We start from the raw sequence: 125,379 nt of genomic DNA, 5'->3' as shown, positions 1-125,379 counted from the left end.
TTACAGACGGGGAAACTGAGGCTCAGTTGTCACAAGCCGAGTGTCGGGGTCTCCCAGGCCTCGAGGGGCTCCTGTCCAGCCCCGGGCTGCTCCCCCGACAAAAATCGTTTCTCCTCGTCTCTGCTCACCCGAGCCTTCCCTTCAGCTGCCCAGGGACCCACAGAAGTGCCTGCTGCTCCAGGACACTTGGGCCCAGAGAGAGGGGACAGGACGGGCAGAGAAGCCAGTGTCGGCTCCCGGAGGTGGCCCTGGTCCCACTGTCCAGGCCTGGCTCACCCGAGCCGTTCTCGGGGTGAGCCTGGGGCCAGGGCCCCTGTGTCCTGCACATTCTCTGGGGCACATCCCAGAGGAGCCGGGGTGGAATTGCTCTCTGCCCCCAAGGCCTGCGGTGTCCCCGCATCCCCAGGAGGCCCCGTCTGGGGCCTGGGAAGCAGAATGGCTTTCTGCCTGCCCCGGGGTCCCTGCCGTGTTTCCGGGGCTCCCCCACCATCTCAGGTTTCTATCTGGTCCTAAATCTCTCTAGGGAAAGCCTCTCCTGCCGGAGGTGGCTGTGGCTTCTGTCCCCAGAGGTGGCCCGGCCCCTGCAGCCTCAGGTGGCTCCTCGCTGGCCCCCAGAAGTCCCGTGAGTGCCTTGTCTGCAGCCCCCGTGCCTGGGACCCCAGGCCGGAGCAGGGTCTGCTACGCTTTGCTGGGGGCTGGGCTCTGGGAGACCCCAAACTGGACACCCCAGAAAGCAAATAAAACAGTTCAAATATGGGGTTTCTTGCATGTCTTTGTAAGAAGTTGGCGTCCACCAGGGTCATCCTCAGCCTGGGGTCGTCGGCAGGCAGAGGGGCCCCGAATGACCGAGATTTCCATCCTCGGTGTGACCTGGGCTCGGTCTGTGGTGGCTGCCGTGCGTGTGCCGAATGAAGAAGGACGGGAGGATTTCCGCACTGAGCGTGCTCCCTCCTCACAGCCCACTGCCTTTGTTCTGATGCACAGAGAGGTTGAGTAACTTGCCTGTGGTCACACAGCAAGGGGGTGGGCGCTGGGAATTGAATCATCATCGTGTTGACCCCCAGTGTGTGCAGAATTCCCCCTCACACGACCCTGTGAGAAAATGAGGCTTTGGGGAAACTGAGGCTCTGCCAGTTGAAGCCCCTTGTGCCACATGTCACAGCCATGGAGAGGAGGGGCGAGACTGTGAACCCAGGGCGGCTCCTCTGCAGCTGAGCAGCTGTCTAGGCTGTTGGGACACGGATTAGGGCAAACTCTTCATGAGGCTTTTAAATTTGGGAAAAACCAGTCACAGACTGAGGGACCTTCAGAATCCCCTCACACACCTAGAAACGTCAGGGAGACAGGTGGCTCAGCCGAAGGCTGGCCGCGTGATGGGTCCCCGTCGTGGAGTTGCCCCCAGAACCCTCCTCACCCACTTGCCCCCTGGGGGTGGTTCCCGTGCACACTCCCGGAAGGTGGTCCCACAGGGGCCGCAGCCTGGAGATCAGTGAGAGTGCCAGCTCCCCATCATCGATCTTGTGGGAGCGCCAGCACGGAGAGCAGCCGGATCCGTCCACCCTCGGGTCAGGCCTGGGACTCGGAGGCCTTGCTGCCCTGCCCGGCCATGTGAGGATTACTCAACCACCTGGCTGTCCTGGGGCTGGCTCCCCAGGGCAGGGCGTGTGGCTGCGGGGCGGCCGCACTCCTCACTGACCCTCACTGTGTGTCCTGAGCTGGGGGGGCCAAGAGGCCCAGCTCTGAGCAGCCCAGTCAGGCTGGAAGGGATGCAGGCGGCAGCAGGTGTGTTACTGCGCTCTTGAGCGCCTCTGGACGCCCCGCAGCCAGGCCATAATCCCACCGCACAGAGGCTGAGCCGGCGGGGGCGGGAGGGGGGGGCTCAGCTGGGCGCACACAGCCAGTGGGTGTGCGCTGGGGGCGGGGGAGGCCTAGGGCCCGTTCTTCCAGTGGGGGCCTTGCTGTGTCACCCTGTGAGTCCTTGCACCTCTTGCCTACACGTGCCCGTCACACTTTACGCCCCCCACGAGCTCCCTCGCACAGCTGCCTATCCTCTCTGCGGCTGGAAGCTGGAAGCAGGCACAGGGGCCGGTTGGTGCCTGGGCCGGGAGTGCTGAGCAGTGGAGGGAGGTCTGGGTGCCCCGGGGGGAAGGATGTTCCTGGGGCATCTCCTGGCCCTCCACCATCTGGTGGCTGGACCTGACACCAGCCCTGCCTGCCCTAAACCCAAGCACCCCAACTCCCTGCCACCTCCTCTCTGGGCCCAGCCCAGAGAAGGACAGGGGCCCAGAGCAGCTTCATCCCTGCCCAACCCTTCAAGGAGCCCCCAGTCTGGGGCAGCTAGAGCCAAGCACAGACACTCCCATGCTGTGGAGTCAGGCTGGGCTGGGGGAAAAGATGGGAATTGGGGGTACCCAGCTGAGCCTGGAAAGGTAATGTCAGGGAAGGCTTCCTGGAGGAGGGGCTTTTCAAGTAGGGTTTTGAAGAACGAGTAGAAGTTCCGTAGATGAGGTTGAGTAACTGCAGAAACACCCAGTTTATCACACAGCTGCTCTGTACCTGGCCCTGTCCTTGACGCCTCATTTGACCTTCTCTCCAGGGAAAGTCTCAGCCCTCATTTTCCAGATGAAGAAACAGAGGTGTGATGGAGAGGAATGACTTGTCCAAGGTTGCTCTTTCTGGCCCTTTCGCCTCTGCTTCCTTTGTTTTCCAACATCTTCAGCCTTTGATCCTAACCAGAGAGGGTAGAGAAGGCATCCCACGGGGGAAGAAGGCCGCCTCTTAAGCTCTTGCTATGGAATTTAGCACATAGTAATAAGTCTTTTTTTGACAAAATCATTCTATTCTACCCTCCAGCACACCAAGCTGGGATGATGTCTCCATTTCATGGAAGAGGATGCTGAGGCTCAGAGAGGTTCCCAGGGGGCGGTGGGCGGGGGTGGATGGCCCAGCTTCTCCCGGAGCCCCCCCCCCAAGCGCCTCCCCGTGAAAAGCAGCCCAAGATCCCGCCCAACTGTGGTCCCTGGAGTGTTTACTTTGCACCCACGGCGGGCGGGACCAGGCAGGCGGGGGCGGACAAAGTCCGGGGGACTTATAAAGGCCAGTCCCGCGCCGTCCCGTCAGTCCCCGCTCAGAGCTGAACCAGCACCGCCGTGCGCCGGCCAGCGCTGACGCCCCCGTGCGGCTCCCCGATGCTGCCGCTGCTGCTGCTGCTCTGGTGGCCGCCCCCGGGAGGCGCCCTACCTCCGGCCCGGGAGCACTCCCCGGCCTTCACGGGACCCTCAGACGTGCACTCCAGTCCCGACGTGTCCAGAGTCCGCGAGTTGCGGACACGCTACGAGCACCTGCAGACCAGGCTGCTGTTGAACCAGACCTGGGAAGACTCGAACCCCGACCTCATCACCGCTGCTCAAGTCCGGATACTCACCCCAAAGCGTGAGTGAAATCTCAGAGACAACCCCCCCCCCCCGGGCAGCTCCCATCATCATAGGCAGTGGTTCTGGGCCATAGAACCTGCCGCGGAGCCTCAGTTTCCCCATCTGTGGACCCGGCAAGAACGTAACCCCTCGGGGCTGATGGGGGAGCTGGCGGACCCGTTGGCGTGGGAATCAGGCGAGGCTTAGCCAACGTGAGATGTTACCACACCTCCTCGCATGGCAGATGGGGAGACTGAGGCCTCGAGAAGCTCTCACAGAGCCTGGAGAGCCCAGAGACAAGGTCGGGCCGGGGGACGGGGTCCCTGTCCTTGGATGTAGCTGGGGTTGAGGTGGGGGTTGGGGGGATCCAGGAGGAAGGATGCCGGGACGGGAGGAGAAGGGGCGGGAGCGAGCGGTGCTCAGCAAGGGCAGAACCTGCCCGGGCGGGTTCCGAATATGATGCAATCGCTCTAGGAGGCTCTACTCAAGCCGCACGTGACAGGTGCCTTGAGGGAGGAAGGGAGGAGGGTATTCTCGCGCCCTCCACGGAGGCTCCGGGGTTTGGGGAGGGCAGAAGAAGAGCTGGGCTGCGCTGGGAACTGGGAGGGGTTGGGGGCGGTGTCAGGCCAGAAGGGAGCGCTCTTATCCCGCCCCAATCGCACTTGTGCTGTGAGACTCCAGGTAAACCTCTTGCCCTCTCTGAGCCTAGCGACTGGGTCGAGGGTCCTCAAACCCCAGTCCCCCCGTATCCCCAACACCTGCACCAGCCTCGGGGTCTGAGAATCCTGTGGAGCCGTACCCTTCATTCCTCAGATATAGGGCTTCATTAACACGTTTCTGACTGCCAGAAGGAGAAGGCGGAGCCAGCGTTTGAATCTCAGCCTCTAAATATGGGCTATACATTCCCTCCTGCAAGTATTTACTAAGTGCCTACTGTGTGCCAGGTATGCTGGTGACAAGCCGACAGAAATCCCTTCTGAGATTCTAGTAGGGAGACGAATGATACACAACCAGGTAAAGGAGGGCGGTGCCGATGTCAGGCAGGCTGGAAGGATGGCAGCCCAGGCTGAGGTTCAGGGGAGGAGTGTGCCCGGTAGAGGAGGCAGCTTGTGCAAAGGCCCCGAGGTAGGATCCAGCTTGGTGAGTGGGACGAAATGGGCACCCCGCACCCGGCACACAGTAGGCCCGTGGGTGACTGTCCTTCCCCTCTCTCTCCCACAGTGAGACTTGGGCCCGATGGCCACCTGCGCCTGCGCATCCTCCGGGCCAACCTGACGGAGGGGCTCCCCGCAGGCTCCCGTCTGCACCAGGCCCTGCTCCGGCTGTCCCCGAGGGCGCCACGCTCGTGGGACGTGACGCAGCAGCTGCAGCGGCAGCTCAGCCTTGGAGCCTCCAGGGCTCCCGCACTCCGCCTGCGCCTGCCGCCGCCGTCGGACGGGTTGCTGGAGGCACTGCCTTCTGCACAGCCCCAGCTCGAGCTGCGCTGGCGGTCCCCCGCCGCCAGGGGGCGCCGCGGAGCGCACGCGCACCCCCAAGACGAGTGCCCGCTTGGGGCGGGGCGCTGCTGCCGCCTGCTGAGCCTGCGCGCGTCGCTCGAAGATCTCGGCTGGGCCGACTGGGTGGTGGCACCGCGCGAGCTGGACGTGCGCATGTGCGTCGGCGCGTGCCCGAGCCACTTCCGGTCGGCGAGCAGGCACGCGGAGGTGCTGGCGCGGCTGCACGGCCTGAGTCCTGACGCCGCGCCCGCGCCATGCTGCGTGCCGTCCAGCTACGAGCCCGTAGTGCTCCTGCACCAGGACAGCGATGGCCGCGTGACGCTCACGCCCTTCGACGACCTCGTGGCCGGCGGCTGCCACTGCCAGTGAGCGGCCTACTCCTCCACTTGCGGCACGTGCGCCGTGGAAGTGACCTCGGTGGTCCTGGCCTGCCGAATGGGCTTGCGGGTCCTGGACTATCTCGTTCCTAACCCCTGCTGTCTGCCCCTCCTGCCCAGACCTCTGTATTTATGTTTGTATTTATTATTAATTTATTGGGACAGTCTGCCTGGGGACTGGAGGGCTGGTCCGACCGGGTGTGCATTTATTTAAAACTCAGGAAATAAAAATGAAGCTGTCTGACCTGACCCCTGTGGTGGTGACCTAGGGAAGATCTCGCCCCTCCCTGGCCTCAGTTTCCACAGGGGACCTGGTACAGGGGTGAGTGGGCCGGTTCAGGGAATGGATGGCAGGGCGTTGTTGGATGCTGGGCATTGGCTGGCTCCCATGACACTAATGGGCCTGAAGGGCAGCCGAGGACATCTCTCTCTGTCTTGGTGCTGCTCTATCTCCCTGTTCCTGTTTCCATTTGAGACCCTTCTGGGGCTCAGTAACCCTCCATCTCTCCTCATGTCTCAGTACTCCTGTTTCTATAATGATCTGGCCCTGGTTTTCTCTCCACACTGGAGTTAACTTTCTAAACACAGGCAGCCCAGAGTCATGTCCATCTGCCATCAAGCGTGTTGTGTGTGATGCGGCCCCTGATCTAGAAGAGTCCCATCACCCCTCTTGTTTGTGGAACCTCCCTCCCTGTTAATGGTGTCTCTACTCTTTCATATAAAAAAAGCAGGGAGAAATAAGTTGTGAAGAACATTTTCATGTTCACCACATCTCCCTGGTTATATATTCTTCCTACTTAGGATTTTGGAGTTGCTGAGATGTGCTGAGTCCAGCCTCTCCTCACACCCACCTGCTGCCCACCATGAGACTCTCTGAGAGGAACTGTTATGGAGGTCTGGGGGACAGAGAATCCACCTCCAGCAGTGAGTGAGGTGTGTTGCCTGTGAATGCCACCACCCAGAGGCAGACCTGAATGACTGTAGGTGCCCCCAGATGTTTCCAGTGAGTGCCCACTTTGTGCAAGGCCTGGCTGTGCGCTGAGGACACAGAAATAACAAGACAGGCAGAAACCACCCCACTCGAGCTTGGTTGAGTGAGGGAGACAAATGAGTACAAAGATAAATCATTAAAAAGCGGCCAATTGTAGTAAGAATTGTGCCGAGGAGTCACCCGAAGCAACGCGTTAGTGAATGAGGCCGAGGGGATTTAGATGACTGGGGAGGAGGCCTCCCTGAGGACGTGACATCTGAACTGAGAAGTGGAGGAAGGACAGGACTACGAGGGAGAGCTGGGGGAATGGGCATTTGAGGCAGAAGGAACAGCAGGTGCAAAGGCCCTGAGGTGGGAACAATCTGTGTCCAGCAGCAAAACTATTGAAAATGTGGCCAGAGAGGTGGGCCCAAACTCACCAGATCTCCTGGGTGGTGGTGGGTGTGTGGATCTGTTGGAAGAACAATGGGTTGGTGTGAAGAGTGTGAAAGCTGGGGAGGAAGGGGATCTGATTTATGCCGGGAGGGGCACAGGGACTGGGGGCAGGAGTGGGGGCTTGAGCAGTGTGTAGCACGGGAGGGATACAGAGGCGCAAGCAAGCAGAAGACCCTCATAGGCCCCCTCTCCTGCCTCAGGTCACTCTCAAGTGTTGGGGAGCCAACGGGGCCTCAAAATTAACCTCCACACCGGGGTCACCCACAGCTAGCAGATGCCATACCGAGTCTCTCCCCAAACGCCAGCTGTTGCCTCTGCCGGCCAGTGTGCTGGCCACGTGCCTTTTCACACCCCCAGGCTGACACACGTGCTTTTCCCCCTGCCCAGTATGCCTTTTTCTCTTCACTTCTCAAACTCCTGTGCATCCTTCAAACCCCACTCCAGATTCCCCTCCTACACGTGGCATTTTTCAAACTCCTTCAATCATCACCCTCTGGGGACCCTGGCCCCATCCCTCCCTCCAGCCTGGGCTTGACTCTCCAGGACTGGGGGTGTCTGTGTCCAGCTGTCTCCCCTAGACTGGGGGCTTGGCAGGAGCCAGGCTGGGAGCAGCTGACAGGAAACCCAGCAGAGGCATGACCTTGAACAAACTCTTGAAACACAGTGAGCTCCGGGATCAATTCACTCTGCTTGAGGAGGAACCAGGGAGGGCTTCTCAGAGGAAGTGACCCTGCACCTGGGCCTGGAAGGGCCAGCTAAGATGTCTCTGCATCAGAGCTGACACAGCCGTAGAGACCAATTGGAATCCTCCTGTTTTAGAGACTGGGGAGCTGAGGCCCAGAGAGCTAATGGCGGGATTAGGACTTGGACCCATGCCTCCTGACGCCCAGGCCACTGTTCTGCATCTGTATGAGATGTTTAAGTGTGAGAAAGAGTGGAAGGGGGTGGCGTTCTGGACAGGAATGGCCTGGGCAAATGGCACAGAAAAGTGAAAGATTTTTTCCAGGAGGGAGGTGGGCTTGGTGGGGAGGAGGCCCAGACCAGAAGGGCAGAGGGAGGGGAGCAGGTAGTGAGGCGGGCAGGGCTGGATCCCGCAGGTCTCAGCCACCAGGCCGAGGATCTGGGGGCAATGGGGAGCCATGTAGGGTACGTGAGGGGGGTGGTGGTGGGGGGACGCGGTCCCATTCATGAGTTACAAAGATCCCTCTGCGGCTGGCGTGGGCTGCCTTGGGGGCCGAGCAGGCCTGAGAGGGACAGAGGGAGGGACGGGGGGTGGGGAGCAATGCGGGAGTCTCAGAAAGAGGTATGGTCTTGGGAGCTCAGGAAATCCCCACCGCGAGGAACCGACTTGCCCTGAGCCTTTATTGAGCGCTGGCTGCACACGGCGGAGTTCACACATCGAGCCTCCTGTCCCTGTGTTGGGGTCTCTCCTCCTCCCCTTCTGGCAGCCGAGGGGGCTGAGGGGCAGGGTCAGGGCTGGGGAGGCGGCTGCAGAGCCTCCCTGGGGCCTCGAGAACAGTCCTTCCCTGTCCCCACTCCTCAGACGGGAGGACTGAGGCCAGGGAAGAGCTGGAAGGGGGCAGGCTGGATTGGGGACGTGGCAGCTCAGCGCCCGGGGATCACGTACTCCTCTTCGCCCAGCGGGGCCCGGCCCAGCGACTGCAGGTTGCAGTAGACAGGCTGGGAGGCAGGGTCAAGGCCCTCGTAGTTCATGTAGAAGCTGCTGTCCTCTGACGGGTGAGCCCTGTGGGAACAGACACACCAGAGGGGAGGGAGGACTCAGGGGGCAGGCATGTCAGCCGTGAGAGGCAAAGACAGTTCAGGGCGGCTGCGTCCACTACTAACATTCACATATGAGGAAACTGAGGCACGGAGCAGCGTTCTCCCAGCCTGGCCAACTTTCTCTGAGGAAAGGAAGTAGGGGCCAGTGATTCAGGGAAGATTCTGTGGATTCAGCACTGTAATGCTGCATCCGATGACCTTGCGCTCATTGTAGGGTTTCTTCTTCCTTAAAGCTGAGATAGTTACCCATTTTTTACATTAAAATCTAGACCTCGGTTTCCTCTTTTTTTTTTTTTTAAAGATTTTATTTATTTATTTTCCCCCCAAAGCCCCAGTAGATAGTTGTATGTCATAGCTGCACATCCTTCTAGTTGCTGTGTGTGGGACGTGGCCTCAGCATGGCTGGAGAAGCGGTGCGTCGGTGCGCGCCCGGGATCCGAACCCGGGCCACCAGCAGCAGAGCGTGAGCACTTAACTGCTAAGCCATGGGGCCGGCCCCGGTTTCCTCTTGAAAAATCAGAAGCTCTGAGTCACAGCAGCCACATGGATACAGGTGGCTGGAGCCAAAGAGTGTCTGCCCCTTTAGATGGGAAGTGTCTTTGCCAGACCCCTGAAACAACTGACTTTGTGGCCTCGATATAAAAATCAATCTTTGAGCCTCAGTTTCTGCATCCATAGACTTGGTCAGGAGAAGGTAGCTTCTTAGGAAGGTCTAGCTATGGTAGGTAAGACCCCAGAGAAGAACTTATCTGCCTCCAGAACAACTTAACCCCACCCCTGGCTCCTCCGGTAGCAAAGGCCACTTTGGATAAGTGGTGTCTATCAGTCGTTCATACTTTAGTATGAATTACTCTGAACATATAAATGGTTGTATAGGGATGGACAGGACTGGGAGTCAGGGTTTGTTTCCTGCCTCTACTTCTGACTCACTGTGTGACCTTGGGCAAGTCATCGCCCTTCCTCCCAGAGCCTCCGTTTCTGCAACTGTAAAATGTAGGATGGATTGACACATCAAATTCAAAACAATGTCTTTGGAGGAGACTGAGCCCTGAGGGCTTGGTGACAGTGAGGCAGAGGCGAGCATCAGAGCACAAGCTGCCTTAGTGAGGCTAGTGATTTCCACTCCCTGCCGCAGACCACTTCTGCTTTTGAGCCCTATTTGCATCTGCTTTGTATTTTCTCTCATTTCTCACCAACAGCCTCCCGCGGATGTCCCCACCTCGTGGATTCCGCTGTTGAACCCAGCCATGACCCTATCCCCTTCCTACTTGGACCCTTCCGAGTAGGGTCCAAGACCCCTCTCACATCTTGCCTTCACACAGCTCACTCACAGAAGACCCTCTGTTCTCTCCCCTCTCCAGGCCTCTGCCCTGCTAGTGCTGCCCCCTGAAATGCCCTCTACTCCCTCATCCGCCCTGGAAAAGCTGGACCCATCTGTCTACACCCGGCCAGGTCATCCAGAGGTGCTGGGGCTGCGTGGAGAGAGAGGGACTCGGATGGCCTTCTTAGCATCTCCTGTGTGACAAGGAGGGGTGGAGGGGCTGCCCCCATTTCACGGAGACGGAAACAGAGGTTCAGAGACGGCCCTGAGTCACACAAGATCCGAGCCCAGGTCGCTGACCGCTACCGCAGAGCCCCCCTCTGCCTGGAGCACCTGCCTCCTCTCTCCTCGTCCTTGGCAGCAGAAACTGGGTTTGCAGGTCATGAAGGAGGAAGCTTGTCCCATATACAGGGACTCAATTCTTATCCCAACTCCATGAGGCAGGGGCTGTTAGTATCCCATTTTACAGATGAGGAGACTGAGGCCCAGAGAAGTCAAACTACTTGCCCAAGATCACATAGCCTGTAAGAGGCAGAGATGAGATTTGAACCCCGGCCATTTGGCTCCAGGGTTGTGCAGGCAGACGTGTGTGGGTCACTCACCTGTATTCGGCCCACTGGTGCCCGGCATCCGGCTGGCCCACGAACACATTCTCATAGTCGGGCGTGGAGGACCTGGGCAGGGTGCCCTCTGAGGGCTTGGGGCTGAGGCCTCGGCTACTGTACCTCGGCTGCCGGCCGGAGCTGGGCCTGGGACCACCCTGAGCAGCCTGTGTTTTGCCCAGGCCCTGGCTACTGGATGTCCAGCGTCTCCGGAGTCTCCAGGCCAGCACTGAGCCAGCAATGGCGAGCCCCAGGAGCAGGCTTCCACTGGCCACCAGTGCCCCAATGGTCACTGGGGCCAGGCCAGGGGGGCAGCTGCCCTCCAGGAAGGCGGAGGCATTGTGCCAGGTGCCGCTGTCTGCATGCAGGCACTGCAGAGGTGGCTGGTCGGAGCAGTTGTCTTGCCGGAACTCGCGCCAGGATGCTAGGAAGCAGAGGCAGTCGGCCTTCAGGTCAAGGTCACAGCGTTCAGCCAGCGCCCTGTCCACACGGTCCAGAGGGTTGCGCGTTACGTCCAGGACCCTCAGCTTCTCCAGGTGGGCGAAGAACAGCAGCGGGAGCTCTTGCAGGCCGTTCCCCGACAGGTCGAGGATGCCCAGGCTGGGGGCCTGCAGAGACTGGTTCTGGGGCAGGCTCAGGCCTTGGCCACTGAAGTTCAGGCATGTGGCTGTGAACTCCTTGGTCCAGTCCACGACTCCCGAGGACACGTTGAACACGTCGCAGGACAGTCCCTGGCTGCCTGGATCCTGCAGCGGCAGCAGCAACAGCAGCACCCACGCCAGGGCGCCCCCCATTCAGGCAGCCTAGGTAGAGACACCGGAATGCAAGCCCCGACCTCAGCCTGTGGTCACCCTCGCCCTCACCGCCTGTGTTTCTTGTTATTATTCTTTTATAGCTCGGAGCAGCTCAGGAAGCTTCTGATATGCTGAAACGCAGCCCCTCGCTGGTCGGCTCTGGCCCCCAGCCTCAGTCTCTCCTTCTGGGGAATGGGTACATAACCCCGAATCCCGGGCTGGGAAGGCGAGGAGGAGACTCCGCCAGGTGACCCCCTTCCCCTTCCGCAGATGAGACCCTTCGGGCTTTGCCCATTTCCCCCACGCCCCCACCCCCCTCCGAAAAGTTCGGGGGCCCTCATTGGCCAAGACGGGGCCCTATGCAAATGAGAGGTTGCCCCGGAAACGGCCCCGCGCCGGGCCCCGCCAATTGTTTCCTCCAGAACTGCGCGCCGCTGGGAGTCCTGGGCCGGACTGGGGTGGGGGCTGCAGAAAGGGGCCCCCAGCTCTGATGTGCGGCCCCTGCACAGACCCGAGGCCCAGCGCCTCCGTCCTACTTTTCCGGTCCCACCGCCACGCCTTTGCCTTGGCGGTGCTGGAAGGCTCCCGCGCGGGGGCCTGCGTGGCGGCTCACCTGGACGCGGGGCCGGAGCGGCGGGCACCCTCCGCGGCTCGGATCCGCTGTGGTCCCTGCCGCTCCTCAGGCTCTCCACCCAGCGACTCAGCGGGAAGAGGAACTGGTGTCCGGGTGGAGTGCAGAGGGGAAGAATGAAGAGGACACAGAGACCCGCCCCCCGGAAAGACCTCAAGGCCCAGAATTCTCACGGGAGGGGGAGGGGCGGCCCGCTTCCCACTTGCTGGAACCCAATGACTACATGTCCCCCATTAACACCCCAACTGACCGCTACCTCATCAACTCGCTTCCCAGTCTCAGCTCAGTTGACTCCCAACCCATGCGTTCATTTATTCGTTCAACAAACATCACTCGTGCTGGGCCCCCAAGAGGCCTCAGACCTGGCGGGGTTCTCCAGCAGCACCCACCTGGGCTTGGGAGAGGACAGAGCAGGACACAGACACCTCCAGCCCCATGGTGTCAGGCAGGGCACAGGAAGGGACAGGATCCTGGAAGGCTTCCTGGAGGATAAGGTATGAAAATTGGGGCTTCAACGTGTGAGTAGGAGTTTGCCAAGGATTCCTAAAACCTGCCTCTGACTCTCAAGATCCTACCTTCTCCCACAGACTCAGAGCCCTCGCTCATGTACAGTGATGCCTCCCTGCTAAAGGGGGTGTGAGGAGGGCTCCCTAGGGGAGTGGACGTTAAGTCTGGGGCTTGCAGGGTAAGTTGCAGTGTCAGGCAGAAACAAATGCATTGCAGATTTCAGGCGGAAGGCACAGCAGGAGCAAAGACCTTGAAGCTTGAGAAGCATGGCCGGCTGGTACAGTGTGGTCAGGAGTGGAGTGGCTGGAGTGGAGGGGCTAAGAGGAGGGGCTGGTGCTGTGGGCAGGGGATGGCGGCGCAGGCCTTGGAAGCCAGGCTGAGGGAGTGGGGCTTCATTCCCAGGGCCACGGGGAGCCAAGGCAGACATGTGAGCAGTGGATGGGCACTGTGTCAAAAGATTCCTCTGGAGGGAGCCTGGCGTCGGGCGTGAGGAACCTGGGGGGGAGGCCAGAGTCCCAGAGGAGCTGGGGGCCTGAGTCAGCCCTGCAGGGCTGTGACAAGAGTGAGACTGAGGAGGGAGTATGCAGGGGGCTGGGAGAAGGTCTCAGCCTCCCTGGGGTCCTGGCATCAGGCCTCCCAGGCCCAAATCCATTCCAGGCCCTGACTCACCACTCTGTGCCTCAGTTTCCACATCTGTAAAATGGGATAAAGCCTGCGCGCCTTCTCCTGGACTCTGGGAGGCTGGAGTCCACTCCCTCACGCTTTCCCCTCTCTTCAGATTCTGCCCCTTTCCATCTCCAAACTCAGAGGAATGGCGAAAGGTTTTGAACTGAGACTTTGCAGAAAGGGCTGCCAAGTGTTCTTCAACACTCCCGGAGGCATCCCCTACTACCAGGAAACTGCGAATCACAAAAACTCTGAGATACCACTTGTTTTCACCTATCAAACTGGCAAAAATTCAAAAGTGTGATGGCCCCCTGTGCTGGCTGGGCTGTGGGGAAACGGGCAACCCGGTGCATCGCTGGGGGAGCATCCATGGTGCGGTCCGATGGAAGGTGCCCTGCACTAGGATTGCAAACACGTGTGCCCACTCACCCGGCACCCCGCTCCTGGGACTCCCCCAAAGAGTCGCATGTTTGCAGAATGTCAGGGGTGTGCACTGCTGAGTGGGTAAAGAAAATGTGGTCCATCCACACAATTGAGTATTGTTCAGCCTTAAAAAGGAGTGAAGCTCTGACACATGCTACAGCGTGGATGAACCTTGGAAACATGATGCTGAGTGAGAGAAGCCAGACTCACAAGGCCACACGGTGTGTGATCCCGTTTATATGAAACGTCCAGAACAGGCAAATCCACAGAGACAGAAAGTGGATTACTGGCTGCCAGGGCCTGGGAATGGGGGGATGGGGAGTGACTGCTCGTGGGACAGCATTTCCGTTTGAGGTGATGGAAATGTTCTGGAACTGGAGAGGGGTGATGATCGCACAACACCATGAATGTATTAAAAATCAGTGAATTGTTCACTTTAAAATGGCTAAAATGGTAAATTTTATAAGTGCATTTTGCACAATAAAAAAAAGAAGGCAAAAAGAAGACATGGGTATGAGATAATTCACTGCAGCGTTGTTTGTTGTATGAAAAACAATCGGAAACAATTTCAGGGATTGGCTAGATGAATAACAGTTCATCCATCCTGGGGCAGCTTGGAGTCATGAAAACGAAATTATATATCTCCACGAACTGGTAGGGAAAGACTCATTCATTTCCTCCACAAACCTTTATAAGCTCCTACTGTGTGCCAGGCACTGGCCTAGGAGCTGTGGATACAGCTGTGAACAAAAGAGACAAAAGCCCCTGCCCTGTCGGGGTTCTTGTAGCAGTGAGGGGAACAGGTGATACGCAGGATACATCAGGAAAATACATAACAGGTGGTGGGGAGGATGCAGAGAAAAATCAAGGTGGGAAGTGAGAGGGAAGGGCGGCAACTTTGTAGTGGGATGATCAGGGGAGCCCTTATTGAGAAGGATAAGAGGGCTTATAGACTAAGGAGGTGGGGTAAGGGCATCTGGGGGATAGAACAGCTTGTGCAAAGGCCCTGAGGTGGGAGCAGGCCTGGGTGAAGGCAGATGTCGCCAAGAGAAAATATTGAGTGAAACAAGCAAAAAAAAAAACTTTTAGATTTTATTTGCCTAAAGAAACTTTGGATGAAACAGAAAAAACAAATACCTGTGGTTACCTCTTAGTGGCCGGCGGATGGGAGGGAAAACCTCACCATGTACGTTGTAATATTTTTTATTTTAGGATCCTATCACACCGTGTGAATGCAAATCATATTCGACACCTTCAACTAAGACATTGAAATCAACCAGCAGGCACACACAAGACGCTCAGGCTCTCAGGACGAGAGGGACAGTGGGGCACCAGCTGGCCTTGGGCCTGGTGCTGGTAGACGTCCCTCACGCCACAGCGCTGGGCCTCTTAGAATAGGAGGAAATGAGGAAATGAGGAAGCACCCGACGCCCGGGCTGCAGGGGTGCGGGGGGTGGTGGGGGCAGGCAAGCGAGGGGCTGGGATAGTGGGCTCTGGAGGTGGGGCTGGGGGACCCGGGAGGCCGGGGTTGGGGGCATCTGGAGGGCCTAGAGTTCAGGAGGTTTAGGAGTCCTGGCATCTGGAGGGTCCTGGGGTCTGGGAGACCCAGGGTCTGGGCCTCCTGCTGCAGCCACAGCCGGCCATGCCCCGGCCTGTGGGAAGCGGGGCAGCTCTGGGCTCCTCGGGCCCCACCCTGGCTGAAGGGATCCAGAAGCTTCCGGACAGCACATCTCTCTACTCCCTCTCCTGCCGCCTGATACATGCTGAGCAGGTCCCGGCCTGAGTACCAGGCAGGGCCAGCCTGTCAGCACAGAGACCCTCGGAGATACCTGGAGACATTCAGAAACCCCCATAGATACGCAGAAAAACTCAGAGATCTCTAAGACCCCAGAGATACCCAGAGACTGTCAGAGACCCCCAAAGGCAAAGACAGATAGGCAGGGAGTTCCCTGGGACAACCCAGCCCCAGGGCCACCAATGTGTGGTCCTCTCGACTCAGCCACATTCGCCCAACACCTTCTGAGCCCCTGTAGCCACCCTGTGCTGGGAGAGGCCTCAGCCTGGGCCCTGCCTGCGGGAGCCCCTAGACTGGGGAGCTGGAGCAGGGCCAAGGGCTTCCCACCCCCTCCCGTCTATGTACCCCCGGTCTGCCCCTCTCTCCACCCCAGAGCCTCCCCAGCCAGTCTCCAAAGTCTCTGCCCAGCTGCCCTCCTGGCTTCCTGCCATCTCGGTTCTCCAGAGACAGCCTCCGAAACCCACTCTCGGTTCCTGCTGCTCTGGGAGTCCAGTCTCACCCCAGGAGGGCGGAGGGCAGCTGCCAGCAGCCCAGCCCAGCAGCAGAGGCCGTTTTCGGGGTCTGGGGACCTTGAGGGTCTGTGAGGCTCTGGAGCCGCCAGGTCAGGACTGGAGACAGGTGTGACAGCAAAGGACTAGGCTGGGGCAGCAAAGCCGACCTAGGGGCAAACCCGGAAAGTGGGCAGACATGGGTGACCGAAGACCTCTGAGCATTAATTCAGTAGGTGGTGGCTGAGGTCTGCTCAGCCACTTCACTGCTGTGTGACCCTGGGCCAGCACCTTAACCTCTCTGTGCCGCAGCTTCCTTCTTTGTAAAACCAGGACAGTCAAAACCACCGCGGAGGGTGACGGTGAAGGGCTGGGAGACAGACGTGAACGTGAGCACCTGCCTGGCGCTGGGGACCTATGTGACCCATACACTGGCTGAGCATCCCATGGGGGAGGGGGGAGATAGGCAAATGATGATCCTTCGATGCACAAAAATCGAATTCAGAAGGTAAAGCTTGATTTTTTCTGATGTGGAAAGACCTTATTTGAGGTCCCGTAGCCACGTTGGTTATAGTAAAATTTTTGAAGCGACTGAACGGCCTTAAGGGGGCGGTGGGCAAACAGCACGTGTCGTTGAGCGGGCCGCCGTCAGCAGGCGTGTCCCACCTGCCGGGTTGGCAGGTCTCTGCTGAGAGCTGCTCTGGCCACGGGAGGCCACGTTGCGGGCCGCCAGGGACGGAGATGGATTACAACGCCTCAGCTCCGCTCCCTCGGGTGGGACGTCTCCAGGGCGCCCGCCGGGCTGCCTCCCGCAGGGCCCGAGGAGCTGCGCGTTGGCGCCCCCTGAAGGCTCCTTCTCTCTCTGCTCATCCGCCCGGGGCTCCGGGCTGGCCTCCCAAATCATGACGCTCCTGGATTCCGGCCTTAGGGTCTGCTTCTTGGGAGCCCCAAATTAAGATAAGCAGAGTGACCGGAAGGAATACTGGACAGCAGTTAGATTTTAAACATTTTAAGTAATTATAAATAGCAGCAGCCGGGCACTGGCCATTGAATTAGTATTAAGCGATGTAATCTTCGCAGCTTCCTGAGACGGGACCTGTTATCGCCCCCACACACGCGCACTTCACAGAAGGGTAACAGGCACGCTGTGTTTGAGTAGCTCGCCGCACGCTCCGCGGCGACTGAAGGTCAGCCCCGAAGCCGTGTGGGTGACAGCTAGGCTACACTGTGCTCGGGGCCAAGACACGTGAGTCCGCGTCCACGGGGAAGGGTGTGCGGAGCCCCTGGGCCCGCGAGGGCTCTCGTCCTGCTCGAGACGCGCGACTCGGGCTCGACCCCATGGCAGTGATTGCCTGCGGGGGCGGCTCAGGGGGGCGTTTAGCTTTATTTGCAACGCTTTATTTTATTTTATTTTTGGTAAGATTTCTGTTCGTTCCACAAATATTTACTGACTGCCTACTGGATGACTGGGATTTGCAGAGCCAGACGGGGCGGTTCGCAGTTTTTAAAAGGTTTAGTCAAAGAAGGCCTCTCGAGAAAACAAAAAAAAAGAAAAGAAAAGACAAAAAATGGAAGAAAAAGATGTGCAGGTAAGAGTTCAAAATGGGAACTCTTTGAAGCGAGGTGGGAGTGGGAGAATTGGGTGATTTTTTCTGTTTTCCTTCTTTTTTGGCACGAAATAATTCAATACGCAAATACGTAAATATATATTTGGAAGCCGCCTTGGGGGCATGGGCAAGGTCAAGAAAGGAAGATTACATTCCACGCCTGAAACTTGGGGTCTCAAGAGCGGCTCCAAAAGGCGCGCCAGGGCGGGGCCTGGTGGGACCCTCAGGAGTTGGACTTGCGAGTCTCTGATGCCCTCGTGTGGCCATGCTCGGGGTTGCAGGCCCCGGTGGCCTTGGCAGAGGCAGTAGACTGGTCCCATTCTTCTGACCCCCACAACCCATCCCGGCCACACGGGGGTGGGGGGACGGGGGCTTAGGACAGTCTGTGTCGCCCTGAGGCTGAGACCCCTAAGGACACGGGAGGTCTCAGACCCCAGCACAGAGGGGACATTGGTAATTTTTAGTTCATTTGTTCAACAACAAACATTTATTGATCACCTACTGTATGCCAAGACTTGTTCTAAGCTCTAGGGACATAGCACTGAACAAAACATTCAAATTCCCTGCCCTCGTGGAACTCATGGATCACTGGGGACGGGGGCAATCATCCTGCAAAAACAAGATTTTCGAGAGAATCCAACAGGGCAATGTGACCCAGAAATTTGGAGGGCCTCTCTGAGAAGACATTGCTGGAGCTGGGGCCTGAAGGACACGGAGGAGCTGGCCACAGGGAAGGGCTGGGGAAGGGTGTCCCAGGCAGGGAGAATAGCCCTTGCAAGGGCCGCTGGGTGCATGCCACAGGATCACGGACAAGAAGTGCCCAGCTTCCGGAGCTTAGCGGGCGTCCACCCCCAGTGCTGTTATTAGCCCGAGCGGAGGAAAGACCCCCGCCCCCCCACCCCGTACCACCCAAAGTGGGACCGCAGGGCGCCATGGAAACTCTGTCCTCCACCACCAGAAGAGCTCTGGAGAGAAGAGGTGAGGGAGGGGCCTTGCCAGCGCACCCCAAAGTGGGACCTGGTGCCTCCATTCTCTGCTGTGTGTCCTGGGCCAAGTGCCTCTCTGCTCTGAGCCTCAGTTTTATCCGCAGAACCTTCTCTGTAGCTGCTATAGACCCTTCTCTCCCATTCCTCCCTTCCCTGTACCCACCCCCCCAGGCCTGAGGTTCCCAGAGAATGCCTCCAGGTTCCCAGAGAGAGTATCCCAGACCCACTGGTGGGGGGGCACTCTGGGGGGGGTGCTGCCTCCGGGGCACCCATGTGACTCCCTCGGTGCCTCTCTGAGGCTCAGTTTCCCCATTCTGTAACATGGGGGGAAGTTCTGCCTCTCTCCCGAGGCTGCTGGGAGAATTTTATCCGATGATGGGGCTGGGGGCTGGGGGCTGGGGGCTGGGAGCTTGGCACACCAGTTCCTGAGGACTGGTTTGACTTTGGAGTTCAAGTGCAGGGCGGAGGGCGGGGACTTGATTGGTGGGCAGTGGGGGCCCCGCGGGTGCTGGAAGCAGGGCAGGGTACCAGCTCGGTTCGGGTCGGTTGAGCTTTGTGGAGGATGGAGACGGGGCTGGTGTGGGAAGCTGCAGGTTCAGCCGAGGCTCCTCCGCCCCGTCCTCCTGGGTCCCTGCTCAAGCCGGGAGCTCCTCGCAGCTCTGCTGAGGTTCAGTCGGCTCCGCTCAGGGCCTCACAGCGGACCGGCACAGCTGGGGTTCAAACCCAGGCCCAGATCTTCCATCCAGGGACTTCCGCCTCCAGGTGATCGGTTTGGGGGTGTAATTCCCACGTCAGAAACCCGAGACTCCAAGGGGTTGCTGGCTCTCCCAGAAGGCAGGCCTGTTCCAGCAACCCTCCGCCCGCAGGGGCTGGGGGCCTGGCTGCGCCCACCGGGGGCCGGGCTGGCGCCCCACCTGCGCCCCAGCCTACCCCAGTGCTTGCCAGCTGCTGCGGCTTCTCCCCTCCCGGTGTTGTTTGCGTTTTAATTTCTGTGTTGCAGTTAGAAAATTACCCATAATTACAGCTTCGGAGGGGAACCGTCTCAGGGTACAGGTCTGCCTCGCACTTGGCTGCGGAGGGGTTGTAGGGGCCACTGGCCCCAGCCGCTCCCAAAGCCCCCACTTGGATGAGGAGGCAGGGACTGCTTCCACCTCCTGTGGAGAGGAAAACCACCATCAAGACCCAAACTAGCCTTCCGGTGACCCCTGCAACGTTTTCCTGGGCCCCCACCACGCGGTCCGCACAGAGAGCGGGTCCAGCGGGAGGCGGAGGCTGCCAACAGATAACTTGATGCATTATTTTATCTTAACAATGACAAGTCCAACGAAGGCTAGCGCAGAGCCGGTAATCTAGGGGAGATGGCTAGCGAAGGCGAGGAGGAGGGGGAGGGAGAGGAGGAGGAGGAAGAGGAGGGGAGAGCAGAAGGAACTATTGGGGCCAAAGGCCGAAGGAGGAGCCAGAATAGGCCAGGCCTGGAGCCAGGGAAAGAGCGCTCCAGGCGGCAGGAACAGCCAGTGTAAAGGCCGGGAGGTGAGCGTGTGAAGGGCGGGTCTGAAGAATGAAAGGGCCGGAAAGGAGGGAGTGAGGGGAAGGACGGCCCCTCCTCCAGGCAGCCCTCCTGCCCTACAAGCCGAGCTCGTTTCGCTTCGCGCTCCCCCAGGCACCGCCCCGACCCCAAGGGCCTAGGGTTTGCGAGGCGCGGGTAGTCCCAAAGAGGCCGAGACCCAGCTCAGAGCTGTAGTCCCCGCGCAGCCACATGGGGGCGACCAGAAGCCGGCGAAGGGGTCGCAGATCTGGGATCCAGGCTTAGCCCTCTTGCCTTGCCCTCCCCCCGCTCTCCCCGGGGCCCCTAAATCAATTACCAGGACTGCCCTGGCCCAGGGCCCCTGTCTCCCTGGGCCTCTTCCCGGGACAACCTTCCTGCCTCCTCCATGCCAACCAGATGTACCCGGCAGCCCCATGGAGCTTCTTAAAGTCCTGACACAGACCCCATCCCTCGCAGCTCCACACCTTCCCATGGCTTCGTATGGCTGTTAGAACAAATCCCAGCCCGTACCCGCCGGGAGTGGTCCGGCTTCTCTGCCCCCCTGGCCATCATCTCCCTGCTCCTGCCACACTGCCCTCCTCACTCTGCCTCCAACACCTTAACCGTGTGCCCGCCTCAGGGCATTTGCACTTGCGTGACTGCAGTCTGAATATTCTGCTTCCAGATCTTTCGGATCCACCCCTCCCCTTATTAAAAAAATTTTCCTTTTCCTCCCATGTTTCTCCCTCACATGGGTGGGGGGTTCTTTCTGTGAGTTCTGCTCTTGCAAGGCGTGCGCTCTGGTTGGAAGTGCGCGCGGCTCGGCTTCCAGGACGCCGCGTGAGGCCCAGAGCTCGCTCTTCTCGGACTTTTTCGCCGGCGCGGGCTGTGTTTGGAGATCCGTCCCGGTTGCCATGAGAACCGCGCTCGTCGCTCCCGCCCGCTTCGCCTACCCCTTCGAAGCTCGCGGGGCCGCGGGCGCCTCTGCCTCCTCCCTCCCTCCACCTCCGCCCTCCTCCGGGAGCCGGGCCGACCCTGCTGTCGCTCCGTCCTCCCCACCGGGGACTCCTCCCTCTGCCCAGCACGTGGCACTCCCTGAAATTATCCTACTGATTCGCCGGCTTTTGACTGTCCTCGTTCCCCATCAGACCCTCTGCTCCACAAGCAGTAGCAACGTGTCCCGACTGGGTCCCCAAAGCCGGACACACAACAGGCGCTCGGTGTTTCTGGGGAGGATGAAGACTCACATCAACTCAAGGAACCGCGGCTCAGAGAAGGCGAGGGACCCGCCCAGGGCACATAGAATCCTGGGGAGCATTGGGAGATAAATGGGTGGCGCCTGGGGTAGCGGGAGAAGTGTCTGCAGGGCCGGGGAGTCACAGCTGTCACCAATACGCTGTGTGACTTGGGTTGAGTTACACCCTCTCTGCCTCGATGGGAGTGGGCACTGGAGAGCAGTGGTGGGAGCAGCTACTACCATAAGGGTGTCCTTGACGCCCACCTCCCCCAGTGGCCCCCGAGACGCTAGACAGTCGCCTGCTCGAGGCCCGACGCCAGCGTGCCGGCCGCGTCCCCATTAGCGCGCAGCGCGTGCCCCTCCTCCACGCCAGCCCAGGGCTCAGGAGGCCTGCGGGAGAGGAAGCTGGGGGAGGGGACGACCGGCTGGACAGGAAGTGGGAAGGGCTGGCGTCCCCCCCATCCCCGGCCGGGGCCCCTCGGGATGGAGGCGGGGCTGAGGCCAGCCCGGCCCTTCCTTTCCTCTTCGCCCGTCTCGAACCCCAGCGGCTCCCGACTTCCCGCCAGCCGGAAGGCCTGGGGAAAGGGGGACCTTGTCCAGGGTGGGGGGGTGCGGCCTATAAGACAGAGGCATAATGGGGGGCTGACGACTGCAGGAGGGGGCGCTCACATCAAGACACACACGACACAGGAAACCTGAGCCCACAACCACACAACACAGGTCCCAGGGAGCCAGCAATCCACCCACGCGTGAAGGCACACGCACACACACGCACATTCACACGCTATTGTGCACACACCCTGACGCTGCGTCACTCGGTCCTGCAGAACCGCCACGGACACACCACCACCGCCGCAAAACCAGGGACAGTTACCTGGACAGCGACTGTTCACTGGGTGCCTGCCAACCCCCTCCGCACAGCGACGCACACGTGCACTCACATGGGAACCGCGTGTTTACACACACACTCGCGGTCATGCAGAATAGGTGGGGGCAAACCCCCTGGGGGCAGGAGAAGCGCCCCAGGAAGGGGAATGGGGTACCCACTACCTGCACCGGATTCCTGTAGGGTGCAATTAAAGGCTTCAATGCACCCCGATTACAGTTGGCAACACTGAGGCTGAGAAGCGGAGCGAGCGGGAGTGATTCAGTCAACAAACAGTCGCCGCTAGCACCAACTATTGACACAGGGTGTGACTGTGGGGCAGTGCAGGGTGGCTCCCAGGGTGTGGCCTGAGTACCGCAGGAGCTTCTTGTCTGAGTTGTGTGGCTGTGTGGTGTTTGGCTGCTGGTGTCCACAGGCCGTGCGACTGTGTGACGCTGAGTCATCTGTGGCTCCCTGACTCTCCAGGTCCGTGTGGAGGCCTGGGATGCTGCAACGGTGTGCCCAGGGTGGCCGCGAATAGCTGCGTGGGCTCTTTCCACAGCTGTTGGAAGCTGTAGCATGGCTGTGCCTGTGCGTGTCTCGGCGCGGCTGTGTGCCTATGCGAGCGGTGCTCTGTGGGTTTTGCTGTGACAGCCACTATTTGAGCTGTGTATCCGCTGTGTATGACAACGTGTCCCGGCGCCAGCTGTGTGTGTGGCGGTTCCCACCCGTGCTGTATATGGGTAGCTCTGCGGGGTGATACACCCAGTGTGACTGCCTGTAGCTTAATGGAACTGTCATAGTTGTTCCAATAGCTGGGCGGACTTCTGCGTGCAGTCCTGTGTAGCTGCAACGAAGTGCGTAGCTGGGTTCCTGGGTGTACAATTTGGGTGGCTGGACCTATCTGGGGAGTGTGTGTGTGGCCGGGATCAGCTGAGTCCTGCTGTGTGTCCCCGGTGGCCATCCCCACTCGTGCCCTACGTGTATGTACGCGTCCCCCCCACCCCACCGCGGCAGCACTGCGCGTGCGCGCCCGGCCCACGGTCCCGGCAGCGGGACTCACTCGCGCGCCCGCCATCGCCCCTTTAAGAGCGGCGCCCGCGGGCGGCAGGGAGGCGGCGGGCGGGGGCGCGCGCGGCGGGAGGAGGGGGCGCGCGCTTCCCGGAACAGCCCGCGCGGAGGGAAGAGAGGAAGAAAATAAAACCCGCGGCCAGAGGCCAAGCTGGAGCTGCCGCCGCCGCCGCCTCGGCCGTCTGGAGCTCCCCCGCGCGGACGATGCCCGCGATGCCCGCGCGGGACTCGGGGCGGTGAGGCCCGGGGCGCGGGGTAGCTATGGCGACCGCGAGCGCGGCCCGCGGCGCCGCCTGACAGGTGTGGGCCCCGGCGGCGGCTGCGGCGGCGGCGCGGAGCAGCATGTACGCCAAGGGGGGCAAGGGCTCGGCCGTGCCCTCCGACAGCCAGGCCCGCGAGAAGTGAGTCGGGGGGACCGGGGGCGGGGCTCGGCGGCCGCGCGGCTTCCGTGGGTCCCAACGCCGGCGGGCACCGCGCGGGGCACGTGGGTGCGGGGTGCAGGACGTGCGGTGCCTGAGCGCGCTCGAGGGGTCGCGAGATTTGCGGGGGCGCGCGAAGCCCGAGGGGCCTCGAGGGGTCGCGAGATATGTGGGAGCGCGCTAGAACCAAGGAGCATGAGGGGCTTAAGGGGGCGCGCGAGAGTCAGGGGGCGTGAGGGGTGCAGAGAGTCGTGAGGTTAAAAGGGGCGCGCGAGACCGGAGAGGTCGTGCGAGTTGAAGGGGTGCGGGAGAGCAGAGGGGCGCGAGATTTGCAGGGGCGCGCGAGACTCTAGGACGCGAGATTTGAGGGGGCGCGCGGGATCCGAGTTGGACTCGAGGGGCACGAGACCTCCCGGATGGTAGCTGTCTGCGTTGTTTTCCGCGTCCTCCAGGGAAGTTTACCCGGGCCTTAAGAGCTGGAGAGGGGAGTGGAGGGCATGAGGGACACCAGCCCCACCCTCGCGAGGCCACCTGTCACGCCGGCGGGGGGCAGCAGATGCTCTCGGGCTGGTGGGAGCACAGGTTCCTAATCCCCGGACCCTGCGGCGGGCTGGGGGCTGGGGGCGCTCGGAGCTGGGAGCACGGTCTGGGGGGGAGGCAGCCTGACATTGGGCTGCTGCGCCTGTCTTCCGCCACTGCCTCTCGCCTGCTCTGTGGCCTTAAGTGGGGGAGCACCCTCTCCTAGACTCACTTACCTTTCCTGAGAAGAGCGGACGTAACAACAGTGCCGTCTCTTAGGTTTGGGGAGCATTTCAAAGGTGCTTGGAGCTGTGACCGTCCCACAGCAAGGGCACTGAACGGTTTGCAGTATTGTTGGTATTGAGGGAGAAGGGCCTGCAGGAGGGATGGCTTGCCATGGCTGATGGCAGTGGTCGATTCTCAGGATGCTAGGAGTCCAGCCGCGCAGGGTGGCCTGGGGCGGGAAACCGGTTGCTGGAGCGGAGAGGAGGCTGGGTCATCAGGGAGAGGTCCCATGATGACCCCCCTTGAAGGCTAGGGCAGGAGTGAAGACTTGAAGGTCTGGGCAGTGAAGAGGAGCCCTGTATGTGGACTGACATTGGGACCCCCTGCTCCCCCCACAAGGTTGAGTGTCCACTCTCTGCCCAGCCTTGGGGTCATTTTGGAGAAGTGATTCTTCAGGCCAGAAGATGCTGGGCAGATGATTCCTCTTCCAGGCCCCTTTTGTCTGTCTGCACAGTTGGGAGGTTGGGCCCCATTTCCAAGCGCTGTTAATCGGGAAGATGTTTCACAACAGGCACCTAACTCCTGTCCAGGTTGGAAGCAGGGAGTGTCTGGCATGGCCACCCCATCCCTGGGGATCCTGGCGTGTCCTCGCCATCTTTGTACTCTGGCTGCTGGGTCTGGGGGCTACCACCCCCCAATGGGCATCATTCACTTGTTCAGCAGACGTGGTGGGCTGGGTCCTGGAGTGTAGTGGTCTGGTTAGGCAGGCTCTGGCCATAAGAAGCCTACATCCAGTAGGGAGGCAGGCGTTGAGTTACCCAGCAAGCTGATTGGGTGCTCTTCAGATGTGCTATGAAGAAAGCAAAGTGGGAAAGTGGGTGATAGTGAAGTATGGGGGGATGTGAGGTGTGCAGAGACCTGGAGGAAAAGCAGACAGCTGAGGGCACAGCAAGTGCAAAGGCCCTGGGTTGAGGCCAGGCCAAGGCGCTGGGGCTGGTGCCCCGGGTGGGGGAAGGGAAAGTGCACTCTGGCTGCTGTGTGGAGTAGGGCTTACAAGGGGTTGGGACTAGAGGGCCAGGGGACCTGGGAGAGGCGGGCACATTTACTGGGGAGAGGGTTGATGATGGCAGCTTAGGTGGTGGTCATGCAGATAAGAGAAGAGAGGGAATGATAGGTTTGAGCTGGAGGTGGTGGGGTCTGGAGTTGGGTTTGGAGGGATTTTGATTTTTTGAACCTGCCCTTGACTCTTGGCCAGGGCTGGAAGAGGGGGTTATCCAAATTCCTGGCCTCCTTCCCCCGTCAACCCCCCTTCCCTAGCCTGATCAGCGGAGGTTCTCAGAGAACGCTGGATGTGTAGAAACGCCTCATGTGGAGGCTGAAGTTCCCATCATGTCACACCTGTTCTCCAGTCCTGTTTTTTGGCCGAAGCCTTCCTGTGCTCATCCGTTTCTCGTGGAGGGTCCTGTATAAGTGTCAGTTTGGAGGTAGGGTTCTGCTGCTACACAAAGTTTGGAAAACACCAGATGGTTGCATCCCCCATTTCACCGATCGGGAGGCCGGGCCCCAGAGAGGAGGTGCCATGCCAGGGTCTCAGGTTCTGGTGCACGGGAGAACTCTCAGAAGCGTGGGGGCCAACACATTGGAGAGGCAGGCTGGGTGCTCTGAGCCTTGGTTTCCTCACCAGCGATGTGGACAAGCGGCCTTGCAGGATTCTCCCAAGGACTGGGAGAGAGGCTGCCCACAGAGCCTGCACAGGCAGCCACCCACTGAGCCACTTCCTGTCTCTGGGCCTTGGTTTCCTCTTCCGTGAAATGGGGTGAAGGGGGTTACACTGCTCAGGTCCCCGACTCTCCGGGACTGTGTTTTCCTCCCACCCTCCTGCCCTTCCTCCCCTTCCTTTGGGCTCCTGTCCTGAGCCACCTCTGGCTCCCGATCTCAACATTAGGCCTGGGCCAGCCTGTCCCAGAAACGGACCAAGCGTCTGCTGGGTGTGCGGAAGGGGGGGTCCCTGCCCCTGGGGGCTCATGGCAAACCAGTGACTGCAAAGCCCAGGGAGATCAATGATGGGGGGGGCAGGGTGGGCCGCACGTGGGAAGACATAGCCTCTCCTTCTGTAAATGATAAACACTGCCAACCTACAGGGGAGCCCAGGAGCATTACTGCCCAGAACTGACCAGCGCTTGTGTGTGGTCATTGGTTTCCGGTCTTTTTTAATAAGGGGACAAAGGTGACTGGGACAGTTGAAGGCTCTTTTGTCCCTTTATATCTCTCCCCCTTTAGCCCAGGAGGCTTCCGTCCTGGACTGGGGAAGAGGTCTGACCGTTGACTCTGTGTGGACATCCTCATACAGCACAGCGTGCAGCGCCACGAGTGCTGCCCAGTGGGCAGGGAAGCGTTCCACACATGACGGCCACGGTCGGGGTCACAGCGCCTCTGTGTTCCCAGGACTGGTTCTGAGAGAGCACGAGTGGTTTGTTCGTTAAGCCTAGCAGGCGAGGCCATCGCCGTGTGTCCGTCCCGACCCTGGCCGGGCTTCCAGGTGTAGCCATGGTATCCTTGTTCTCGGGGCACACGGGAAAGAGGTTCTTGAGAAGGCATCCGCACGCTAAGTCCTGGAGGCTGAGCAGAGCTGGCCGGCACAGCGGAGCCTCGGGGAAGGGCTTGAGAAGAGGCTGCGTCTGGGGAGGAGACAGGAGGAGGAGGGAGGCTGGGGAAGGCCAGGGTGGAATTTGAGAGTGGGGGTCATCACTCTGGCTGCTGGTGGAAGAAGGGTCGCAGGAGGCTGATGAGGAGGGTGGCAGAGGGGAGGGAGCAAGTGTGTGGGCTGGAAGTCCCTTTGGGGCATCAGGGGGACCTGGTGATGGATTAGCCCGGGGTGGGGGGTGGTGATAGAGGTCGTCTCCCAGCCCCCAGCAGCGTGTACACTGGGCTTTAAGGGGGAGGAGGGCGCCGGGCAGGGAGTGCTTTGCACCGTGATTCTTGATAATGAAGGTGGTAGTGCCATGTTTCAGTCCAAGAGGCTCTCACGTCTCATTATGTCACCACTTCCTGGCACAGTCCCGTGTGCACTTCTCCCTGGGAGCACCCCAGATCCGGGCACCCGTGTCCCCCAGGTCACACGTTCTTTCTGGAGGGAGGGCCTCCCTGGGGCTACCCCAGCTCCCTTCCACCCATCTACCCTTCTGCGGTGGGATCCCCTCCGATGGGATGGGTGGGCTCTTTGCTCTTTGTTCCATAGGTCATCACCGGGTGGGGGGTGGAATCTGGAGAAGATTTAGATCCCGAGCCCAGGGCCTAGACGGTGACACCCCAAGCCGGATGCCCCCCGTGAGGGAGGGCCCTGCAGGTCCCCAAACCACCTGGCCAAACGTCCAGGCTTCACAGCTTTTCACCGAAAATTAACAAAAACACTTCTTCCCTGAGACTCGATCCTGGTAAAAATTAAAGTATCAACATGTAAGAGAAATCAGCAAACCGAAGACTTTCTCTGGCTTCTCTTTGCTCTTGGGATGAAACCCCAAATCCTTCACCTGGAAATGCTAACACTAACCTTTCTCAGTGCTCACCAGACCACCTTAGTTAATCCTCTGATATCCAAGGGTGGGAGCGGTGTTGGTTGTTCATTCCTCCAGGGGTAGGAGCTTGGGGCACAGAATGCCCGGGCTCTGTTATAAGGAGAGAGACCAAGTCCCCACCCTCCCAAAGCCACATTCCAGTGGGGGCTGCAGCCAGAGAGCAGAGACGTGTGTCAGATGGAGATAAATAAGATGGGGGGATGGAGCAGGATGAGGGTTAGATGTGGCAGCAAAGCCTCTGACAGGTGACATCGGAGCCATGAAGGTTTCTAGGCAGATGTGCCCCAGGCAGGGGAAACAGCCTGTGCCAAGGCCCTGGGGTGGTTGGTGGCCAGTGTGGGGGCGCCCTGGAGGGTCTGAGCTAGGAGTGCTGTGGGGAGGGGGCTGTAGACTCTAGGGGCTGGGAAGAGAGGAGCTCTGGAGGGGCCCTGTCCAAATCCAGGCAAGAAGTGGCAGTGCCTGGACCAGGTATGCAATGGGGAAGGCAGGGAGAGGGCTCCAAATCAGGAGAGAGCTTTCTCCTTAAGGTTTTCCCTAAATTCAGTAAGTACGGTGATCTCGGGGACAGCAGGATGGATCTTCATGTCTGCGCACACCTGTGTGAGTCAAGGCCAGACACCCGGGTCAGACCACATGGGGGGCGCCAGAGGGATTGGAGAGGAAGAAGCTGGGGTGGGGGCACGTCGAGCTGGGCCTTTCGGGGTCAGGTGGATGGCGGACCTCGAGTTCCGGGAGGCCAGGCTGAGCACTCCGTGGGCAGCTGCACGAGGACGTCATCAAAGCGGGAGGGGAGGCCGCCCAGGGAGAGGGGATGGGGGGCCTGAGGCGGAGCGGGGAGAAGCGTGGGCAGGCTGGCTCCTGGACCTGCGTCCTGGGTCACACGCCACCGCTAAACAGTCAAGGGCACGGGGAGATGGAGAAGAGCCCAGCGTGCTGGCAGCGCAGAGCTCTTGGTGGATGTGGTGGGAGCCGAGGGCCACTTCTTCAGGAGGCCCCCTGAGCCCTGAGGAGAGGCCCCCTGAGCCCTGCGGCGGTGGCCAGAATGCAGCAGGGCAGGACTGCAGCCTTCCTGCCCTCCCCTGCTCGGCGTCCTTCCTTCCTCAGGCAGCCTACCTGAGGGCTCCGCTCCGTCTTGCTCTGTCTCTGGGCGTGTCACTCCCCCCCTCAGCCTTTCCTGCTCCCTGCCCTGACCCCCAAAGTGGGCGGGGGGCCAGTTGGACCCCTCTCAGCCTCTGTCCTCGCCCAGAGGGTGAGGCCGTGGGCAGGCCTGGGCTGGTCAGGTCTGCTCTGGCCCCTTGGCTGTTCACACTCATTCCTGCACAGATGGATGTGGGCCTGGGGGACGCAGGCCACTTGTGAAGGCTCAGGAAGCCTCTAGAAAGGAAGGAGGTCACAGGAGTGGGTTGCACAGGTGAGCCTGGAGGCCGGGGGCCAGGAGGGTGACTGGATTGGAGAAGCGCAGATGTTGGAGATTGGAGACTGCTGGGTGGTACGACGTCAGAATCTAGTGGGCAGGGGGCCAGTGGGTGGAGGTGCTACTGAGAGGGGGTGATAACATGGCCAGTCTTAGCGGTAACTACACTCAGAGCTGCGTGACCGCCCACAGTCCTCCCCCTGTGCCCCGTCCCTGTCCCTTGGGTGGCCGTCACAGCTCAAATGGGGTGGTGTGAGAGGTAGACACGGCTCGCCCTGAGATAGCTGCCTACCCCGGCCCCCCAGTGTCCCCCCTTGTCTTTCCGTAGCACACACTACGTTCCAACCCACCCTGTAACCTACCTTCTTTGTGTCTCTCCCCGCGAGCAGGTAGCCTCCAGGGAGACAGGTCTGTTGTGTTCACTGCACAAGGAGGCACTGGGTGAACGCTGAAGGAACGAATGAGTGAAAAGGTGGATGGATGAAGGAAGGAAGGAAGGAAGAGGGTCCAGGGCAAGGGCAGAAGCCGTGGGGCGGGGCGTGCCCTGGTGAGGCCTGACCAGGGGCCGGGGGTTGGTCTGATGGGGGCTGGGACGTGCACATGGAGTGGCCTGGCCGGGAAGGTGGGGGAGGGCAGGAGCACGAGTCAAAGTAAGGTTATTTTAGGATGGGCCTGCGGCAGGGCAGGGCGGCCAGCTGAGCGTGGAGGCCTCTGGAAGGGCCTCCAGCCTTCACCAGAGGCACAGCCTCAAGCTGGTCCTTGGGGAGCCCCCAGGCTTGGATCTAGACGCCTCCCCCGCCCTGGGGCCTGGCTGGGCAGTAGGAGGCCCCAGGGTACCCGGAGGGGCTGGTACCAGTGGAGCGGATGGCTGGGGAATGGGTGACCCAGGTGGGTGGGGAGTTGTCCCTCTGCCCACCAATGTGGAAGACCAATTGGAGGGTGGTGGAGGCCAAGGATGGAGAGCCCTAGAAGGTGGTGTGGATGGGCCAGCCTCCCTGTGTGGCCCTTGGAGGGCACTGCCAGACAGAGGGTGGTCCATGCTCTTGGGGTGGGCAGTGGCCAAGTTGGTATATCCAGGGGTACCAGGCACAGTGGGTGTCTAGGCAGGGCGGTGCCATGGCAGCCGAGGGGCACTGCTGGCCTTTCCTCAGCTCACCTGCCCCCATTGCCCGAGACTCCCCTTGGGGGCCTGGTATGGAGAGGTCCTGGCCACTAGGTGGACGGGCACTGACCCCAAGGAAGAGGCTGGCATCCAGGGACACTGGAGAAGGAAGAGCTCAGGGCGGGGGCCTTTCTCCTTCCTCAGCAGGCAAGGCTGGGAGTGCTTCAGGTGCTGGGCCCTGGCCACACTGCCCAGGGTGCCCTTGGGGAGACCCCACCCACTGCACAGTCTGGCACAACGCCCAGGAGCCCTGTTCCCGGGCAGAAGACCTCCCTGGGGTCAAGGCTGCTCTGGGATCTGGGCATCAGCAGGATGGGCCAGGTCTTGGTCCACAAGGGGGTGTTGAACTAAGCAGAATTCATCCTGGAAGTGGAGGGTCTAGGACTGCTAGGAGGGCTGCCTAGAGGAGGGGCCTGCAGGCTGGGTGTTGATGGATGTGTGGGAGTTGGCCTGGTGGAGCAACTGGTGAAGAGACCATCTTTCATGAGGGGTGGGGGAAATGGGGGGCATTGGGGGACCAGCCGGGGGGGCAGCGAGTGAGGCTGGGGTGGACGTGATGAGGGGCTCACTATGGGCCCCTGCCTGTCCTCTCCACCTGCCCGCTGGAGGGGAGGGCCTTCAGGGCTGGCCCCAGGCCTCCTGAGGGCTAGCCCCCACCCTGCCCGCCCACCTGCCCACAGGTTGGCGCTGTACGTGTACGAGTACCTGCTGCACGTTGGTGCCCAGAAGTCAGCCCAGACCTTTCTGTCCGAGGTAAGCCGGCCCAGCCCTTCCTTGCCACCCATCCAGGGTCCTCCCTACTGTCCTTCCTTTGGGGCTCCAGTCAGGGGTCGAGTTGCCCCTCTGACGGCCCTGAGAACTGAGGGCTGGGGCAGGCCAGGGCCCACAGGCTGGTATCCAGATGTCTGTCCATCCATCTGAGGGTCTGCCGCTCGCTCCTCTGCCCCTCCGCTCACCCGGTTACCCTGCTCCCACTGGTCCCCTGCCCCGTGTTCCCTGGGCACCATGCTGGGCGGGGGCTGCCTCAGGTGGGGCCGGGTGGAGGGCCCTCACCTGCCTTCCCTCTCCCTGCAGATCCGATGGGAGAAGAACATTACGCTGGGGGAGCCCCCGGGCTTCCTGCATTCCTGGTGGTGGTGCGTGCGGGACTGGCGCAGGCGGGCCATGGAGGGGGCCGGGTGGGGGCGCACCGGGAAACCATCGTCCACCTGCCGTCCACAGCGTGTTCTGGGACTTGTACTGTGCAGCGCCCGACCGCAGAGAGGCGTGCGAGCACTCAAGTGAGGCCAAGGCCTTCCAGGACTACGTGAGTCCAGGGCTGGGGCGTGGGCAGGGCGTGGGCAGGGGGCCAGGCCTCGGGGTTTGATCTTGGATCTTGGCCACTTCTGGGTGGTCCCTATGCCCTCCACTCGGCCCAGGGTCACTTACAAGGTGGGAGAGGCTGCTTCCACTGCACCCAGCTACTGAGGGTCCCCACAGCCACCCACACCCTCCCAAGGCCAGCCCCTTCTCCTCCCTCTTGTGAACCCAGGGTGGAGCCAGGGTAGACAGAGCCACAGCTCAGGCCTCCCTCACTGCCAGTCTCCTCCCACCCCAGTTTTTCTGAGTCTTCTGAGGTGGGGCCGGGGCGGGGGTGGCAGGGGTGGCAAAGGGCCAGTGCGCCCCAGCAGTAGAAGCGAGCACTGCACACCTTTCCTGAGCTAGTCGGTGCCGGGGCTGCTGACTCCACCGCTTTGGCCTGTTTCCCTCTGCTTTGAGTGGGGGTGAGAGGCCTGTTTGAAGAGGAACGGGCGGGAGTGGTGGGGGAGTGTTATGTGCCTGGGGGACTGCATTCTCTTGTTTTGGGGGAGCAGATGGCAGCCCCCTGCCTTTATCTTTGCCCTGGCCTGTGGGGCTTGGCCACCTGGCCCCTCAGAGAAATCTTGGGCAGGCCAGGGAGGGCTTGGGGCTGTGGGTTTGAGGGGGCAGCAGTGGCTCAGCTGGCTTCTAGGGGTGGGGCAGCTCCAGGCGAGTCCCCCCTCCTCCCTTGTGTACCCATTCTCATACAGCTGGCGCCTCTGCCCTTCTTTGCCTCCTCGGGCCTCCCAGGAGGTGGCGGTCCCCACCTCTCTCTGTAGCTGGCCAGGGTCGTACACTATGCACTACTGCACTGCCTCCCTGCAGAGCACCCCCTTCTGCCCCCTGCATGGGAGAGGAGGCCTCTGCACGGTCGGGCTGCAGCCCGCGAGAGGTAGGGGTTCACCGTGTCTCTGAAGATGCTCCACACGCGCTGCGTGCGTGCATGGGAGCCGGAGACACTGCTGTTCGCTCCCATCGGATCCCAGTGCTCGTGTGCCGTCCCCCTGCCCCGGTCCCGCCAGAACTGGGGCCCCAGGGGTGTCTGGAGCTATGTGCGCGTGACTTCACGTGGGCTCTCTATCCGCAGTCGAGCCCCAGCCCCCTCCCTGCGCCTCTCACTTGGGCCCCCTTCCTCCCTTGCCCCTGCTCCGCCGGGGTTAGCTGCCTCTGTGGGCGTCTCTGGGGAGGGCCGAGCGCGAAGTCTCCCCGTAGGCGTGAGCGCGCTTCCCGGGGGCGCGCCGGTTACCATGGCAGCGGGGCGCGTCCGGGGAGCCGGCGCCGGCACAGCGGGCTGAGGGCGCCCGGCCCCCGGGTGACGGGGTCCCTGCGGCCTCTGGCAGAAGCCGGGCGCACGTCCTGCCTAGCCGCTCTAACTGGGGCGGGGGGGCCCTGCCCGCATTGATCGGGGCCCTCCTCCCGCCCCTCCGCGCTCCCCGGCCGACCTCTGCATCTCCAGGAAACGCGAGCGCGCCCAGCCGGTCGTCATGGCAACGCGGGTGGGGCCCGGGCGCCTCTGGGTGGATGATTGACGTGGGGGGTCCAGCCCGCGCCACCCGCCTGGGAGGGTGGGCAGGCCCTGAATTAACCCTTCAGGGCCTAGAGTTGGGGAGCCGCAGGGGGCGAGGGGTACCCCATATATCTCCGCCCCCAACACCTCGTGGTTGGGAGCCCGGCGCGCAACCACCCCAACCTCCGCTCTCCCCGACCAGGAAATGCTTTGGCGCCTGCCGTGGCTCGGAAGGGGGGCTGCTCTCCATATGGGGTAGGCAGTGGAGGGTAGACAGGTCCAGGGCTCAGAGCTGATCCCCTCCAGCCGCTGAGGCAGACACCTGCGAGAGTAGCTGCTCCAGGCCCATCAAGCTGTGTGTTTGCAGTCAGCAGCGGGGCTGAGAGCTTTGCTGCCCCCTCTCACCCCCCCATTCCCCCCGCCCCCGGGTTGCTCGGGCTTTCAGGTGATTTGTGCTGGGCCCTGGGAGTGCTGTCGGTCAAGCCTGCGGAGGATTCCTACCTCTCCAGCTTGGGGCCTGGGCCGGAGTCCTTTAGAGGCTGACCTTTGAGAAGGAGCAGGAAGGGGGCCGGCCGCAGTCTCAAAGGGGGAGGGGCCTGTCTCAGGGGCCCTACTCTGACCTAGCCAAGGGGCCCCTTTCCCCACTCCTGTAGGGCAGGAAGCGCTGTGTGGCTGGGGGTGAAGTGTTAACCCCTCTGTGCTCAAGTGGCTGCAGTTCCACAAATTCCTGAGCGCCCCTGTGTGCTGGCTTGTGCCAGCCCCAGGGACAGCAGTGACCCAGACAAACCATCTCCTTCTTTTGGGGCCTAGGGGGGAGGCAGAGGGCAGATGATGCAGACAGTCACAAGTCAGGGGGCCCCCAGAGAAGTGCTTTCCCCCTACTCTGTGCCTGCAGTGTCCTGCCCCTTCCCTGTCTGTCCTTTGATCATGTCCCCTGTGCCCTGGGAGACTAGGCTCCATCCCAGCTCTCCCACCCCTCCTGCCTGGAACTTGGAACTGACCAGAGGAAGTGGCCTGTCAGCCTGTCCCCCTGCCAGCTCTGGGCCTGCCACCAGCATCTCCGCCCTCGGCAGACAGGGGAACTCCCTTCTCTAGCACCCAGTCTCCCCTCCTCCATCTGAAGAGAGGTTGGGGGCCTGGAGACCCCCCCCCAGAGTCCTGCTCTTCCTTCCTCTTCCTCCTGATCTCTGTGCCGCTCCAAGGAGGGGCCCTCCAGGAGGGAGGTTCATCTCGAAGACGCGGTTGATGTTTTTATTTGGGGTATCTTGGGTAGAGCTGGGGACCCAGCTAAGCTGCCTTGCCAGCCAGGAGGACACAGGGCAGTTGGGATGGGCCCAGAGTTGGGGACTGCACTCGCCTGGGTCTGAGGTTGCACGCAGGCAGAAAGAACAAGCCTGTGCTAGAAAGAGGAGGTGCACACTGGAGTCCTACGTTGCTGGCATTTTCAGACCCCCAGAATCCTCAGGCTTGGGAATCACTGGGGGCTGGGATCCCCGGCTCCCTGGCCACCTCCAGGGTCTTGGGGGCAGCCCCTGCTGAGTCACCCACATATCCAAGCCACGTCAGGGTTAAGCCAGGGTGGGAGGTCGGGCAGCTGCTCTTCCATCACCTAGAGAGACCCACAGGCATCCTCCCACGCGTGGACAGAGGGGGAGATGGCCTGGGTTCCCCATCCCGTGGGGCCAGCTGCTTGGGGAGAGGAAGGGACACTAGGGCAGGAAGTGGCCTGACCTGGCTCTGCGATCTCCCCTGCCCTGCAGAGCGCTGCAGCCGCCCCCAGCCCTGTGATGGGGAGCATGGCCCCCAACGATGCATTGGCAGCAGGCCCCATGGCACCCGGCTTCTTCCAGGTACAGTCAGGGCTGGTTGCCCCCTGTCCCCTGACCCTAGGTGGGAGGGTGACAGAGGCTTGGGCAGTGACGGGGGTGGGGTCCCATGTGGGGAGAGGCCCTGAGGCCCACAGGCTGGAGTGGGGTGGGAGGGCTGTTGGTGCGGTGGGTATGTTCTTGCCGGCCTTGGTGGGGCCAGGGAAGAGGGGCATATGGCCTGGGCCCCATCGCAGGAGAGGGCGTGGTCTCTGCACACCTGGCCTTCGAGGATGCGTGCCAAGATGCCTGGGGCCGCGGAGTGTGGCTCTCTGAGCCACGGGTCCTGTCCGTGACCCTTCCCGTGGGCAACCCCACCCCCACCCCGTCCTACAGTTGAGCGAGCGCAGGGGCTGGCCAGCTCTCCCACCTCCATGGCGTCCCCTTCCCCTTCCCCGACAGGCTCAGCAGAGCCACAGGAAACAGTGGGCTTCGGGTGATCTCGGTTTTCCCAACCCATCTGGTTATGTCCTCCTAGGGCCCCCCCGACTCCCAGCCGCCCCCCCACAACCCCAACGCCCCCACGATGGGGCCTCACGTTCAGTAAGGACCTGTGACGCCCCGACCCCAGCCACTCGAGCCCCCGCCCCACAGCGCTCGCACGCACCGGGCACCGGCTGGCTGAGGTCTGCTGGCTGGTCCTGGAGGAGGGGGCTGTCCAGGCTGGGGGCCCGGGTGCAGCAGGAACAGGGTAGCTTTGGGGCGTGCGCGGGTGGGGGGAGGTGCTGATCCTCGGCCCACCTCTTTTAGCCCTTCATGTCACCGCGGTTCCCGGGGGGCCCCCGACCCACCCTGCGGATGCCGAGTCAGGTGAGAGAGGAATGAGGGGAGGGAGGGCAGGAGTTGGGTCAGAGTGGGGGCACCCACACTCAGTGCTGCCACGCCCCCTCCTCAGCCTCCCGTGGGCCTCCCCGGCTCCCAGCCCCTCCTTCCTGGCGCCATGGACCCCTCCCCACGAGCTCAGGGTGAGTAGAGAAGTCCAGCTGCTGTATCCCCACCACCCATCAGGACCCCAGCTCCAAGCACCCCAGCCCTGGTACCTCATTGTGCAGACCCCCGCCCCCTCCCCGCGTGTTTTCACACTGGGGAGTGGTCCTGGCCTGAGTCCCCTTCCTTCTGCCCCCACCGCAGGGCATCCGAGCATGGGCCCAGTGCAGAGGGTGACGCCTCCACGGGGCATGGCCAGCGTTGGGCTCCAGGTAAGGGCTGGGTCCAAGTGGGGGTGGGCATCAGGGGCTCTCTTCCTCTGGCCTGCATTCACGGCCCTTTGACTTCACAGAGCTACGGAGGTGGAATGCGGCCCCCGCCCAACTCGCTCGCCGGCCCAGGCCTGCCCACCGTGAACATGTAAGGTCCCCAGGGATGCTGGGAGTGTGCCCGTGGGGGCCCCCCTCCCAGCTTCATGGGCTGGGTATGCTGGGGCAGACCCCGAACCCGCACAACAGCCCCCAATATATTGTTTACTCCCCTGTTGGGTGGGGAAACTTGGGCGCAAAAACCAGTGGTGATGGGTTGGGATCTGAAGGCTGGCCTGGAGCCCGTGCACGGTTACCACTTCTCATCTATGCCTGGTCTGCCAGCCTGTCTGGGGGCACATGGGGCGGGGGTGGGGGTGGTTGTGTGTCACCGGGCCTCGCCCCAGGATCCACCCACCGGTTCTTCTAGGGGCCCCGGAGTGCGAGGCCCGTGGGCCAGCCCCAGTGGCAACTCGGTGAGTCTCAGGCTGGGGGCCGAAGGGAGTGGGGGGGTCGGAGGTATGTGGGGGGTAGGGTGGGCGCCCTACTCACAGCTGCCCCTCTCCCCAGATCCCCTACTCTTCCTCCTCCCCCGGCACTTACTCGGTGAGTGGGGCCGAGGCTGGGCCACCCAACCCGGGGGCAAGGGTTGTGGGGTGGCAGATGGGGGCCTTTCTCACCTTGTCTCTCCCTCCGTGTGCAGGGACCCCCAGGAGGAGGTGGGCCCCCTGGAACCCCCATCATGCCCAGCCCTGGAGGTACTAGGGCTTGGGCGGCGTGTGGGGAGGGGTGTGCTTGGGAGGAGCCCTCCCGCCCCACCCCCTCACGCGCCGCCCTCTCTCCCAGACTCCACCAACTCCAGCGAGAACATGTACACCATCATGAATCCCATCGGGCCGGGCGCGGGCCGGGCTAACGTGAGTGGGTTGCCGGTGGGGGCCGCGGCAGGCGGTGACCTGCTGGGAGGGCTGGTGGCCCGAGTCCCACGCTGCCCCTCTGCCCACAGTTTCCCCTGGGCCTTGGCCCCGAGGGCCCCATGGCCGCCATGAGTGCGATGGAGCCTCACCACGTGAACGGATCCCTGGGTGAGCGCGCGGCCCGGGACACCCCCAATCCCACCTTCCTTCGCGAGCTTCGGGCGCCCCCTGGCGGCCTGTGTTCTCTGCCGGGGCGTCGGGGTCGCTCCCGGAACCTCCGTGGGGCGGCGACCCGGGCTGTGCTGAGGGAAGGGTCCAGTAGCTAAACCGTGGGGACGCCGGACCGTCAGCACTGACCCCCCCCGTCCAGGTCCTCTGCCCGGGACCCCCAGCGGGCTGGGCCGAGGGAGGGGGCGTGGCCGTGGGGGAAGTTCCGGGAGGGGTTGGTGACCCCGGCTCCCGGGGGCGCGCCTGGCGCAGGCGCGTCTGAGCCGCGTGTCCGCCGTCTATCGGTCCACAGGCTCGGGCGACTTGGACGGGTTGCCGAAGGTGAGGGGCCGGGCTCCTGCGGGGACGGGGCGTGAGGCCCGCGCGGGGGCGGGGATGCGGGGGCGGCCCGAATGCAGAGGCCTCGTCCAGGTGGGCCGCGCGGCGGGCAGGGCCTGGCCCGGGGGCGGGGAGTTCCGCGCTGACCGCGGCCGCCCCCAGAGCTCCCCCGGCGCCGTGGCCGGCCTGAGCAACGCCCCGGGCACCCCGCGGGATGACGGCGAGATGGCGGCCGCCGGGACCTTCCTGCACCCGTTCCCGAGCGAAAGCGTAAGCGACTGCGTCGACTCCCCCCCCGCGGCGGCGTCGGGCCGGAGGGGCCTGGCAGGCAGGCCCCGGCGGGGCGGCCGGGGGGCCAGAGCAAGACCGTGACCGCGGCGGGCCAGGTGGGGGGGCGGCCGCGGCATCCTTCCTCTCTTTTCTCCCTCCCCCGCTCCTGTCTCACCACCCTGTCCCTTTCCCCCTCTGGGACCCGCGCCCCAGGGCGGCTTCCCCACCTTTCGCCACCTGTCTCCTTCCCTCCCTACATCTGCCCCGTCCCGCATTCTCCCCGGGGGGCGGGTCCCAGTCTAGGCCGGAGCTGAGCCCGCCCCCGCGCGCCATCTCCTCGTCTCTCCGCAGTACTCGCCCGGGATGACCATGAGCGTGTGATGGGGCAGCAGCCCCGTGCCCACTGCCGGCCTTGGCTTCTGCCGAGCACCCCTGCCCAGGGTCAAGGTCCAGGGGCTCGGGTGGTCTGCAGGGTGAGGGTCTGAGGTCACACCTCAGGCAGCTGGACTCCCGGTCAAGGCTTGGACGGCTGGGAGGCCGCGCACGCAGAACTCTGATTTTATTAAAAAACGCAAGGACCTCAGAGACATTCTTTCCTATGTGGGCCCTTCCACCATTTCTGTTTTGGCCTGGGGGGCTCCTTGGGGGACTGCCTTTCCCCTGGACAGCAAGGGGTGGGCCCCCATCAATAAATGTAACTGGGTTTTGGTATTTGGTATCTGGTCTTAGATTTCTTGATCTCCGCGTGTAGCCACATCCTCCATCCTGCGGTCTTAGCCCTACCTTCAAGGGCTGGGGTTAGGCAGAGGCCTCGGAAGTTTGGGAAGGTCCCTTAAAAGTTGGGATAACAGTTTTGAAGGGTAGGTAGGAATCTGACCAGGTGAAAAGCAGAGCTAGGCCTGGAGTTGGGGGTGTGTTAGTTAGATCACAGGCACCAAGAACCCAGAGATGTGGCTGACAGTGGCACTGGCTTTATTGTGTTGCCGGGGAGAGGGGGCTGGAAGGGTCGGGTCCTGAGGGGCAGTGGAAGCAGGAGTCATGGGGGGTCTGTATGGCCAGGGCTCAGGTGGTGAGCATCTGGGGTGCCTCAGCCTTTGAGTGCCCTTTGGTGTCACCGATACAGCCATTGGGGGCAGTTGCGGCCGATCCTTTCTTGCAAGGCCCAGGGCAGGCAGCCACAGGCTCGCCCCCCCTGAGGCAGGGGCGCTCCATCTTGTGCTCTAGAAGCATGTGGTTCTGCGGTGGGAGCCCCACGCAGGCCCTGGGGGACGGTCAGGGCTCAACAGCCAGACCCCGAGGCCAGCGCCCCCCAGCCTCCAATCCCTAGGCCCTGTGCACAGCCCCTCGACTGCACATATGGGCCACTGGTGGGGACCCCAAGGCCGGGGCGCACCTGAGGATGTTCTCAATGCAGCTGCGCTGGCGGAAGAGCGCGTTGACCACCGGGCTGCCCGGCGGCACGAGAGGCGCCTTGAAGAGGAAGCTGAGCAGTGACAGCACTGGGTGGAAAGTCTGCAGCTCGGGGTCGGCATCTGTGCAGAAGCTCACACGCTGGCACAGCTCTGTCAGCAGCGCCAGGTCCAGCATGATGGGCGCGGCCAGGAGCGAGTCCTGCGGGGCCGGCAGGTCAAGAGTGGGGCAGGGCTGGCAGGCAGCCCCACTCCGCCCCAAGCGCCCCACACCTCGCACGTGTTGTGCAGCACCAGAGTGTTGGTGCCGCCCATCATCAGCTCCGACGTGTACTCATCCAGTGCACGCTTGCTGTCACCCACATACGGCACGTACTTGATGACCACCTGGGAGGCAGCTCGAGGTCACAGGGGTCCCAGCCCACCTCTGTTGGGAGCTCCCCATCCCCCACCCCACCCGTGCCCCACGAACGCAGTGGTCGGGCTCCTCGCCGGGTGCGTAGAGCACTGGGTTGCTCTGCACCATGTCGTCCACCACGCTGCTCTTGGACACCTCCTTGGCACGGAACTGGGGCGGTGCTGACAGGTTCTGCCCATCGTTGTTGCCCAGGTGGTTGTAGCTCACGATGGACATGGTCTGTGGGAATGAGGAGCCCCACTTGCAATGCGGGCCTCCGCATCGCATAAGCCTGGTGGCACCCCCGTTGAATCATGAATCCCCCAGGCCCACGCACCTTGAGGCCAGAGCCGATAAGGAAGTCCACAAGCACGGACTTGACCTTGGTCTGGCCAGACTTGAAGTCGTCTCCGCCCACAAAGACCCGGCGCTGCCACGCGAGCTCAAGGGCACCAGGCACTAGTGTGTTCTGTGGTGACCCGTTGAGGAAGGCACAGCCCTCCAAAATGCTGGCCACGGCGAAGAGCGTTGAGGGCGACACCTCCAGGCCCAGCTGTAGGTGCAGGTGGGCAGTCAGCCTGGAGAGGTCCTTCAGGGCTGGCCCTGACCCTGCGCCACCCGTGGGCACACTCACCTGAATGGTGCGCAGCAGGTTCTCAGCGGTGTCATTGAGGCCCGGGACGACTTCGCAGAAGCGCTCCGTGTTCGCTGTCCACAGCACGATGACTTTGTCCAGCCCGGCGCTGGACCGGAAGTCGCAGATGTCCCTGCGGATCTGCTCCAGCTGAGGGGTGGAGGGAGTTGAGGTTGTACAGGTCCCCGGACCCCTTTGAGGCCTGGGCTACTCAGTTCCTCAAGTGCAAAGTGGGGCACGGACCCTCAGGATGGGAGCATGGGGACAAAAGAAGGATAGCACAAACAGGAATAAACAGGTGGCAGAGGGGAACAAGTGGCAAGGGATAAGGGACTTGGGGTGGGGCCGCACCTGCTGCGCTCGCGTGCCTGGGATGAGGTTGTCAGCGCGCACGCTCTGGTTAGCGGCGATGAACTCAGGAATGTAGACAGAGGGCCGCGGGCGCAAGGCCTCCATGTGCGGCCACAGTTGCTCCTGCAGCCCCCAATCCAGTACCTGTGCACGCCGCATCGCCTCGGCCAGGTTCAGCGACGATATGTCCCAGCCTACGAGGAACTCTCAAGCTCGGCCGGGCTCAGACCTTAGGCCGCTCCAGGCCCCGCCTCCCGCCCCACCCCCGGCCCGGGACCCCGCCCACCGTCGAACACGAGCTCGTCGGGCGCCACCATGGGCAGCAGTGCGCTGAAGGGCACGAACACCTCCTGGCCCTCGGCGTCCAGGCCCAGGCTAACGGTGCTCGCCTGCGTCAGCGAGCCGTAGTAGTTGGCCTCCTGGGGGGCGGCAGGCGGGGCGAGGTGAGGGGTGGGCGTGGCGCGGGCCACCAGACGGCCAGGGCCCCGCCCGGCACCCTCGAGCTCCGCCCTACTTTGGGGCGCCTCAGTTCTGCGCTCGAAACCCGGGCGGAAGCCGCTCCCCCGCCGGAGGTCCCTCCCCGGAGCCTGCCGACACCTTAGGCTCCGCCCCCGCAGGACCCCCCGAGGAGTCCACCGGCAGCCAGGCCCCGGCCCGCGCGGAGCCCGTCCCCTGCGGACCCCCTCCTCCGTGGAACCCCGCCCCTGGAGGCCCCTGCCCCTCCCGCACGGACTCTGGCGGAGCCCTCTCTCGCGCCGCACCCCGCCCGACCCCCCACCTTGCGGCCGGTGCGCGTGGGCCAGGACAGGCGCAGTCGGTTGGCCAGCACGGCGGCGGTGAGCGTGGAGCCGTTGTTTCCGCCCCAGCCGACTAGCATGACCCCGAGCCGGGGCACCTGCCTGGCGGTCCGGAAGGTGAAGCGCGTGGACGTGGGGTGCACCTGGGGGCGGGCGGCGCAATGTGTCTGGGGTCCCAGGCCCTTTCTCCCTCACCGCAGGGTCGGGGTCGCAGACGTGGGGCAATCCCCAACCACTCACAGCTCTCCGGGTCCCCCATTCCTACGCCTCCCCCCCCACCCCCCGTCCCTCGCCCACCTTGAGGACGCCGCCGTCGCGGCTGACGCGTGTCGTCCGGTACTCGTACTGCGCTTCGATGGCCTCGGGGCCGTAGACTACGTCGGGGCTCTCGACCACGAACTCGGCTGCGGCCTTCATCGCGGCGAGCTGGGGGCGTGGGGTTGGCAGGTCAGCGGGGACACGAGAGCCGGCCGGGCAGAGCCGACTTCGGTCCCCGAGGCCCTCGCATCCCGCCCGGGGCCGCACTCACCGGCGCGGAGTGCGCTCGGACGGCGGCGGACGGCGAGTGGTCCGGGCGCGCGAACTCCAGAGAAAAGAGCCGCCGCCCCGCCCCCGCCCCGCCCCGCCCCTCGTCCGCCTGCGCCCGGGGGAGGGGCGCGCGGGGCGGAGGGCGCGCCAGCGTTGGACTCGGGTTCGAGGCCCCACAGCCCCAAGCCGCCATGGCTATGGGGTCCCTGCCTCGCCGGGCTCGGCCAGGCCACCACGTGGGTCGCAGACCCCCGCCCGAGCGCGGCGCGCTTTGATTCACTTCACACCTCAGCCCGTTTATCCTCATCTTACAAAAGAAGACATTAAGGTTGCAAGTGAGCTCCCGGCTGCAGCCACAAGGCAGGAGGTGGAACTGGGCAGGGAGGCTGGGCCTCCGGGGTCCCTGGGGAAACTGAGATAGAGGACTAAGCCGGGATTCGGACCCCAAAGCAGAGACGCCTCCAGCGCAGGCTGCCCCCCTCCCCCTTCCTGAGCAGTAGCACCGGGCTCTCCCAGCCCCACAGGCTCACACAGAGGGTCCTGTGAGGCTTCCGTTTCCCCACCTGTAACAGGAGGGCTTGGCAGGCGGGCTGGAGGGGGGAACTGTTCGGTGGGAAGGAGGGGAAAGGCAGGGCCGAGACCGCCAGCTGGGGAGGAGCTAGGCCGGCAAAGCACGGCGCCCCCCTAGCGCCGAGTGATAAGGAGCGTGGGAACTAGGCGGGCGGGCGGGGGCGGCTCCCCCAGGAACTTTCCAAAACAAGCGGCCTCCTCGGCTGGAAAGTTTCCATCACTGGAGCTAACCCAAAAGGTGGATAGTTGAGAACGTTCATAGAAAACATGGTCAAGGCCTGGCCTTAGGAGGTGGGGGCTCCGAGGCTCTAGCCCCAGGCTTTGCCCTCAAGGGACTCCAGTGTGGGCGAGTTGGAAGTGGACTGGGGCACCCCCAGCCAGAGGGAATGCGGAGGCAGGGCCGGGCAGGGCAGGCTGCCTGGAGGAGGTGGCTTCTGGGAGTCTTGAGATATGAAGACATCTTCTATCAACAGTAGGAAGAGCTGCCCAGGCAAAAACCGGGAAGAGTGGGTTCAGTGTCGGATGAAAAGGCAGGGGGACAGGTGGGGGAGGCAGGCTGTTTGGGGACCAGGGCAGACCCTCGGGAATATGGTATAATAAATATTTGGGGTTTGTCCCCAGTTCCTGGCTGGAGATTGAGTTCAGTCACCGACAGCCTGTGATAGACTCAATCACACCTACGTAATGGCACCTCCGTCACCACTGCTGAACACTAGGGGAGGGAAGGGCACATAGAGGCGCAGGGAGGGCAGCACACCTGGAGAAAGCATGGATGCCCTGCTCCGCTCCTCACACCCTGCCCTCTGCACCTCCTCCATTTGGCCGTTGAAGTGTTTTCCTGAGCTCTGTGAGCCATTCCAGCAAACTACCAAACCGAGGAGTCGTGGGAACCTCCATATATGACCAGTTGGTCAGAAGTATGGGTGGCCAGAGACTTGTGGCTGGTGTCTTAACCTGTGAGGTCTGATGCCAGCCCCGGGAACTGATGTCCAGCTGGTTGTCAGAGGATCCTGGAGGAAGCTTGTGCTGTCAGGCCACATGTGATGTCACAGGAGTGTGTGCAGAGAGAAGAGAAAGGCCCCAAGACTCAGCCCTGGGAAACCCAAGCATTCACAAGGCAGCCCGTGGGAGGTGGCAGCAGGAGGGTAGTGGGGAGAGAGTGGGCCCAGATGGGCTCCCTGGGGGCAGTGCTGGGGGCAGCTGGGAGGGACTTGGCCTCAGGCTGCTTCTATTCCTAGCAGTTGGTTGGCGCTGTAAGCAACTGCAGAGATGGCCTGGGTGTGTGACATGGAGTGAGTGTGCTGCCTGGGGACCCCCCCCCCGTCGCCACCAGATGACAGGCTCCTGAGGGCAGGGCTGTCTCGATCACTGCTGAGTGCCGGTGCCCAGATGGAGCCCGTTGCACAGGAGGGGCTATGGGGTCCAGGTGCTGGCAGGAGAACAACAATCGGGGACATTGTCCAGCAAGTGGCAGGAGCAGGTGGGCAGCCCCAGGCCCCTCGGCTACGGTGCAGGTCATGAGGGTGGGAAGACCCTTCTGGGCCCCCAGGGGGCTGGACACGTGGCGTCCTCCCCTCAGGAAGGATGGTCAGGGAACCACCTGCATCCAAGGGGCACTAAAGTGGCTATGGCCAGGGTGCTACCAGGCAGCATGGACGGCTGCAGGCAAGTCTGGTGGAGGGCAGGGGGAGGCAGGGCAAGGCTGAGGCATGACAGGGTCGAGGTGGCAAGTGTCGGCCCTGGGCCCCGAGGTGTGGGGACAGAGATGTTATACCCTGGAAACAGCGCAGCCAGGCCATCCCAGGAACAGGGTACACCATCTGAACTCACCTCCCGCAGCCCCCAAATTCCTCAGCTGCTTCAGACCAAGGCCACCGGCCAGCAGGGCCACCAGGGAGGCTAAGGCCCACAGCCCCTGACCCCTGGACTCCTTCAATCCCGGTCTTTGTCTGTTTTTTCTTGCTAAAATAAACGCCCACTCTCACCGCGTCCTTGGAGGGCAGGACCTGTCCCCTGCCTTTGGCTCCTCACCTGGAACACAGGGCAAGGACAGCCATGCCCGCTGATGGGCCTGTGGGGCTGCACCGGGCCTCAGCATTCATATCCCCATCATGGGCACAGGGGACACCCCAGTCCCAGCCTGTTGGCCTAGTTGGAATGAACAATAACAGTGCAGTTACTTACAACCGTTTTCATGAGTCAGTCACAGCCCATGTCCCCAAACGAGGGCACTCCTCTGGCCCCATGTGCCCTACTGCTGGGCGCTCTGGTGCTGCAGGAGGCCCGGGGATCCCCTGCTCGCTCAGCCTACCCTGTCCACACTGGGGCACTGCCCTGCTCACACACTGCCAAGGCACCCCACTGCCTCCGCCTCCCCAGTCTCTCCATTTCCTACCTGTGACCAGGTGGTCTGGCCTCCTACCCTGTTACCCACAGGGCCCACCACCTCGGTCAGGCCAGCCTCCGCCTGCCGGCCTTTTTCCTGCGCAGCGGCTCTAGCAGGCTGTCCAGGACGTCTTCTCTGCCCCATCCCAGGCCGTACCCCACCCCTGCCCCACTCACCATGGTCACCTGGTGCCAAGTCACCTCCTGACCCTGGCCCACTCCCCAGCTATGACAGACACACACGCACCCAGGCAGCCTGGGCTGCTAGGTTCGGCTCAGTGACATTTATTATAGGTTGGAAAAAAATCAGCATTCACCTGTTTAGTGTACAAAAAGGACACGAGGTCTTTTAAGAAAATATTAAGAAACTGAAGACGTGGATGCCTTTCAATTGTAACATTTTGGCAAAAGTGAAAAGTTCTTGTAAACACCAACTCCATGGCTCAAAATAGTTTTTCTCCACAGTACAATATTAAAAGGAAAGAAAAAACACAGTATCAATAAGTTAGAACATATTTAATCAGCTAGAACTTTTGTCCATCAACTCCTAAAGCACAGAACTTTTCTTAGCTTCATAATTCCTTAAAAGAGAAAAAAACAAGAAACAAAACAACAACAACAAGGAAATGAGCTGAGAGTCCCCTGAACTGGTTCCCAAGGCAGAAAGCCTCCCTAGGTGATCCCTCACCGGCGCCTGCACGGCTGGGCCAGATATCCACGTCCACAGCACGGCAGTCGGCACAGCTCGGGGGCTGCTGGGTCTGCTCAGCCCTTCCCTCCTCTCCCAAATGAAAAACAAGACAACAGCTAGTGAAACATGAAGGATCGTTTCCGGTGCTCCAGGCACCCCTGGGGGCTGGCAGAGGGAGAGACTTCAGGCTGGGGGGGCACTGTGCAGGCACCTCCACGAGTACGCTCTTTGGGAAGCCATGAGGAGACCCCCACAGCTTAGAACAGATGTGTCCACGTGAGCATTTCCACTCTCGCTGCCTCACTACTGCTGGCAGCAGCCACCCCCCTGTGACCCCAGGGCTGCAGGCTGCAACCACCCCCACCCCCACTGGTGGCTTTACTGAACATGGCCCTGAATGTGCACACACACCTCAGCCCCCACCACGCCCTGGCGGGGCCCCTCTCTCTCTCACACACTCACGCACGCACGGCCCCCCGACACTTTGGGGGACACTAGACTAGGCACAGCAAATAAGCAGCAATTGGGGTGTCCACGGAGCCTGCGACCCCCGGAGCAGGCAGACAGGGTGCCTTTTCTGAGCTCGCTCTTGGGGGGGCCCCCGACCCCAGAGACCCCCAGCCCCTCCCTGAGTGCAAACCTCGTGGTGGCTCTGCTAAAACAACCCCAGGACCCACAAGTGGACTGAGGGATGCAGTGAGGTCAACAGCATGGAGACCACACGGTCTCAACAGTGCGAAATGAAAAGCAGCAGCAAAGGGGAAAATCGAGAACATCACAAAATAAAATTCAACACTGTTGCTGCAGAGTGCGAGCTTGTAGCACAGAAAACCCCCAGTGACCCCCAACAGCTGAGGGTCTGAAATAGCAGGGCAGGCCGGGAGCACCAAGAGCCGCTCTGCTCCAGCCGGCTCCCAGCAGCTGCTCGGGGGCCAGCTGGGGTTCTCCAAATAGACCTGGGAGGGGCCCCGCCCAACCCCTTAGAGCAGAGACCCCACCGGAGCCAGGGAGGGGAAGGAGAGGCAGGTGCTGCGAGGGAGGGCCTGGCCTGGTGCCTAGCAGGAAAGCAGCAGGGGAGACGTGACCCGGGCCAGCCCCCCCACCACACAGGGGTTCTCTCCTCCGAGGTTGCAGCAACGCCACCAAACTTTCCGATGGCAATTGTAATACTGCAGAAAGGACAGAGGGTGGCATCTAGACCCCAGGCATCCAAGGAGGGGAGGCACAGGTTTAGAAAAAAGATGCTTTCTCTTTTGTACAAAAATAGACTCCAGTCTCGTAAGCAGTAGCTAAAAGTGACTGTCTTTGTAGAAAACCAGAAAAGGCAGGCAGGCCAGCCTCCGAGTCTTCCGGCGAGAGGAAGCTGAAGCCCCTCAGGCTTCGGCCTGCGAGGAGGTGGGCTTCCCGGGAGCGTGTGCTGGGCGGGGGCTGCTCAGGAGGTGTGGGGGGCGGGAGGCAGGACCCCACCTCCCGGGATCTGTGACCTGTGGGCACCAGGTCTGCAGGGGCTCCCCTGAAAGCCGGCATTGCTGGCTCAGATGAACATGTCTTCCTCATGTTTATTTTTTTAAATAAATCTTTTTCCCCCGTCTTTAGCTCCCCCAACCCCAGCTCCCCGCCATCCAGAAAGGTCAGCCCGGTGAGGTGAGTTGGCCTGGCCAGCAGAGTAGACCTCCTGGCCCGCAGCCTCGGGCTAGGGCCAGGCCTGCAGCTGCCGCTGGTCATACTCGGCGATGAGCCTCTTGATGTGGGCCAGCTTGCTGTGCAGGTACTCGCAGCGGTGCTTCTCCTGGCTGTAGTTGGTGTTGGTCTGCGAGAGAGCGGCGGTGTGAGCAGCATCCGAGTGTCGCCGCACCGGGTGGCAGTCCAGCGCTGTGCACAGCACCCGCCCGCCTGGCCGCCCCGGCTCCTGCTCCCCCTGCTTACAGGCCTGTGCCCGGCACGCAATGACAGGGACCCCAGCCCCGCCCTTGGGCCCCGCCCTGGGAAACGGAGTCACAGGTGAGGTTCATTATGAAACTTCCACACCGGGCTGGGGACTCGCTGGCAGGGAACCACCCTGGCACACAGGGGCACACGTGGTAAACCCAGAGCTAGTGGCCTTCAGGAACAAGAGCTGATATCGTGGAACCACCTCATAGCAGACCCTCAGGGAGTCTGAAGCTGGGGCTCGGTGCCCCCCAGGAGATGGCCTGAACCCATGAGGCTGGGTGTTCCCGCCAGACTAGCAGCTGAAGAAAGATGGGGCCAGGCTGGGGCAGGGAACTTCAGCTCCTCCCCTGGACCTTGGAGGGAGCTGGAAAGGGCCTGGGGGCTGCACCCACCAAGCAGTGGGAGAGTCAGGGGGTGCAGGGGTGCCCAGCTAGGGGGTGCACCAAAGCTCACAGGACAGGCTCAGCTCCTCAGCTGTAAACAGGGGGGCAGGGGCTGCTCTGAGGACCTGAGACCTCAGCCCTGTGAGGCCCTTCCTCCTTCCCTGCCCAGACTTGGGCACTGCTCACCTTGAAACAGCTTCTTCTGTCCCCACCCCATCCCCCACAAAAGCACAGAGACTCACCTTTTTGATTTTTCGATATTCCTGCAAAATCTGCCCGCGAGTAGTCTGGAGAAAAAACAAAAGAGAAAGCAAACAATGCCCTCGCCTGCAGGAAACCTCGACTGAATGGCCCCTTCTCCCTGATAACCTGTGACCTGCACAACCACCCCCTGCCTGGGGACAATGGCCTTTGGGGACAATGGCCTCAAGATGGCATGAGGGAAGCTGACTGGAGAAGCTGACCGAAGTACAGAGGAGGAGCAGGCTGGAGGAGATTAGCAAGGCAGGAGGCAGAGGAGGAAGCTGGGCCAGGGGAGCAAGGGGCAGGGGCCCAGCTTCAGGCCTGCATGGTGGGAGGGGGCCAATTAGAGCCTCGGGAGGAGGCAAAGAACAGGCAGGACGACCTCCTTCCCTGGCCCCCAGCTGGCCTGTCCGCTGTTCCAGGCCACACGCAGAAGCCCTGTGGCCACCTGGGGTGCAGTGGGATGTGAGGAGCAACCACAGAGGGGCTGCGAGGAGGAGGGAGGACAGAGATGCCCTGGGCGCTCGTCTGTCCCCGACTCTAGAACCCCCATTGTTGCTCTAACCATAAGCCGTCTTCTCTGGAAACCAAAATGGCCTCCGCCCAGGGAGAGAGACCCTAATACCCTGATTAATCAAGTAACCAGCTCTGAAAAGTGCCACAAGGGGGAGGCTGGTGTCCCAGAGTTGGTGACCAAGGGTGGAGGCCCTCCCCCCGCAGTGAGCTCCCACATGGATGGCTTGGGGAGCCTGTGTGCCCTAGGCCAAAGGACGAGGGACTCCTAGTACAGGTGGGCGGACCAGAGGGATCCTCCATCTCCTCCCACCTCCCACTGTGGCTATGGTGGCACTGATGGAGGATGCAGCCTGGCCCTGTCCCTCCTGGTGGGGGACTGAAGTGTCCCTGTGAAGTGGCTGCAGAGAGGACCCCAGGCACTCTCACAGGTGGGGCCCCTTGTGCCCCAGCCCTGTGCTCCCTGACCCCCACAGGTCGTCTCCCACCTGCGGAGTTGGTCACAACTGGCCTCACGGCGGCGGAGGCTGAGCCAGGCCTCAAGCCGGCAGACTCCCGTGGCAGAGCCCTGAGGACAGGGCTGAACCAGGGTGGGAAGGAGCGCTTGGCAGGGCCCTCAGCCCAGAACACAACGGAGCATGCGTGTGGGTACCAGCAGCTGGCAGAGCCCCCCGCAGGCAGGTGCTCTACCTCGTACTCCTCAGAGCCCTGGGAGAGCTGCCGGAGCTGGGCGTCGAGCTGCGTGAAGCGCCGCGTGATCTGCTCGATGCGGGCATGCAGGTCGCGGTACTCGCTGTACTCAGCATTGAAGTCGTTCTTGTAGCTCTGACGCTGCTCCGAGGAGGAGATGGTGGCGTATTTCCTGGGGAGACGGCAGAGAGGGGCTGGCAGGGCTCAGGGCGCTGTGGCAGAGGCCAGAAGTGCCCAGGAAGCTGCTCCAACCTTGAAACAGGCTGGGCAGTTGGGCACTCACACCCACGGACAGGGACTCAGTTCTGCCTCTGCTGACCCGCCATGCAGGGCAGGAGCAGCAAACCCCCCGCGGGCAAGTGAAGTACTCACAGCAGGTAGTCAGGCGTCTCCGAGGTCGACGTGGGGACGCTGGAGCTGCTGCAGGCCCCGTTTAAACCTACAAAGAGCAAACGTGGATCTCCTGAGTCCACAGCTCCTGCGTCCACAGCAAGATCCGTAACAGGTTCATGCTCTGTTGTCTGAAGGACACGGAGGGAAGGACGGCAGAGGGGGAGGCTGTGTGAGATGGGGCCGAGGCCATACAGCAGGACCCAAGACAGCAAAGGTGCGAGCACAGGGTGAGCGCCATCTGGCCACCTCAGGGCCACCTGTGGGAGAGGTGGTGAGCCAAGACAGTGTGTGAGGGTGTGTGTTCCTGAACCACAGCCACCCAGAACACAGGGAGCCCAGATGGTGCCGTGGGTATGTCTTCTGCAAGCAGCTGAAAGGACAGGTTAATTGTGGGCTGAAGCGTGGGCAACTCGTCCAGAGCTGGACCCATCCAAAGCCTCAGAGGACAAAGACAGACGGCCACCAAGGAAGGGCCCTGATCCCGCTCACACCTGTCACTGCTGATGGTGCTGCGAGCCCTGTGGGCTCTGGTCCCTGGTCTGAGCCCCGCCAATCCTCTCGTTGTTCCTCCTGGATGCCAGACTGCAGGCTCCAAGGGGAGCCCCAGAACACGGCCAGGCTGGAGGTGCCAAGGGCCATACCTCAGCCATCTGGCAGTGGAGCTCCAAGGATGACCCAGGCCTGCCTGGGCTGTGGGCAGCCGAAACTACAGTCTAGTTATTATCCCCCAGGACTTTTTCCAGATGGCCTCTTCCCCCAACAGAGAAGCAATTTTATCACTTTGCAGCACCTGTTGGGGTCAGAGGCGATCATGGGGCAGGGCTGGAACAACAGGGCCAGACTAGGGGACAGTGCCATGCAGAACGGCAGGTTACGATGATGCCTGTCCCTCTGCCCCAGGACACGTGCTGACCTGGAGCCTTCTGCAGCCAGCGGAGGTGTGCAGAGAATAGCACTGTCACAAGGAGGCAGGGGTTCCCGCTTGTGCGCCTGCACCTGGGGTCATCAGGCCTGAGCTTTGCCTGGCAGAGCGCACTCGTCACCCAGGAAGGAGCGCAGCAGCAGGACAGGGGCCTCTAGGTAGGCACCAGGGGCTTTGCACCCACCCATTATCACCATTTGAGCTGCCTGAGACACGCTGGGTAAGACGGATCATGTGGTGCCAGGCGGAGCGGCTGGTGCCTCAGTTGTCCTTTTTCTTTCCCTGGGGCCGTCTCCTCTCTAGCATGCCTGATCCCAGACCTCACTTTCTCACCTTGGCCTGGGGACAAGCTGCCCAAGGCCGACACACACTGGGGCGTGGGGCTGGCCTGGGCAGTATCCTCCTGGCCCCAACCTACCCCCACCCCTCCGCCAACAGCCTTCTTCCTTCCCAGGGCCCTGCTGGGAGACACAAGGGCTCACTCCCACCCTATGGGACAGAACGTGCTACCTGGCTGAGCCTGCTGAGGGCCTGTGTCCCCAGGCAGGACCCAGATCAGATGTGGCACTTGGAACCAGGCCGCCTTCTCCCCTTCTGCCCACCCCCAGACACTGGGAAGCCTAGTGGGCAGAGGGCTGAGAGGAACCTAGAGGACTGAGCCGAGCGACCATGGTGCACCAGGACCTGTCCTCAGCCAGAGGGAGGGGCCGGCACAGCCTTTCTGGTGGGCAGCTGAGCAATTCATCCAAAAGCCTTAAGGAGCCACTCCACCCTGATTCAGGAATGCTCCCCACCCCCCCGGCTCAGGATTCTCCTGGGCTCCTGGGGGAATAATCTGAAAGCGGCAACAGGTGACCCAGCCAGGCTGTCCATGACCCGTCGCAGCCTCGGCCCCACATGGCAGGCACGCTGCACCTCTGTTGCTTGTCAGGCTGATAAGGTTAAGCTAGACCCACAAGGGACGCTCAGCTCAGGTGCCCGGAGCTATAAACACAGGGTGGCCTAGGTTCTGGGGGTGCTGACCCCCGTCCCCACCATCAGCCCAGCCCGTCCATATGCCTCCCCAGTGCCCTGCAGAGGTTTCCCTGCTCAGTGCACGGCCCTGGCCAGCCTGGCACCCCTCACTGCTGCTGCCATCCCAGTTCTCTCGACCTTCGGCTTCCCCACTCACTGCGTGACCTCGTTGCAGCTCTTACCGCCTACTGTTCTGTGGACAGTCTCCCACCTCCTCATGGCCTCTGCCTTTCTCCATTGGCTGAAAAGTTCACTCCTCAGCAGGCCCCGGACCCACCTTGCTCCCTTCTCAGGGTCTGGGACCACCCTGCAGCCAGAGCTGCAGCCTGAACTCAGTCCCCTTCCCGTGTGCTGTCCTCTCCCATAAGCCTCAGCTCCATCAGGTCCCAAGCCCCCAGCCCCCAGCGCTGGCCTGGCACATAGCAGGACTGCGGGAGGCTCTGGAGCCGAGACAGCCAAGGCATTCACAGATGACCGGGTGCAAGAACACAGGGTGCAAAGGGCCCAAATGTGTGGGGTGAGCCAAAGTAGGGGCTTGTGGGGCAGTGCAACCCCCTCGGCACCCTGTGGAGTCAGGGTGGGCATGGGGCCGGTACTCAGGCTCCCAGCAGCACCCTCCTGCAGAGCCTCCTGCCCCTAGGCCTGCCTCTCGGCACCTACCTGGGGCATCTGGCGGGGCTCCAAGGGGGCCAGGCACATGGTCTGGCAGCTGGGCCTGGGGCCTGTCCTCAGCTGCCCTCTCCTTGTCTTTGTGCTTCTTGGACTTCTTCTTGGACTTGCCGCGCGAGGAACCACTGTGGGGCCTGCTGGGCTGGGCACAGTCCATCAGCAGGGGCAGGCTGAGGTGCGCAGTGGGGGCTGAGGCGGCCGCATCCCCGTGCTCACAGTCCCGGCCACTGTGGCCTAGGTCGTTGCTGACATGGGCCAGGGGGTCATGGGCCTGAGGGTGCTCCAGCCGCGGGGGCAGGTGGGAGTCTGTGCTAGCCAGCAGGCCTGGGGTGGGCAGCAGGGCCTCACGGCTGTGGGGTGTGCTCAGCTTCCCATTGACTGTAGGCTGAGTTCTCTGGGTGAAGTGCGATATCCTGGGTTTCTTGTTGGCCAGGGGATCGATGAAATCAGGAGGCTGCGGCCGTTTCTGCAAAGGAAGGGAGACAATTTCAGAGAGGAGCCTGTGCCTAGAGCTACTGGTGTCCCCCGGGGAGCAGCTGGGCAGCAGCTGGGCAGCAAAAAGTCAACCCTGAGCTCAGCGAGGCCCAGCAGCCCCAGGTCCTGAGGAAACCCAGTGACCCCATGCAAGGCCCGCTCAGGCCACATGGTGGTGCCCGGACAGCAGCCAGGCAGAGAACGCCTGGAGCTCAGCTGGGACTGAAGGTGAGGAACAGAGGAAGGGCAGTCAGGTCATCAGCGGGCCTGGCCCCAGCCCTTAAGGGCCAGCTCTAGGGTTTATTCTAAAACAGCGCTGCACTCAGCATCTTCCCCAGACAATGGAAACAGTGAGAGAGCCCAGTCTGAGGGACACAGGGCAGCCCCACAAGCTGGGACCATCATCCCCAGACCCCTGACTATTTGGATCCCCACTGCAACCCTGTGACATGGCGTGGGCCTCATCCCCTTTTCACAGATGAGAAGACTGAGGCCTGTGAGGCGAGGCCAGACCACAGGAGGGGAGCCAGGATTGGGCCAGGTGGCCTAGGCCCAGAGGGCAGTGGTGGGGATATGGGTTATGTGAGGCCCTTTGCCCCCCATGTTGGCCCCACAGCAGGGTGTGCACAGGGGGCTTCAAGGCTGTGGACATGGGCAGGGTGCCTCCAAGGCAGAGGAGGAGGAGGGAGGAGGGACTAGCGAGTGGGGGTCTGGGGATGTGGGTGGGACTCATGAGTCAGAGCACACAGGTGGGCGGGGACAGCTTTCACCAAACAGTTCAAGCAATGGTGAGGGGGGCCTGGCCAAATCTCCCCAGCCAGAGCCAGGCGGGAGCCACACAGCCCCGGCAGCGAGGCTCCCCCGAGCACCCCTTCCTGACCACTGACTACAACGGCAGCAGCCACTGCTCACAGGGCCCACTGGGCGCCTGGGCCTCAGCCAGCACGCTTGATTTTATGACAGCCCTGGCAGGCAGGAGCCCACTGTGAAGAAACGAGGTCAGGGCAGTCCTGCAGCCTTCCCTTCCTCGGCCACACCACCCATAGGTGTCCCAGGGAAGCGCACCCAGGTCCCAGGCCCAGGACGCCCAGCCCGGGGGAAGCTAGCCAGCTGCTCACTCGTTGAAGAAAACTTCCCAGCCCTGGGCTGAGGGCCCAACAGGCTCTCCAAGCACCAAGGTCGGGTCAGGCCTGCGACTCCGGGTGACACCCACCCTCCCTCACCGCCACCGTGCTGTCACACCCGGGCTGGCAGCTCCCACCTGGGGGGGCGAGGCTGAGCTCCCATGCTCGCCCAGAGGGCTGGCAGCAGCAGAGTCTCCAGGGATGCCGCCTGTGCTCTGTGGCTGGCACAGCTTCCTGCAAAGGAGAAGCAGGGTAGGTTGGAGGGCTCTGAAGACGCGCTCCATGGGGCACACCCAGGCCCACTGGTCTCTGCAGTGACACCACACTCTCCCACCCACAACCAGTGATTTGGGAAGGGCCCACTGCCCCACTGAAGCAGAGTAAGGCTGAGCGTGATGATTGCGTCAAGGCCTGGTGGGCAGAGAGTGGCCTGAGCGCACCCTGCCCCAGGTTCATCCACAGCTGCACTGCGGCCTGGCCTCACTGCTCAGAGGACTGCCCCATCCTTCTGTGCCCAGAGAAGAGTCAGTTGACCTCCCACTCATCTAGACTCCCATTACCACGGAGAGCAAGGACCCACATAAAACTGACCAGACACTGATCAGACCAGTTCACACGATCCGTGCTGTTTCCCCGCGCAAGCTGGCGACACTGGGGTACTGGTCCCTCCTTTTAAAACCAATTGTTCATACCAATAATAACGCTCCCTTCGGAAACTTTAGAGACCGCAGAAGAAGACCGAGATGCCCCGGTCTGTGTGAGAAAGGCCTCCAGGATTCAGCACCTGCGTTCTTGGAAGCCCAGGACACCACACCCCCTTGAGGATGGTAGGGGCAGCCACTGGCCCACATGGACCTGAGTATAACGATGCAGTCAGGGATGAGGGAAGAGACACCCCAACACCTGTACAAATGGAGGCCCCGGTAGTGACCCTGGCTTGGGATCCCTCTCCAATTCACCTCTCACACTCCCAGAGGCTGCAAGTGTCAAGGGAGCCCAGGCAGGTGGCTCGGAGCTGTGCATAGCCCCAAGGGCCCTCCAATGCCCTGCAGGAAGGCTGAGGTCCAGGGCCATGTCTCCACTGCTCTAACCAGGAACGAGGAGCAGAGGCCACCTCCTTGATCAATGGCTACACTCCAGAGCACTTCTGCTATCCTCTCCATGGTGGCCCAAAGGCAAGGAGAGCCACAGGAGACGTACCTGCCACATGCAGGCACTTGCCAGAGCAACACAGTCCCCAAGGCAGAGCAGGTGTGCTGTCCAGCCACGGGCAGGCAACCACCACTTCCGGTTACAGATGGAAAACCAAGGACAGGTGTTTACGTGCACCAAGTTTCAGCCTGCAGAGCCCCACGGGCCCGGGTGGGTGAGCCCAGGGACCTCAGAGAAGGGCTCCTGCCAAGCTGTCCCCCTGCAGCCCTGTGCTGGGTGCTGGTCTGCTGTGGGGCTGTGGGGAAGGGAGCCCAAGGCATGTTCAGTAGTGAAGGAGCCTAGGCCTTCTCCAGGTAGCTGGGAAGCTGCTCAGGCCACACACGGACGATGGGATGGACAGAGGTGTGGCATCCAGAGAAGAGGAAACAGCGGCCCATGGGGGCTTCAGAGACACCTCAGCAGCCCTCCTGAGGAAACTGAGCTACCCAGAGCAAAGTCCGGAAGAGGTTGCAGCTGGGCTTCCAGGCGAGCAATGTCAGACCCCAAAAGAGACAGACAGGAAAATGCATTTGAAAGGAGAGAGACTATAAGGGAATGAAAACTTTAAATACACAACAAAACTCCAGCCTTAATATCCTCAGACAGACAAAGGATTTGAATAGACATTTCTCCAAAGAAGATATACAAAAAGCCAATAAGCACTTGAAAAGATGCTCAACATCATTAGTTATTAGGGAAAAACAAATGAAAACCACAGTGAGACGCCACCCCACACCCACTAAGAGGGCTAGAATTAAAAAAAAAAACGAAAATACCAAGTGTTGGTGAGGACATGGAGAAACGGGAACCTTTGTGCACTGCTGGTGGGAATGTAAAATGGTGCAGCCACCGAGGAGAGTCTGGCAGTTCTTCAAAAAGTTAAACATAGGATTGCCATGTGGCCCAGCAACACCACACCTTGGTATATATGGGAAAGAAGTGAAAATCTATATCCACACAAATCCTTATACATGCGACTTCATAGCAGCACTGCTCACAATGGCCAAAAGGTTTGGAAACGATCCTGGTGTCCATCGACAGATAAATGAATAAACACAATGTGGTCCATCACACATAGAACAGTACTCGGCCATAGAAAGGAATGAAGCCCCGACACACGCTACAACATGGATGAACCTTGAAAACATCATGCTGAGTGAGAGAAGCCAGACACAAAGGGCCACATACTGTTTGATCCCATTTATGTGAAACATCCAGAAGAGGCAAATCCAAAGAGACCAAAGCAGATTAGTGGGTGCCAGGAGCTGGAGGGACGGGGGATGGGGACTGACTGCTAATGTGGGGTTTCATTTTTGGGTGAATGTTCTGGAACTAGATAGAGGTGATGGTTGCACACATTGTCAATGTACTAAATACCACTAAATTGCTCCCTTTAAGTGAGTGACTTGTGTGTGCAAACTGGAGCTCAATAAAGCTGTTATTTTTAAAAAGTATCCTTAATATGAACAGACATTTTCCCAAGGAAGATTATACAGATGCCCAATGGGCACATGAAAAGATGTTCAACATCACTAATCATCAGGGAAATGCAAATCACAACAACACTAAGATATCACCTTACACCCATTAGAATGGCTATAATCACCAAGACAAAAAGTAACAAATTTTAGAGAGGTTGTGGAGAAAAGGGAACTCGCATTCACTGCTGGTGGGAATGCAAACTGGTGCAGCCTCTACAGAAAATAGTATGGAGATTCCTCAAAAAATTAAAAATAGGGGCCGGCCCAGTGGCGTAAGTTCGCGAGTTCCACTTCGGCAGCCCGGGGTTCACAGGTTGGATCCCAGGCGCGGACCCACGCACCGCTTATCAAGCCACGCTGTGGCGGCATCCTATATAAAGTAAAAGAAGATGGGCACGGATGTTAGCCCAGGGCCAATCTTCCTCAGCAAAAAAGAGGATTGGCAACAGTTGTTAGCTCAGGGCTACTCTTCTTCAAAAAAAAAATTTTTTTAATAGAAATACCTTATGATCCAGCTATCTCACTACTTGGTATCTACCCAACAAACCTGAAATCAACAATCCAAAGAGGCTTATGCACCCCTTTGTTCATTGCTGCATTATTCACTATAGCCAAGAAGTGGAAGCAACGTTAAGTGATCTGGTGTATATATACAATGGAATACTACACTGCCATAAAAAAAGACAAAATCAGGGCCCGCCCTGTGGCTTAGTGGTTAAGTGCACACGCTCCACTACTGGCGGCCCGGGGTTCATATCCAGGCGTGCACCGACGCACTGCTTGTCCAGCCATGCTGAGGCGGTGTCCCACATACAGCAACTAGAAGGATGTGCAACTATGACATACAACTATCTACTGGGGCTTTGGGGAGAAAAGGGGAAAAAAAGGAGGAGGATTGGCAATAGATGTTAGCTCAGGGCCAGTCTTCTTCAGCAAAAAGAGGAGGATAGGCATGAATGTTAGCTCAGGGCTGATCTTCCTCGCCAAAAAAAAGACAAAAATCGTCCCATTTGCAACAACATGGATGGACCTGGAGGGTATTATGTTAAGCAAAATAAGCCAGACAGAGAAAGACAAACACTGCATGATTTCACTCATATGTGGAAAATAAACTAACACACGGACAGAGAGAACAGTTTGGTGGTTACCAGGGGGAAGGGGTTGGGGGTGGGCACAAGGGGTGAAGGGATGCATTTATATGGTGACTGACAAACAATAATGTACAACTAAAAGTTCACAATGTAATAAACTATTATGACATCAATTAAAAAAAGTATCCTTAGAGAGAGTAGATTAAAAATGGCATCACTCCCATGGAGTAAGGACATCATGCTATAAAAAGTCAACAGGAAAGATGCTTGGGAACTGAAAACAATGGCAAAAAAAAAACAATGGGAGAAGCTGAAGAAATCTCCCAAAAGTACAAAACAGAGAGAGAGAGAGAGAGAGAGAAGTGACAACAGGAAAACAACGGCAAACAGTCCAGGAGCATAGCCCACCAATGGCAGAATCAGAGGAAGCGCGAGGGAGGCCAGTGAGGCCTTCTCATGACCGCCTGGGACGGGAAGAAGGACAGGGCAAGTTCTCACACTGTGGCCATAGCGCCCACCCCAGAGCACCGCCAGGCCAGCCTGTGACCAAGTGGCCTGTGACTGTGCAGAGGGGCACAAGGCCAGTTGGGAGCCTCCAGGGCTTCCCTGGGGCCAGGCCTTCAACGTGGAGGGAAAGTTCCTTTGAATCTGGAAGTCTGGACTTGGCCAACTGCCGATTCAGCATGACTGCTGCCCGAGCATCAAGATGCGGCCAGCGGACCTCCCAAAGCCCGTTCCTCAGCTGCGTCCCATCAGCACCAGGGCAGAACTGCAGACCCAGGAACGGGAGGCCCTGAGAGGGAAGCAGCTCCTGCAGAACCTGCAGGACCCCCATCCACTGAAAGTGACAAGAGGCCATAGGACAACCGGCGGGAGGTTGGGGTTGCCCACGAAGGGCAAGGGACACTGAGCAGAGAGAGCAAGCAGGCAGCCAAGAGGGTTATTACCAACTCCAGGGAAAGCAAGATGGGTGTGAGCTGGACGGAGACTGCGCTCGGGCTGTCCAGGCTGGACCCCACGGGAGGTGAGGCCAGGATGCGGGCAGGGTGGGGGGACTGAGTATGGGGCCAGGCAGGGTCGCCGAGGCCTCATCCTGCGCTGGGACACCCACAGATGCTGCCTGGAACAGGCCAGGCCTGAGCAGCTACACATCGGGGACTAGAAGTGCAGAGGAAGTATCAAAAGAAACACAGCCGATGCTAGAATGGGCATCTGCTCAGAGCGAAGCCACAGGCCCGGCAGAGCCTAGAACCACGGGCATGCTTCACTCAGGGACGAGCTTAGAACTAAAAGGAGCGAAAGGAGGCACATGGCTCCTGGGGTGACACTGGTCTCTGCGCCTCCCCATAACAACAGCAACACCCCAAGGCCCTGTTTTTCCTTCTTGCTATGAGGCTGCAGCTTCAAGAACTGCTCCAAGTGGGGCTGTCTTCAGGGAGGAAGCAACAAAACAAGAAAAAAGCTGTGCAGACTGCGCTCGGGGTAACCTGTGTGGTTGTGGGCATCAGGAATGTTGACTCTGACCTCTGCACACCAACCAGTTCGCACTTCCAAGGGCAGCAGGTACTGCCCGAGCCCTGAGCAGTTTCCAGCCAGGCAGAGAGAGAGAGGAGCACTGCACTGGCCCAGAGTGAAAGCCAGTACCCTCAGACTCACAAGAGCCCCAGCAGCTCACTCAGTGGAGGGGGAGGGAGGAAACGTGAGCCTGGAATTGCACTGGCTCCAGAGCACATGGCTCCAGGAACCTTCCACCCAACACCCCTCAAGATTCAGCCCAGGTGTTGTTTGCTAACTCCCCTCACACACACCCACACACATACGCAAACACACACAAGGGCTGCTCACTCAGGGTCTGAAATCAACGGGCACCAAGTGAGAGGCTCTGAGGAAAGACGGCTGGGAACAGCCTCGCGGGGACCCTTTAGTGTCCCTCGTCACCTCAAAGCACTGGGGTGGGTGTAGTTGATCATTTCAACACTGGACCCTTTGCCAAAAAAATGTGTGACGGAGGAAAACACCTGCAGGAGGTGACCGTGCCCACCTGAGACATGTTTAGCTGGGGCAACAGAAGACCCCCAGGGAGGGGAAACCAGGGAATGGGAGTTTTCTGCTGAGACCACCTCCTGTCAGCCTCCCCGAGCACCCAGAGACCGCCAGACAGCCAGAGCGGTGACCTAGGGCCAGCAGGTGAGCACCCACAGGGCTGAGGAGGAACTCGGGTTTCAGCTTGAGTGGCCCCAACTCAGCTCTGCTTTCCAGATGCAATTACTGCTTTAAACAGCTGAACTTAAAAAAAAAAAAACCTCAAAAATAGCTCCAAGTCCCTGAGAAATCACTTAAGCACTAATTAGCATATCAGCCTGCTCTGTGCTTCACAGCCCTCGCTCCCAAGCCAGGCATCAGCTGGGAGGGACATCATTAACTGCTTGCCTGAGCTGGGTGCCTACTTAACCACTTCTCCCCAGAGCCACTGCGACCACTCCCGACCTCAGGTCGAAATTAATCTGAGAGAGGATGCGTTTAATTAACGCTGCTTAATCACGTCTGTGGGGAGTTTTATTTTGCTTTCTTTCTCTCTGCTTCACATTCTTGAGAGGTTCTTTTTAAGAAGGAAGCGGCCTTCAGCAGAAGCCTGTGGGGATGCGCAGGTTTTGGGCAGAAGCTTCATGGGAGGGGGCAGCGGGATGGGTCTGGGGGGACTGAGGCCTTCTGTCCCAGCATTTTGGTGTTCAGGATGGTGACTCACACCCTCTATCCCACCCACTCCCAGTGGGAAGCCTAGTGGGCTACCCAGGCAGTGGGGAAGATGGCCTGTCGGCACAGACCCCTCCAGCCTGCTCTCGAGCCCCGAGGCCTTCGGGACCAGGTGAGCCCACCCCAGCATCCTCAAGTTGAGATCTGCCCCAGGCCTGGGGGAGGGGACATGCCCAGAGATGGGAGATGGGGAGGCGCATTACCGGATGAGCATCCGCTTCAGCAGCTGCTGGTCCCCCTCCGAGTAGCCGGGCCAGTCCTTCTGCACGTCCTTGTACACACAGTCCTTCAGCGTGCATGTGCCGTCCCTGGTGTTCACGTTGGCCACCTGCAAGGCAGAGCTAGCATCATCCTGCAGGAAGCCCTGCAGAGGCAGGCATCCCTGAAAGCATTTGATAGGGGGTGGGGGGAGAGACACAGAAGGACACAGACAGACGTGGAAGGGGCAAGAGGACAGCACCCTACCCCGTGGCGCCCCTGCAGGCCAGGGCGGTGACCCTTGGAAGAGTCAGGGCAGCAGGTCTAGATGCACACATCTTGCAGGTGCTGGAGGCCAGGCTGGCTCCAAAAAGGGGGGCTACCACCTGTACTCCCGAGACCCCATCACAGCCTCCCCCTGCTATGGACTGAAGGTTTCTGTCCTCCCACAATTCATGTTACATCTTAACCCCCAATGTAAGAGTGTTAGGAGGCGGGGCCTTTGGGAGGGATTAGTTCCCTCATAAAAGAGGCTCCAGAGAGCTCCCTCGCCCCTTCCGCCATGTGGTGACACAGTGAGAAGACGCCGTCTATGAACCAGGACTGGATGGCTCACCAGACACCCAATCTGGCAGCGCCTTGATCTTGGACTTCCCAGGCTCCAGGCACTGTGATAAGTAAACATCTGTCATTTACAAGCCACCCAGTCTATGGTAGTCTGTTACAGCAGCCCAATGGACTAAGGCACCCTCTCTCAGAGTTGCAGCTCCCACCGCAGAGTTAGCTGAGGCTGCGGGTGCTGGGTGAGGGGTGCCTAGAGGAACCAGGCTGAGCCCACCTTCCCTGCAACCAGCCAGCGCTGCTCCCATTGGTTACCAAAGGTGAGCTTGTCTCCAAGACGGTTTGCAAAGATAGATGTAAAACCTCTGCCTTAAAGGTGCTTGAAGGTTTCAGCTCCTGCCCTGAAGCAGGACTTCTGTGACTGCCTCGCCAAGTGCCCTGGTCCAGCACATGCGTATGCAGCTGTGTGGCTGGCATGGCAGCCGCTGTTTTGCCCCATCGATGGGTTCTAAGAGGACTCCATGTCACAGCAGTTTCCGCAGGGAGCATTTTTTAATGGTTGAGTAATATTCCACCGAGTGGCTGCGCTGTGATTTACTCAAACGTTTCTCCTTTGTCAGACACTGTTGCCATCTCCGGTTTCTTTGTAGCATAAACAAATGTCACTGTGTGCAGGTTTTTCCACGCTGGCAATAGTTTTCTTCGGCCAGCTTCCCAGAAGCAGGATTAGTGGGTCAAAGGCTCTGAACATTTTTATGGCTCTTGATATGTTTTGCTAAAATGCTCTCCAGGAGAGCCACCCACCCATCAACACTCCTACCCATGGAGGACAGGCCTGTGGGTTTCTCTGAGGCCCAGCCAGCCCTGGAGACAGATGTCTGAAATCCTGGCTTTGCATGTTTTCAAAACACAAGGAAGAGAGAAGGCGCCTTTGAGGAGTGTGGTTTCATCAGAGTCCCTGGTCACTGGGGGAGGCTGGAAATGACCAGCCTGGGGAAGGCACAACCCCTGAGACCTTCCTCTTTCCCAAGCTGTTGGGGTCCTGCCACTCCCCACAATCACTGGGGAGAACAAGTTGGACAGTAAACACAGAAGCACGACGCAGATGGGGCTGCTTGGGAGAAATCAAAGCAGGCACAGGGAGGACACTCTGCCCACAGCCACCAGCTAGGCTGCCCTCTAGGAGGCTCCAAACCCAAGCTGACCAGAGAAGCCAGAGCCAAGCACGGTGCCTCTCTGGTCCCGGGAAAGGGCCGAGAGCATCTGGGGGGTTAAAATTGGAGCAGGTACCCCAGCCAGAACTGTGTCAGCATCCCTGGACCCCACTCTCCAGGGAACTGAGGCCAGGGTCCCTGACGCATCTGAGGATAGGCACAGGGTAAATCTCAGGTGTAACCATGTGCTCAGTCAGGTAAGTTGCACATTCTGTGTCTGAGGGGCTCATTCATGTGTTTCGTCTTTAATCCGGGTACAAACAGGGCAAGAAAGGGGGACGGGAGCAAGGGCCTTTCTAAGAATGCCACACCAGGGGCTGAGGGCCTGGCTGGACAGCAGCACAGGCAGGCTGCAGGCACATTCAGGGATGGGCGTGGGTCCCACCCATGTCTTCAGTCCTGGCTCACGTCTAACAACTCCGTCAAGCTCCCCTCAGCCCTGCCTCGGTTTCCCCATGCTGCAGAGCCCAGGGGAAGGGCCTCCCACGTACTTCCCTCGAATTCCTGAGAACAAGGCTGACACATGTGACTTTCCAAGGAAATGAGTCCCCTGGGAATGTTGTTCCTGGTTCTGGAGCTTTCTGGATGCTTTAGCAAGCCTCTTGCCAAAGAAAATTTCTGGGCCAATAAGCCATTTATCTATCTTCTAACAGGCCCTGAGCCAACTCCTGAGCTCACGGGGAGAAACATAGATGCTCGGTCCTCCCCTACATGACGTCCACATGGAGGGAGGATGGCAGCCCAAGAGACCAAATCCATGTGGAGGCACCTGGTGAGCGGACATGGGAGCCCCTGAGGTCCTAGCGACATGGGGGGCCAGCAAGCACCTCAGTCCCCGGGACACAGGAGTTTCCCTAAGTATGGGGGTGGGGGTGGCACCTGCCCACAGCCCCAGGATCTATGGGTGGGGCTGGGCCCCAGCCCAGATCTGCATCTGTGCAGCTCCATCTTTTCTGCTTCCCATTTAGCCCTCGTCCCCAAGAGAGGCACTACAGTCATGCCCTAGTCACAGACAGAAGCTGGAGGGTCCACACATGAAGCCCTTTCCTGGAGCCACAGCTGGTGAGTGGCAGGGGCCCTGCCTGACTGCCGAGGTGGAGGCTGAGCTCTCACTAACTCATGTGTGGGTGCCCTCAGCTTCATTCGATTCTAAAAACCTCGTGCAGCTGAAATCTTAAATCCTCATGCTGTGCCTGCGTTAGCAGACGACAAGGAGGAGGGTCTTGGGCCCACCCCTGGGCTTCCAGACAGTGAGCGCCATGCTCCCAGCCCACCCATGTCCAGACCGTCTACCGAGGCCACTTGTAGGCCACTGGACCCCACCCCCAAGCCCTGGGAAAGCACGCACCTGCTGGAGGAGGCCATCCAGCGCGTCCTTGTCTGCCTGCGTGAGGCCGTCCTTCTGCAGCCGCAGCAGCAGCTCGGCCTTCCGGTAAGGCCTCAGTGCCAGGAGGTGTAGCACCCGATCACGGAAGGGCCTCTGAGACACCCCACTGCCCCCACTAACACCACCAACGCTGCTCTTCTTGATGGCGCTGGCCAGGTTGATGGGGGTCGCCCGCTTCCTAGAGGGCACAGCATCTGTCGCCCCTGGGGCTGGTTTCCGAAACTGAACCTTCTTACCTGCAAAACGAGAGCCAGGGCGTTAGAGACTAGAGGGGGTGAGGGGGTGGCTGAGGTGTTCCACTGCCTGGGCAACACCAAGTTTCCAAGCAAGCAGACAGATGGACGCCCACAGGCTTGAGACATGAAAGTGACGGCTAACAGCCCACGCCCACGCCAAGCCCAAGGGGAAGACAGTTTGAGCTGCGTCCAGCATGGTCTGCTTGGTGGGAACGCTGGTTGGCCCAGCATACCACCTGCTGAGCACACATGGTTCACCAGGCACCTGCAGGGTCCCCAGTCCCAGAAGTGGGGGCTGCAGGAAGTAGAAGTGTGCTTACAGCCTCAACTGACTTCATCACAGGCAGCCTAAATGCTGGGGACCCAAAATGCCTGACCACTATGGGGAGAGGGGACTGATGTTAAAAAGGCAGGATCCCTGGGGCTGGCCCCGTGGCTTAGCAGTTAAGTGCGCGCACTCCACTACTGGCGGCCCGGGTTCAGATCCCGGGCGCGCACCAATGCACCACTTCTCCGGCCATGCTGAGGCCGTGTGCCACATACAGCAACTAGAAGGATATGCAACTATGACATACAACTATCTACTGGGGCTTTGGGGGAAAAAAAAAGGAGGATTGGCAATAGCAGTTAGCTCAGAGCTGGTCTTCCTCAGCAAAAAAGAGGAGGATTAGCATGGATGTTAGCTCAGGGCTGATCTTCCTCAAAAAAAAAAAAAAAAAGGCAGGGTCCCTGAACTGCCAGAGACAGGCGCCTCCAGAGCCTGCACGTCACAGTACCACAACGGCCCCATGGGATCTGCCACGCTCTTTGATGAAAACGGAGGTGTGCATAAAGGCGTCAGAGCTGCTTGGGCAGCTGCTCTGGAGACCTCGGGGTGCGAGCAAATCCCCTGCTGTGGCCCCAGGTGCTCCTTGGGCAGATGGTGCTGTGCCCAGAGCCCCAGGGACAGTGGGGTGCTCCCCCACCCTCCCGGTACAGACAGCAACAGGTAGGGGGTCAAACGGCTGCCCCTCCATGAGCCTCCAGTACTGCTCCCCAGGGACGGCACCTCCACTCAGAGTCATTAACTCCGCCTGGGATGGCGTCCCTGCCACCTGGGAACGGGAGTCAAGTCAGCGCTCGCCTCAAGTCTTCCAGCCAAAAAGCTCTCTCCATGACGACGCCCTTTTGCTCTTATTCCTCATATCTGAGTTGTCAAATTAGCTCAGGAAGAAGTGCTTTTAGAATCCTCAGAACCGGACTTCGTCCCCAGAGGACCTGGCTGGTGGGTCAACACAGATTAGGGGAGAGACCCAACACAGCCAGACATGCACGGCTGCGGCTTCAGAGGCCAGGAGATGAGTGTTTCCAAAAGAACGTAAGCCGCTGCAAAAACCCTCATTGTACCCAAAGTAGTACGAGACAAACTTCTGACCAAGTGTTTGGCCAAAGGACCCACAAATTTATTACAATGTGTACAAATATCCACATTTGCATCTTGCGGTGAGAGCAGGCAGGTGAAGCATGTTGGGATTCTGGTGGCAGTTCACGGCCCAGGGCGTGGGCTCCCTGGACACACTTGGCCAGGTTGATGGGGACCCAGCACTGACTAGCACGACTGACAGCTGCACTGATATCTGGGGTTTCGTTCAGAGCCAACGCCACTGCCGAGCAAGTGAAATCACATGCTTCTTTGGGGGGGTTTGAAATCCCCTCACCTTTTCTTAAAAAAGAAAAAACCCAGAGAGCCATTAAGGTTCTGGTTTGCTAGAAGCCATGTCACACCTCTCTCAGGCCTGACGCACTTCTTCCCCAGCAATGAATTCTGAAGACTCTTGAACTCCATCTGGGTCCAGGAGGCGGGAAGACTGCAGTAGGATGATGGAGCTTTCTAAATAAACAGTACTGTTCTCTCCACTTTTAATGTTGTCGGTGCCTCAACTTCACCAAAACTGTTTCCAAGCAGATGCTGAGCTGCCAGAGGCTTCCCATCAAGCAAAGAATCAACACCTTTCCTTCCCGGTTGCGATACAGCAACAGGCTGCCCACTGTGGGGTGCATCTCACCGTCTGCACTTTGCCCCCGGCCACATTGGCCTCGGGGAGGAGCCAGATGAGGGCAGGGGTGGCAGCCAGAGGACACACGGCAGCCCTGCCTTCATGGAGTACATTCGTCTCTGATGGGCAGAGGTCCCCGAGGCAGCACCCTGGGAGAGGGGCCCTCAGATTCAGAATTCCTGGAGTTCTGGGGCCCCTTAGTCCACTTCGGGGTTCGGAAGGCAAGAGATGCCACAGTCTCCAGCCAATGCAGCTGGCGCAGCAGCACCTTCCTTCCTCACCTGACACTGATCCCGCTGGGCCTACTTGGGGGCCATACCTATGTTAACCCATCACTCCTGCTCCCGGCCTGGCCCGGCCTCGAGTCCCTCTTGCTCCCCCCGACAGCTGCCCGGCAGGCACGAGCCCCCATGGTGGAGCCCCAGGCCCCATACTCACCCAGGTAGCGGCCTCCAGGCTTGATGACAATGGCACCGCGGCTCCGCGTCTCCTCCTCGGCCTGCGCCATGCTCTGTCGCGCTTTCTGGTAGGAGTCGTCGGTGGCACACACTGTGACTTTGTCCTGGATGCTGCCCAGGCAGTCCAGGTGGACATCCCCATGGCTGCAAGACAAGGGCCAGGAGTCAGGACGAACAACTCAGATGCCAAGGACAGTCTCAGGGCCCACACCCCCACCCAGCTGGGAAACAGGGCTCAGTGCTGAGTCGGGCAACTTGGCTTCCACAGGGCAATCCTGACCCGGAAGAACAAGGGAATGCGGGCACCAGGACCTGCTCTCGCCCTGGACACACTGAAAGGGGCAGCGAGGCTCGCTGGAGAGAATGGGTTGCCGGTGCCAGAGGCGGTGGGCAAACGTCTGCACAGTGGGCTGTGGGGGGAGGGTCTGCCCATCAGGACACCTGGGGCAGCTGGGGCAGGACCTTACCTGGACACATACTGCTGGATGCAGTCAAAGCTGCCCTGGGGACTGTCGCGGCCGATGTTGGAGAGGTAGAAGGAGAAGGTCCGCGCTTCCGCAGGGCAATCGGGCTGGGGGATGGAGATGTGCTGTGTGGAGAGGGGGACGTCACCAGGAGGTGCTACGGAGGGGACCTTGGGACCTTGGCCCATCCCCGCAGCATGACCCTTCCAGTGGGAAAGTGCCAGCGCTCTCTTTTCAAACACCCCTTTGTTTTCCTGGCAGTGACAGGACCAGTGGCCCGGCCTGTCCCCATCCTTGCCCTTAACTAAACTCAGGGTCCTCAGTTCCCAAGGGGAAGCGAGCCCAAGTCTAGCTTCTACGCAGCAATGGCATCACAATCTGAGGAACACAAAGCACTCAGGACACGCCTGGAGGCAGGTACCCAACCATGATCTGGGCCATGACTCGGTTTCCCTCCCCACCAAACAGGGCAGATCTGGCCTGGGACACTCTGGAAGATGAACTGCGCTCAGCCAAGATGCTCTGACCCTCACTCTGGCTTAGTGACGCCCTCTCCGCCTCCTCCATGCTGGCACAGACTCCACTGGAGTGTCCGTTCACCACCCCGTGGCCATGAACAAGGCAGGCAGAGGCCCTGCAGGGCTCACAGGTGGGCAGCACTCCCCCAACACACCGAGGCATAGGACACATGTTCAGACAGTGCCTCTGCAGCCCAGCCAGGAACCACAGCCCTCCCGGGAGAACTGACAGACACCCTGGCCAGCACACAGACAGATAGCACTAGTCCCAGCCAAGGTGCCTGGCTCAGTGCAGAAAGGACAGCATCATGCCCAGAGGCCACTGCATTCTAGGCTGACCCTCTGGCCCCTGCCCACGCCAGGTGAAGGCCTGGGGGCTGCTGAGGAAGGTGGTCGGGAGGACCCCACACTCCAGCTGCCAGTCCCTGTGCAGGGCACAGGAAGGCCCTCCAGAACCCTCTGTCACCACGGTGACGCCACATAAAGTAATCCCTGTGTTTGAGTGCAGGAGCTTGTCACAGCTAGGCAGGGGACACAAGTGATCATCAAGAGGGGCAGCATAATGGGGGTGGGGGGGGCTGCTGTGCCACCCCAGCACTTCAAGTCCCGCTTCCTCTCCAGTGATGTGAAGATACCAACATACCTCATCAGCACCAGATAGAACACGGCCGAGGCTGAATCCCCCTGTCCCCAGCCCAGCTGTCACACGTGAACATGGGCAGCTCGGCCTGTCTGAGCCTTGTCCCTGAGATCGAGAACATGACGGCTTGAGGCTCAGGGGTACTTCTCCCCTTCACCCTGCCCTTCGGGGTAGTACGCAGACCGACAATGGAAGCAGTGGACACAAGTTGGCCCAAAACACTGTGCGACCCAGCATCTAGAAAATAAACCCCAGAATGCCTCCGATGGCTCACCTCGGGCAGGAAAACACACATGTACACAAGTGTATATGCACAAACACACAGGTACACACATGTGCACACACACTATCTGCAGCCTCTGCCGGAGCCGTGTGGGTGGCCCTGGGCAGCTGAGCCCCGTCCCACCTGCATGCGGCATCTCCTCGTCCAGAACTCATAGCCACCCTGTGCTGCCCACTCGTCCCTTCTTGGATGTGACTTTTGATTTCAATTATAGAAGCAGCTGGAAACACACCACCCAGATGTCGAGGCTGAGCCTGTGAGGGTCGCCTCGGGGGACACACCCACAGCCAGGTGCACATGGACACAGCAGCCCAGAATACGGCAGGAAGCCCGTGCACCACCAAGTCAACAAAATCAAAAGGAGCTTCTGATGGAACCCGAACTCTGTCATGGGCGGCTCTTCCTCTGTCCCATCCTTGATCCTCTCCCTCACCTGATCCTGGCTCTGCCAGAGACCCAGCCTCCCCTGGCCGCATCTTTCCCTATCAGCTCAGGGCGCAGTGCGGCCTTGAGGGCACCAGTCCCCATTGGGCCGTCAGCCCTGAGAGGAGGGGAGGCAGATCTGGCCTGAGTCCCAAGGCACTCATGGACCCTGGGCACCACCCACCTGAGCCTGTGTAGCCCTGTCTGAGGCAGACTCGACCCACCTGGGCGGGCAGGGAGGGTGGGTCCACCCCAGCTCCAGCCACAAAACCAAACTCTGAAACTGTGTGGCCAGAGCCATGACAGGCCCTCGCACACGCTGGGGGCCCTCGCTCCCCCGCTTCAAGACAAGGGGGACAACTGCCCGAGGACACAGAGGTGCAGGAAGCCCTTGGGCAGGCGTGCTGGGGCCCATCCGTGACAGCTCCAGGATGTGCCCTGCGGCCCAGCAGAGAGCTGGTGGTGAGACCAGGGCAGAGCACACAGAGGCACAGTGGGCCTGACACAGCGAGGCTGACTCAGCCATGCTGCCAGGACAGTGACGGCCCTACCTCAGCCTGTCCGGGCAGCAGCAACCATGCTTGTGGCCAGGGTCCTTTAGGACAGCCAAGGGACAGGGGAAGGAGACACTTGAGGGAGGGGGCAAGGGGAGAGGTTTGCTCGGAGCCTGGCACAGTAGGTTCTCGCAGTCCCAGTGTCTCTCCAGCTTCACGGCACCTCCACTGCCCATGGAATCCCCTGGTTAATGGGCTGGTTTACTGCTGGTTAGCGATGCTGGTTAATGGTTAACCAGTCTCTGGGAAGCAAGAGTGAAACCAGCCAGCTGGGTATGAATGGCCCAGGAATTCACGGCTTTCTCTGCTCCAGCGGAGAGTTTGGCACGTGTTTTGGGATGTGGCCACTCGGCTGGCACATGTGACTTCCGGACCCAGTCTCAACTGCCCCATAGGGGCCGCCACAGGGCCCTCAGCTGGCCCGAGTGCAGCAGGTTTGGGTGCATCTGATGTCAGCCCTGACACCAGCTTAAGGGGCAGGGGAGTTGCTACAAACCTAAGCCTGCAACTGTGTGCAGAGACCGGCCTAGAGAGGTAAATAGGCTCGTCCCATCCATCCCAGATGGTCCCAAGCGCCTCTGAGGCCTGACACCTGCGAGGGGGCGCTGGTTCCACTGTGGGCAGGTCAGGTCCCTGCCAGAGGCCTTTCACCTCCTCCCTCTGAAATCTGTCCCAAGTGGGGCCCACTGCCCTCCCCTAGATCTGCGGGTCCTCGTGTGTGTGCGGTGCAGGTGGGAGCGCTGATGAGACACACCAAGCTCCCAGAGGGGGTTGGGGCAAGCCCTGGATATTCCATCAGGTAAAAAGATGAAGCAGGCACACACAGGAACCCAAGTACTGACTGACCAGACTCTGGCCAGAGGGGTTTTCAGGGCATGTTGTCCTCATTATTTTCACTTCCCAGGGAACCCTCAGAATGAAATATATTCTGGGTAGAGAGTTACTGCTGCGCGGCTGAATGTGACTTCCAAGAGCAATGCAGCCTCTTCCGCCCGGTGGGAAGCTTCACTTCCTCAACCCCAAACCCAGGGCGCTTTCTAAGCACCTACTTCCCTTCCGAGAGCCACACTCGCTCTCCTCTCCATGGACACTCTGAAGAGCCAGTGCCCAGCCCCCGCCACCCGCCTGCGCACGGCCTCCCGAGGTCTCCGGCTGCTCAACCTTGGCACACGGATGGCTCCGGACTCCGCAATCCCCATTTTAGATGGTTTCCAAATTTTCCCTGTTACAAACGACACAGCAACAAGCACCCTTGTGGCTCTATCTTGCGCACACCCCTAACTGCTCCTGCAGACTCGGTTCCTAAACACACAGACATTGGTCACAAGGTTTTGACCAGTGCTGCCAAACCTCGTTCTAGAAACTGTACTTCGGGCTCACACTGCAGCACAGGGTAACGCCAAGATCCTGAACAGACCTAGATGCCAATCCTACTTCTCTTTCATTTTCAATCAACTAAAGAGTTTCGGGGTGGGGCTGGCCAGATGGGGGTTTCTTTTCCCCTCTGGAGGCTGACGCTTCATCCACTGTCAGGGGTTAACAACTTAGAAATGACTCCCCGACAGCAGAGGTGCCCAGGCCAGCCAGCTCAGTGTGCGTGAGACAACCGAGAACACAACCAGAAACATGTACACAGCAAAAGAAACAAAGGTGAGCATTTGCTCTGGCACACAGTGCTCTAGAGGCTGAACACACTACAGGTGGGGCCAGGTTCTCTGGAGAACCTGGCAAATGCTGTAGAGTCGCTCCAAGGACCCAGGTAACACCAGGGCCTGGCACACACCACCAAGGCTCGGCTCTCATGGGGCTCCCGGCATAGGCCGACTCCCCACCCAGGAGGTGCCTGACACCGTGATCCTACGCCAGCTGTACTACACTCACATCTGAGGGGGATGCGCACCAGGAGCTAAGAGTGCGTTCACGACCCCCGAAGGGGACAAGTCCCCATTTCGTGGGCGAAGAGGCTGAGAGAGAGAGAGAGAGAACTGTCCGAGGTCCCCAAGCAAAGGAGCCTACAGATGGGGTCTCAATCTTTAGTCCGTCAGCTTCATGGGCCTCTGGAGTGCAGGTCCCTGTCATCTTACATGGGGCCCTGAACATGGAATCAGCCTGTGCCCCTAATGAGCCTGTTTCACCCCACCCCACTGGCTTCCTGCTCCATCTCCAACCTTCCAAGTGGAGTGCACAGAGCAGAGCCCCGCCACGAGGCCAGGCTGTGTGCAGGCAGCGGAGCGACCGGAAGTGGGAGGGAGAGCTGAAGCACGCTGCCTCCTCCCCGCCGCCAGTCTGACTGACCATGCAGATGTGGCCTGGCCAGGAAAGTGTCTGCTGCATGCCCAGCACCAGGCCAGGCCCTTCACATCTGGCAGGGAGGAGGGGACGCATCCCATCAATGCCCAGAAGGAGGAGGACAAGGTCCAGAGATCACAGGGGCAGACCTAGCACACCCAACCCTACACAGCAAGCCGGGGAAGAACAGCGCCCCCCTTACCACACAGCCCCCTCCAGCCCTCATACAGGCTCACATAGGGAATAGCCTCCTGGTGAAGAACTGTGACCTGGCTCACCTGGAGCTGCAGCACAGGGCCTCCGTCCCGTAGGTACCTTCTAGAAACTCTGCTACACACGAGAAAGCCCAGGAGGAAGGAAAAGCAGGCAAAGTGTGATTCTAAAACTAAAGTGGAGGGACCCCTAACTCTTGCATGGACGTGGTTCTCGGGCTTTCCATAGGAATTCGGGCGACACAGGGAACAGCCCACAAGCTCATGGTGCTTCTGTGGCTTCTGTTAGTGACAGTGTGGTGTCTTGAAAGCGTTGCTCACTGCATAAGCAAACACTGATAATAGTGGCCCTTTCTGTGCAGTGACTTCCCGTCTTCCTGATGCTGAGGGCATGGCATGACTATGGGCACTAGAGGGCGCCATGAGGCCAGTCTGGCAGCAAGCCCAGGCCAGCCCCACCCCCAACACTGACCTCCAACCCCTGGAGAAATGTCCCAGGGAAGATAAAGGGGAGACGGCAAAAGGGTGAAAACAAGACCCCAATGGGGCTGATGGAGGTGCAGATACCCCAGAGGAGACAACAGGGCCAGAGGGCCTAGGGCCTTTTGGGGGCATCTCACTGACTTTGACAGGCATTGGTGTGATGGTCGGTTTGGTGTCCCTCTGGCCAGGCCAAAGCCCCCGGTGACACCACGGACGCTTATCCGGGTATGCATTGCAGGTGTTCTGCAGACGTTGTGACATTCACAACCAGCTGATTTTAAGTGAAGAAAGAGACCCTCAATGGTCCAGGTGGGCCTCATCCAATCAGCTGAAGGCCGTAAGAGGGAAACTGAGGTCTCTCTGAGGAGGCAGAAGCTCGCCTGTGGACCGCGGTGCTGGCTCCTGCCTGCCCCACAGATTTCAGACTCACCAGCCCACAACCGCGTGAGCCAATGCCCTGCAACACATCTCCTGGTATGTCTGTATCTGCACACACAGACACAAGTACCTCTTAGAGGCTGTCTCTCCGGAGCACCCTGGCTAGGGTGAAACCCACAGAACCCCCCTTCTGTAAGGAGCCAGCCAGCCGTCAGGTAAAAACTGACGTAGACACGTGGTGACTCTGCAGGACTCTGAGGGGCCACTGGACAAGAGAGCTGCCTTCAGCCCACAGATGGCCTGTTGGTGTGGCCCCAGCCATGGGACCAGCCTGGGGGCATCCAGAAGTAGACCTCAGCTTGGCACAGGACCTGGCCTGTCACAGAGGTGGATGGGGCCAAACACTGTCCCCAGACTGCTGCTGTGCCGAGCAAGCCATGAAGGCCAGAGAGTGCACTGGTTCCACAATTCCAAATATGATTGAGGCAAAAAAGACTCACCCCTTGACTTCCCTGAAATCGAATTGACGGTCTCAGCGAAATAGAATCCTAGAAAAAAGCAAAATGGGAAAATGTCAATAAAGATATCTAGAAATCCAAAGACTCACTTCTTTCATAAAGACAGTGTTCTCAGGAGGGGCGAGAGAAAACACACACAAGTCTGAAAATTACAGGAAAGATCAGCTGGAACAGAGCTTTGAAGGATCAACAGGAGTTCCTTGGACGGCACAAGGCTGGGGCCACCTGAGAGCCAAGAGAGGAGACACAGGCAATGGACAGCCCTCACTGTTCTCCCAAAGCCAACATCAGCCCAGGCGGTCCTACCTCAGACACCCCCTCAGAAACAGGATGGATGAACACCGCCAGCCAGGAAACCCCACCACCACCTCAACACACTGGCAGGACAGAGCCCAGCGCCTGCCCAGCTCCCACGTCGCAGCTTCAGAGCAGTTTGTCACTGTGCTTGGGGCGGAGGAATTTCCAAATGTCACAAGAAAAAATATACTAAAAAACTCAAAATACTTCAAGCTTCAGCTATTCAGAGATCCGCCTTCTGGCGGAATTTTAAAAAGAACGTGGATCCAGGGCCAGACCCGTGGCTTAGCAGTTAAGTGCACGCGCTCCGCTACTGGCGGCCCGGGTTCGGACCCCGGGCGTGCACCGACGCACCGCTTCTCCGGCCATGCTGAGGCCGCGTCCCACATACAGCAACTAGAAGGATGTGCAACTACGACATACAACTATCTACTGGGGCTTTGGGGAAAAAAAAGGAGGAGGATTGGCAATAGATGTCAGCTGAGAGCCGGTCTTCCTGAGCCAAAAGAGGAGGATTAGCACGGATGTTAGGGACAGACTCAAGAGAAATGAAAATATACATCTATGCAAGAACTCATACACAAATGTGCACAGCAGAGTTACTCTTAGTATCCAAAAAGAAGCAACAACCCAAATGTCCATCAACTGGTGGACAGAGAAACAACAAAATACTACCAGAAATAAAAAGGAAAAAACTCCTGGGGCCGGCCCCGTGGTGTAGCAGTTAAGTGCGTGCACTCCGCTGCTGGCGGCCTGGGTTCGGATCCCGGGTACGCACCAATGCACCGCTTGTCAAGCTATGCTGTGGTGGCATCCCATATAAAGTGGAGGAAGATAGGCACAGATGTTAGCCCAGGGCCAGTCTTCCTCAGCAAAAAGAGGAGGATTGGCATGGATGTTAGCTCAGGGCTGATCTTCCTCACAAAAAATAAAAGGAACAAACTCCTGATGGACACAACATGGATGAACCTTGAAGTCGCTGGCTAAGTGAGAGGAGTCCAACATGTGACACCACACGTTGTGTGTTTCCACTTATACAAGTTCCCAGAAAAAGCAAAACTAAAGAGCCAGAAAGCAGACCAGTGTGTGCCTGGGGCTGGGGTGGGAGCAGGGAGTGACTGTAGACAGCTCAAGAGAACTTCTTGGGTGGAGTGCGAACACTCCTGACTGTACCCCTAAAATGCTAAGCGCTACAGGCTATAAACCCACAACGCTGAGGCCTGCCCGCAGACTCACAGAGGACCTTTTCTGAAGACTTGGCTTTGAGCAATATTGCCTGAACACACAGAGGATCCCTGACCAAGCAGGGGAGAAGTTCCTGTCTGTCAACCATGCGAGAGTGACATAAGTGGGTTGAACGGAAATAGCAGCAGGCACAAGGGCAGCACAGCAAAGGCTAAGCGCCCCTGCCTGGTGTCATTTACAAGCTCTCTACTGACATCACTCGATCATTCACACAAGGAAGGCGGGGTGCTTCCGGCGGAGGGAAGAGTAGGTTCAAAGTGCAGAGGAGAGAGTGTGGGGGCTTGGCTCTTGTGCCCCCAGGTCTCTTGGCCCAGACCTCCACACAGGGGTCAGCCCGGGCTAACTCTAGCACCGTGTGTGTCTCCTGTCCACACATGGCAAGGCCTGTGTCCTCCAGGGTCTTGGGGGACAGGGGTCATGATGATGGTGAGGACGTGAGAGCAGATTTACATAATGAGGGAGAGGAACCAGAGAGGGTGCACCTCCCCAGAAGAAATTCCACATCAGGGCAGCCCCGTGGTGCCTGACTGATGACGACCTGTGTGTTAGCATCCCAGACGCTAGTGTGCTAGGCCGCCCTCCCCTGGACCACACGCTCCCTATGGGCCACCTGGTGAAGCACTTAATTGGCTGGGTAGCCACAAAGGAAGTTATTTGAAAGACTCTTTTCTTGCAACATCACTCACCCCCCAAGGGCACTGAAAACAAGACTTTACGCACTGGACAAGTCGGCCAAAGGCTAAAAGCCCAGATTTTTCTACACAATGCCGGGAGAGCTGGCCTCCAGTGCATGTCCCCACGCAGCCTGGCTGTTATCATAGAACCAGGCTTCCGGCCACCTGGGTTCTCAAGGTGTCTCTTCTCTCCAGCAGGAGGACCACGTCCTTCTTGTCAACAACAGAGCAATTCACTTGTACACATGTGGGTGACTACCCACAGGCCACCCGTCTACAGCCATTAACAAAAACAGGCACCAAGACAAGAACTGTCTAAGTTCCGCCAGCCTCTGTGCAGGTGGGGGGACAGGGGCCCCGCCTGGCAAGACGTTAGGACAGAGCGAGGAGCCGCCCTCAGAGCCCTGACGCCCACTCAATGACTGAGGTGTATTCTAATGGCACTCGGCCCACGCTGCCCAACAGCTGATGACCAGCTGCAGTCATAAAGCACGTCTGCTGGCACCGGAGAGCCCACCCTCAGTGGTCTGGGCTAACATCTGCTGCCTGAGCCGGCTGTGGCTCCCACCCATCCATTCCTCCACGCCGGGGCCAACAGCCTTGACCCTTTGTACAGACTCTTCCACGTGGGGCACCTGCGGGCAAGCTGCCCGCTGGCCACTGTGCTCCCCATCAGGTTTCCAGGAGGAAACAAAGGCTCCAGCCGGGCTGCCTCTCAGGAGTCTCTTGATTTTTGGGGTGTCCTGTGCACTGTCACGTGACCATCTTACCTGTCACAAACTCCCAGCTCGGAGGCGGAGCAGCATTTTAATAAAATATGATAAAATTAAAATCATTACAAGAAGGTTTAAGAAAGCAAATTTTCAGGCTGGCCCGGTGGTATAGTGGTTAAGGTCGCACGTTTCACTTTGGTGGCCCTGGGTTCGTGGGTTCAGATCCCAGGCACGGACTTCCACACCACTCATCAAGCCACACTGTAGCAGCGTCCCACATACAAAATAGAGGACGACTGGTACAGATGTTAGCTCAGGGCCAGTCTTACTCCAAAAAAAAAAAAAAAAAACTGAATTTTCCAAAGAGTTCTAAAATGTACTAAAACGGCTTTTGTGTCTCCAACATCCACCAAAGTGGCCGTCAGCACGTGTTGTTTGGTTGTGGGGTGCTACTTGGAATGGGGATTTGAGTTTAGAGCAAAGTGAAGGTTTTATTCGCCTAAACAAAAGCTCACAGGTATTTACTGTGCAGCAGATACACCTTATTTCAAAGACTCAAAGCACATCCAGCCCTGTCACCTCTAAGAATCTACTGGAATGAAGCCTGCCACGTGGTAACTCACCGGCTCTCGCCCTTATTCTCAGTCAGGTTCAGAGGAGGGGCAGGCCAAGGGGAACCCCAAATGCCGTGGGCCACTCTGGAAACCTCACCTGCTGGGTTGGTCATATTGATGGACGTGGCTCTCAGTACCTGGAGACATGGCCCCCAGCCTCCTCCCTCCACTGTCGAACAAGTTGGGGGGGGAGGCAGGACCATCTGGGCTTTTTTCTCCTCCAACTGGCAAGCTGCAGTGGGCGCCAATGGGGACTCTCACTTGGAGGTCGCTGGGTGTCCACTGGGTGCATTCGAGACTTAAACTCCAGCACAGGCCTGCACCTGACCCCAAGGAGTGGTCTAGGGGGCTGGTGGTACCAGAAGCAGCCACGAACCTGCTCATACCAGCAGCGCCACACGCCATGTAGCACAGGGAGGCCCACTGGTCTGATGCTGGCTGTACCTGAAGGCTCCAGGGAAACAGGGGCAGGGCAGCCTCGAGGCCCCAGGCCAACAACTTCCAAACTCCTGTAGGCAGTGCACATCGAAAGAAGAAGATCCAGGACCCCTGAGAACAGCATGCACACACTTCCCCTGACTTAGCAGCCTCCACGGCTGGGGAAGACTTGGGACCCAGCAGCACCCCAACAGGGGTACCATGGACCAGGGGTACCATGTGGCACCTGAAACACGTGCTGTGGGCCACGAACTGAGAGTGTGTTTTAGGCTTATTATGGCTAAACTCCACCACAAACCTCGAGTCCCAGAGGGGGTCAAATGACTCACCCAAACTCATGGGGAGCCAGGATTCAACCCCGCATGTCCACCTCCAAGGCCCACATTCTCCCTGCTAGGTGGTACGCACGTTTGCAGCCTCCTTTTTTCCGAGCCCGTTGGGGGCTTGCAGGCTGACACCAGGAGGACGCAGCCCGGGTGTGCTGCAGCCACCTCTGACATTCTGTCCAGGGATTCTGGTGTTCGGGTCGGTGATTCACGCCCTCTACTCCACTCAGAGGGGGCTGGCCTTTCCCCCGTCAGGAGGCCACAGTGGGCCACCTGAGTCCAGGAAAAATTTGCCATATGGATGGAAGGACAAATGGACAGATATAGGCCATGTCATTGAATCCTCTTGGCCCCTTCACAAGCAGGCACCTACATCAGGGCTGGATGGACCATCTGGCAACAACTAAGGCACCAGACAAAACGCCCAACAAGGCTTTTCTGAGAGTGGATGCGGGCAGCACCGGCAGGAGATCCTGGAGCGAAGGGGACGGCCAAGGGAGGCCCTGACCGCCCAACTTGCTCCCTGGAGGAAACTTCCAGCCCATAGACCAGACCTGGGGGAGGCCGAGGGGGCTGGGACATCCGGACAGAGGCCCACAGAGGAAGGGGCAGTGCAGAGGGTCTACTCCTGGAGCCTGCCCAGGGCCCAAGCTGCTGCTCAGGAAGGGGGTCACTGAGGCTGGGGAAACCCCCTGAGGCGGGGCCCCAAGCAGGGGGACATGAGCTGGGAGATACCGGATGTACATGGCCAGCCCAGGGACGTCCTCGCTGCAACCCACTCTGCAGTCGGAGTTAAACTAGCCCTCAAGTAAAGGCTTCTCTCGACGCCCTTTACTAAAGAATCTCAAAGACAAGTTTCCGCAGGATCAGCTGATCCCCCACTAAGCACACGGCCTGCCAGCAGCAGAACCGACACGCTTCAGACAGACAAGGGAACCCAGCACACAGCCCTGTGAAATCCACAACACTCAGGACCCAAAATGCAACCCTTAGACGCTGGAGCTGCGGGATGACCGCTGACGCATGAGGAAAATCAGTCCATGGAAACAGACCCAGGAAGGCAAAGACGACAGAATTAGCAGACAAGAGCTTCACTGTTGGGCCGGCTCCATGGCTTAGCGGTTAAGTGCGAGCGCTCCGCTGCTGGCGGCCCGGGTTCGGATCCCGGGCGCGCACCAACACACCGCTTCTCTGGCCATGCTGAGGCCGCGTCCCACATGCAGCAACTAGAAGGCTGTGCAACTATGACATACAACTATCTACTGGGGCTTTGGGGGAAAAAAATAAATAAATAAAAATTTAAAAAAAAAAAAAAAAAAAAAAGAGCTTCACTGTAGAGCAGCTATTATCAATTAAAAAAAGCTTGGGGGGCTGGGGGCCGGCCCCGTGGCGCAGCAGTTAAGTGCGCGCGCTCCGCTACTGGCGGCCTAGGTTCAGATCCCAGGCGCGCACCAACGCACCGCTTGTCGGGCCATGCTGAGGCAGCATCCCACATACAGCAACCAGAAGGATGTGCAACTATGACATACAACTATCTACTGGGGCTTTGGGGAGAAAAAGGGAAAAAAAAAAAGGAGGATTGGCAATAGATGTTAGCTCAGGGCCGGTCTTCCTCAGCAAAAAGAGGAGGATTGGCATGGATGTTAGCTCAGGGCTGATCTTCCTCACCAAAAAAAAAAAAAAAAAAAAAAATGCTTGGGAGCTTAAAGGGAACCTTGAACTGGTGAGAAGAGGAATATGAGGTATCAGAAGAGAGCCACGTGGAACTCCTAGAAATGCACTGTCTGGAAAGCAAAACTCACTGGGAGGAATTAACATTAGACACTGTGAAAGAAAAGGTTAGTGAGCCTGACAACAAAGCAACAGAAACTTTCCAAAATAAATCACACAGAGGAAAAAAAGTCTACAGGAAAATGAACACAGCCTTGGTGAACTGTGGGACGGTGCCAAGAGGTCCAACATACATGTAACTAGAATCCCAGGGGTGTGGTATCCAAAGAAGTAATGGCCCCAAATCCCCAAACGTGACGAACACTATAAATCCACAGATCCAAGAAGCTCCAGCAGCAAAAAGAAGAACCATGTCGAGGCACACCACAAGCAAATCAGTGCGGCCACTGATTGACATGCCACAAACCAAGGAGCAGAGATAAGACTCCTGAGGCCAAATGTCAGAAATAAGCCCAGAGACCACGGAAGGACATCCTTAAAATATTGAAGGAAGAACACCGCCAAACTACAGTTCCATATCCAGTGAAGAAAAGGTGAAATAAACACCTCCTCGGCCTTCAGACAGACAAAGGCCAAGAGAATCTGTTCACAGCAAATCTGCACTGCAAAGAAGGTTCTGGAAGCTGTTCAGGAGGAGGGAGAGTGACATTAGATGGACACACGGATCTGCACAGAGGGTGAACAGCACCAGGCACGGTGAACATGTGTGTGAATATGTAGACTTTTTCCTTGTTGTTACATTTCTGTAAAAGACAATTGACAGTTTAAGGCATCTAAACAATAATGAAGTCCAGGATTTTAGACGCAGCACTAAATGGGTGGCGACGAGGCGTGAGGACTGGAAGGGGAGATGGAAGCAGACCATCCGGGGTCCTGACATCGTCCGACCTGAGGCACGAGGTTAATTGGAGGGTCACGCTCTCCTAGCGCCAAGCTGACCCTGACTGCCCTGCGCCAGAGCCCTGGGGGCGTGGAGCCGCTGGACTCACACATTTGCCTGCTGGACACGCTGAACCTGCACCCCTGGCCTGGTTAGACTGTTCGTCCATCCCTGCACTCAAGGGGCACTTCCCAGGCCCCAAGTGTCCCAGACTTGCCTCACAGAGCACAGCATGTAAAGCAGGACAGCCGGACACAGACAGAACACCACACGGCTGTGACTACACATGAAAGGCTCGGATCAGGGGCTCGGTGCACATGGCAAGGGAGCAGACCTGTGCCAGGCTGGGCGGGGGCTGAAGCGGAGACACTGAGCCAGGTGGCAGGGACAGCGACCCTTGGGTGAGAAGGCGTGGGGCGAACAGAGAGCACTGGTGGTGTGAGGGGTGCAGGGGTTCCCCCGGGGCTCATGGGCTCCCCAGACAGTGGGTGTGGCACCAACGGTGTCTTTTGAGCGAGCAGCCAGAGCCTGAATCAGAGGTGCCCTCACAGGAGGACCCACATCACCCTCCAGACCCACCCAGGCTGGCCTGGACCCTGACAGTCTGGACACCCTGGCCGTGCATGGGTTCACACAGCCCATCACTGCCTTCTGGCTGGATGCTCCCTGCAGGGGCCAACAGCTCTTGGGGTCAGGGATGCACTACTTGCTACCACCCTGTTACCTCGTCTACACAGCAGGACAGAAGGCAGTGTTCCAGGGCCAGGAAGGTCTGATGGACTAGCCCAGGCACTGCCCGTTTCCCTGATGCCTCAGCAGCTTTTGGGTCGGCCCCCAGACTGTGATTAGCAAATCACTGAGTGACATAACTTCCCAAAACACCCCCCAGGCACAACACTGCCCGTCTCCATGGTACATGTGTGGCCTGCACTTCAGGCTGGCAACATTACACACAATGCCCCTCATCTCTTCTGACCCGCTGAGGGATCATGTCACTCTCACTGCTGGCCCTGAGGTCACGCTCTCCCCTGGGCCGAGCTGCCCAGTGAAGCGCCTCCCAAGCAGCAGGCACCAAGCAGGCCCTCAAGAGGCCTGACCCCCACACCAGCCCTGTCAGGCACCCGAGTGGCAGAAGCCATCTCCCAGTAGTGGCCCACAGGGATGAAATTGGGAGCTCTTCAGGACAAGAGTCACTGCTGGTGCCAGGCTTTGGCTGAGCACCTGGGTGGTGAGTGGGGAGGCCTGGCAGGGTGGCAGTGAGGAGACCTCACCACTGCGGGACAGGGGCATCTGCACCCTGCAGTCACTTGGCGCCCAGACAACTCCCCATCCAGGAGGCGTACCGCGGATGAAGAAACGGGTGAAATAAAGATGGTGATTGTTGTGCAGGAGAAAACAGGGAGGGAGCAGGGCGGTGACGGTCAGGGAACGCTGGCCTGAGATCCCTCTCAGCGAAGCCTAAGCCAGGGCGGCAAGGAGGAACCTCGCAATGGCCAGAATCCCCCTACCTCTCCCCATGGAGATGAGCGCTTCTCTGGTGAAGCAACAGGAAGTAGCTTACAAAATCCACCTCCAGGTCTAGCGATCAGTTTACAGGAAGCAAGTGCAGTGGTTAAGGCATCAAGTTATACTAGCGGTTCTCAACTGGGTGATTCTGCCCCAGGGCAGACTGGTGATGCCTGGAGACAGTTTTGGTTGTAGGTGACTTGGTGCTCCTGGCATCCACTGGGTGGGGGGGCCAGGGACACGGCCCAACACGCCACAGTGCACAGGTTGGCCCCGACAGACGGGGATCCAGTCCCAGGCATCAGTGGTGCTGAGGCTGAGAAGTCCTGAGCTGACCTGTCACACGGAAAGCAATGGGCAGCGTGGAGCACAGGAAATCCCATGGGACAAGTGACCTGGTTCCTTCCACAGATGATGGCTTGAGGGGAAGAACGATGGAGTGCTATAAATTACCACGACTTGAGTTGCACGGGGCATGTGGCTCTGTGTGGACCTGACTCCACCCTGCTACCGTGAAGACCCTGTGGAGACAGCAGAGGGTGCCAGGGCCCAGGCTTAGGGTGCTCGGTTTCAAGGAGCTGCATAGAGGCTGTGCCTAAAAACAATTAGCCCGTCTCTGTTGACAGGCAACACTGTCATTGAAAAAGCCATGGGTGAAATGAAAAGATATCTGGGATTATTTTTAAAATGCTCCAGCAAAACCAAACAAAAAACAGGGGCCCAGCAGGGAAGAGGGGGTGGAGTGCCACAGGGAAGAGTTGAGACTTGAGACAGTCAGACGGGGACAGAGGGGGAGGCTGGCTGATGGCTCGGGGACGATCGTTATTCTTGTCTCTGTCCCGTTTACGAGTCAACATCCCCATGTGAAAGGTTTAAAATAAAAAGTGCACACATACAAGACTCCTGGCTCTTGGTGCACAGAACAGATGAGGGCTGAGGACAGTGAGGGAGGCGCTGGTGGAGATGGTGCATCATCTTGGGGAGAGGGATGGGGCCAGCGGAGGTAGAAGGATCAGCAAGGAGCAGCCTGATCTGGACACAGCCCCAGGACGCCTGTCACTGATCTTGTGTGGGAAGAATGCCCCTCCCGGTCCTGAAGTGCCCACTGGGTGTGGTATCAATTCCTCCTGGGCAGTGCACTCCCTGTGGTCTACACAGCCTGATACCCCCATAACACAAAGGTGCCTGTGGAAAATGATGGAAGGGAAGGTGTCTGTTCCTCCTTAAAGAGTCTGTCTATCTGACTCTGCAAAGCACAAAGGAAGCCCACGAGCAATTCTGCAGGGCTGAGATCAAACCTCTCCAGAGCAGCATGTGGCGGGGAAAGGGGGAGGTTAAGTCCCGAGAAAGGTCTGGCTGCTGACCTCCTGGCAACTGTCCCCCACTTTCCAGTAAAGTGCAGACTGGGAAACGCCTTTTAGGGATTCTCTCTGAGACTTCCTGGCTGGTTTCAAGCGGGATGCTGAGGCAGTGGAGAGTTTAGACAGTGTCTGTGACCATGAGGGGCTGTTTCTGTGAATCACATACATGGAGGAAGATCTGGGCCATGTCCCCAGAAGGTTGGTCCAGTGGGCATGGCTGGCTCAGGGCCAAGCTGGGAAACCCGGGCAGACACACTGACGTTCTACACTTACTTGACGAGGTCACAGCAGAGCAGGGGTGCGGGGGGCCAGCACACAGTGGGCAGCTCCTCCTCTTGGTCAGCAGGATGGCAACACATTTATCATTACGTGGACAGACAGGTAAAGGCAAGAGAAAGGATTCTAAGCAGCCACGAGCCAGGTGTAAATCAGGACCCACACAATGGTCAGCACAGCAAATGTTTCCATCTAAAGTCATGGAGGTACACAGAAAGCTTAGGGTAAAGTTTTTAAGAAATCTTGAGGACTAGAAAATAGATGCAAATCGCCTGAAACTGTGGCCGTGACACCTTTCCCTGCATTGTCCACTCTTCTTGGGTCAGCAAATAAACACAGGCAGTGTGCTGCAGAGGCCACCTTCCTTTCTGCTGGAATTCCCGTGTGCCCACCTGTACTCCAACCCTCCCCTCACATGCAGCCATCTCCCATCTGTTTTCTGTCCCTATGGCTGCACCTTTTCCAGAAGGTCATAAAAATGAAATCATACTATGTTAGTTTCCTGTGGCTATTGTAACAAATGACCACACACTTGGTGGCTTAAAACAACAGAAATTTATTCTCTCACAGTCCCAGAGACCAGAAGTCTGAAATCAGTACCCTTGGGCTGAAATCAAGGTGTGGCTGGCAGGGCCGTGTCCCTCTGGAGGCTCTAGGGAGGATCCTTCCTTGCCTCTTCCAGCTTCTGGGGACTCCAGGGCTCCCTTGGCTTGCGGACGCATCACTCCAATCTCTGCCTCTGTGGTCACATCACCTTCTCGTCTTCTGTCTGTGTCAAATCTCTCTCTGCCTCTCTCTTATAAGGTCACCTGTGACTACATTTAGGCCCCACCCGATCATCCAGGATAATCCCCCATCTCAAGATCCTTAACTTAATCCCATCGACAAAGTCCTGTTTTCCACATCAGGTCACATACACAGGTTTCAGGGGTTAACACCTGCACGTCTATTGGGGGCCGTATCAGCAAACCACACTTAGCACAATGCCTGTGCGAGTCATCCAGGTGGTTGTTACCGAAGGCCATTTCTTTTTACTGCTGAGTATCATCCCACTGTATTATACCACAGCTTGTCCACCCATCTGCCGACTGACAACACTGGGGTCATTTCCAGTTTGGGGGACTAATGAATAAACCTGCTATAAACATTCACATACAGGTTTTTGTGAAGATGTGAGCTTTCATTTCACTTGGTCAACACCCAGGAGCGCAACTGCAGCATCCTATGTTAAGTGTGTGTTTAACTTCGTGAGAAACTGCCAAGCTGTCCTCCGGAGTGGCAGCACCCTTCTGCATTCCCACAGCAAGGAAGGAGAGGCCCAGCTGTTTCCCATTCACGCCAGCATCTACTGCTGTCAGGTTTTTTATTTGAGCCATTCTCATAGGTGTGAGGTGGTGTCTCATTGTCGTTTCAATTTGCATTTCCCTAATGACTAATGATGTGGAGAATCTTTTCCAGGGACTAAAAAATTTGCATTTTTTTTTTTTTTTTGTGAGGAAGATCAGCCCTGAGCTAACATCCATGCTAATCCTCCTCTTTTCGCTGAGGAACACCGGCTCTGAGCTAACATCTATTGCCAATCCTCCTCCTTTTTTCCCCTCAAATCCCCAGTAGACAGTTGTATGTCATAGTTGCACATCCTTCTAGTTGCTGTATGTGGGACGCGGCCCCAGCATGGCCAGAGAAGCGGTGCATCGGTGCACGCCCCGGATCCGAACCCGGGCTGCCAGCAGCGGAGCGTGTGCACTCAACTGCTAAGCCACGGGGCCGGCCCCTAATTTGCCATTCTTGTATCTTCTTTGGTGAAGCTGTACAAATATCTAGCGCATTTTTAAAAACTGGGTCATTTTCTCATTATCGCATTCTGAGAGTTCTTCATATAATCTGGATACAAGAGCTTTATCAAATGAGTTTTGTAAAGATTCTCTCCCAGTTCATGGCTTGTCTTTTCATTCTCTTAGCAGCATCCTTCAAAAAAGCAGAAGTTCTTAATTCTGATGAAGTGGCATTTATTAATTTTTTCTTTTACAGGGCTTGGTGCCATGGCTATACCCTTTCTTTTTTTAAATAGTTGTACTTCATGAAAATTTTCTAAATTCTTAGCAATTTCCCTCTCCTCTCCCCAAGAAGAAGCTCCAGGGAACTGCTGAGTCCAGCACCCCCAACCCTCCCGCTGTCTCCATGGATGGGTCTCTCTCAGATTTCCATGTCTGCATGCGCCCTGGATCTGACCACCCAGATGGTGGAGGGTGTGCAGACATCGTTTGGTTTCAGCCTAACCAGGTGGGGCAGGTGGTGGCCTCCTCCCCCAACACCTGCACCTCACCCTGAGCTGCAGCCCATACACCGATGTGACACATAAGTTGGGCCTGGGCCACGTGGGCCTGAGACCACTCCACTGCCGGGTCCCCCCTGTGCCTCATGTGTCAGCTGACACTCACAACCACTCCAGGTGCCCAAAGTGGAGACTACTGATAGGGCACCAAGCAAGTCAGAGCACAAGGGGATGTTGGTGCACAGGGAGTGCACAAGGACCCACAGGCGCATGCTCCACTCAGATGTGGGTGGACAGCATCTGAGCCCTGACCGGAGCGGGCTGGACGGACTTGCTGGGCACAGGCTCTCCACAGAACTTGCAGCCAAACTGAATATGATGACTTGTAGTATTACAGACAGATAGCCTCCATCACAAAATCCACTCCCATCTTCAACTACTCAGATATCGGGGTTCCTGGTGTTACAACTGAGGAAAATGAGGTACAGAGGGGGGACAGGGCTGCTGGCATCACGGGGCAGGGCTGGGGTTCCCACACGGTTTGTACAAGGTCACCATTCCACTTGATCTTACCCCAGTTTCACAATTTATCCAAACTCTGAAACGCTCATGACCCCATGGTAATGAGATAAGATTACAATTCTTCACAATAAAGTTCTTCTATTCCACTGAGCCCTGTTCCATCGACAGAGAATGTTCTCCCCTGAGCAGTGCCCCTGGTTGCCGGCAGCACATCCCAGCCACCAGCCCCTGCCACCTCTCTGAGCTATGCGACCCACGCCTGTGCCAGGCCCTCTTTTCAACACCTTTGCCTCATTATTATTTCATCTTTCCCATCTGCCTTTCCTCAAATAGAAAAATTAAGAAGCCACGGGCTGGCCTCGTGGCTTAGTGGTTAAGTGCACACGCTCCACTACTGGCGGCCCTGGTTCGTATCCCGGGCTTGCACCAACGCACCGCTTCTCCGGCCATGCTGAGGCCGCGTCCCACATACAGCAACTAGAAGGATGTGCAACTATGACATACAACTATCTACTGGGGCTTTGGGGGAAAAAAAGGGAGGAAGATTGGCAATAGATGTTAGCTCAGAGCCGGTCTTCCTCAGCCAAAAGAGGAGGATTAGCATGGATGTTAGCTCAGGGCTGATCTTCCTCACACATACATACATACATACATACATACATAAATAAATAAATAAATAAAATAGTGCTTCTTAAAAAAAAGAGAGAGAGTGAACAATTCACTCTCTTGAAAAAAAAAGAAGAAGCCACCCTGCGTTGGTACCTGCTTTATGCCTCCAGCGCGCACAGCCTGCAGCGCTGAGCTCAACCTGCAGAGGGGCCACATCCACACACTGGACTCGGCCACCTGTCCCTGTGTGTTACCACTCCCCTGCGGGGACAGAGCAAGCCTATGCACAGAACCCCACCCCCCAACCATGTCTGGGAGTTTGCAGCCCCTCCCTCCTGGCAGGAGCAGACCTCAGGGAGCCCTTGAGGAGGCCAATGGAAACACACGGGAAATGCAGATAAATGGGCAAGCAAGCACAGGGGGCACTTTGCACCAACACTCTTCTGATGTGGCCTCACCAGGAGCCTGAGTGTTGGGTGGGCTTGTTTTGTTCTTCTTTTTAATTGTTCACTAAAACTCATCAACAACAGGCACTGAAATTGGTGTCAAACTTCACTCTGCCTCAACCTGTCCTCTGCCTTTGGCCTGGGGGCCACAAGACAGCAGTGACAAAGAGCACATCTTACAGAGGAGGCAGCTGAGGGCCTGACCTAGGCCACCCTAGGTCCTCCGGTGCACAGCCCAGGTTGCTGGCCGCCTGGATGCTCCACATCTTGGCACGAGGCTCAGCTCACATTTCTTCTGTCTCATCATCTGCCCCCTGCAAAGCGCCACAAACTGGTCCCAGGAGATGCGGGCACAAATCACAGACAAATAAAAGCCATGGCTGAGAACTCAGCCTTCTCTTCCCTTCAGGGCTGAGGCTCCCCCTCAGAGCTGTGGCCTCCAGCCAGCACCCACCACAGGGCCACTCTCCTGCAACCCCTTCTCACACACATACAACCAGCAACCTGGTAGCTGCCAGGTCAAGGACCCACCTTTCCCAGCCTCGGAGCTCACTCAGTGTTGGTCCCACTGTGTCACCTCAGGCACACGCTCTGAATCCATGTGCCTCTCTACCCAACTAGCCTCCATCCAGCCTCAGGCATCAGCTCCAGGCCATGCTCAACAGCCTCCAGTGCTTCCACCCCTGCCCTGGAGTAAATCCTAACTGCTCAGGAACACAGAGACCCTGGCGCACACACCCACCACTTGCCAGCCGGGCTCCCAGGAAGGCAGACTGCCTCTGTGCAGAGCTGGCTCTCATTCAGCCAGGCAGAGAAGGCCGTCTCCACCACAAAGCCGGTTCAGAGATGCAGCCTTGGACCACAGGGCGATGTCCACCTGGGATACCCCTCCTGAGGGCTCCAGAGACATCCTGAAAGCTTGGAGAAACGTCTGGATAAGCCAACCTCCCCAAGGAGCTGGGTCATCCTCTCTTGTTCTGGCAGCTCTGATATTTTGAGGAATAAAATTCCAAAAATCTCAAAAAGCCATCAAAATCTGGGAGAAAAGACTGCTGGGGTTCGGGCCCCACCCACATGGCAGCTCTAGGTCCCTTGGTCACTGACAACATGCTCTTGCTGACACTGGAGGGTGGGCACTGACTGGGCCCAGAGCTCGGCTGGCCTGCCCTTGAAAATGCAGGGCGAGAGGAGAGCAGAGCAGAGCAGAGCAAATGGGACAGAAGCATGTGAGGTGAGCATGCCAGGCAGCTGCGTTCCACCCACCGTTGTCCTTCTCCTCCGGGAGCAGGTAGGCACTGCACATGGAGCTGGGCTTGGGGGCCACTTGCCATTTGGCGGTCAGGCTTGGAGCAGCCAGCAGCCTCCAATATGGGCCCCTAGTTACTAGTTGCGGGTCTCAGGAAAGCCCTCACCCACTTTGGGTCTGACACAGAGCAGGCTGCATGAGATCAGCACATTTTAAACTTTTCTTTGAGACACAAATCTGACCTGGCCGAGGCTGGGCTGCACTGGACCCACAGGGAGGCCCCGGGACCAAACACCACCCTGCGTCCCGAAGAGCATCTCCGTAATGAGGACCCGTGCGGCTGCCAGTCTCTCAGGTTTCATCACTAACTAAACCAAGAACGGAGCGGTCCCTTCGGATCCTCGCTTGGCCTCCGACAGGCCCAGGTGTCAGTCTTCAGAACAACAGGGTCCTCTATCACCCAGACAAACAGAACAAGCCTTCCTGGAATGGACCTTCCTGGACCCTCAAACTCTGGACACTCAGGAGCCGCGGAGTGCAGGGTGGCAGAGCCTGGCTGCCTATCCAGCTGTAATCCCAGCCGCCGGCTTCAGACTTACCCTTCAAGAGGCTTCTGCCTGCTGCCATCGCCCAGTGGTGAGCAGGCCCCTCTGAGCACTGACGGGCCAGCTAGAGAGAGTCAGCAGGGTGGGCATCCTCAACCACCCTCACCATCCCGGAGTTCTGAGAAACGTGCCCAAGGGCCCTCGACAGGTGAGAGTGAGTAAGGTTCGTCCCAGGTCGCCTCTCTACACACATCGGTGGCCACCTGGCTTCCATCACACAAAGGATGAGCCCTGTTCTTGGGTTAGGTCATGCAAAGGGTCCACCAAGATCCACTGGCTGACTGTTCCCCAGAAAGATGATCGTCCCTCAGAGCAAAGAGCCCAATGAGAAGTCACCAAATTGGGCTCTTCCCATAGAGCAGGTAGGGCAGCAATGCTGGCCTCTCTCAGGGCAGGAGCAGTATGCATTCTGCCAGGTGCTCAGAGCCCACTGACCCTCAAGAGCCTGACTGTGGCGACCTCCTATGGACAAGGCCACGTTTGCAGGACCAGCTTCAAGTAGATGAAGAAACTGAGGCTCAGGGAAGCCAGGCACTTTGCTCAAGGCCACCAGCTCAGTAAGCGGCAAAGCACACACTGGAACCCACGACCATCCCCAAACAAGGAGGCAGCTGGCCCTCTGCTACTTTGGGATGTATCTTTTCTCCTGACTGTCTTTCCTTCCACATAAATGGGGTCACGCTGCTTCAAACGCTCCTGTCGCCCTCCCTGACAGGTCAACCAGCGTCCTCGGCTGGAGGTGCACAGGGCACTCCCTTTCCTGCAGATCCACTTTCCTTAACCAGCTCGCTGGAGGAGAGCCTTGCCCTGAAAGCACAAGTGAGCCAGAAGTCTGAAACCGCCAGCCATCTTTTTACAGAACATTTTGTCACCTGTCTAAACACAAAAGCAAATGATCTCGGCTCCAAGTGACAAAATAAGTACCATGTATCTGCCTAAAAGCTGATGCACCCCAGAAACCAGGAGGCAGCTGGAGTTCTGCTGAGCAAACTGTGGCTCCAGGTAAGAAAAGAGTGTAGACATAAGCGAGCAGGAGTCCCTCCATGAGCTCCAACTCCAACAATCCTAGGAGTTTCAGAAGAATATTTCTCAAATTCTGTAAAATCGAACAATGTCCTTGCTGTGGAGAGATTTCAGGAGAGCAGCACAGGCCGGGCAGACCTCGGCTGCTCCCGTCCCTGTCACATCAGCTGTGGCTCACTCCCACCACACTCCCTCCAGCGTGGACCTTCTCGCCCGCCCACCAACATCGAGGCCTGTGCCCTTCCCAGCCAGCTCCACCAGCTCCTCCTAGTCTCCCTGCAGGGGCCTCAATCTTGTACAGCATCCATCAGATCACATCCTGCAGCCCCGGGGGCCCACGCTAGCCCCCTTTACAGTACTCAACCCCAGCACTTGTGTGACCCCTGTGCCACCGTCCAGGGCATTCCTCCCCAGATCCACTGACTGGATCCTCAACCTCAACGAGGCCTCCTCAGAAAGGCTTCCTGCCAGGCGTGCTCACCGGGACCCCTGAGGGCACCAGCTGAGGGCGTCTCCCTGACCGCTGTGCTGGGCTGGGCTCTCCCCACCTGAAGGTGAGTCCCAGGAGCAGGGAGTATGTCCTCTCTCTGCCGGTCTTCAGGGCCGACAGCCTGGCACCAAATCATCCGAGTTGGGGCTCAGACGCCTGCTGAGTGGAGCCAGGGGCCAGCCCTGACCACACCATGCAGCAGGAGAGACGCTGCTTCCGAGAGCAGGGAGTAAGCGCCCCTGCCGAGCTATCTCTCCTAGACACAATCTGGCAATAATCTTGAACTCACAGAAAAGCTACAATAGCATGAAGAACACTCAAATACCTTGAAACCCCACAGGTCCTGCCTTTAAGTTTTCCCCACCTGACCATAAGCACGTGGTTCTCTCCCCTTACGCACAAACGCACACCATTATATACAGATTTAGGTGCACACACATGCTTTCCTGAACCACCGGAGAGCGAGCTGCCCACATCACCCCCTTGACCCCTAAACGTTCAGCGGCTTTCCAAGGAGTAAAGGTATTCTCTCCATAACCACACAACAGCCTCACTATGTTCATTATCGACGGCACGCCTTGCACCACTGTCCACCTTCCACGCTGCCACTTGGCTCGCTGATGTCCTTGTGTCGCTCTCCCTCTCACACGGAGAATGGCACACAGCACCATCTAGTCTTGTCAGCCACCTTTAATCTGGAAGTTTCTTGGCTGTTCAATGACATTTAGGGCATTGTCATTTTTGGATAACACAGAACCCCCCCCCTTTCTTTACTAGAGCATGCCGCATTTTTAGTCTGCCTAGTACGATCCATGATGAACCTCACTGTGTGTTCCAGCATTGTGCCTTGAGGTGACTGTGGCCCCCTATGGCACCCCACCCCAAGAAACGCAGGGTCTGTCCGCCCTCATGGGGCTGTTAACTCTGATCACCCAGGCAGGGTCGTCCTGTTCAGTCTGCCTTCTCCCCAGGCAGCTCACAGCAGATGCCTATTCCCCACCTGCAGCCCAGGTTCAGCCCCGCCATCTACAGCTTCACAGCGGGGACTGTAAAATGCAGGTCCTGTCTCTGCCGTTCTCAGCATCCCACCATAAGCAGGAGCCCTCCCTCTCCTCATTCATTTACTTATAGTAGCCCCTCCTTATCCACAGGGTATATATTCCAAGACCCCCAGTGGATGCCTGAAGCCATGGAGAGTACCAAACCCTATATATACTATGTTTTTTCCTATATATACACACCGATGATCAAGTTTAATTTATAAGTTAGACACAGTAAGAGAGTAACAACAACTAATAATAAAATAGAACAATTATAACAATATACCATAATAAAAACTATGTGAGGGGCTAGTCCGGTGGCATAGCGGTTAAGTGCACGCACCCCGCTTCAGCGGCCCAGGGTTCGCAGGTTTGGATCCCAGGCACGCAATGATGCACTGCTTGTCAGGCCATGCTGTGACAGCGTCCCACATAAAGTAGAGGAAGATGGGCACGAATGTTAGCCCAGGGCCAATCTTCCTCAGCAAAAAGAGGAGGATTGGCATCAGATGTTAGCTCAGGGCTAATCATCCTCACAAAAAGAAAACTATGTGAATGTGGTCTCTCTCTCTCTCTCATAACATCTTTTTGTGCTGTACTCACCCTTCTTCTTCTTGTGATGATGTGAGATGAGACAATGCCTACGTGATGAGATGAAGTCAGGGAAATGACGCAGGCATTGTGACATAGCATTAGGCTACTACTGATCTTCTGATGATATGTCAGAAGGAGGATCATCTGCTTCCAGACCACGGTTGACCACAGATGACTGAAACTACAGAAAGTGAAACTGCAGATGGGGGGGTACTACTGTACTTGCTTACCATCGGCAGTGTGATGGTAAATTTTATGTGTCAACTTGCCTAGGCTATGGAACCCAGCTGTTTGGTCAAATACCAGTCCAGATGTTACAGTGAAAGAGTTTTTTAGATGAGATTAACATTTAAATTAGTGGACTCTGAGTAAAGCAGATTACCCTCCATAATGTGGATGGGCCTCATCCAATCAGCTGAAGGCCCGAAGAGAAAAAAGACCAAGGTCTCCTGGAGGAAGAGGAATTCTGCCTCCAAACTGTCTTTGGACTAGAGATACAACATCAGCTCTTCCCTGGGTCTCCAGCCTGCCAGTCTGCCCTGCAGACTTCTGATTTGCCAGCCCCCATGATTACGTGAGCCAACTCCTTAAAATAAGTCTCCATGCCCCCAGTGGCTCTGTTTCTCTGGAGAACCCTAAAACAGACAGACTCATGGACTGCCTTTTGCAAAAGTCTCAAACACATTACAGTCCTTAATTATCTTGATGCTCAAATTGTACCAGGCTGGCCCTGGGGCCCCTGGCGCTGGCTCCTGACCTGTCCCCGCCCTCCTCTGAGCCCTCTCTGACATCCTGGCACCACAAAAGGCTCCAGGCTCCACTTGGCCTGCTCCAGCCATAGCCATGGGGTTGCCCACCTCTCCGAGGAGCCCTAGTCCAAGAGTGAGACCCAGAAGCTTCCTCTTTCGTCACAGCAGCTTACAGAGGACCCCGCCCAGGATTCCTTCAGTTACAAACATAGGCAACAAACTACCATTGTATGAGTACCATCGACTCTGATACACTTCAGTGCATCGAATGCTATTGTGCTGATGTCTTCAAATGCCATTTTTGCTGGCCAGTACTTAAAAACTACAGCAATTAGATCTGCTGCTACATCTCATCACTTAACACATTAACATAGTAAATTTGTTACTAGGTCACAGGTTTCTTTTTAATGCTTTATTCACTCTCTGTGTGGTGCATTTCCTTGGTAATTCTACATGTGCAGGCATCTGAGAGGGATCTATGCCCAGAAAGGGCCAACAACCCCACCCATGACTCACTGATTTACCAGGAGCTACCTCAAACTGGGCTTGGACCCGGATGGCCCGACTGGGAAAGTGCTGATAAAGATGGCGGAGTTAAGAAAAAAAAAAGGTAGCCCTGATTAATCCACTGTTTCTGAACCAATATTTACTCCTGGCCTCAAAAAGTTGGGGTGAGGACTCACCAGATAAGCCACATAAAATGCTAGCTCAGGCCTGCAACATCAGCACCCTGACCCCCACACCAGTGCTGCTGGGGGACTGGTGCCCACGGTGCTTCCTGGTGCCCACGGGGCAGGGAGGTCTCCATGAAGCAGGGAACACACAGCCATTCTGCAGCATTCGGTTCCAGGTATTTATAATGTCACTATTATCACGAATACAGGTACAGGTGGCGCCACAAGACATCACGTGACTGAGAGAACACTGGACATGAACGCCCCAGCCCGGCTCCCACCCGGCCTTTCTCTTGAGCCTCCCTTTCTCACCCCGGGCACCTCCCCCAACCCCTGCATGTTCCAGGCTGGCATACACTGCGCTCCCTGGAGTGGCCGTCCCTCCTGCCCCATCTCCCCACATCCCCCGGCAGGGAGCACCTGTGCACCGGCCTCGGCTCAGCCTCCATTGACCAGGCTGAGATGACACCAGGAAAGGCTGGGACAAGTACATGCCCTCCCTCCTCTCATGATTCCTCCTGAGAACCCCTCCCACCCCCAAAATGAAAAGCAGTTCTGAGTACCTCACAGTGCAGGCCGGGCCACACGCTGACCTCGCCAGGCTGCTGCTCCTCACCCCACATGGTATCTGAAGCTGACAGGGACAAGCAGCGGCGAGTGCAGGCTACCTTCACCTTCCGTATTGAGACCAGACCACAACGGTAACCAAAACGAGAGGGAGGGCTTGAACCAATTAAGGAAAGCAATTTCTACAAACCCAGGGATTTGTCTGAGAAATTAAAAAGGCAAGAGGCAGGAGACAGTCAGAGGCGGCTCAGAGACCAGGGTGATGAGAAGAGGCTGCAGTCACCAGAGCTGCCCACCAGGCCGTGCTGGGAAGCTCTGTCCAGCACCTTCCAGAAAAGACCCTTTCTGTACCGCGGCTCTGCAGAGCTCGTCCTGGGCTCCAGGCAGCATATTGACACCTTTGTCCCCTCCAAGGCCAAAGCTACTGATCAGAGCAGAGAGGGCCGGCCTCCCCCAAATGTAGGGCATGGGGCTTCATCTTGGGTGGAAAATGAAGACAGTTAAACGGGAGCAAGACACCCCTCTAGAGGATGGAACAACATAAATGTGACATATTTTTCCATCTCTAACCCACCACTGTGACCCAACGGACAGGGCAGGCAGGATGACCACGGCAGATATGGGGAGAGGGGTCACTGGCCACCTGGTCCCCGGGAAATGCCCTCCTTCACCCTGCAGCCTGTAAAAGCCTGCTGGGTCACAGACCACTCTTCACAGCTTTTTGTCTGCTCTGGTCCCAGCACACAGATGCCCTCCAGTGGGGAAAATCCCAGAGATCGCCGAGAGGTGACGTGTCCTACAAGGGCACAGTATAGTGATTTCACAGCCTCCCATCCCAAGCAGATAGTCAGAAACAAAAATCAATACCAGAAATCCATCCCACGGCAGGTAGGTCCATAAAGACCAAAGGCCCTCCTGAAGACCCCTCAGGTCCTTCTACCTTATCGTGGCCTGGTCCCTCCTCTCTGCCACCTGGCACTAAAGGCAACAAAGGAAAGTTTCTGACTCCCTATCTGTGCCCAGTGTGACTCCCTCCTGCACCCCATGCCAATTACAGGGCTCATTCACTAGCATTCTGGGTGCCAGTCCAGGTCACTGCATCTTCCAGCATCTTCTTAGCCTTCAGAGCTGGATCAGCCCCACGCGTGCCCGAGCTGGAATCCTCCCCCTCCTCCACTCCCTGAGCCAGCAGGGCCTGGACGGCTCCACTCAGTAGAATCACCACACCTAGGACTTAACGAGTCGAAAAAGACGGCAGCAGAAGCACTATGGCAAGCCAGGAAGACCCAGGCAGGAGGCAGGGACCCAGCAGTCAACAGGACAGATGTGGTCGTACCCGCCTGGGGCCCCTCGGCACGGTTTCAGAGTGGACAACAGAGTGACACAAGGGGACCCCCAAGGGAGGACTGAGATGAGACCAGAAGGCGGCATAGACCTCAGGGGAGACCAGGCCTGGGAAGAGGGATTAGGGGGAGAAGGGTCTGGGTGTCCAAAGGGGAGGGGCTAGGCCCCACGTGCACATCAATCAGTGTCCTGGGCCAATGCAGGGCAGAACAGGAGGCAGCGGAGGGAGGAGGGCAGGGGGACTCCAAACAGAGAGCCTGGCCTCACGGCTGCTGAGACACGACATGCAGAGTGACAGGCAGCGACTGGGCTGCCAGTAGTGGTTGCCCCACTGGGGAGCGAAAGAGGGCTCCCAGCCCTGGGTTGAGCCAGCAGAAACCCCTGCATGGCCAGTTCGGAGCAGTCTGCACTGGGGTGGGGAGTAGGCAGGCTGACCCTGCGTGCCTCAGTTTCCCCTACACTGACTACATGCTCCCCTCAGTCTCCCACAACTTCCTGGGCAGGTGTGACCACTTCCTCCTTACAGAGGGGGAAACTGAGGCTCGGCCATGCCTGCACCCCATGACAAGGGAAAAAGTACTCCAAGCCAGCCTTGCTGGGTCCCCAAGCAGGAGTCTTTTGGCACTGCCAAGCCAAAGTTCAGAACGTGCTGGCCATGAGCTGTGAGGACCGTGCTCAAGCGAGTGACGTACATGTCTGAGGGAAGGGGAGCTACACTGAGCCCCCGGGGGCAGGTGGGCCCCTGCTTCATCCCGAAACTCCTCTGCAAGCGCTGACTCTACAGCAACACTGGCTGAGACTCTGAATGAGCCAGGAGCCTCCTGGAGCATTTCTAATCTGGGTGAACAACAGAGCAAGAGCAACCGCCAAGCTCGGGAACCAGCAGCATGTCCCAGGGGGGTGACATGGGAGAGCACCACTACCCAGCTGCTTGTTGGGCCAGGCCTGACAAGACCACGTCACGTGCCAAGCCCAGAGCATTTCCTCTATTTCCTGTGGGTGACAGAGCCCGTCTTCCTGGGCTTGAGGAGAAATAAAACCAGGTCAGATGTGAGAAGCAATTTTTGAAAACATTACTAGAAAGGCATAGTGCTTTAGGAGGGACAGTGAGGCCCGCCCAGTGACAAGAGGAGGCCCCTGCCAAGGCCTGGGGTGCAGCAGGCAGCACAGCAGCCTCTCGCTGTGGCCATGACACCAAGTCTTCCAAGTGAGCAAACATCACTTCAGCAACACAAAACACCTAGAAGGAAAGATCAAGTCTCCCAGCTTCCTGCTCATCAACCCCGGGTCATTATAACCATTTTATTTCAGGCCTGAAACGAGATTTCAGGAGCAGCTTATGATCTGCGCCATCACAGAAGCAGACCCTGGCAGCACTCCAGGCGGCGGCTGCCTCAGCCAGAGGAGAGCCAGAAGGTCTGTCTATTTAGGACAGGAAAACGGAACTGCCTTGCTGGGGCTGGACAGTCGCGTGTATCGGCAGTGAGACCGCACAGTACAATCCCAACTCTTCCTGAACTTCTAGGCTAGGGACCCAGAATCAACCAGGATAAGAGGTCTGGTTAACTTTGGGGCCCTCACGGCCTTCAGCTGGTCCAGCCTCACAACACCAGCACCCTGCCCCGGGCAGGCGAGCAGGCATCACACAGCCAAGGGCCTGGGTTAAGAACAGACATGTGTAGGAATGACAAAGTGAAAGGCGCTGAAACCCCCGAGGTCCAGGCCCCTCCTCCATACCACCCCAGGCCACTCAAGCCCAGCCCCAACTGGAGGAAAGGGCCAGGCCTGGCTTGAAAGCTGGAGCAGCGCCTGAAGGTGTCCTGACCTTTCCTTACAGCAGATCGGAGCAGCGCACCTGCCCGGCTTCCACATCAATCACCTGGCCCCAACAGCAACAGGGAACCACGGGCTTAAGAACAGGAACGCTACGCTGGGGCCACCCACAGCTGCTGGGAATTGAAAGCAAAACTTCTGTCTCAGGGCCCAGGAGCTGAGACCAGAAGATTCGCTTCCGCTTCAGATCTGCCATTTAAAAGCTGCGGCACCTAAGTAAGATACTGGACCTCTCTGGCTTGGTCATGTGGGGCTGGCGGTCTAACTCACTAGGCTGCTGAAACAACATACAGAACAGCACAAATGAGCTCTACCACACACGTGACCTCCAGCTCCTGCCTCTAAGTTTCTGAATGCTGGAAAATAAAGCATTGCAACATTCTTTAAAAAACAAAAACAAACTGTGACACAAGCATGGGAGGCCACCAGGGTCAGGGAGACCACCCTAAGCCTCCATGTGGCCATGGGTGATGAGGGATTTCATGCCTGCGCTGGTCAGTTTCTCATCTGTAAAATGGGAACCACCCCATTCCTGCCTCTCAGGGGCTGCAGTCAGGACCCAGCGAGGTTACACCCCCAACCCCACAGGGCACAGCAGGGGTCACCACGGCCGTGCAACCTCCCTGCATCTACTCTCCCACCAGTGTATCAGACAGGCCACAGGGGACAAGGGCTGGGAGAAAGAACGCTCAGGGACTCTGGGCACACCAGAAGGCCCCACCAAGGATGGCTGATGATGGAACAGGCCCTGACAAAGGGAGCACCCCTGCCCCCTAAACTGAGGGAACAATTAGAACCACGGAACCTTTCCCAAAACTGTCTCAACGACCTCAAATAATGTTTAGCAAAGTGATAACAAGCCAATAATAATAAGTGCTCATTTAAGCAAAACGTGACTACTGGCCATGCTTGTGTTCCCACATCTGTCATGCACGTGGTGGGTATCGCCGTAAGGACCACAATGCGGGTTTGACATTTGACTGAACCCCCTCAGACGGCACCAAGCGCTCACCATGCAGACGCCTGTCTGTCAGGGATTCCTTTAACAGCTGCCCCATCAACCCTCCGGTCACGACATTTGAAATCCTACACAGTGAATCCAGTTTTCTCCAAGCAGGAACTGTCAGCAGTTTCCTCCTCGAGGAACTGACTCTGACAAAGGTAGAAACGGAAACTGCCCTTGCAGGATGGAGGGATGGAGGGACAGAGGAGAAACCGAGGGCTTCCTCTGAGGAAGCAGCTATGTGTTGGGACTGATAGACGGCTCATCCTCATCCCTGAAGAGGTCAGCATGGTGCAGGGGCCCGGACCACTCAGCGAGCCCTCCTTCTGCCCAGGGCCAGGCAGTGCCTCATGTGGCCCAGTGCAGCGGCCCTAACAGACCACCCCTACTTCCCAAAGTCAGCGGCTGTGGGCTCGAATGCGATATGTATGTGAACCAACTTTGGGAACCTTCGGGGGCCATACAGAATTTAGAATTTTCCCATGTGTTAGTGTGGCTTTAGTTTTTTCACTAATATGTTCCTGACATAAACTGAAGCAAATCCAAGACCCTGGAAAATAGCCTAAAAATAGGGTCTGAGTGTTTCTAAGTCACACATTTAATTCCCCAGAGCAGGGGCTGGCCTGGTAGCATAGTGGTTAAGTTCACGCGCTCCGCTTCGGCGGCCCGGGGTTTGCAGGTTCAGATCCCAGGTGCAGACCGACGCACTGCTTGTTGAGCCGTGCTGTGGCGGCGTCCCATATAAAGTAGAGGCAGATGGGCACGGATGTTATCCCAAGGCCAATCTTCCTCAGCAAAAAGAGGAGGATAGGCAACGGATATTAGCTCAGGGCTAATCTTCCTCACAAAAATAAATAAATAAATAATAATTCCCCAGAGCAGAGCCTATGAGTCAGCGGCACTCACAGGAGGCAGGACCCACGGGGACCGCCAGGACAACTTCCAGCCGCCAATTCGGGCCAAAACTCACAGCGGGAGATGCAACCTTGTTCCATCAGGAGTACGGTGGATCCCACCTGGGAGAAGGAACAAGCACACCGATATGCCATCCTCACCCGCGCAGCCAGCAGACAGCACTCAGTTGGCTCCCGGCAAGAGAGCCACTGGGGTCAACCTACACTGGAGGGAGCCCCATTAAAAGACAACCCAACCACAGGGAATGGTGACGGATACGGTGCAAACTGAAAAGATAGTGCAAGTGGCTAAAACACATGAGAAGCCACCAGGAAAACACATGAGAGCAAGATACCATTTTTGCCCAGCACTACCACAAAATTAGGAAGAATCAGATAATCTGGTGTGCGAGAGGAAGTGGGAAAGACACTGGGACGAGCCTGCAGAGGCCGCATGAACGATCGGCCAGTGTTTGGGTGGGGGAACAAAGTACGACACACAGGGCAGCAGCTCCAAGTCAGGCCCTCCCTCGGGCCTGTGTGGTCAGGCCGGGCGAGCATCTTGGGCCAGGAGCTAGTTGCTCAGTGGAGCAGGTGAGGATGGACAGGAGTCACGGGGCGGGCCTCAGCAGGATGTGCACAGGGAGGAGATCCCAGGCTGGGCTTCCACACACCTGGCTTCCCAGGCTGGTGACACACCTGGCTGGGGCCCAAGAGCTGGCCATGCCACGCAAAACAAAACAAAGTCAGAAACCACTGATCCAGCAAAAGGAAGTCCTGATCAAAACCACGGGCTCGCAGTGAAGGCCTGGTGTGTGCCGGCCCTTCCACACATACTCTTTCCTTGGGGAGCATCCTGGGCTCTGGGAGCATGCCCCTCGGTGGGCAGGAGGGAGGGGAGGCAGCAAGGGCACTGACACTGGAGTGGAGACTTCCAAAGAAAGGCCCTTGGCAGTCGAGGAGGAGGAGAGAACACTGGGGCCTGGGCAGTGGGGTCTCAGGCGCTCTATGAGGGTGGTTTAAGCACCGGAGACGCACGAACAGGAATCAGGAATTGCGCATCGCCACCCACGAACATCCTCTAGCAGCACCAAGTGGCACCGCCACCCGGCTGGCCGAGACAAGAGGTTTGTAACGGTGGAAGAAGTCCCATGTTAGGCCACCAAATATCTCAGAGCTCTGTGGGACAGGAAGGCCCTGAGAGTGGCCCCTATCGCTGGGGCTTGATATCAGTCTGCCAGCCAGAGATGAATGAGGGCTCTAGGACAGGAGGGGACCCAGGGAACAGACACAGCTACCCTGGGGTGACAAGCCACAAGAACACAGGGCAGGCCCCATGCCTGTTGGTGCAGAGAGGCTTCCGGGAGCTGTGACCACAAACAGAGCTGTCTATGCTGACAGAGCACTTTCCGTGAGTCGTGGGTGTGACAAAAGTGAGTCAGGAGGGGATGGAGGGAATCCCAGGTGAGGGGAGCAGGCCTGTGCCGACTGTAGACCCGCTGAGGCCCCAGTGAGCAGCAGGCACTCACCCCATGATGTGCAGGTGATGGCGGTGCTGCCGACAGGCAGCCAGAACCCAGAGTGAGCTGGCCCGAGTCAATTCTGCTAACAGGGACCACCACCACCACTCCCAAGGAAAATCCTGCAACCAGCCAGATTAGGAGCAAGTGTTATAGAGTTGAAAGGTCACATGTCCCCACCAAGGATGTTTCAGTACCCCAAACGTGGGGCTTCCCAAAACTCCATTTTGAAGGAAGACAACTGAAGAGGCCGAGGAGGCAGCGGGGCGTGGAGACGAGAAGAGCACCCAGCGGCAATGACACCTGCCACTTGTCACATCACAGATCACCAGGGCAGAGGAGTGGGAACATGGGGTGTGCAGCATGGTCAGTGTTCTGCAAGGAAACACGTTGTCTTTTTGCTTCTGAGCCAACTTAAGGAAGAAGTTTGGTGCCTATAAATGCAGAATCCAAAAGCCCTTGCCTGGGGAAGTCACTCAGCAGGCTGGTGAGGTTAGCCAACGCGCGGGCATGAGCCTGGTCACTGGTAGCGACACAGGCCAGGGCTCCAGGCATATGGCCCTGAGGCTACAATCTGGGAGCGCCCTGTCGGGGAGCACTGCTCAGGACCCCACAAAGCCAAGAACTCACCAAGGGCCACCAGCTTCCAGGTAGAGCCGGGCCCCACCTGGCCCCCACCAGAGCTGCCCCTGTCACCTGTTTTGTAAAGTGGCACTTTACACCTGGTTTTACTTGGTAAAAAGGGAACCCATCTCAAAAATAAAAGTGTTCAAATCAGTGTAGCAAGTCAGGCAGACCCAGGCCCACAACTGGGAAGGTGCTGTGAGCAGCCGCTCTAGAGGGCATGCAGCTGCACTGTGCACCCTGGGGGACGGGCCACTGCTCTGGACAGCTCCAGAGTGCCTTCGTGGAGCTCTGGAAGGGAACACCACCACTGTGGGGTGGGAACCGGGACAACGTGGGTGAAAAGGAGGTGGCAGGGCTTTATTTTCTGGGAAAGGAATCTGGCAGAGCTGGACAACAGCAAAGGAAGCAAATCAGACACAAGCAAGTGAGGAGAGTTCCCCATACACACACAGAGGAGAGTCACAGCTCCAGGCAAGGGCTCTACTGAGGGAGCTGAGCTGCTCGGATCTGGATCCGGAGCAGGATGGCCACCCTTGGAGGTGACAGAACAGACCATGCAGAGTGAGGTGGACGAGAGAATCACACAGGACCTGTGTCCCTCCTCGACATGGCCCCCACCATATGTTCATCTGATAACGGTTCACCACACTCCTCCAGTGAGCCGATGTGGTCTCAGACACTCGGACAGGAACACGCACACCTCAGGGGACATGCTGAGTGCTAGGGACACGTGGAAGAAGAGTCTTCTGAGCAGAGACGGGAAGGGACGGGGAAGGGAGAGGCCCATGAAGACCTGGAGGAAAAGTAAGGCGCAAGCAAAGCACGCTGTTTCCTGAAGTTCACTGCCCTGCGGTGCCACACGCCCTGGCCACCCTCCCTGACACTCTGACCTGTCACCCTGACCTTGACATTCACAGGAAAGGGCCAGGCTTCTCCCTTGGCACGGCCTCCTAGGGTGTAGGCTCTTCCCCACCACTGGCCCGGGAGCCCAGAACTCCACTTTTCCTTTGGGTTCCAGCAAATGTTGCTTCTCCAGGGAGCCCTCCTGGCCTGTAGGTTGGATCAGAGCCCATGGGACCGTCGCTTTTCACTCGGGACGCACACTGCCCAGCACAGTACCAGGCGCTCCGGGGCTGGGACGCGTGTTTGGTTACCTGGCTGTCACACAAGGCTGGGCTGCAGCCTGGCCAAGATCAAGGACAGGCGCTCTGGGCCTCAGAGTCTGGGGAGGACTCGCCAGGTGGCCACAGTGCACAGAGGACGCACACACATCCCATTTCAGGCCCTGGGTGATGTGCAGACAGGCCGGGGCGGCACAGAGGGCTGAGGGCTGGCCCCACAGGCGGGTGCGGGGCAGGAAGCTGGCCACTCCGTGGAGCGATCTGCCTACTGCTGACTGATGCCACTCCTGTTTTGTTTCTTAAATGCAATCTTGTGAGTCTCCAGGTTACAAAAATCTCAACGCACATCTTGAGTGAAAACCATGACATTGGGCTTGCTTTTCTACATTTCCCCTAAATTTTCCGCAGACTTCAGGATTTCTCCTGGACTCCTATGTGAAACTGCTGTGCACATCTGACTTCTGTCACGTTCATCCGCTACTGGGCAGAAGGGGAAGCTGCTAGAGGCTCCAGTACCCTCAGGCTGGAGGCCCAGTTTTCAGAGCAGCGATGCCTGTCCGTCAGAACTGGTCAGCTTGCTAGGCTCAGCCTCTGGTTCTCCTCACCCCACCCATCAGACCTGAGGTGAGCCTAGCACCATCCACAGGGACAACGAAAATCCTGAGGCCCAGCTTGAGACAAAAGGAGCTCTCCAGGCTGCATCCTGGCGAAGGCCAAGCAGTGTCTGCGTGGTGTCTGCGAGTGAGCTGTGCCCGCTCCCTACCTCCAACACGCCCTGCAGGATATCATGAGAGATGCTACTTACGCCAGAACCTGCCCACTCTGCGACGCCCTCCACAGCCACCACCAAGTCCTGCCACCAACTTGTCCAGTTGACAGGCCTTGAGGGCCCACACAGACGCTGCAGCCTTGAGCACCCAAGGAGCAAGCTGGCCTGGGGTCTGTGATGCCTGCACCCAGGAGACCTTCGGCCCATGGCTCTGACCAGGAGCAAAGGAGGAACAAATTCCTGCCTTTCAGAGATGCCGCAGGCCTTGACTATTCTCCTGGACAGTCTCCTGGGGTCTGCAGGCAGGCACAGACCCCACAACATAACGACGACCCCTACCCTGCAGGGGGGAAAATGAGGCCCAGAGGGTGACGCCACTGTACAGCCAGCCCACTCTCCCGGACTCCCCCTAGGCTTGTGTCCTGGTCTGCACTTTGCAGCTGCCCAGCCCAGTGCACTCAACACCAGTGAGGGTTTGGAAACAATACAACCTGCCCCTGGCCCTGGCCCTCAGCTGTCCAAAGGACAGTACCTCAGACAGCCGGAATCTCTGTGCCTAGGCCTGCTGGGCACCCACATGAACTCGGGGCAGTGGCAGCCTCCCCAGGTCTGCAGGCTAGCTCAGAATCAGCCCCAGCTCAGCCAACTCGAGATGTCCTGCTGCAGTGCCCTAGTCATGGTCCCTGTGTCCTGCATCTTCCAGTGACCTGCCTGCAACAACCCCAAGCTCACCTGCCCCCTGAGCCACGCAACAGAGGGATGCCCACACCTACAGCATGTGGCGTGCTTGCTCTTGAACGACTGAGCCCCAGGAACAGCACCGGGAGCCCCAGGAAGAGGGCACGGAGGTTGGGAGCCACGTCCACTCAGACCAGCCACTCACCAAGGCTGAGCTGTGCCCAGCAGATCACACATTTGGCAATTCCTGTCACCTGAAAGTGTCCAGGCCTCAGCGAATCCACACATGACAGACCAAGACCAGGAAGAGGAGAAGCAAGCAGCAGGAGCCGTGTGAAGATCCCAGGACGAAGTGCAATCAGAGCCACAGCTCTGGCGCACAGACCCTGGCAAGCCGCCCCTCACCCCTGGGGAGGAGGGGCCCTAAGCCTCATGCCTTTGCAGCACGGCACCAGCTCAATTTCCACTGATGGCCTGTGAGCCTCGCCCTGCACACCCAGGGACCAGAAGACCGCGTTCACTGGCCCCACTCTCAGAGGCCAGGCTCACCTGGAGGGCCATTAACCTCCTCTGCTCAGAGACAAAAGGGGACCCTTCCCACAGAGATGCTACATGGCAAGACTAAGTGCAGGGAGGGCCAGGGGCCACGTATCATCAATCCTATACTCTGGGCCAGACAGCACCTCAGAATCCTTCTTTTTTTTTAAATTTTATTTTATTTATTTTTTTTTTCCCCCAAAGCCCCAATAGATAGTTGTATGTCATAGCTGCACATCCTTCTAGTTGCTGTATGTGGGATGCGGCCTCAGCATGGCTGGAGAAGCGGTGCGTCGGTGCGCGCCCAGGATCCAAATCCAGGCCGCCAGCAGCGGAGCACGTGCACGTGCACTTAACCGCCAAGTCATGGGGCTGGCCCCCAGAATCCTTCTTAACACAGCTTCACTTCCTGTCAGGAGGAGCTGGTACAGATCATTGGGTCACGTGGCTCTATGCACAAGGCCCTCGACCTGTGGGACCCTGTGCCCAGGTAAAGTCGGCCTTGTCACAGAGCAGGCTGGAGACAAGATGGACACAGATAACCGGTGCTGGCTGTCCTTGTCCCACTTGCCAGATCCACTGTGAGCTGAGCATATTTGCTGGAACAAGCAGACATCTGTGAGTGTCCAACACCAAAAATAGTGTCACCAGGGGAGGAAGGAACATGCTCTTCTCGCTGTGACCTGCCCCTGCCTCAGACGTCTCCCCACAGTCTCCCTGCCCTGGGATGTCCTCCATGTGATTCCCCCTTGGAGTTCCCCCTGCACGGTCCCCCTGCCCAGCATGCAGCAGTTCAACAGTTCCACCCAATTCTGAAAAGGGAGAAACAACATTGAAAGATAAAAACAGCAAAATCATGCCATTTCTGCTGACAGATCTTGGAAACCGCAGCCCCTGGGCAGAGAGGCCTGCCTGAGAAGCCCTCTCCTAGTTGTTCAGGCTGCTGGTATCTAACTCAGAATCATCAACAGATGGCAATGGTCAGAATCTATCTACATATGGTACTCGTCCCGAGCTGAGAAAGCTCCAGAAGTTTCACCAAGGCCCCCTGGCCCATGGAGAGCTCACTCCTGGGGAGGAGACACCTGCTGCCCACTGTCTCCACAGAAGAGACCCGTCTGAAGCCACCATCATCTGATTGCTCCTCATGCCAGATGCGCATGTTTGAGACATCATGCAAAAAGCCAACTCCCTACTGGGCACAATCTCCCCTGAGAAGACACCACCAGCCGCACTGTCTGCCCACAAAGCTGAGGCCAAGGGGCCAGGGGGCTGTGGCCAGAGCCCAGCTTAAACTAAAGGCAGATGCCCGCCCTCCCAGCTCCGCCAGGCCCAGGCACACTGGCCCTTCCCGCCCAGGCCTCGCGTGACTGTTTCCAGAGTTCACCAGCAGGTCACAAAGAAAAAGGCCAGGCCCACTGTAAGCTATGCCAGGCTTGATACTGCCTAAGAAAAGCTCCTGGAAACCCAGGGACTCGCCAGCAGGGTGGGAAGCATTTTGAATCTGCATGAAATCAGGAGGGCAGTCAGTGGTGGGCACCCCCAGAGTGGGCACCCTCGGGTTTGAGGCTCGATACGTCTATGCTGACCATGTCATGTCATTGTGGGTCAGCCACCATCCTCTAGGCATCCCATTGGTGAAATGAAAGGTCTTGGTCCAGCCCTGACATGCGACAGCAAGCCATCTGCCCGGGCTTGCAGGGCCGCACACCACAGCACGGGGGACAGGGATCTGAGGCCTGAGCTTCGCCCAGGACGGCACATTCCGCTCAGACACGGAGTCCTCTTGTCACACACACATCCCAACACTCCAGACCTCCAGCGGCCTGCAAGCTTTTTCTGTAAAAGGCCAAAGAGTCAAGATCTCAGACTTTGAAGACCAGACAGTCGCTGTTACAAAGACTAGGCTGCCGATATATCACAAAAGCAGCCACAGAGGATGCCACTGTGTCCCAATAAAACTTTTATTTACAAACACAGGTGGCGGGCCAGCTTTGCCCCTGGGGCTGTAGTTTACCAAGGTGTTTTAGATTCTAAGGTTGACACTGAAAAAAGAACGTGCTTGTAACAGTCCATTTTGTCAGCTTCCTTATCCAATTCCGTTCACCTAACACAGCACCAAACATGCTGGAGGCCTTGGTTTGGGGGCTGGCAGCTACGGCAGTGACACTGGGCACAGTGGACAGAACTCAGTTTCCTTGGGCGCTAAAAACAAGGACCTGTGAGCTTTACCACTAATGCCATGGAGAAACGGAGCAGCCTGGGAGATAAGCACAGGATGCCTGTCAGGACCTCAAGAACAACATGGCGGGGAGGCCGCAGGTTGAGGCTCCCACCATCTAGGGGCTCGCCCCTGCTCTCAGCCCCTGTGAGCCAGGCTATCCTGATGCAATTCAGTGAGCATTCTCCTTGTTGTAAGTGCTGCACTGGGACCCTTAAATCACTCCCTCCAGATGTGGGGAGAACCACAAGGTCCACAACAGGAAGCTGAATTCCCCTAAAAAGTCACTGTCTAAAGAAAGAGGAAAAGGAAAAGGAACCTCCCGACCCACTTACCCTCCTCAGGCCAGTGGGAGGAGCTGAGGCCACCCTGGACTCCTGGGTCCCAGCAGCACCACCCCCACCAGGAAGGGCAGAAGGAGGGGAGGCGGCAGCAGGATGGGGCAGGGGGCATCCCCAGGCAAGTAGGCCGCATCTGCCCGTGGGGTCAGGAGAAAACATCCCTCCTCCTCCCTCCCACACACTTTTGCACAGGCCCCGTGGCCATGACAAGGGCAGGAGTGAGGACAACAGTGCAGCCCTGCACACACAGAGGCCCCCAAAGGGCAGTGCCTGACCATGGGGCCTCTAGGCTACTTCACACCTGGAAGCAAGCCCGTTTTCCACAAGAGTCACTTTGTGGTTCAACATGGGTCACAAAGAGCTAAACTCTTTGTGTGAATTGAAGAGATTCCACCCCATTGGAGCTCGTGGCCAGGGAAGGGCCCAGCAGCCTCAGGTGCCTGCAGGCCGGAGCCCAGCCCACTCTGTCACCCTCAGGGCCTCTGGTTTTAGGGAGAGTAGAAGGCACAGAAGTCCTGCCGCTGGCAGGGCCAGGAGGCGGTGAGGGGTCATGGAAAGCTGAGCCACCCGGGCAGAGCTCATGTCACCCCCACTTCCCTGGCCCTCAGCCCCCACTGCCTGCCCCTCCCACAGGTTCTCTAGACCACCCACGGTACTTACTAACCCTCCCAGCTTAGAGAACCAAGGCCTGACTGGGCTGGGCTCCTGCACCATCACTGTCATCTCCACTGGGCCTGGAGTTCTTATCCAGGGCGGGGCCACACTGGATCTCCCTGCCCTTCCTCTCATCTTCCTGTGCACAGGTGACCTTGTTCAAGATCTTCCCTCAGGCAGGGCCTGAGGTGAGCCCAAGCCCACCTCAAGTGTGGGTGCCAACATGCCCCCATTCTGCTGGGGTCAGGTTCTCTGTCACCCACAACCAGGGGACTCCTGAGCCAACTGATGGTCCAGCAGGTGTCAGAGGCCAAGGAGACTCTAACTCTCCTCAGAGAGTCACATGTACCTTAGTCTATTTTAAAGGCTCCAAGACCACCTCCCACTCAACGGGATGGCTACTAATAAAAAAGCAGAAAAGAAAAAGTATTGGTGAGGATGTGGAGAAACTGGAACCCTTGTGCACTGCTAGTGGGAATGTAAAATGGTACAGCCACTGTGGAAAACAGTCTGGCAGTTCCTCAAAAAGTTAAACATACAATGACCATATGATCCAGCAACTCTACTTCTGGGTGTATATCCAAAAGAACTGAAAGCAAGGACTCAAATAGGTATTTGTACACCTACGTTCAAAGCATTATTCACAGCAACCAAGAGGTGGAAACAACCTGAGTGTCCATCAACAGATGAACGGATAAACAAAATGCTCTATATAATATCACAGAACATTATGTAGCCTTAAAAAGGAGGAAAATTCTGATACATATGACAACATGGATGAACCTTGAGCACACTATGCTCAGTGAAATAAGCCAGTCACACAAGGACAAATACTGTGTGAGTCCACTTATATGGGGTCCCTAGAGGGGTCAGACTCACACAGACAGAAAGTAGGATGAAGGGTTCCAAGGGCTGGGGGAGGGGGATGGGGAGTGAGCGCTTAACGAGCACAGAGTTTCAGTTTGGGACGATGAACAAGTTCCGGAGGTGGATGGTGGGGATGGCTGCACGCCAATGTGAATGTGCTTAATGCCGCTGAACTGGACACTTACAAATGGTTAGCGTGGGACATTTTATGTTATGTGTATTTCACCACAAATAAAAAATTTAAAAAAAAAGAAAAAGGCTCCAAGAGATCCTAGGTAAAGATTCCAGCTGACTGGTCTCAGCTCCCAAGGCCTCCCCGACTCCCGCCCCAGCCCCAGTCCTGCCTGTCACAGGACGAAGCCCCCCGAGGAAAAACATTCGTCCATGCGTGGAGTGAAATCAGTGCGGGGTCGAGCCCCCCAAAGTGAGCCCAGGAAGGGGCTGGAGCCATCTACACCCACGCAGGCCAGTGCAGCCACAGCGGCTTAGTCGGGGCTTCCGCGGATGACAACATTAACCCCAACTTCCTGCCCGGATACCCCTCACTCCCACGTCCTCCGGCTGCTCCGTCACCCCACCCTCCCTCCCAAGACCACTTTCTCAGATCTAACTCGGATGTCAGCAACCTTAGCCTCTTCCCAAATGGTTCTACCTGTCCCACTTCCCCAGGGCACCTCCCACCCATCACCCGCTGTGTTTCTCCCTCCTGGTGGTCATTGCTCGTGATCATCACCACCATGCCCTCAGTCAGCCACCCCAGTGGGGACATGGGGGCCCAAGGGCAAGGCCTGGCCAGCCTGCCTATCACCAAGACATGGGGGCCCCCATGGCCAGAATGGCTCTTGGCCCACCTCAGCCCACCAACAAATGCCAAATCAGTCTGATAAACAGGACATCAAGGCCACATGCAAGTGTCCAGGTAGGAGCAGAGGTGGGCTAGGAACTCCTTGGGCCCCTTGTCCCCAAGTCCTGCTGCTCCTGCCCAGAAAGAGGCTGAGGGGCACAGGAAAGGGCAGAGGCAGACAGGGGTGGCCCCTAGTTACTCAGCCCTTACACACCTTTGCCAGGGCCCTGCTCGCCCAGGCTGGACGATGGAGGACACGGAACCCCCACCTCACATCCACGGGCAACAGCACTCTCAAGTGGAGAGGGGGTTTGGCCCCTTGAGGCTGCCCTCACGTGACTCCCCAACACCCACGAGGTTGAGTTGAAGGCAAAGACGGCGCCGCCACGCCTGACCCCTCACGCTCTGCCGGCAGTAGCTACCAGCTCGGTGGGCTCAACATGTCACCCCAGGCCCGGCCGGATGTCTCTCCAGCCAGCACTTTCTTTCCCTCTTCAGCTCTGTCTGGCCCCTGGCTCCTGCCTGCTGCCCAATTCCAGCAGCATGGCTAGCTGAGGCTCAAGGGATCAAGAATGTGAATGCACAGAGGGCCCAGCTTCCTCAACACACTGCTGGGGGCTTCCCAGCAAGAAAGCTGCTAAAGAAACTGGGAAAAGCTATTTCTTTATTTTAAAAATAAAATCCTTGGGGCCGGCCCGGAGGCGCAAGCAGTTAGGTGCACGCGCTCCGCTGTGACGGCCCAGGGTTCGCCGGTTTGGATCCTGGGCGCGCACCAACGCACTGCTTGTCAGGCCATGCTGTGGCGGCGTCCCATGTAAAGTGGAGGAAGATGGGCATGGATGTTGGCCCAGGGCCAGTCTTCCTCAGCAAAAAGAGGAGAATTGGCAGATGTTAGCTCAGAGCCGATCTTCCTCACAAAAAATAAAATAAAAATAAAAAATAAATAAAATCCTTGACAGCAGAGGCAAAGGAGTAGATATTGTAAATTCTTAAGGGCTTCACTTTTTCAGGCCATTTGCAGGACGCTGACACATGCACAGGGGCAGGAGCCGCCAGCATCCACAAGCCTCGCCAGTCTGACCTCCACGTACCCTGGGGGACCACTGATATCATAGGCTGCGTCAACCAGGAAAACTGAGGCTCGGGGAGGAGTCAGAGGCCCAGGCCCCCAGGCTGTCAGTGGGAGCTGGCCGGAGCCAGTCTACCTGACCCCAATGTGTGGCATCCTTCAAGGGAAGCGCCTCCTCGTTAGGACACCCTCCCTGAGTGTCTAAGATGGACACAGTGGCAGCAAGGCGAACAGCGAGGAGCTGACGCCCTCCACCAGGCCTAGGGTAGGTACTGGGGTAGCTGGGAGGGCACACACTCGGGGAAGGTGTCCCTGCACCGAGCCTCAGGCCCCCCATCTTAAGAATGTGGAGGAGAACATCGACAGCGAAGTGGCGGGAGGATTAAGCACGGCCCTCGATCGCCAGCGGCTCATTCATTTCTCAAAGGCAGCATGGTCCAAGGTGGGCTGAGCTACTCCAGGGCTGCCTGTTTCAGAGCACGTCTGGGAACGCTGAAGTGATGAGCAAGCACAGGGCCCTCAACCCGATGTTCTCTGTGCTTGGACAACATCACCTGCCTGCCCACGAGGCTGACTCGGAGTGACGCTGACCCCCAGACACCATCTTGGGGTTCAGCCCCTCTGTCCAGAGCACCCACTGTTCAGAAACGGCCAACACCATGGCAATAAGGGACATCTGGCATCCAACTGCCCCCGAGCAAAGACCACAATCCAAGAACTGGAAAAAGAAAGGCTGTTGGCTTCCAGAGCCACCACATCCATTCAAAACCATCTTCAAATTGCACTTGTCAGGACATCTGAAAGAACCTCTGACATTCATGCCCCAGGACAAAGATGGCAATCCAGAAAGACGTGGGCTCTGCAGCCGGCACCATGGCCGCAGCGCACAAACGTCTTCTATCTCAACCTCAGTGAGGAGGATGATGATGTGCACCCACCACAGACAGAAGGTGGCTCTCTAATTGGCTGCAGTCACCTTTCCTCCAGACCAGAGGCGACTGTCAGCGTTTCTTCAAGCCCTGCATAACCTAACTTTCACAAACCCAGCTCAGGCATGTCAGTGATGCTGAGCGAGTGAAGACGTTTCCGCCACATGGCCAGAATCAGGAAAAGTTGGAAACGTCCACCTCCCCCAACCAGGCACAGGTGGCAACCCAAATACTTCCCACATCTGTCCCCTTGCCCGTCCCCCAGCACCACCCCAGCTCAGGCCTTCAGAGCCTCCATCCCAGCCTCCTCACCTCCAGCCCTGCCCTCTTTGATCATCCACCCCCACAGGCCAGACCACATCCCTCCGGGGCCTGGATTTCAACATACAGTAGTTGTACCACTCAGCACCTGCACCCACCCACTGCGCTCAAGGACACACAGGTACACTGGGGGCGCCCTCCCATCGCGGTTCAGTGCCTCTACACAGCCCCCAGCACGGGACAGAGGACCAGGCACCCGGGAATCCCCAGATCAGCACAGGCCTGGAACACAAGGTGCTGGAGGAATAGTGACCTGTCAGGGTCCACACTGCACAGAAGACATAGCCACTAAAAAGTAAAGCTTATGATTACAACAAAAAACAGAGCTAATACAGTGTCAGGGAAAAAGTGAGACCTAAGACTACATGAGGACACCACTGTGATGATGCAGTGCCCGGACGCAAGACAGAGGAAGGCGCAGACGTGCCAACAACAGCGACGACCTTGACACATGGGAGTTGCTACTTTTAGGTATTTTGCAAGTTTTCTACACTGAACTATACTGCTTTTATAATAAAAACAAATAAACTTCACATGTGTCTCTTTTAAACAGGAGTTTAGTGACCCCTGAAACTTCCCAAACATGCGAGCCCCCACCCCCCTCCAGAGGGGCTGTGGCAAGTCACAAATGCGCCCGCTGACCCAATGACTCAGCCGGGAGCCGAGTCTCAACGTGGCTGGGGAGGGACCTGGCCCAGAGGATATAATTAGCATCAGACTCCAGTGTGGCCACTTGGTGTGGGGACAGGTCTCCCCTCTGGATGGTTAATTTGCATACCAGCTTTTTTATTGAAAAGTAAAGTGACAAAACAACCAGATGATGTGGCTGTCTGTGTCACTCACTACATCTACAGGTCACAGGTCATTTGGGGGGACTGTTCTCAAAAGTGTCCCTTTGGGCTCTGGGTGACTGTGGAGCCGCCACATATGACTGGTGATGAGATCTCAGACAACTCCAGGCTGTGCAAGTAACAGACCAAGGAGAAAGTCATAAAGGCAGAGGGTGAGAGAGCGAGGCCCTAAAAATGAAGGACCCGGGGAGGGCAAACCCCAAAGGCACAGTACAGATTGCCAGGTTGGGCCCTGCCAGGCCGTGTCAAGCAGGGCTGCTGCCACGGGAGCAGATTTCCCAAAACCAGGGTCTGCCCCAGGCCCAGAGCTGCGCAGAACAGGAAAAGCAGTCTTGTTTTTCAAGGACTCCCCAGAGATGTCACAATTCGGGTATGATGTCAAAATTGCTTCAAGGGTGGTGAACTCTGGCCTTGCCGATGAGTCAACAGAGGGTGGGTTTCCGTGAGCAGCCTGCTGTTTACACACAATCACCATGTCCAACAACATGGAGCTGGAAGCCTAGTCAAGGGTCACAGTGGCTGAGGTTGGGCTCAGCCACTCACATACAGCCTCGAGGGCCTCCTACTGTAACCACCAGCACTCACCCTACACCCCGGGGTGCTCACCCTCTTGAAGCAACTATGAGACAAGCACCTTCTGGGAGGGACTCATCCCACCCAGAACCATCAAGTGCCCACTATGAAACACACAAGCAAACTGAACCCCTATGCCCAGCGAGCAGGAGGCCATGGTCCTGACGCCAACAGGCCAGCCCACTCCACTCAGCCCATCTAGCCCAGCCACAGCCCTTCGGGGGCGGCAGAGCTCCAGGCCATACACAGCACTGGAGCCCAATGCCCTGTCCCAGCTGGGAGATTCCTTCTGGTGACTCAGCCTCCCAGAGTCTCCGCCCATTTCCTCACCTGAGAAATGGGAACCGCTCCCTGCCACAGGGCGGGCTGACAGGGGATGAGACGAAGGAACATGTGCACCTCAGGCCAGTGCTGGCATGTGGGGCACGATCCACAGGTATTAATTATCATCATCTTTAGGGTTTCTTGGAGGAGGGGATATAGCACAGTCACAGCCGGCAACTTCAGGAATTTGCACAGCCATTCATCTCACCTAGGCTCGCTGCAGCCTGGAACACTGGCGTTCAACTAGCAATGGAGACCACGGTGGGACTCCCTTTCATAGCTGTATCCAGTGGCTCAGGCTCCCTCCCAACTCGAGAGGCAGCCTGGGCCAGTGAGGATAGTCTGAGTGACCTCAGGCAGGTGACAGTGCCCCTCAGAGCCTCAACTGCCCTCAATGCACAGTAGAAACAATAACCTACCCTCTCTGCCAAGGTTGTCAAGATGACACATGCATGGACAAAGGGCTTACAGCGGCCTGGTCTACAGCCAGGAGGGGCAGAGTTGGCTATTACTGGTTAAGGCCAAGTGGGGCATCCCCAGAAAGAGTAGATGAGCCTGCCTCCCAGGGCCTCACAGTGGCAGAGGAATAGAGGTTAAATTAAGACTCCTCCTGCCACGGTGCCAGACTGACATCCACACAGCCACCCCCTTAGCAGCCAGCAAGCAGCCCCTAGCACAGCTCCAGAACAGTCATGGAGTATTCACTACAGGCCTGCTCCACCTCCTCTCCCTACCCACCCTTCCTGGGACAGAGCCCTGCAGCTGCCTCCAAACCTGGACCTGGCCTCACCCCTGCCGGAATGCCCTCCCAGGCCCCCTATTTCTCAAGGCTTGTGCATGCGCCGTGCTTGAAACCCTCCCTCACCACCACCACCTGGCAGACTTCAGCTCTGGCATCTCCTGGAAGTGCCCTTTCATGTTGCCCAATTTTATTTCCTTCCTGATACTGACCCCTGACAAGTTCTTCGTATGGAGTTCTGTGCCACCCTGGTCATTATCTGTCTCCTAGAATGTCAGCTTGTGACACCAGGGGCCTGTCTTGGTGAATGTCCAGCCCCTGAGCAATGGTCCTGCACAGACCAAGTGCTCAATCAGCTTTAGGCAGATGCAGGAGCCCAGGCTCCCTGTCTCCACAGGTTCCACTCCAACATCCAGAAGGAGACCGGCTCTGGGTCCAGGCACCAAGTGCTAAGAGCATGGGAGGGGTCAGAGATGTGCTGAGGGCTGAGAGTAGAAGGATCCAGGGCTCAGAGAGGCCAAGCACTAGGACCCTCAAATCCCGACAGAAGAAGGATCCGGAATTCAGAGAGGGTCAGGCACGGATCCCCACAGCCCTGAGAAGAGGAGGATCCGGAGCTGAGAGAGGGTCTGACACGGGGACCCTCAAATCCTGACAGAAGAAGGATCTGGAATTCAGAGAGGGTCAGGCACTGGGATCCTCGTAGCTGTGAGGAGAAGGATCCGGACTGGGTAGGGTCAGGCACTGGCCCAAGGCCTCATGAAGGCAAAGCCAGATTCAAACCCAGATAGGCTCCAATCCCCAGGCTCCTTGGGCCCCCTCCCTGGGCCCTCAATTTTTCCTGAACGATAGGTCCCTCTCCACGGAGGAGCTTATAATCCAAGAGTGGAAAAGCAACACAGCCCACCAAATCCAATGATGAAATACCCAGGTGGTCAAGGCAGGTGCCCCAGGGAGGGCCACTTCCTCAGAGCGGTCAGGGGACACCTCTCTGAGCAGGCGCATAACACTATCTTGGAAGGATGGGTTCTGTCTACACTTCCTCTCTCTTCTCTCCCAGAAGTAGCCCATCACAGGGAGATCCACAGGAGTAACTACCTCGGGACTCACCTGAGTTTTTATATTCAAGGAGAAAATGCACAAAGTTCAAGTCTGGACAGTGGCAGCTGCATATATCACTACATCTTTACCTTCCACTACATTCCAGGCTGGCTACCAGGTTTGCACAAAGGCAGTTCAGACTTCAGACCCCTCTGGAGGGAGAAACTGTGGGGGACTTCTGCTGGGGCTGCTCCAGCGCTAATATTACACGCGCCCTGAAGCCGCAGAGAAAGTTTCGCAGGAAGTTCCTCTCCAGTCCCCTGCCACATCTGAATTTGTAAATGCCCCTTTGCAATTAAAAAGTAAAAATAAAAACCCTCTCCACAAGCTGCCATTGGCAAACCATACAACCATCGTGCTAAAGAATAGAAAGCTCTCGACAGCTGTGCATGTGAGGTTCTGTTAATAACCAATACACTTCTCTGGTCACACAAACGAGTTCTTCAAGTCCCTTTTCCCAGGCCCACCACCCAAAAGCACCCAGAGCTCTCAAGCTGCCCCGATTTTAGCTCAGTCCACTACACTTCCCAACAGGTAAGACTAAATATGAAAACTGCCAAGGAACTTAAATTACCAGTCAGTTTCTGAGAAAAACGCAAGTTTGGGTCACCCCCAAAATTTAGCCCAGCCAGCCAAGTCGCCCAGAATGGCTTGGAGTAGTTCTTCAAGGGAGCCCCTCCTGGCTGATTAACAGTGACGTACACAGCTGGGCTCCGCGGGGGACGAGCTTGAGTCTGCCTTATACCTTCACCCTTACATGAGGAAGATCCAGCTTAGCTAGGGGATGTAACCAACACCCTAAATTAAAAATAGCAGCATGACAGCATGAGGTGGACGCACAGGCAGGCCTTCTGGACGACCGGCTCAAGCGAGGGCAGCATGGCAGGGAAGGTGGGGCTCCTAACCCGCAGTGACCAGGTACCAAGTTCACCTCATTTACATGACTCATGAGCTCTCCCTCAGCTGTCTCTAGGAAAGCCTGCTTTCCTGCAGGACAAGTCAGGATGGCTCAGGGCTAGAATTCCACAGGGAAGGGAGGCTCCACCTCCTGGCCCCACCTCCGCCTCCTCACCTGCAGGGGCGCCTTAGCCTCACCTTGGGGAATCTTTCTGACAAGGTGAGAACTCGCTCTTCCAAAAAAGATGAAGTCCCCGTTCTATGAAGGGGAAACTGAGACACCAGAACAGGGAAGGAAATTGCCCCAAAAAGGGGGAAGAAGCACGGGAAGGGTGGGCACCAGGAAAGTGGTGGGAACGAAACAGAGGAAGAAATTCCCAGCTTAGCTAATGGTGCTGAACAAGTCTGGGGCAGGAAGAAAGCCACATTCCTTCCTAGTTAGTCTCTCTCCTCACCCGCCTGAGCCCCCCCCATCCCCAGTATACACAAATACAAATACACACACACACAAGCGCGCGCGCACACACACACACAAACACACACACGCAGGGAGTGGGACATCCCTGAGCCTGACACCAGACCCCTCCCCAGACACCTTCCGACTATGAAGCCTCCACTTTCCAGGCAAGGACTCCGGAGAAAGGCCCCCAACCCACTTCCCCTCAGGACCTGACCACTGGGCACCTGCAACTTCTGTCCCACCACAGACGGAGGGCGCCATGATACAAACTGAAATGGAAAGAAGCAGGTTTCTGACCACCGCCCCAGACGTGCCCCAAAATCAGACCTGAAAGAAGATGCACAGCAGCCTTCCCCCACCCCCAGCACCCCAGGCCAGGTGGCAGAACTGAAACGCCTGGAACTTCTCCAAGATGGGCCCAAATCGGCCCAGGAGAAGTTTGAGAGTCGGCGGCCAGGAGCAGTGGCCAGAGCTCCCCACCAGGTGCCCACCACGGGCTCCCAGCCTGAGAAAGGCACCATGCCAGCCACCCCTACGTGCACAGCTTCTTCCCCCAAAAACACTCCCACTCTCCAAAGGTGTCCAGTGGGACAAGCTGTTAGTTTCTGCCCCAACTGCCCTGCTCAAGAACCAAGAGTGAGCCCAACTGCAGGGGCGTCACTGGGTAGCGTCAAAGACGGCCCCCAAGTGCAGACAGCCTTCCCACACAAACGGAACAGGACCCCACAGTGCCCCCGACAGCGGTGCCCCACTGACCCACCCTGCCAGGGACCCAGACGAAAAAGCTGCTCCCCGGAAGGGCAATCACCTCACTAGCCACTCTACCAGGGACCCAGACGGAGAAGCCCAAGCCCCACCTCCCCCCGTGCCTGGACACCGCAGCCACCCCCTCCCCCGGCCAAGTGCACAGATCAGTTCCTGCCCTGGTGCCGGGTGAGCCAGGAAAGGCCCCGGACGCCTCCAAGTGCCGACCCAGACACCCCCCCCCCCCCGACCAGGCGCGAGACTTCGGGCCCCACAGCCGCCTGGGCCGACCGCCAGTGTCGCCTCCCCGCGCTGAAAAGGAACGGGGTTCCCCGCGCTCCATGCCGGCCAGGAACCCGCGAGCAGCACCGCGGACGCCGAACCCTGCGCCCTCAGGCCAGGACGCCGCGGCGAGAGGCGCGCGAGGCCGGCCTGCGCCCCGACGTTCACGACAGCCGCGCCGGGCCCGCGCCGCTCACCTGGCTGGCGCGGTAGCTCTCGAAGGCCCTCAGGGCACTGTCGGTGAGCTTCACGTGAAACACGGACACCTTGCTGCCGTCGCTCACCCGCCCGCACGACAGCCCGTAGCTCCGTCCCTCCTTCAGTGCCGCCATCTTGCGACCATCGCTCCCCCGCCCCCCCTTCCCGGCTCCAGCGCTGGATCGCCGGCCACGCGCCGCCCCGCCCCGCCGCCCGCTGACGCGCTTCATTATTCATGACGCGGCTGGCCACGCCCCCTCCGGGTCCAGCGTGGGGGCATATTCTCCTTGAAGCGTAGATGGCCCCGCCTCTCAAGGCCCTAGAGGTGGGCACGGAAGTCCCACCCGAACTCCGCCCCGACACGCGCGCCGCTCCAGGCCCCTCCTCAATATGTATTATTCATGACTCTGACTCAGGCAGGCACGTCGAAGTCCCGCCCCACCGGCCGCTGACGTGATGCATTATTTATGAAGTCTCTCCAAGCCTTCCGTCTTTGGCATCTGTTGAGAGCCGCAGCGAGGGCGTGGGGGGGCGGGGCCGGCGTGAGACACGTGTGGGGGCGGGGCCAGAGGATGGGCGGGTGAGTGGGCTTGACTATGCAAACCGAGAGCGCGTTGGACGCTGGGTTGGGCTGGTGGGCGGATGGGACTCCTGCCAGGGTTGTTGCGGGATTAGGGTAATCTTTGCTCCTAAAAGTAGACTTTTTTTCTTTTTTTTGTGAGGAAGATCAGCCCTGAGCTAATATCTATGCCAATCCTCCTCTTTGCTTTGGAAGACTGGCCTGAGCTAACATCCGTGCCCATCTTCCTCCACTTTATATGGGACATAGCCACAGCATAGTCCGACAAGCAGTGTGTAGGTGCAGACCGGGATCGACCCTGAGAACCCTCAGCCACTGAAGTAGAGTGCACTCACTTAACCGCTACATCCCCAGCTTCCCCCATTTTAAAAAAATATATATTTTACATATCATAAAATTAATCTATTTAAAGTGTACAATTCAGTAGCATTTAGCACATTCACAATGTTGTGCAAGCACCACCTCTATCTAGTTCCAGAACATTTTCATCACACTGAAAGGAAACTCGGTACCCCCTAAGCCATCACTCCCCATCCTGCTCCCCAGCCCCTGGCAACCACTAACCTACTTTCTGTGTCTATAGATTTCCTTCTTCTGGACATTTCATATCAAAATCATACAATATGTGACCTTTTGGACTGGCTTCTGTGAAAATGAATAAAGGAAATCTCATTTAAATTGGAGTTAAGAAGCCCTGAAAGGGGAGCTCTCAAACACCACTCGTTGCCCTCTGCAGGCTCTAAACAGGAATGTACATCTGGACCTTTCATTCCCCCAAAGGAAGGTTAGTTTACTACCCCAGCAGGAAGAAGGAAGATTTTCTCCTGACCCAGCAACACCCCAGCCAATGAGAAACCACTACGCTCAACCAATGAGAAGTTCAAATTCTCACTCTGCTCTGATGGCGTTTCCTTCCAAACAGCCCCTCCCAATGCCCCTCTTTTTCTCTATAAAAGAATGCTCTTCACCTTTGTTCTCCGACTTGCCTGTGGCTCCCCATAGTTTACATGTCATGAATTGCAATTCCTTTGCTATTCCAGAATAAACTCACTTGCTGGTAAAATAACTGGCTATTTTATTTTTGAAGGTCAACACTTGTTTCACTCAGCTGATGTTTTCAAGGTTCATCATCCACGTTGCAGCATGCGGCAGGGCTTCATTCCTTTTTATGCTGAATAATATTCAATTGTGTGGATGGACCACACAATTGTTTTTGTTTATCCATTTTGTTTATCCATTCGTCCATTGGTGGACACTTGGGTTGTTTCCACTTTTTCGCTATTATGAACAGTGCTGCTGTGGACATTTATATACAAGTTTTTGTGTGGACGATGTTTTCCCTTCTCTTGAGTGTATACCTAGGAGTGAAATTGCTAGGTCATATGGCAACTCTATGTTTAACCTTTCAAGGAACTGCCAGACCGTTTTTCACAGGAACTGTGCCATTTGTGTGTGTGTGTGTGTGTGTGTGTGTGTGTGTGTGAGGAAGATCAGCCCTGAGCTAACATCATGCCAATCCTCCTCTTTTTGCTGAGGAAGACCGGCCCTAAGCTAACATCTATTGCCAATCCTCCTCCTTTTTTTCCTTTTTTCTCCCCAAAGCCCCAGTAGATAGTTGTATGTCATAGTTGCACATCCTTCTAGTTGCTGTATGTGGGACGCCACCTCAGCATGGCCGGACAAGCGGTGCGTCACTGCGCATCCTGGATCCGAACCCAGGCTGCCAGTAGTGGAGCACCGCGCACTTAACCGCTAAGCCAGGGGCTTGCCCCCTAACTGTGCCATTTTATCACTCTCTCATTTTACAGGTGGGGAAACTGAGGCTGAAGACCAGTGCTAGCTTGCCCAGGCAAGCTCCTCCTAGGCTCCTAGGTCTCCTGACCTGCAGAAAGCTCTTGAGTTGTTTTCTTTCTTGCTTTATTCTAATTACAAACCGTGGTCATAGGATGAAGATTTTGAGGTGAGACGGGAAGGTGAAGTTCAGTGACCGTCTTATGTCTCTACCAGGCGATCTCCTTAGCTCTGCCCACTGCTGCCGGGCTGGCACTACCATCCATTTACCCCCTGACTATGAACTGCTGGCCCCAAAGGGAATGCTAGATTCCTGGCAACCTTTTCCTGTACCTGTCATTAATATCTCCATTTACAAATGGAGAAACTTGGCTTAGAGGGGTGAGGCAGCACGTGGGGGCATTCAGCCTGCCAATAGTAGGCTGGCTGGAACTTGAACTTGGATCTTTCTGACCCAGAGCCCTCTTGATTAGCCTTCACCCTGCCGCTGGTACCTAGGTCCCTTCCTATATATTTCCCCATTGAACAACCTCAGCACAGGGCCTAGCACAGAGTAGGTGCTCAGGAAATATGTTGAATGAATAAATGATCTCATTTAATTCTCAAAACACAGCTATCAGCCCATTTCATGGATGAGGAGAATGAGGCCCAGAAAGACAGCAAGGTCTCATGTGCTACTGCAGCAATTCCAACTCCAGCCTGTCTGAGCCAAGGGTCAAAGCTCTGGGACCCTCCACCCTTCACTTGAGATCAGTTGATCCTACAGGGAAGATCCCGGCACTTTCTCAGACACACTGACCTGTCTGCCCACTGTCTGTGCCCAGCTGTTTATTTGGGAAGCTAGGCCAGATGAACATTGGACTAGGCAGGGCTGCACTGCCCAGAGGGGCCACAGAAGGGCAGGAATAGGGTAGCAAGGGAGCAGGTGGTCTGGAGTAGAGGATGGAGAGGGTAGAAACAGCCGGACTGCTGAATGGAGGAGTACACGGGAGGAGCTGGCTTTAAGGGCTGACCAACTTGCTGTGCGATGGTAGGAAAGGCACTTCCCCTCTCTGAGCATCTGTAGATTCATGAGAAACAGACAACAGTAACAACAGTCACCCCACAGTGAGTGCTTAAAATGCACCAGGCTCTGTGCTCAGTGCTTGGCACCCACAACTGCCTTCTGGGGTAGATACAGTGGTTTGGACCCATCTGCCAGATGAGGAAACTGAGGCTTGGAGAAGTTGAGAGAATTAGGAACACCACAACCATGGGCTGCACTGCTTGGGATCAAGCATTTCCCAACTTTACACTTAATGCCCCAGTGGCTCCCAGTGAGACACCAGGAACAATGTTGGATGAATCATCGGGCATTGGCATGTTCTCCAAAAGTCTCTAAGAACTAAGTCACCAATTGGAGGCCAATTGATCACCTCGGGGTGGCCCCTTGACACATACTCCACCTGGTGAGCTCATTGCAGAAGCTCTGGCTTTATCATGGAAACAGTAACCTTAGCCTGCCCCTTATCCCCTGTGTGGCCTTGGACATGACTTGCCCTCTCTGTTCTTCAGTTTTCTCATCCCTGAAATAGGGATAATAACAGCATTTACCCAAGAGCCTGGCCCTGGACCAATGGCAAATGGCATCATCATGGAAATCATTATTATTATTAATGGGTTTACAATAGTTTATCTACATGATCCCCTTCTGTTAGACATTTATGTTGTTTGCAGCTTATGGGTTTTTAAACCACAGTGGGATGAACACCCACTATTCATTAGTTGGCTATTGCTATACATGTATTAGTTAGCTACTGCTGTGTAACAAAGTACCTCAAATTTATTTATTTTTTATTTATTTACTTTTTGTGTGAGGAAGATCAGCCCTGAGCTAACATCTGCCAATCCTCCTCTTTTTGCTGAGGAAGACTGGCCCTGGGCTAACATCTGTGCCCATCTTCCTCCACTTTATATGGGACATGGCCACAGCATGGCCTGACAAGTGGTGCGTCGATGCGCACCCAGGATCCAAACTGGCGAACCCTGGGCTGCCGCAGCAGAGTGTGCGCACTTAACCACTTGCACCACTGGGCCAGCCCAAAGTACCTCAAATTTAGTTGCCTAAAACAACAAACATTTATTATCTCACCACTTCTGTGTGTCAGAGTCTGGCATGTTTTAACTGATCCTCTGCTCAGGGTCTCACGAGGCTGCAATCAAGGTATTGGCCAGGCTGCGTCCTCATCCAGAGGCTCAGCTGGAGAAGGATCCATGTCCAAGGTCCCCATTTCCTTGCTGTCAGCTGGGGGCCACTCTGAGGCCCTGGCCACGAGGCCTCCTCCATCTCAGTAATAGAGAGCCTCCCTCACAGTGAATCCCCCTCATAGTTCAAATCTCTCTGACTTCCTCTTCTGCAACCAGTGGGGTCAGGCCCACCTGGATTACCTCCACATCTTAAGGTCAGCGGTGCCCAATAACAACATCATCACGGGAGTAAGATCCATCCCATTCCCAGTCCTGGGATGATGTGGGATGAGAAATTTAAGGAACACCTTAAAATTTCTGCAGGCTACAGCCCTTGGAGCACCATCTCTGCACATCTGTCCCACAACTTCCTACAAGTCGAGTTGCTTGGTCAGAGCAAATGGGCCTTAGGGATTTGGAAACACTGTTTTGCAGCAGAGGGAACATGAGGATCCCTGAGAGCACTCGGTCTGGAGCCGGCCCCTCTGCATGGTGGGGTGGCCAGCAGGCAGTCTCAGGCTCCCATGGTCCCATGCCTGTTCCACTACTCCCTTAATGGGCACCTGAGAGCCAGCAAGTCCACCTTTTGGGGCCTCAGGCCTCACCCATGCAATGGGGAAGCTCACAGCCATTCTCAGGATGGGGAATAAAGACATCTATTGTCAGGGGTCCTCAAGACCACCCTCAGGTTTAATGATTCAACAGAAGGACTCACGGAACTCAGAAGAGCTGTTATATTCGTGGCTATGATTGATCACAGCAAAAGGATATGGTCTAAAATCAGCAAATGAATTTATGCACCCCTATGTTCATTGCAGCATTACGCACCATAGCCAAGACATGGAAGCAACTCAAGTGCCCGTCAACTGATGATTGGATAAAGAAGATGTGGTGTATATATATACACACAATGGAATACTACTCAGCCATAAAAAAAAAAGACAAAATCGTGCCATTTGCGACAACATGGATGGACCTTAAGGGTATTATGCTAAGTGAAATAAGCCAGACAAACACTGCGTGATTTTACTCATATGTGGAAGATAAACTAACACATGGATAAAGAGAACAGATTAGTGGTTACCAGAGGGGAAGGGGGTGAACGAGGGTGAAAGGGGTAAAGGGGCACATATGTATGGTGATGGATAAAAACTAGACTATTGGTGGGGAGCACAATGCAGTCTATACAGAAACTGAAATATAATAATGTACACCTGAAATTTACACAATGATATAAGCCAATACAACCTCAATAAAATAATTAAAATAAAATAAAATCAGCAAAGGAAAAGGGCACATAAGGCAGAAACCGGGTGCAAGCTTCCAGTTGCAGATGGCGCTTCATTCTCCCAGCAGCAATGTGTGATAACACCACAGAGTATCGCCAACCAGGGAAGCTCACCCGAGCCTTGGGGTCCAGGGTTTTTACTGAGGAGAAAGGATCAGTCATACAGACATGGCTGACCACCCACGTGGTTGACCTCAGCCTCCAGCACCTCCAGAGGTCAAGCTCATACCATGTGGCCAAAGGCCCCCACCCTAAATCACATTGTTAACATAGACTATGTGGTGTGGCCCAAGGTCACAGATAAACAAAGACACTCTTACCAGTCAGGACATTCCAAGGGCATAGAGGTGACCTCTCAGGAGTTGGTCAAGGGCCAGTCCTTTTTTGGGAATGTGCAGGGTTTGGACAATGCAGGCCTGCTGAGTTATTTCTTTACTGCTCTACATCAGGTGGGGCTCCAAGTGCTCTTAAACCACCATCTTGCTTCATGAGTCAGCTGCATCATCCTTGCCATGAGCAATAAAGAGGGTAAGGCCTAGCATGACCTGGGAAAGGCTTGTAGTGACCGCCATGGGGACCCTTCCTCAAAGGTAGCCTGTGCAGTGGCTGCACCTTCTGGGAAGTTTCTAGTGTCAATTAAAACACTTCCAGTCCATAAGCATTTATCATCACTCCTTTATGTCCTCTTCCAGTCAGGGAAGCTCCCCCAGGAGGACAAGGACAGGCCATGGAAAGAAGCTGATATAACCTGGCAGACCCTCCTCCTCCAAACGCTCACATGCCACAGAAAATCCAGCCTGGCTCAAGCAAAAACAATAATGTGTTGGCTCAAAAGATTGAAGAAATGACAGGCTCCAGGCACAGCTGGCTCCAGGAGCTGAATAAGGTCACCATGACTCAGTCTCTCTCTCAGCTCTGCTCTCCAGGTGGCTTTCACTCTTAGTCAGGCCCCCTCTTCGTGGAGGCAAAGATAACCACAGCCGTGCCAGGCCGTCATCCCACCAGCTCAGCAGCTCCTGGAGAAGGAGGGCACCTACTGGCCCATAGGTCCAGCAAAAATATCAGGGAAGTATTTGATTGGATCATTGTAAGTCACATGACTGTCCAGGAGCCAATCATTGTGGCCAGGAGGCTGCAATGCTATGATTGGTTAGGCCTGGGTTGCATAGCCACCCCTGAAGGCTGGTGGGGACCAGCCCCATCTGCATGGAAAGGAGTAAAGGTGAGTTCCAACAGGAGGAGAACCAGAGGACAGGCATTCAGGGGCACTGATGGTCCCACGTTGGGTGACCCCAGCCAGCCCTCACCCCCAGGAGGTTGTCCTTTAAGGATGACATGAGATGGAGGCATGCAACTCTTGT

The 125,379-nt window shown here is 57.9% G+C and overlaps 5 protein-coding genes and 2 long non-coding RNA genes across 12 annotated transcripts in view; 3 read left to right on the top strand and 4 right to left on the bottom strand.

Annotated features, from left to right (window-relative positions):
• Window positions 1-757, top strand: part of LOC147914650 (uncharacterized) — a 3,778-nt gene extending 3,021 nt beyond the window's left edge. The window contains exon 2 of the long non-coding RNA XR_015555132.1: window positions 1-757. This exon is cut by the window's left edge and continues 393 nt beyond it. This is a non-coding gene — a long non-coding RNA (uncharacterized LOC147914650).
• A 2,381-nt stretch (window positions 758-3,138) lies between these two features.
• Window positions 3,139-5,535, top strand: GDF15 (growth differentiation factor 15). Its single transcript, XM_004423043.3, has 2 exons — window positions 3,139-3,432; window positions 4,635-5,535. Exons 1-2 carry the CDS (start codon window positions 3,189-3,191, stop codon window positions 5,276-5,278), a joined length of 888 nt encoding a protein of 295 aa, XP_004423100.2. The 5' UTR covers window positions 3,139-3,188; the 3' UTR covers window positions 5,279-5,535.
• Window positions 5,536-8,055: 2,520 nt separating this feature from the next.
• On the bottom strand, window positions 8,056-11,928 carry LRRC25 (leucine rich repeat containing 25). Of its 2 annotated transcripts, XM_004422956.3 has the most exons (3): window positions 11,825-11,928; window positions 10,418-11,220; window positions 8,056-8,456 (listed from the first exon to the last, which is right to left on the bottom strand). In XM_004422956.3, the coding sequence occupies exons 2-3, from the start codon at window positions 11,209-11,211 to the stop codon at window positions 8,318-8,320; spliced, it is 933 nt and encodes a 310-aa protein (XP_004423013.1). In that variant the 5' UTR covers window positions 11,212-11,220; window positions 11,825-11,928; the 3' UTR covers window positions 8,056-8,317. The 2 variants fall into 2 exon arrangements, with proteins under 2 accessions (XP_004423013.1, XP_087299626.1); XM_087443500.1 differs by lacking the exon at window positions 11,825-11,928 and having other exon boundaries at window positions 10,418-11,813.
• Window positions 11,929-23,094: 11,166 nt separating this feature from the next.
• On the top strand, window positions 23,095-38,722 carry SSBP4 (single stranded DNA binding protein 4). 4 transcript variants are annotated; one of them, XM_087443498.1, is made up of 17 exons: window positions 23,095-23,413; window positions 31,007-31,079; window positions 31,401-31,462; window positions 31,548-31,632; window positions 34,932-35,021; window positions 35,787-35,846; window positions 35,932-36,001; window positions 36,168-36,235; window positions 36,316-36,383; window positions 36,702-36,747; window positions 36,842-36,877; window positions 36,975-37,029; window positions 37,118-37,188; window positions 37,278-37,356; window positions 37,709-37,737; window positions 37,897-38,120; window positions 38,356-38,722. In XM_087443498.1, the coding sequence occupies exons 1-16, from the start codon at window positions 23,355-23,357 to the stop codon at window positions 38,104-38,106; spliced, it is 1,161 nt and encodes a 386-aa protein (XP_087299624.1). In that variant the 5' UTR covers window positions 23,095-23,354; the 3' UTR covers window positions 38,107-38,120; window positions 38,356-38,722. The 4 variants fall into 4 exon arrangements, with proteins under 4 accessions (XP_087299624.1, XP_014637211.1, XP_004423009.1 ...); XM_004422952.3 differs by having other exon boundaries at window positions 23,100-23,413; window positions 37,897-38,004; XM_014781725.2 differs by lacking the exon at window positions 36,842-36,877.
• Window positions 26,185-35,333, bottom strand: LOC147914649 (uncharacterized). The gene is made up of 3 exons (XR_015555130.1): window positions 33,673-35,333; window positions 29,527-29,612; window positions 26,185-26,853 (listed from the first exon to the last, which is right to left on the bottom strand). It is a non-coding gene; the product is annotated as an uncharacterized LOC147914649 (long non-coding RNA).
• A 231-nt stretch (window positions 38,723-38,953) lies between the features above and the next one.
• ISYNA1 (inositol-3-phosphate synthase 1) lies at window positions 38,954-42,245 on the bottom strand. The gene is made up of 11 exons (XM_004422951.3): window positions 42,122-42,245; window positions 41,890-42,018; window positions 41,574-41,735; window positions 41,082-41,214; window positions 40,796-40,989; window positions 40,445-40,594; window positions 40,148-40,363; window positions 39,886-40,050; window positions 39,687-39,800; window positions 39,398-39,615; window positions 38,954-39,265 (listed from the first exon to the last, which is right to left on the bottom strand). Exons 2-11 carry the CDS (start codon window positions 42,007-42,009, stop codon window positions 39,067-39,069), a joined length of 1,671 nt encoding a protein of 556 aa, XP_004423008.1. The 5' UTR covers window positions 42,010-42,018; window positions 42,122-42,245; the 3' UTR covers window positions 38,954-39,066.
• A 3,099-nt stretch (window positions 42,246-45,344) lies between these two features.
• Window positions 45,345-118,293, bottom strand: ELL (elongation factor for RNA polymerase II). 2 transcript variants are annotated; one of them, XM_004422950.3, is made up of 12 exons: window positions 118,133-118,293; window positions 73,475-73,522; window positions 67,198-67,319; window positions 66,711-66,874; window positions 63,962-64,236; window positions 60,844-60,968; window positions 54,261-54,357; window positions 52,517-52,991; window positions 49,900-49,966; window positions 49,528-49,699; window positions 48,324-48,368; window positions 45,345-47,576 (listed from the first exon to the last, which is right to left on the bottom strand). In XM_004422950.3, exons 1-12 carry the CDS (start codon window positions 118,265-118,267, stop codon window positions 47,460-47,462), a joined length of 1,842 nt encoding a protein of 613 aa, XP_004423007.1. In that variant the 5' UTR covers window positions 118,268-118,293; the 3' UTR covers window positions 45,345-47,459. The 2 variants fall into 2 exon arrangements, with proteins under 2 accessions (XP_004423007.1, XP_087299623.1); XM_087443497.1 differs by lacking the exons at window positions 45,345-47,576; window positions 48,324-48,368; window positions 49,528-49,699; window positions 49,900-49,966 and adding an exon at window positions 49,983-50,177.
• Window positions 118,294-125,379: the final 7,086 nt, after the last annotated feature.

The sequence above is a fragment of the Ceratotherium simum genome, chromosome 18 (assembly GCF_057802395.1).
Source record: "Ceratotherium simum simum isolate JZ-2026a chromosome 18, ASM5780239v1, whole genome shotgun sequence".
In the NCBI taxonomy this organism is placed as follows: domain Eukaryota; kingdom Metazoa; phylum Chordata; class Mammalia; order Perissodactyla; family Rhinocerotidae; genus Ceratotherium; species Ceratotherium simum.
This window is presented reverse-complemented; position numbering and strand designations above follow the sequence as displayed.

Bases quoted from the DNA above. Each gene is read 5' to 3' on its own strand.
- LRRC25 (XM_004422956.3), bottom strand. From the start codon at position 11,211: ATGGGGGGCGCCCTGGCGTGGGTGCTGCTGTTGCTGCTGCCGCTGCAG. The intron at 8,457-10,417 runs GTGAGTGACCCA...CTGTTCCCACAG, and splicing joins CACCAGTGGGCCGAATACAG to GGCTCACCCGTCAGAGGACA.
- ELL (XM_004422950.3), bottom strand. From the start codon at position 118,267: ATGGCGGCACTGAAGGAGGGACGGAGCTACGGGCTGTCGTGCGGGCGG. The intron at 48,369-49,527 runs GTAGAGCACCTG...TTTTTTCTCCAG, and splicing joins AGGGCTCTGAGGAGTACGAG to ACTACTCGCGGGCAGATTTT. The intron at 47,577-48,323 runs GTGAGTCTCTGT...GCTCTCTCGCAG, and splicing joins AATATCGAAAAATCAAAAAG to ACCAACACCAACTACAGCCA.
- SSBP4 (XM_087443498.1), top strand. From the start codon at position 23,355: ATGTACGCCAAGGGGGGCAAGGGCTCGGCCGTGCCCTCCGACAGCCAG. The intron at 36,384-36,701 runs GTAAGGTCCCCA...CGGTTCTTCTAG, and splicing joins GGCCTGCCCACCGTGAACAT to GGGCCCCGGAGTGCGAGGCC. The intron at 37,357-37,708 runs GTGAGCGCGCGG...ATCGGTCCACAG, and splicing joins CCACGTGAACGGATCCCTGG to GCTCGGGCGACTTGGACGGG.
- GDF15 (XM_004423043.3), top strand. From the start codon at position 3,189: ATGCTGCCGCTGCTGCTGCTGCTCTGGTGGCCGCCCCCGGGAGGCGCC. The intron at 3,433-4,634 runs GTGAGTGAAATC...TCTCTCCCACAG, and splicing joins CCGGATACTCACCCCAAAGC to TGAGACTTGGGCCCGATGGC.
- ISYNA1 (XM_004422951.3), bottom strand. From the start codon at position 42,009: ATGAAGGCCGCAGCCGAGTTCGTGGTCGAGAGCCCCGACGTAGTCTAC. The intron at 40,051-40,147 runs GTGCGTGGGCCT...TCATTCCCACAG, and splicing joins TTATCGGCTCTGGCCTCAAG to ACCATGTCCATCGTGAGCTA. The intron at 39,801-39,885 runs GTTCGTGGGGCA...GCTGCCTCCCAG, and splicing joins GCGAGGAGCCCGACCACTGC to GTGGTCATCAAGTACGTGCC.